Genomic DNA, 109017 nt, shown 5'->3' with positions numbered 1-109017 from the left:
TCGTTGAAACAGGTTCGGTTGCGTTGGCGATAAAGTCGTTGTCGGTTCGGCGTTGCTCGATAAAGTCGTTATCCGGTTCGAGCGATTTAACCAGTAAAGTCGTTAATCCCGGTTCGGCGTTGCCGTCGTTGATCGCAATCGGTTCAACGTTGCTGATCGTCGTTAATCGGTTCAACGTTAACGATCTCGTCGTTTAATCGGTTCAACGTTAGCCGTCGTGGTTATCGGTTCAACGTTGCTGTCGTCGTTATCGGTTCAGCGTGCTGTCGTCGTTATCGGTTCAGCCGGTTGCTGTCGTTGGTAATCGGTTCAACATTGCTGTCGTCGTTATCGGTTCAACATTGCTGTCGTCGTTATCGGTTCAACATTACTGTAATCATTATCGGTTCCGGTTCCATTACGTTATTGCTGTCGTCGTTATCGGTTCAACAGTTGCTGTTAACTGTCGTTATCGGTTCAGCATTTCAACGTGCATCGTTATCGGTTCAACATTACTGTCATCATTATCAGGTTCAGCATTGCTGTTGGTCATTATTGTTATCTGTTCCAACGTTATGTCATCGATTATCAGGTTCAACATTACTGTCATCGTTATCAGGTTCAGTTCAACGTGCTGTCATCGTTATCGGTTCAACGTTGCTGTCATCGTTATCGGTTCAACGTTAGTCATCTCGTATCGGTTCAACGTTAATGTCGTTATTATCGGTTCAACATTACTGTCATCGTTATCGGTTCAACATTGCTGTCATCGTTATCGGTTCAGCATTGCTGTCATCGTTATCGGTTCAACATTGCTGTCATCATTATCGGTTCAACATTGCTGTCATCATTATCGGTTCAACATTACTGTCATCGTTATCGGTTCAACATTACTGTCATCGTTATCGGTTCAACATTACTGTCATCATTATCGGTTCAACGTTACTGTCATCATTATCGAGTTCAACATTACTGTCATCGTTATCAGTTCAACGTTACTGTCATCATTATCGGTTCAACATTACTGTCATCGTTATCAGTTCAATTGCTTATTATCAGTTTCAACATTCATTATCGGTTCAACGTTACTGTCATCGTTATCAGTTCAACATTACTGTCATCATTATCAGGTTCAACGTTACTGTCATCATTATCAGTTCCAACATTACTGTCATCATTATCAGTTCAACATTACTGTCATTATTATCAGTTCAACATTACTGTCATCATTATCAGTTCCAACATTACTGTCATCATTATCAGTTCAACGTTACTGTCATCATTATCAGTTCAACATTACTGTCATCATTATCAGTTCCAACATTGCTGTCATCATTATCAGTTCAACATTACTGTCATCGTTATCGGTTCAACATTACTGTCATCATTATCGGTTCAACATTACTGTCATCATTATCAGTTCAACATTACTGTCATCATTATCAGTTCAACATTACTGTCATCATTATCAGTTCAACATTACTGTCATCATTATCAGTTCCAACATTACTGTCATCATTATCAGTTCAACATTACTGTCATCATTATCAGTTCCAACATTACTGTCATCATTATCAGTTCAACATTACTGTCATCATTATCAGTTCAACATTACTGTCATCATTATCAGTTCAACATTACTGTCATCATTATCAGTTCAACATTACTGTCATCATTATCAGTTCCAACATTACTGTCATCATTATCAGTTCCAACATTACTGTCATCATTATCAGTTCCAACATTACTGTCATCATTATCAGTTCAACATTACTGTCATCATTATCAGTTCCAACATTACTGTCATCATTATCAGTTCCAACATTACTGTCATCATTATCAGTTCCAACATTACTGTCATCATTATCAGTTCCAACATTACTGTCATCATTATCAGTTCCAACATTACTGTCATTATTATCAGTTCCAACATTACTGTCATCATTATCAGTTCCAACATTACTGTCATCATTATCAACATTACTGTTCCAACATTACTGTCATCATTATCAGTTCCAACATTACTGTCATCATTATCAGTTCAACATTACTGTCATCATTATCAGTTCCAACATTACTGTCATCATTATCAGTTCAACATTACTGTCATCATTATCAGTTGTCATCATTATCTTCCAACATTGCATCATTATCAGTTCCAACATTACTGTCATCATTATCAGTTCCAACATTACTGTCATCATTATCAGTTCAACATTACTCATCATTATCAGTTCCAACATTACTGTCATCATTATCAGTTCCAACATTACTGTCATCATTATCAGTTCCAACATTACTGTCATCATTATCAGTTCCAACATTACTGTCATCATTATCAGTTCCAACATTACTGTCATCATTATCAGTTCCAACATTACTGTCATCATTATCAGTTCAACATTACTGTCATCATTATCAGTTCAACATTACTGTCAATTATCAGTTCCAACATTACTGTCATCATTATCAGTTCCAACATTACTGTCATCATTATCAGTTCCAACATTACTGTCATTACATCATTATCAGTTCCATTACTGTCATCATTATCAGTTCAACATTACTGTCATCATTATCAGTTCCAACATTACTGTCATCATTATCAGTTCCAACATTACTGTCATCATTATCAGTTCCAACATTACTGTCATCATTATCAGTTCCAACATTACTGTCATCATTATCAGTTCCAACATTACTGTCATCATTATCAGTTCCAACATTACTGTCATCATTATCAGTTCCAACATTACTGTCATCATTATCAGTTCCAACATTACTGTCATCATTATCAGTTCCAACATTCTGTCAACATTACATTACTGTCATCATTATCAGTTCCAACATTACTGTCATCATTATCAGTTCCAACATTACTGTCATCATTATCAGTTCCAACATTACTGTCATCACATTACATCATTATCAGTTCCAACATTACTGTCATCATTATCAGTTCCAACATTACTGTCATTATTATCAGTTCCAACATTACTGTCATCATTATCAGTTCCAACATTACTGTCATCATTATCAGTTCCAACATTACTGTCATCATTATCAGTTCCAACATTACTGTCATCATTATCAGTTCCAACATTACTGTCATCATTATCAGTTCCAACATTACTGTCATCATTATCAGTTCCAACATTACTGTCATCATTATCAGTTCCAACATTACTGTCATCATTATCAGTTCCAACATTACTGTCATCATTATCAGTTCCAACATTACTGTCATCATTATCAGTTCCAACATTACTGTCATCATTATCAGTTCCAACATTACTGTCATCATTATCAGTTCCAACATTACTGTCATCATTATCAGTTCCAACATTACTGTCATCATTATCAGTTCCAACATTACTGTCATCATTATCATTTCAACATTACTGTCATCATTATCAGTTCCAACAGTTCCAACATTACTGTCATCATTATCAGTTCCAACATTACTGTCATCATTATCAGTTCCAACATTACTGTCATCATTATCAGTTCCAACATTACTGTCATCATTATCAGTTCCAACATTACTGTCATCATTATCAGTTCCAACATTACTGTCATCATTATCAGTTCCAACATTACTGTCATTATTATCAGTTCCAACATTACTGTCATCATTATCAGTTCCAACATTACTGTCATCATTATCAGTTCCAACATTACTGTCATCATTATCAGTTCCAACATTACTGTCATCATTATCAGTTCCAACATTACTGTCATCATTATCAGTTCTAACATTACTGTCATCATTATCAGTTTTACATCACAACTTTCAGTAGGATGATCGATATCATTTTACATCTCTGAAAAGATGGAATTGTACTTGGGCATAATGTTGTCATTTAAGGTGGAACTGTCAACACATGTCAGAAGTTCATTAACTCAATGCACTGCACACAGACGTATTATTTACCAACTGTGAATCCTTGCACTGCTGCTTGGAGCTATCAAAATGTTCTCTGGTGATAGCAGATAAGTGTGGATATTAGGTTTTGACTGCAGCTGGGTAAACAGTGACAAAAACTGCAGAGCAAAATATAATGACAAGCAAGTCATTTGTAGTGAGAAAATCATCGGAAGCATTTTGTGGGGCTGGTTGGGTAATCGGAACCACAGTTTTATTTAAGTTGGGCCTGATAACAGACTTCTTGGTTATTGAGTGACCAGGAGCTTTCAAACGTGTAAAGAAACTTCATTTTAAATGTCTTATGTTATGTATCACTGGGATTTAGCTTATGTTCTTGCTTTGTCCAAGCAATACAATCATAAACCCTGTATATAATACACTATGTTCCTTTTATGTGGCTCCAGGTGGTGGTCACATGGGATGTTACAGTTATACATTTACTTATATCTGTATTCACTATCCAGGTTATACAGACAAGGTCGTGTGTTTCGCCTGTGGATGTAGCCTGCATCGATGGAGGCCCGAGGCCGACCCCTGGGTGCAGCATGCGCGACACGCCCGTCACTGTGTGTATGTGAAGCAGCACAAGGGAGATAACTTTGTATTGGAGGCTCAGCAGGCTGAGGTATGTCACAACACAGTATGATAAGGGATTTATATCGACCTATTCAGAGGCTGATATTCGGCCCAAGTTTGCAGCAGATGACCATGTGAAAGTAAAAATTCCAAATTTGAAATATTAATTTCTTACTTCCTCAGAGTTTTCATTTGAATTTTACTCCCAATGTTTTCTGCCTGCCAAGGACACTTAGCTTGGAATCTTGGATAAACCCATGCTGATATTTCTTTCGATACACTTATTGTTTTATTGCAACTAATGTCTCTAGTGCTGGGGTGTATGTTACCCATGTAATGAATTCATTTTGGTTTTAACTATACATTGTAAACACGTTCGGTGTGTAGAAAATACTGTTGAGTCTAAGAACTAATACATTTGATAATTAGAACTGACAAAAGTATAGATCATTATAGGAATATTACCAGGCTTAAGACAGTCACAGGAATACTCAAGATGAAAAACATGATACCTGTATCAAACACATCACTGTGGAATAAATGAATTTCTCATTTGTTTGTCAGTCACCGTCAAAGATTGGTGTGTACTGACTTGTGTCCAGTAGTTGATAGACCTGCCTTGAACCACAGCAAACTTAAAGTCATATAATCCCCTTAAATAACCTTTTCATGTTTGTTTCATTTCTGGCCAATATAAAATATAGGAGTAAACTTTCATTTTCTTGTCAGTATGTATACTTCATCTGCAACAACGTACCTATGTGCTTTCAAAGTTTCGGGGTGGTGGGGTAGCCTAGTGGTTAAAGCGTTTGCTCATCATGCCAAAGATCCGAGTTCGACCCCAGTGGGTACAATGTGTGAAGCCCATTTCGAGTGTACCCCGCCGTGATATTGCTGCAATATTTCTAAAAGCATCGTAAAACCATACTCACAGTTTTAACGTTTCTTTAACCAGTCATCATATAGCTGGACTATTGCAATGTGCGGCATCAAACCACTAGCAAACAAACCCTTCCTTTAAGATAAACGCATGGGGAGTCTCACACTCCAGTAGTGTAACTCGTTCTTGGTAAGTGTAGCAGGTACGTTATTATGCATGGAATGGTGTGTCTAATATATCAAACAAAATGTTAACAAATGTACATTTTAGGTGCTACCTATATTTAAAGTTTAAACAGAAAAAGCACAACTTACTATGGTTAAGAAAGTTAGCTTCATTTAGGTTCAGCTTTAATGTAAGTTTAAGCAACGGAACAAATCACCACTTACTGATGTCAAAATGATAAGTTATTTTAGGTAAGACCTGTATTTCATCTCTCAGCCAGGAAATATATCCTTGTATCATGTATTGACGTATATCGATTGAAATGTCTGTCAAAATATATCATCCACCTGTAAAAATCCATGAAGATCTGTCTTCAACGACCCATGCTTTTTGTGTGACTAACGGGATCGGGTGGTCAGGCTCGTTGACTTGTTTGACACATGTCATCGTATCCCAGTTGTACAGATCACTGTTCATGTTGTCAATCACTGGATTGTCTGGTCCAGAATCGATTACTTACACACCGCTGTCTTATAGCTGGAATATGCTGTGTTTGGTGTTAAACACAAAATGTCAAAATATCTCCCAAATAAATAACCCAGTAAGATGTACAACAAATCAGTGTTAAAATTCTGTATCTTGTCCCGTGAGTGTATTGTGCTCATGTTCGAGTCACTAGACTGACAGAGTTTGGTTTTACACCGCTTTTAGCAATATTCCAGCAACATCCAGCCAAATGGGCTTCACACATTGTACATGTGGGGATTCAACCTCTTCGTCAGCCAGCGCTTTAACCATAGGCTACCCCACCCCCGAAGTCAATAGATCATCCTGTAGAAAGCTATAGTAAATCTAATGTATCTCAATAAACATGTATTCATTTTGTCAAATTCTCTCAATAACTGGAATGAGATTATGTCCCTTTTAACATGATCATATTTTGAAATTATCTCTCAAATTTTTCATTGTACATTGAAACTTCAACAAATTTAATATCTGTTCACTGTTTTGACAAACTAGTTTTCAAGACATTCTCATTTCTAAGCCCACACTGGATTGTCTGGTCCAAAATTGATTATTTACATACCGGCGTCCATAGCTGGAATATTGTTGTTTTGGTGTTAAACACAAAATGTCAAAATATCTCAAATAAATAACCCATCACTCAAGAATGAAATACTGTATACACTTTAGAATGCACTATTCATGAGTAACCTAGTCAGTTCATATATATTATTATATGATGACATGTGACATCTGTTTTTCCTTCCACAGGCTCTGACAGAGAAGGACACAGTTGAAGGTGGGTGATTGAAAGTGTCTCCTGTATAATGCAAGAATTTAGAAACTGTAGTGGTGTCAAATACCTCATGATATAATACATATCAAAATACTTGGGTATTGGTGCCATACATATTGTAATGCCTAGTTGCATTGTTTGAGGGTGAAACTGTCCAAGTTCAATACGTCCTGCCTGATGAGGGGTTGTTGCCATTATCACCAGTTCGTGTTGACCTCACATGGTAGCATCGGCTCATGCACACTTGGTTGATGCAGTATTCATAAATATTACATATGGGGTAGCTATAATGCCCAATTTAAGGGGTATCTAGAAACCCCTACCTCATGATGTCCATATCACAATACACAGCCTCTGCTGACAAAGGGCTGTTATTAAAATTGTGTTACATTCTCCACACTGGCTTCTATTGGCTTTCTATGATAATTTTTGCAAACAGTTTTGTGATATTTGATGTGAAACATTAAGGTTAAGGTATACTACATGGTCTCCTGTCACTCTGTGCAATATTCATTGTCAATCAATCAATCAGTTTATTGCATGAAGGCCATCGGCCCATATACAAAATAAATATGCATAATATGTACAACATATACAACATAGGACACGCACGTTCCATTGAATGTGTTAACCCTTTATCACCTGCAGTTACCAATCCTTGTATGTTAGTTTCATGTCTTAGGTATCATTGTGTGTCAAAAATCCAAGTCAATATGAGCTGAATTCAGTTATAAATGTACATGTCTATGATTTATCTAAATTTAACATGTGAAGATCCGGGTTAGAATTGATCTTCAGTACCCCATGCTTGTTATAAGAGGCAACTAACGGGATCGGGTGGTCAGGTTCGCTGACTTGGTTGACACATGTCATCGTATCCCAGTATGTCATACTGTTGATCACTGGATTGTCTGGTCAGACTCGATTATTTACAGACCGACACCAAATAGCTGGAATATTGCTGAGTGTGTCATAAAACTAAACTCACTCACTCTATTTTTGTAAAATATGTAAGCAAATCACATCTTAACAAGTAAGAGTCATATTGATACCAGTTAAACAAACTTATGAAGTACTGTGTTACCGTGTTTAATGAAATTGTATTGTATTTCATAGACCAGTGCGGCACCCCAGGGAGCCCGGGCCACACCCTCCCCACTCCGCCCCGGTCTGGACATGGCGGCCATCAAGGCAGCCCTGGCATGTCAGTATGATGTACAACAAATCCGACAGGCTGTTCTCAAATTCTTTATCTTGTCCCGTGAGTGTATTGTGCTCATGTTGGAGTCACTTGAACATCCTGGTGTAAATCTACGAGATATCGCAGAGTAACTGTATTCATTTTCGTCTAAATTCTCTCAATAACTTTAGAAAATTGAGATTATCTCCTTTTTCATATTTGGGAATTATCTCCCTTGGGTAATTTTTCATTTTGGTCTAAAACCTGTTCACTGTCTTGACAAACCAGTTTACATTCTCATTTCTATGTCTACACTGTTTTGATGGTTACCAGGTTACAGAAGTTTTCTAAACTTGGATTTGTCAGAAGATGATTAAATGTGTTTGTTTCTCAAGATTTTAAAGGTTATTTAATTGAGTTGGGGAAATATACATGTATCCGTATTTCTGGATGTTTATCTTTATACAGTGGCATAGTTACACGTACATCTGTGGACATATGTTTTCATGGCAGTGGTCGTATAGATTTCATCGGTTTTCATATGTGAAGTTGAGATTCTAATGCTATACATTTTGTAGAATCTTTGTGGATCTAATTTTTGTGTGTATTTCTAACTAATCACAGTAGCCAGGCAAATACATATCACTTTTACAGTCAATGTTTTTGAGTATGCAAATCCTGTCTTGTATAATTTTCTGTTGATCCATATTGTGTACATATCAACTGAACTTCCTAGAATCGGGTTTCAGACAAGTGGTTAAAGTCATAGAGTGCATTGAAACTATTTTTGCTTCTCTCTACATGGCTTTCGGTTTAGCTTGTCGATTCTGTAAACTGAAAATAGAAAAAAAACACATATATCCTCGCTGCATGCTAACTTCCACCCTCTGTATGACAGGTGGGTTTTACCCCAATGAGGCGCTGCTCCTCGGCACACTGCGAGCCTCTGATGCCAACTTCACCCAGCTTCAGAGACTAATGGAGTCGACCCACACCAAGGACCTGAGTCTTATCAGACAGACCGAGGAGATCCAGCAGAAGGACCAGCTGCTGGAGAGGAGCAAGGAGGAGATAGAGCGGACCCACGAGGAGTACCACACAGAGCTGAGTCGGGAGCAGGCGCAGAGACGGTGTGATATGCAGGCCCTGACTGCCAGGCTACAGGCCCAGGCCCAGGTCATCCAGAGACAGGGGCAGATGGTGCAGGACAAGTACCTCCAGCTGCAGGACAAGGACCTCCAGCTGCAGGACAAGGACCACCAGCTGGGACACCAGGGAGAGGAGCTGGACAGGAAACAGAGGGAGCTGAACAGTCTGGCTGTGGAGATGAGGAGACAGGCCCAGGAGAACAGGCGGAAGGATGAAGAGATGAGGAGACAGGAAGAGGAGACAGGCAGAGGAGCTGGAGAGAATGAGGCAGCTGCTGCAGGGTAGGTTGTCAAGGATGTTTAAAGTACAGGGAAACATTATTCACTCTTCATCCTATGTTTTTTTATGTAAGGTGTGAGTCGTTTTATTTAACATTTTTTACCTTATACCAAGCATATGTATATGTGTACATTAACAGGAGACTATCAATTAGTTAATTATGGCCCTTAAAATTGAGCAAAATGTTATAAATGTTTATACTATGTCACGGGCTATTTCTTTGTAGGTGAATGTTTTAAAAGGAACATTCTAAGTTAATCTAAAGACCAACATGGCTGTGCATATTGTACTTGTGTCTTGATCATTCATCACCAGATCAGGCCACATGAAAGTGACAAGATGTTGATGTACTGTTAGCCTATAGTGTGAATGTGGTCGGTCCTCATTAACTGGAGTTTTATTGAATAGTTTTTAAATTCATAAGTTGTATCATGATTTTGTATAATAGTATTTTTCAGAAAGATGATTTTAAAAATGACTATTGTGTCTCCAGAATGTATCTTTGTTTATGATGTTGATGCTTGTGCACCTGGCCCCAAAGAAATTGTTTACACCTGAAAAAATATCTGACCATTTTGTCTTTCTATTCCTGCCATTATTGGCTAGCTCTTTGGGTAAACATTGTCTGTCTTTGTCCTGGTAATGGGAACACTGTTTTGGGAATCATGGCCATGAAATCAGAGCATCTAGAATTAAACTCCAACTTGTTTGCTCGGCAGCTAACAACATAGAGAACAATGGACCAGTCAACAACGCCGCTGCTGTTAATGCTGCTGCTCCTGTTGCCCCGGTTGTCCCCGCCGACCCTGCCTACGCCCGATGTAAGGTGTGTCTGGAGGAGGAGGCACAGTGTCTGTTCCGTCCGTGTCGACACATGTGTTGCGGCACGCAGTGTGCGCCACACTTTATCGGGAAATCATGCCCCATCTGTCGGAACAGTGTGCGTGACTGGGAGATTATCTATGTGGCATAGATATACGCTTCAGTCTCAGAAACTTAGTGGCAGCTATTGTTAGGATATCATCGGGACTTGGAGTAATTCAAGTAAATCTTATGGTCATACTGTGATACTGTCTAATTCTTCAGATCTGAGCTTAGACCAAAATTTTCTCATGAACAAAAATCTGGGATTTTAATGTTATAAAATGTTCCAACGGTAGTAACAGTACATATTTATTGTGATCCTCGTGAAGATGAAGTTGATTTCCAAAACGGCAGTAGAATGATAATGCATGGTTTGTCGGAGATATATTATTTCTTTAGTCACTGTCAGAAATGTAAATAGTTTACCTTCAAGGACAGCCAATATTGTTTTCTTCTTTTCTGATGTATTTCTTTCCTGTCTCTCACAATACATGTATATACTTGTAGACATTTACATGTACAGTTTCTACACAATGTCACCCAGTAACATCCACACAGTACACCTGTCGCAATATTTCACGTTACACTCATTAATGTTATTAGATTTTTACTCAAAGAGTTACAAATATTTCTTCATATACAGAGACTTGGGAACCTAGAAATTATGTCAAGTAGGTTATTTGTTAGTGAGGCAGCACGGGATCAAAATCTGTCACTGGTCAGACCGTTATGAAAACCCAGTCAGTGACAATATATTTCTTAATGCCAGTTTTGGGCATTACAAGCCCCTGTTGTGACAATCAATGCCTGTTACAGTTACTGCTGACAGTATTTCATCAGAACAGACACTGACGGCCACTGATATAATTACCGCCTGACAGTCCACTCGGTGGTGCTCAACATGTGAAGGCCACTAAGTGTCCACTAACTGATATCAAAGCCTAGTTTCCACCTTTGCCCCTTAAATTGTCTTGGGTCGATTGTGGGTCACTGGCAATAATCCATGTAGAACACGAGTTGTGTTCCTTGCGATGAAAATATGGTTGTTGTTGATGACCTCACGAAGATACCATAGCAGTCGAAATGCTCAGCAGCCATGTTCTCGGAGACTATATGTTGATTTTGTAAAAACAATCTCAGATTGTCCTTCTGTCTGATGTTCAATAGTCTGTCACTTTTTATGGAATGGGCGGGGTGAGAACTAGACTTTGATATTATGCTAGTGGACATTCTTGTCTCGGGAAGATGTTTCATATAGGGCAGCATCCTGTTCCACAGTGATGGTGGTGCTTGGTGCTCCCATACTTAAACAGAGGCCTGTAGACCTACAGAACTGGCAGGGCTACGATAACTTAGTGCTCACTTACTTAAACAGAGGCCAGAAGACTTACAGTACTGGCAGGGCTAAGATCACTTTCTGGAATGATGCCAAGATTTACTTAGGATCATTCACATGGATCATTCCATCACAGCAGTAACCATGATAACATCCAATGCAATAACACAACAGAAGGGCCTACATCGACTGTAGTGACATCTCTGTATGATGCTCATGTTGTCTACTGTACGCAACTAGTGTACACTCTCTTCCATCACCATATACTGCTAACATTCTCATGTAGACACCTGGTGTCCCCCAGGTATATCTGTGTATAGTGTTCGTGTAGACACCTGGTGTCCCCAGGTATATCTGTGTATAGTGTTCGTGTAGACACCTGGTGTCCCCAGGTATATCTGTGTATAGTGTTCGTGTAGACACCTGGTGTCCCCAGGTATATCTGTGTATAGTGTTTGTGTAGACACCTGGTGTCCCCAGGTATATCTGTGTATAGTGTTCGTGTAGACACCTGGTGTCCCCAGGTATATCTGTGTATAGTGTTCGTGTAGACACCTGGTGTCCCCAGGTATATCTGTGTATAGTGTTCGTGTAGACACCTGGTGTCCCCCAGGTATATCTGTGTATAGTGTTCGTGTAGACACCTGGTGTCCCCAGGTAAATCTGCATATAGTGTTTGTGTAGACACCTGGTGTCCCCAGGTAAATCTGTATATAGTGTTTGTGTAGACACCTGGTGTCCCCCCAGTTATATCTGCATATAGTGCTCACATTATCTCATCTGACATTGTACTCATGACGGGTTAGAATTGGTCTTCAGCAACCCATGCTTGTCATAAGAGACGACTAACGGGATCAGGTGGTCAGTCCCGCTGGCTTGGTTGACACATGTCATCGCATCCCATTTGAATAGATCGATGTTCATGCTGTTGATCAACGGATTGTCTGGTCCAAACTTGAGTGCGGCGTAAAACAACAAACATCATGTGCCATTGTTTCCTGTAGACAGGTAGTGTCAATCCATTTCATGAGGGCAGTTTGTAGATTCATACAGTCATTGTACATCACCATGGTTACATATATCTGATGAACCTAAGACTGATGTGTTGAGGTATCGGTGTCAGATTATTAGATATATATATATATATATATATATATTTGTAAATATCTTTGTTCACCAAAATACATTTACACATATTTTTAGACATTTAGTTCTATTTTGAAGGATATTCAAAAGACACCAGATACAAATTGCCATCCAATCACATTACACCCCTTCCTGAGAGTCTTGTGTAAGTGATAGTTGGAATTGATATTTTTGTTTATCAGATTTTTAAGAATGCAGTCTCGTCTCTGTATCGGTCATGAGGACCTTGATCTGTCAATTTTATTATTCCTGGTCTGTCTTCATTGGCTGTACCAGTATGAGCTATAGATTGTTATGTTGTTATAGCATGTCATCTGCTGTTATATATTGCTTACAGAGTCGCATATACCAGTAGTTGTGTATATGCTGTTATACACTGCTTATTGAATGAAATACACCCATAGTGGTGTGTATAACTAATCATACCATAATGAACTACCCCTATAGAATTATACATATATTGTGTTCATATTTTTCATGATGTCTAAAATGCTCTCAAAAGATATTTGGTTCGAGTCTAGAAGAGATGTAAAACATGGCAACTGAAGATTTGACATTACTGAACAGTAATACATTGTGTCTCTGGATGCTGTTACAATGTTACAGCTGTGTGTTGGTGTATAACTTCTCTAATGCCTGACATCAGTATGCTGACATACACCAACACGTGGCTCATAACAGAAGAAAAAAGTTGTCATCCACACAAAAATCTTGCCATACTGGAACACAAACATCAGCCATCCGTGGACAACAACTTCTTTACTTCTTCGAGTGGTATTTCAGAAGTTAGGAAGTATGGATAACAACTTATTTTTTTGTTGCTCTCACAAAATAAAAGAAGTTGTTATCCATATATATTTGTCATTATTGAACTGTTAAAAACATTTTCAGGATTAAGTCTTGCATCTGGTGAGTACTGGTTGCACATGTTGTACACAAAGCAGGATTAATGTACACAGAATACAATGTAATGAGGAGGACGATGGATTAACGGAGGAGAAGCCAGATGAATACAATATAGGTATAGTGATGGTGTAATGAGCTGAATTGGGTAACAATAGCAATGCTACAATCATACTGTCCTGTGCATTTGTGATAGGTTATATCTCAGTAAGGTGCATGTTTGGGAGGTAGATGCCTTTGTTTGTTAATGGTGGGTTTCTTTCTTTGGATTCCTAGAGCTTTTTGAATTTCTGCTTTTCCCACAAACATGTTGGTATGGAGACTTGATGATTTTTATAGCTGGAATATTGCCGAGTGCAGCGTAAAACTAAACTCACTCACTCACTCACTCATAGGGCTTCAGGCTGACTTGACGGCATCTTTCGTATATACAAGTCTGTTGTTTGGGGTGAAGATCATGTCTCTACTGGCTGTGAGATATCTTGTGACTGGTAGGGCCTTGGACATGGGGGAAAGCAGCCATGGGTAGGGAACCATTTCTGTATATCCTGAATTATCTACTCAGTGTCCATCTAGTGTTGGTCCGATTAATTGAAATAATCGAAGACTGGTCACCGTGACTAATTGACCAAGCAATCGATCATGTTTTTTCTCATAATCGAACACAATTTTGGAACACTTGTTTGCATTAACAATATTTTTCACAAGGTTGGTTATGTCTGTTACATTTCATAAGCACTACAAGCTCGTTCCATGTCATGACTGAATATATCTTAAAGACTCCAGGAAATTTATGTTCCTAACATACTGGTCATGCTTTAAAGTTGTGAAATTTGTAAATGCATTTTGTGCAATTTGAAAACCCCCCGGAAGAACTACATGTTTTTACTTTATTTTTGTGCCCTAAGAAACATAACCAGGAAAATTTAATAAATGGCACTAACCAATTATTTTCGATGATTGATCTATTGTAATGAACCAGTCACCATCAACTGGGAGATTTTTTACCAATTCCCAACACTATGCCCATCCCAACCATCAACTAAGCCAGGCAAAATCATCCCAATCTGTATTTCAAAATATCAAAAGAAAGAGGCCAGCCACTAATAGAATCTGAGGCATCTACCTTCCCACTGAGTGCTCCCCTGTACTTTAACACAATTGACACCAGATTGTTATATTGTTACCCAGTTCTTGTCATCATCTCTAGACCTATCATCACTGTATTACATTTTCCTCCAGGTAATCCCATTAGCTTTCTCTTGATATCTGTGTATCTGTGTACAAGAATCCATTTTGTGTAGAACCTGTAATGTTGACAACATCCACTTGTCTTCACCTGATGTAAGACCAGGAAGTAGCCAGGGAAGGTTGTTACATACAAGAAACAAGTTGTCATCTATGAAAATTTTATGTCTTTTTGAAAATACTTGATAAACTAAGAATGAATAACATCAGTGTCATGTTGTTTGTCGACAGATGAGTCCACTGAATAATTGTCTTTGGTTGGTTTAACGCTGCTTTGAACAATAATGATTTACATCACGACTGGTCAGACCCGGGAAGATCAAGATTTGAACTGGTCTTCAGTAACCCATGCTTGTCATAGGAAGTGACTAATAGGATCGGGTGGTCAGGCTCGCTGACTCGGTTGACACATGTCATTGTATACCAATTGGGAGATCGATGCTCATGCTGTTGATCACTAGATTGTCTGTTCCAGACTTGATTATTTACAGATCGCCATCATATAGCTGGAATATTGGTGAGTGCGGCACAAAACACAAACCAACCAACAATGAATGGTCAGCTTCTTGTTGAAGGCAACTCCAAAGGGAGTGGGGATATATTGCTGAAAAAACGTAGACTTATCATCATTGAAGCCTATATCATCAGGGTGTCTTTGCAGGGATGGCAATTTCCACTGATCCGCGGATTTCCGCTGATTTTATTTCAAATTAAATCCATTGAGGAACCCTCAACTCGATGACACAATATTACGTTTTCAGCTGAAAATAGATTTTCCTGTTGCCATCCCTATTCGAACTCAAAAACTTCTTTTGTGGCATGCCCCAGCAGAAAAAGCGAATGTATTTCGAGATAAAGGAAGCCACGTCTTCTCCCCAACAGGTCGCCAGCAACCTGTGATCGTTGTAAGCAGGGGATTAATGCATGTCATTGTAGCACATGTAATACATTTCTGTCAACAATGAGGCTAATTAAGCACTTATTCAAATGGGTTGATGCCCATTCAAGAAAACACACTAACACAATTGCTCATTTCCCTTGGAAATACACGGTTAAGGAAAACGGTGTGGTTGGCTGGTTGTTTAAGAGCAGCTAAATCTCAAAACAAGGGTAGCATTGTATTGCATCACATCGATTTCAGAGTCGCATCAAGAAGTTATAAGGTGTTTATAAGCATAAATTATGTGCAACGGCTCCTTTTGCTGACATCATTGTGAAAGCATAGATACTTGTCTCATATTGTGGAATACTTTAAGGATCTGTACCGGTATGTATGCAGTACGTTTAAATAGCAATGGTAACCGTGACGACAGGTGACCACAGATCCATGGTATTATTTCCATTTCATGTGAAGAGAACCACATGAATCTATGCTTTAATAAGCCATGTTGTGATACTCAAAGCTAGAACACATAAATCAGAGCACATAGCAATGTATATTAGAGTTTTACAGCATCGTATATGTCAGGGCAACACATGGTCCTGTAGGATTGATGCTGATGCCGGTGATCACTGGATTGTCTGGTCCAGACTCCATTATTTACATACAACCACCATATAGCTGGAATATTGCTGAATGCGGCGTTGAACAACAAACAAACATCCTCTAGGGTAAGGAAGGAGTACCTCACACGATAGTTTTGGCATGTCAGAAATAGATGTAAATATCACAACATAGTGTAGCTTCCAGCTTGCATTCTTCATGAAAACTGGGTTGGTTGGGGTAGACATGTGGCAACTCAGTCCAATTATTATGCCAAACGCCCAGGTTCAGCTCCCAACATGGTACCATGTTCGAAGTCTTCTAGATTCCCAGATTATCAAAAAACGCCAACTCACTCACTTACACACTTTGTGATACCATCAAACCCGGGTTTGTCAATAAAAAACACAAGGATTACATTAAAACATTTTATTCTAGATTATGCAAAATAAACAATCTCCAGATATACTCTTCCTTTAACCACCTGTGTCTAAAATACAAATTCGACATTCTCATTATACATATATGTATACTGAAGATAAAAACTAAGGGAACAGGCACAATAAATGTTTTGTGTGCAGCCATGTACACTGTTTGGTATTATTATTTATTAATCAACATTTAACAGGAATGTTGTAACTGTGGATCTGAATGTGAGTGACTCGTTGCTTGGAAACAGTATCACACAAATGGTACCCTGTGTTGCCAGGCAACTGGAACGTGTCCAGTTGCAGGTCAGTAAAAGTAAGTATACAGTTCAAAGTATCCCTATCAAATATTGTGTAGTATACAAGCACACGTCAGATCCTTAACATTCTGGAGGGGACTTCTTTGCAGATGTGTAGGAGTTCAGTAACAAAAGCTGTAAACATTATGAAAGAATCGTGAGGTATACATTATGAAAGAATCTTGAGGTAAGCTGAAATGCCAAGATAACACAACCATTGGTAATACTGATACGTCCAGCTTGGAAATTAAACACTTACTCTGTTTCTCTCTGGTTATTGTTGGTATATTCTGTATTACACATATATTTCTGACATTAAATGGAGAAAAATGTAGGTGTGGTGATCTCAAATAGAAGCATGAGTTAACAAGGGTCAAACAGTGTATATCCATTATGGACAGATAGATTGTCATGACATGTTTTGAGGAGGTAATTTGATATATTACTCACTGACTTTCTAAGACAAATAATTACAAAAAAACAAGTCATTTTAACCAAATACACTTCACTGAAGACAGCCTGTTGTTGAGATGATGTAATGTGATCAGTTTGTGATGTCAGGAATAATGGATGACATCACAATGTGTTTTCTCAACAATGGAGCACTGTGACATATGGCTTCTATATCCACCAGTCAGTAATGACAGTCGCTAAAATGTACAAATATAGAACAGTTATCACACAGATCATTCTCCCTTGGATAATACAATACAGTAGTGCTACGTCTTCCATGCATGTCCTGACAGATCTACAACTCAGCACAGTTGAAAATATACAACACAGACAATGAAATAATAATAAAATAATGTAGAAATATTGAGTAAAAATCACAAAATACTGTAAAATATCTGGGGAATGGATCGGAGGGAATTTTCTCGTTCAGATCAACTATGAAGCTATTGAATTACTAGGTGCGACTACGTTAGATTCATCTACCTGGAGCAGTGGTGAATCTGACAGTGATGTCACTGATTCAACAACTTGTACAGAACCTCAATCATGACACAAACATGAGGTGACTGATTAATGTGTTACAGCCTGTAACTGAACAAATGACTTACTGTGGGAGGGAGTTTGGTGTCATGCTGCTTTCAGTAATATTCCAACAATACCACAGCTGGGGACATACATGTGAGGAATCAAACCCGACCTTCAGCGTGACGAGCAGACCCTTTTAAGCACCAGTCCCATCACCCCATCACTTCCACCAGTCACAGTTTAGCACAATGGATATTGCACTAGTTGATGTTTAGTGAGTGAGTGAGTTTAGTTTTACGCCGCTTTTAGCAATATTCCAGCTATATCACGGCGGGGGACACCAGAATGGGCTTCACATATTGTACCCATGTGGGGAATCGAACCCGGGTCTTCGGCGTGACGAACGAACGCTTTAACCACTACACTACCCCATCGCCCCTGATGTTTAGTGTTGGAGCAGGCATTCTCACATGTCTAGCATGGTACAGGACCAGGCAGCATTTCAAGAGTCGTGACATCTCTCTCCATGGTGTTAAACCCTGGATTTAACATTAAAACAACAAATGACTGATATCTTACAGTGAGCTAACACATATCGGTACTTCAAGAAAAAGCAACCTTGTTTCTCAGAACAGCACAACAGGCAACAGCTTCAATATCCAAGTGCCGTATTCAATGCCCATATCGCTTACAAAAACATTGAATGATCATAGATATGATAAACTACATTTAACACATTGCTATAGTGCATGTATAACAGGGTGAACCAGTCAGTCATGTGAACATGCAGTCAGTCATGTGAACATGCAGTCTCAGGTTACAGTAAGCTTGTTGTGTAACAACCCCTCAGCAACATTCAAACTGGGAACATATATACCAAGCCATTCCGGAAACGGTCAAATGCAACATTGGCGCTTACACTGTCTCAGTAGAGTACATATTCTAGTACCTTCTATAGCAGTCGTGTCTGCGATTACTGAGAAATTGCTGAATGTACGTATTAACAGCTACATGATCTTAAGCACGTACGTAAAACAGCAAAGAAAGAACAAAGAAGTAACATCTCTGACACAATACTTCATCCGATATCAATCAATGTTTAAAGTATTAACAGCTACATGATCTTAAGCACGATGAGTGAACCACGAACTGTTTACAACACAAATCATACATCAGTTAGAACAAAGAAGTAACATCTCTGACACAATACTTCATCCGATATCAATCAATGTTTAAAGTATTAACAGCTACATGATCTTAAGCACGATGAGTGAACCACGAACTGTTTACAACACAGATCATACATCAGTTAGAACAAAGAAGTAACATCTCTGACACAATACTTCATCCAATATCAATCAATGTTTAAAGTATTAACAGCTACATGATCTTAAGCACGGTGAGTGAACCACAAACTGTTTAAAACACAAATCATACATCAGTTATGGGGCTTCAGATCGTTCATCCATGACTGCACTTGTTTAATCTCTCTGATTTCTCTGACTCACTATTCAGTCAGTAATACCTGTACAAAAGTATAAATTTACAATATTTAAAATCCAAGAACACATATACTTTAAAAAATACTCCAAAAACAGTTTAAAACTGTTACTTCTAAAAGTTCCATCACTGCTACTGAATCTTAGATCAACATGGAATTTCACAGGCAAAGTGCCATCAGCAAGTGAGTGAGTGAGTGAGTGAGTGAGTGAGTGAGTGAGCAGTATGTCAGTTATATCATGGCCTGTCAGCAGCTTGATGTGGGAATCTAAAATGACGTGTCGGGTGAACTGATATTTGAACCCATGATCACAGATTAATGGTGTGCCAAAGGGATGTAATATTGAATGATGAATTGTACCTCATTAGACTGGACGAGATGTACGCTGAACAAGGGAGGAGGCAAAAGGACTATCTATTCTATGTGAAATCTAAACTTTCAAGCCTTCATCTGGGACAGGTAATCTGCAACTGTATGGCCACTCTTTATGATAGTGATGGGGAGACCCAGCAGTCTAGAGCTGCAATTAGCTCGTGCAATTAATATATCCATTGAGTGAAGGATTTTCAGAACAATTTGTTTCTTTATCACAAAAAGATACAAGAGTCATTGGTTGGTGTGATGTCATATAAAACTGTCTGGGACATAATGAAGAATGTACGATGTCTTATTCAATCATCTGCAACAATTCGGTCATATGATGTGTTTTTGGCTTCTTCACCAACAATGAAAATAATTTCACAAACTAGCCAATCAGCAGGAACCAAATTGTGTCCTCCCTGATAGAACCCAAACTGAGATAACATTCTGCACTCAAGCAACAAACTGTTACACACACCATAGGATAACAAGCTGCTACACACAAAATATGATAACAAGCTGTTATACACCAAATATGATAACAAGCTCTTACACACTAAATATGATAACAAGCTGTTATACACCAAATATGATAACAAGCTCTTACACACTAAATATGATAACAAGCTGTTATACACCAAATATGATAACAAGCTCTTACTCACTAAATATGATAACAAGCTGTTATACACCAAATATGATAACAAGCTCTTACACACTAAATATGATAACAAGGAGTTATACACCAAATATGAAAACAACCTCTTACACACAAAATACGGTAACAAATTGCTACACACAAAATATGATAACAAGCTGTAATACAATATATATGATCTCCAGCGGCAACATATGACACTTAGACATTAAAAAGAGACCACAATTTATCTATCAGGTAGAGGTTAAATCATGTATCAAATACATTGTTGTATTCATTATCACATTATAAATGTTGTCATATATGTAAAACTCATGACAACATCACAGTCATGAGATAACAATATGAGCCGTCGTTACTCCACACTGTTGTAACTGTTACCCAGACACAGGACTAGATCTAGCCACTAGCGACGGATAATGCTGTGTCAGCGGTTTGGGAGGTTTTCACATACAGTAATTCTGTGATTGTCTTGTTTGGGTTGAACATTATCCTCAATAATGCCATCAGTCTTGACTCCGAAAGTGAGTGAGTGAGTGCGGTTGTAAAATATATCTTTTGGAAAAAGAGTGTTGGCTGTACCCCATTAAATACACAGTGGTCAATCTTCCCAATGAGAAACAATACCTATCTGTATCAAACATTATCTACCGGTACATTACTTGGTTAATACAACTAAAATGTACACATTATTGAAACAAGCAATTATAAAAGTCATAATATTTGGAGCAGCTTGAAATGTTATAGGATGTGAAAGTACATTTAAATAACTTCCTCTGGTTCAACAAGTGTTCTATTTGGCCAAATGGAATTGGCAAATCTGGAATTGGCAAAAATGATGAGAGAAAGAAGGCCACAGAAGGATACCCAAACTGGTATGTGAAACGTTGACACTTATGTTAGGATGCAAACATTTCATCATCATAGAAAATTACTGCTTGGACATCCAACATTCACTACCTTGGAGTCCACTTCTTGTGGCTACTGTAACAATCAAGCAAAATATGTATTGTATATGCAGGATGTTGTAATGCCACCTTTACATGGATTGTACTTGTATTGATTTGGATCAAGACATCGTGAGTCAGGATTCGGTAATGTATTTCACCCCACTGACACACCATAGTGGTATGCATAGTTTGTGAAAGTTAAATTATCTCCCTTTGATACATCTATAGATTTCATACGTGAAATGTCTCACAGATCTACACAATATAGTGGTATGCATTGTGAGAGCTGAATTACCTCCCTTTGAGACAATCTGGGACATATATAATCATTGAAAAATGTATAAAGACACTTGCCAAAAAATCAAAAACGATACTGAGATCCAGCCCTGGTGCAGTATACACAGATAATGGCAGACAGCAAGAGGACAAGCACAATCAAGTGTAAAACCTTAAACAGTCATCAATACTTCATGGATTTGAATGTTGCTTCATCACATAATTAGGCAGTGATGTGGTGTAGTGACTGAGTATGATCTCACACATCAGGAATGGGCTTCTACAGAATTCTCCCATGTGGGAGCTGAATGTGGGACTTGAAGATGAAATATACACAACTCCTTGGTGAAGCTATAATGCTACATTGCCACAAACTTATAACACAAGTGGTATGAGAAATATTGTCATTTGTCAGTGTTTGCCATGATGCAGAAAACCTGCATATATGACGCAATGCTACTGGGCTCTTAGTTCAGATAATCAAAACTTCGGTTTCTGTGTGATGACAGGTTTTTGGACAGCTCAGTGCTGATTAAATACCTGACCTGCCTTACCTTGTTTCTTGTCGTTATTAAACAATCACAGTTGATGTCTTCATGAAAGTTCCAAACTGAAGTTGACTTCCAAAAACATGACACCAGGGAGTCATGATGACTCCTAAATTTTTATGCCTAGGGCAAACACTGATTTGTGCTACTTCTACCAGATGGAAGTCAAATATTCCATACTCAGTTCAAGAACTGAAACACAAACCAATGCCTTACACTAAAATCATGTGTGCAATGTAGACTAAAGCTTAGTCACTGGATATAATTTTGATAGCAACCAATAATCCCATTTAAATCGAAAAGGAGACCCGCTGATAAGGGACATACATTTTTTTTCAGATGATAACAGACCCTGAACCTGGGTAAATCTAGACTTGCTTCATTGCTTCAAGTTAGGGGGTCGGCTTATCTACGGTAATATAAGGTAGGCATTGCAGGGGACAGTTAGGCAGTGGGGAAAATAATGCGGTTCAGAGACCGAGACAGACTTGGGTGCAGTGGTACGATATGAGGTATATTGCCATTTGAACCAAGTAATATAGGATAACCGGTTCAAGCGGGCTGCTGGATTTGTTGGCTTAATCTAGAGCCACAAGGCCAAGTGGCTATGTAGAAATAATGTAGTGATGTTAAAGTCAGAGTCAGATCATTCTGTATCTAGAGTTAGCTCCCTTCGCAACTCAAACCACTGATAACACAGTTTTCGCCATTCAGTGTACGAGACAAACATATGCCCTAAATACTTCCTGTATATCAAATGTTATGATGCAATTGAATCAGAATTCTGTGAGCTAGTTGCGGACAAACAGTCGATGCTTCCTGACTCGGACCTTCAGTCAGATCAGCTTACAATAGTGAAAAATGTGAAACGCTGCCCAGTGTATTCACAGGGGAAAAGGACAGTACTATTAAGTGTCTCGGACAGGAGCCTGATAACAGTAAAACAACGGGATCCCTGAGTCATGTGAAAGGATGAGACAGTGGACATTATCCTGAAGTGATCTTTAAAAACATTCATAAAACGTTAACAAGCAGTAAAACTCCTGGCCTAATATAAAGTTAAAACAAAATAGTTTTACAAAAACGCTGTAGATTTGACAACACAACCTCATGGCTGTTATTGGGAGTGTGTAATTTCAAGTAAAGGAGGTAAAAAGCAGGTCTCCGTGTTGAACTACTGTATACATATATTCCACGTTCTGGGTTTGGTCTCTGAGACACTCTTGCAATAAGAAACATTTACACTGTGTCGGTATACTGCAGACCCTCGGTCTGTGACCCAGCCTTGACCTGCTGTTTCAGTAGGAAGAGTGGCGCACACTACAGATCTATCACACATGCCAATTATCTATTATAAATACATATATATATCAAACACATAAAACTTCTAAAATTTGAACACAAAATATATACATTATGTTCATACATGGACAAAACTGTCCTCATACTGCTGAAAGATGTCCATACATCAAAGTTGTCCATTAATGTCCAAATAATTCAGTACATGAAGATGACAAATGATGTCCATAGACGAATCAACATTGTTCTAAGATGGACGACATCGACACCCGATGTCCTGCAGACAGTGACATCTAGACCAGGTTTGCGTCCTTGGCCATTCCGTAGAAGATGCTGTGTTTATCTGCCAGGAGGGATGCCGGGGAGTCGAACTCCTTGATGAGACCTTGGTCCAGCACCAGGATCCTGGAAACAGCAACACAAGGGTTCCATCAGGTAACCACGTTTTGTTTTTGGTTTTCTTTTGTTAACTTTACAGCAGACATGCTCTACTCACCTGTTGTAGTCCATGATTGTGTTCAAGTTGGTGAGCTACAGTGATCACATTGAACCACATGCTCTACTCACCTGTCGTAGCTATGGTGAACACTGAACCACATGCTCATAATCCTTGACGTCCCTGAGTTGGTGAGCCACGGTGATCACAGCGGACCACACGCTCTACTCACCTCTCGTAGTCCATGATGGTGTTCAAGTTGGTGAGCCACGGTGATCACAGCGGACTACATGCTCTACTCACCTGTCGTAGTCCATGATTGTGTTCAAGTTGGTGAGCTACAGTGATCACATTGAACCACATGCTCTACTCACCTGTCGTAGCTACGGTGATAACACTGAACCAGATGCTCATCATCCTTGACGTCCCTGAGTCCGTGAGCTATGGTGATCACAGCGGACAACATGCACTACTCACCTGTCGTAGTCCATGATGGTGTTGAGTCTGTGAGCTACGGTGATCACAGCGGACAACATGCACTACTCACCTTTCGTAGTCCATGATGGTGTTGAGTCGGTGAGCTACAGTGATCACAGCGGACAACATGCACTACTCACCTGTCGTAGTCCATTATGGTGTTGAGTCGGTGAGCTACAGTGATCACAGCGGACAACATGCACTACTCACCTCTCGTAGTCCATGATGGTGTTGAGTCTGTGAGCTACAGTGATCACAGCGGAGACAACATGCACTAATCACCTTTCGTAGTCCATGATGGTGTTGAGTCGGTGAGCTACAGTGATCACAGCGGACAACATGCACTACTCACCTGTCGTAGTCCATGATGGTGTTGAGTCTGTGGGCTACAGTGATCACAGCGGACAACATGCACTACTCACCTGTCGTAGTCCATGATGGTGTTGAGTCTGTGGGCTACAGTGATCACAGCAGACAACATGCACTACTCACCTGTCGTAGTCCATGATGGTGTTGAGGCTGTGAGCTACAATGAACACAGCTGACCACATGCATAACTCACCTGTCGTAGTCCATAATGGTGTTGAGTCTGTGAGCTATGGTGATCACAGTCGAGTCCCTGAACTCCGTCTTGATGGTATTCTGGATCAGATCATCGGTTTCCATGTCAACCGCTGCTGTAGCTTCGTCCAGGACCAGGATCTTGGTTTTCCTGAGCAGCGTCCGAGCTAGACACACCAGCTGCCTCTGCCCAACGCTGAAACAGAAAGTGACATTTCCAAATGCAACAAGCCAAGGCTTAATTATACCCCCGTCCGTGACTATCAACTTCACCTGAACAACAATACTAAACACATCTTTGAGAGGCATTTTAGAAGTTGTATAGGTGAAGGAAAACCAAGTTCTATATTCTTTATTGCAATGAGTGCGACATTTCGGTGTAGGTACTAACACCGTTATTAAGCAGGTGAGGGTACTGATAACCCCACTTACTCACTCACCCACAAGAAGCTGATGCTGATGGATCAATGCCTACCAGACTCTCACACATTTTACCTACCTTAAGTTTTGTCCGCCTTCTCCACACTCGTACTCCAGCTGACTAGGGAGCTCCGTCACAAACTTCTTCAGGTGAGCGTGCTCCAACGCCTGCCACAGATCCTCATCGATGTGGGAGTCAAAGGGGTCAAGGTTCATTCTCAGGGTACCAGAGAAGATGACTGGGTCCTGGAATTAAGAAGTTATCACCCTATAACTTTCCCTCAGTGTTCATATAATCAAAGTTCCAACTTCAGTTAAGAAATATTTTCCACATCAGAAAGGTTGTCATCGCCGGATGTTATGTCTTCAAACAAGGAAGTAACGGATATTTTACCTGGGGCAGTATAGTGAGCTTTGACCTCAGATCATGCAGACCCATGTCATCAATAGCTCTGCCGTCGACAACAATCCGACCACCAGCAGCTTCAATCAATCGGAACAGCGCCACAGTGAGAGACGACTTCCCAGCACCGGTTCTGCCCACGATGCCGATCTGCAGATAGAGAGGAATGTACATGGTACTCACAGCGTAAGGCTTTAGAACTGTATCATTAGTCTTAAGTGTACCGATCTGCAGTGAGAGGGGAATTCATATTTGCTAGTGGTATGCAGAGTATATGACTTGAATTATCTGCCTTTGTTACGTTTTTACAAGTCTTAAGGGAGTGATTCCCAATTTCATTTCATTTTCTGAACAGTATGTTCATCATGGCAACATCTAATACCAGTACAGTATTCACCGAATGAAACACATGCTCTAATATGCCCTCACTGACCAACACATACACCAATCAGAAAGTAATATACTTATAAACGCCCAAAACTAATTGGACAGAAACAGCGGAGTAGAAGGGGTATTTATTTTGGCAACTATGGTGACACCTGAATCAGATTTTACTGGTGAAAAGAGTAAGTGACTGAGTGAAAATGTTTTCATCATCGGACAAAGAAAATCCTGAATAGGGATTCCAGGATAACAATGGACCCCAGCATCAAGCCGATTAAATGGACAGAGTTAACTTGTTGTTTATCTTGGGAATCAACACGTGACCATATTGTTGACCAAATAATTCTATTCTAACAGTTAAGTATGACCAATGTCCATAATGTTTGTTTATAACTTCTCCAGTACCTTCTCGCCTCCGCTGATGTTACAGGAAATGCCCTTCAACACAAGGTCAAGTTCAGATCTGTATCGGGTCATATAGTTCTCGAACTTCACCTTGCCCTCATCTGGCCATGACCTTGGGGGCTGGCGATAAGGGTCAATCCATTCAGCCTGAAATATATGATGAACATTAGCAAATCATTATCATACACAGGTTATTGATATTCGTGACACGAATGCCACTAGACATCATGTCACTCATCGTCCTCGTAATCATCATCATCATACGCTATGATAAGGGTTCGATTACATTTTCATCATAAGAGAACAAGTTACATAACGCACAGGGAGCTGAGAACGTCATTGTCAACACCATCATCATCATCGTCATCATCTGCTAAGATAAGGGTTCGATTACATTTTCATCATAAGAGAACAAGTTACATAACGCCCAGGGAGCTGAGAACGTCATTGTCAACACCATCATCATCATCATCATCGTCATCATCTGCTAAGATAAGGGTTCGATTACATTGTCATCATAAGAGAACAAGTTACATAACGCCCAGGGAGCTGAGAACGTCATTGTCAACACCATCATCATCATCGTCATCATCTGCTAAGATAAGGGTTTGATTACATTTTCATCATAAGAGAACAAGTTACATAACGCCCAGGGAGCTGAGAACGTCATTGTCAACACCATCATCATCATCGTCATCATCTGCTAAGATAAGGGTTCGATTACATTTTCATCATAAGAGAACAAGTTACATAACGCCCAGGGAGCTGAGAACGTCATTGTCAACACCATCATCATCATCGTCATCATCTGCTAAGATAAGGGTTACACTACATTTTTGGTAACCAGTGTTCATTGTAAGAGAACAAGTTACAAGAGCTGGGAACGTCATTGTCATCATCATCATCATCATCATCATCACCATCATCATCATAATCATCATCACCATCATCATCTTCTGCTAAAATAAGGGTTAGGCTACATTTTCAGTAACAAGTGTTCGTCGAAGNTAAGAGACGACTGAGTTTGTGAGAAGAGGGACAGGATTAGGTGGTCAGACTAGCTGACTTGGTTGATGCATGTCGGTTGCACGGTACAATGCTTGTGAATCACTGGGTTGTCTGGCCAGTGTTGATTATTTACAGACCATCATCATATAACTGACATATTGCTGAGTAGTGTATTAAACAACAAATAAACCTTTCAGTGCAGTTGACAAAGTTAAATTTGCTGTGTTTCAACCCAAAATAAACAATGTTTCCTCGTTGTTCAATGGATTGCTTCATTCCAATTTGTGTCTGGGATTAAACACAATGAACCAGTAAAACTACAAGATTGTGACAATGGCTTGCAGAGCTTTATACCTGCAGTACAGACATGATGGTTAACATGATCAATGTTCGTTGATTGTCGCACTATGAACATTGTAATGCTGTCCATGCACTCTGGTGCCCCAGTATACATCACCTCTGTCGGCGTCTCCGAATACTCCTTCATCCTCTCCACGGACACGATATTGGTCTCCAGGTCAGAGGTCATCCGCACCATCCAGTTGAGGGCCTGGGTGATCTGTAAGACAACGGACATCAAGAGCATGCTTTAACTCAGAATACAATTACAGATTTTGCTGGATTTCTGTATTTGTTTATACGTTTTAAGAGTTGAGGGTATGTCAGATTACTTTAATGCTTTATCAATTACATGTAAAATATGCCACAGATTAAACATTAATTCTATTTTTCCTCACAATTATGGATAACTTGAGGAACTAAACATATTCATCAAATGCGAGACCAAAAGAATTTATTATACTTCATGTTATAATCATACTGATTAATGTAACAATTTTGCATGTTTAAAACTTACGTACTGTTACTCATAAATAAGGCTGTTGATGCTGACATATTAAGTCTGGCCAGGTGATTTATAACGCAATCTTATTCAAATACAACTTGTTAGCATACATAAATTTGAACATGAACTATCACATTGTTTATCAGAACTTTAATCTCAAAATCAGACCTTACTTCTCGCTACTACAAAACAACGATCCGAGGACATCAACTATGGAGGTTATGCCAGAACAACCTTTAATCCGACCAATCACAGTGTCAATGACCAGGGCCTACATTTTTAAGCTTTCTTAGCGCTAAGATAGTCGCAAGTGCCACACATTAACATTAACTTGCGACTATCTTAGCGCTAAGAGAGCTTCGACTGACTGACTGAGTTTAGTTTTACGCTGCCTTTAGCAATATTCCAGCAACATCACGGCGGAGGACACCAGAAATAGGCTTCACACAATGTACCCATGTGGGGATTCGAACCCGGGTCTTCGGCGTGACGAGCCAATGCTTTAACCACTAGGGTACCCCACCACCCCTAAGAGAGCTTCGAAAATCTAGGCCCAGGTCAGAAAAGTAGTAAACCTCGACAGGTTACCATGGATTATTCACAATAAGGGTGCCGCCACTTTGACTGATTCGGTCAAAATCATGTCTATCTCTCTCTACTTTGGATGGGATAAACATTTGAAGCAAAAGAGACTTAACCTGAAGAGCACACAAGACAGACCCTATAATTACCCTGGGTAGGTGTGTTGTTATAACACAGTGTATGCTGCATTACCTGTAGAACACACAAGACAGACCCTATAATTACCCTGGGCAGGTGTGTTGTTATAAGACAGTGTAAGCTGCATTACCTGTAGAACACACAAGACAGACCCTATAATTACCCTGGGCAGGTGTGTTGTTATAGCGCAGTGTATGCTGCATTACCTGTAGAGCACACAAGACAGACCCTATAATTACCCTGGGCAGGTGTGTTGTTATAGCGAGTGTAAACTGCATTACCTGTAGAACACACAAGACAGACCCCATAATTACCCTGGGTAGGTGTGTTGTTATAGCGAGTGTATGCTGCATTACCTGTAGAACACACAAGACAGACCCTATAATTACCCTGGGTAGGTGTGTTGTTATAGCGAGTGTATGCTGCATTACCTGTAGAACACACAAGACAGACCCTATAATTACCCTGGGCAGGTGTGTTGTTATAGCGCAGTGTATGCTGCATTACCTGTAGAGCACACAAGACAGACCCTATAATTACCCTGGGCAGGTGTGTTGTTATAGCGAGTGTAAGCTGCATTACCTGTAGAACACACAAGACAGACCCCATAATTACCCTGGGTAGGTGTGTTGTTATAGCGAGTGTAAGCTGCATTACCTGTAGAACACACAAGACAGACCCTATAGTTACCCTGGGCAGGTGTGTTGTTATAGCGAGTGTATGCTGCATTACCTGTAGAGCACACAAGACAGACCCTATAATTACCCTGGGTAGGTGTGTTATAGCTAGTGTAAGCTGCATTACCTGTAGAACACACAAGACAGACCCTATAGTTACCCTGGGCAGGTGTGTTGTTATAGCGAGTGTATGCTGCATTACCTGTAGAACACACAAGACAGACCCTATAGCTACCCTGGGCAGGTGTGTTGTTATAGCGCAGTGTATGCTGCATTACCTGTAGAGCACACAAGACAGACCCTATAATTACCCTGGGTAGGTGTGTTGTTATAGCGCAGTGTATGCTGCATTACCTGTAGAACACACAAGACAGACCCTATAATTACCCTGGGTAGGTGTGTTGTTATATAGCGAGTGTAAGCTGCATTACCTGTAGAACACACAAGACAGGCCCTATAATTACCCTGGGTAGGTGTGTTGTTATAGCTCAATGTATGCTGCATTACCTGTAGAGCACACAAGACAGACCCTATAATTACCCTGGGCAGGTGTGTTGTTATAACACAGTGTATGCTGCATTACCTGTAGAACACACAAGACAGACCCTATAGTTACCCTGGGTAGGTGTGTTGTTATAGCGAGTGTAAGCTGCATTACCTGTAGAACACACAAGACAGACCCTATAGTTACCCTGGGCAGGTGTGTTGTTATAGCGCAATGTATGCTGCATTACCTGTAGAGCACACAAGACAGACCCTATAATTACCCTGGGCAGGTGTGTTGTTATAACACAGTGTATGCTGCATTACCTGTAGAACACACAAGACAGACCCTATAGTTACCCTGGGTAGGTGTGTTGTTATAGCGAGTGTAAGCTGCATTACCTGTAGAACACACAAGACAGACCCTATAATTACCCTGGGTAGGTGTGTTGTTATAACACAGTGTATGCTGCATTACCTGTAGAACACACAAGACAGACCCTATAATTACCCTGGGCAGGTGTTGTTATAGCGCAGTGTAAGCTGCATTACCTGTAGAACACACAAGACAGACCCTATAATTACCCTGGGCAGGTGTGTTGTTATAGCGCAATGTATGCTGCATTACCTGTAGAACACACAAGACAGACCCTATAATTACCCTGGGCAGGTGTTGTTATAGCGCAGTGTAAGCTGCATTACCTGTAGAACACACAAGACAGACCCTATAATTACCCTGGGCAGGTGTTGTTATAGCGCAGTGTATGCTGCATTACCTGTAGAACACACAAGACAGACCCTATAATTACCCTGGGCAGGTGTGTTGTTATAACACAGTGTAAGCTGCATTACCTGTAGAACACACAAGACAGACCCTATAATTACCCTGGGCAGGTGTTGTTATAGCGCAGTGTATGCTGCATTACCTGTAGAACACACAAGACAGACCCTATAGTTACCCTGGGTAGGTGTGTTGTTATAGCGAGTGTAAGCTGCATTACCTGTAGAACACACAAGACAGACCCTATAATTACCCTGGGCAGGTGTTGTTATAGCGCAGTGTATGCTGCATTACCTGTAGAACACACAAGACAGACCCTATAATTACCCTGGGCAGGTGTTGTTATAGCGCAGTGTATGCTGCATTACCTGTAGAACACACAAGACAGACCCTATAATTACCCTGGGTAGGTGTGTTGTTATAACACAGTGTATGCTGCATTACCTGTAGAACACACAAGACAGACCCTATAATTACCCTGGGCAGGTGTTGTTATATAGCGCAGTGTATGCTGCATTACCTGTAGAACACACAAGACAGACCCTATAATTACCCTGGGCAGGTGTTGTTATAGCGCAGTGTATGCTGCATTACCTGTAGAACACACAAGACAGACCCTATAATTACCCTGGGCAGGTGTGTTGTTATAACACAGTGTATGCTGCATTACCTGTAGAACACACAAGACAGACCCTATAATTACCCTGGGCAGGTGTTGTTATAGCGCAGTGTATGCTGCATTACCTGTAGAACACACAAGACAGACCCTATAATTACCCTGGGCAGGTGTTGTTATAGCGCAGTGTATGCTGCATTACCTGTAGAACACACAAGACAGACCCTATAATTACCCTGGGCAGGTGTGTTGTTATAACACAGTGTATGCTGCATTACCTGTAGAACACACAAGACAGACCCTATAATTACCCTGGGCAGGTGTGTTGTTATAACACAGTGTATGCTGCATTACCTGTAGAACACACAAGACAGACCCTATAATTACCCTGGGCAGGTGTTGTTATAGCGCAGTGTAAGCTGCATTACCTGTAGAACACACAAGACAGACCCTATAATTACCCTGGGCAGGAGTGTTGTTATAGCGAGTGTAAGCTGCATTACCTGTAGAACACACAAGACAGACCCTATAGTTACCCTGGGCAGGTGTGTTGTTATAGCGCAGTGTATGCTGCATTACCTGTAGAACACACAAGACAGACCCTATAATTACCCTGGGCAGGTGTGTTGTTATAGCGCAGTGTATGCTGCATTACCTGTAGAACACACAAGACAGACCCTATAATTACCCTGGGCAGGTGTTGTTATAGCGCAGTGTAAGCTGCATTACCTGTAGAACACACAAGACAGACCCTATAGTTACCCTGGGCAGGTGTGTTGTTATAGCGCAGTGTATGCTGCATTACCTGTAGAACACACAAGACAGACCCTATAGTTACCCTGGGCAGGTGTGTTGTTATAGCGAGTGTATGCTGCATTACCTGTAGAACACACAAGACAGACCCTATAGTTACCCTGGGCAGGTGTGTTGTTATAGCGCAGTGTATGCTGCATTACCTGTAGAGCACACAAGACAGACCCTATAATTACCCTGGGTAGGTGTGTTGTTATAGCGCAGTGTATGCTGCATTACCTGTAGAACACACAAGACAGACCCTATAATTACCCTGGGTAGGTGTGTTGTTATAGCGAGTGTAAGCTGCATTACCTGTAGAACACACAAGACAGGCCCTATAATTACCCTGGGTAGGTGTGTTGTTATAGCGCAATGTATGCTGCATTACCTGTAGAGCACACAAGACAGACCCTATAATTACCCTGGGTAGGTGTGTTGTTATAGCGAGTGTATGCTGCATTACCTGTAGAACACACAAGACAGACCCTATAGTTACCCTGGGCAGGTGTGTTGTTATAGCGCAGTGTATGCTGCATTACCTGTAGAACACACAAGACAGACCCTATAATTACCCTGGGCAGGTGTTGTTATAGCGCAGTGTAAGCTGCATTACCTGTAGAACACACAAGACAGACCCTATAATTACCCTGGGCAGGAGTGTTGTTATAGCGAGTGTATGCTGCATTACCTGTAGAACACACAAGACAGACCCTATAGTTACCCTGGGCAGGTGTGTTGTTATAGCGCAGTGTAAGCTGCATTACCTGTAGAACACACAAGACAGACCCTATAATTACCCTGGGTAGGTGTGTTGTTATAGCGAGTGTAAGCTGCATTACCTGTAGAACACACAAGACAGGCCCTATAATTACCCTGGGTAGGTGTGTTGTTATAGCGCAATGTATGCTGCATTACCTGTAGAGCACACAAGACAGGCCCTATAATTACCCTGGGTAGGTGTGTTGTTATAGCGCAGTGTAAGCTGCATTACCTGTAGAACACACAAGACAGACCCTATAATTACCCTGGGCAGGTGTGTTGTTATAACACAGTGTATGCTGCATTACCTGTAGAGCACACAAGACAGGCCCTATAATTACCCTGGGTAGGTGTGTTGTTATAGCGCAGTGTAAGCTGCATTACCTGTAGAACACACAAGACAGGCCCTATAATTACCCTGGGTAGGTGTGTTGTTATAGCGCAATGTATGCTGCATTACCTGTAGAACACACAAGACAGACCCTATAATTACCCTGGGCAGGTGTTGTTATAGCGAGTGTATGCTGCATTACCTGTAGAACACACAAGACAGACCCTATAATTACCCTGGGCAGGTGTGTTGTTATAACACAGTGTATGCTGCATTACCTGTAGAACACACAAGACAGACCCTATAATTACCCTGGGCAGGTGTGTTGTTATAACACAGTGTATGCTGCATTACCTGTAGAACACACAAGACAGACCCTATAATTACCCTGGGCAGGTGTTGTTATAGGCGCAGTGTAAGCTGCATTACCTGTAGAACACACAAGACAGACCCTATAATTACCCTGGGCAGGAGTGTTGTTATAGCGAGTGTATGCTGCATTACCTGTAGAACACACAAGACAGACCCTATAGTTACCCTGGGCAGGTGTGTTGTTATAGCCGCAGTGTATGCTGCATTACCTGTAGAACACACAAGACAGACCCTATAATTACCCTGGGCAGGTGTGTTGTTATAGCGCGGTGTAAGCTGCATTACCTGTAGAACACACAAGACAGACCCTATAATTACCCTGGGCAGGTGTTGTTATAGGCGCGTGTATGCTGCATTACCTGTAGAACACACAAGACAGACCCTATAATTACCCTGGGCAGGTGTTGTTATAGCGCAGTGTATGCTGCATTACCTGTAGAACACACAAGACAGACCCTATAATTACCCTGGGCAGGTGTGTTGTTATAGCGCAGTGTATGCTGCATAACCTGTAGAGCACACAAGACAGACCCTATAATTACCCTGGGTAGGTGTGTTGTTATAGCGAGTGTAAGCTGCATTACCTGTAGAACACACAAGACAGACCCTATAATTACCCTGGGCAGGTGTGTTGTTATAGCGCAGTGTATGCTGCATTACCTGTAGAACACACAAGACAGACCCTATAATTACCCTGGGTAGGTGTGTTGTTATAGCGAGTGTAAGCTGCATTACCTGTAGAACACACAAGACAGGCCCTATAATTACCCTGGGTAGGTGTGTTGTTATAGCGCAATGTATGCTGCATTACCTGTAGAGCACACAAGACAGACCCTATAATTACCCTGGGCAGGTGTTGTTATAGCGAGTGTATGCTGCATTACCTGTAGAACACACAAGACAGACCCTATAATTACCCTGGGCAGGTGTGTTGTTATAACACAGTGTATGCTGCATTACCTGTAGAACACACAAGACAGACCCTATAATTACCCTGGGCAGGTGTTGTTATAGCGCAGTGTAAGCTGCATTACCTGTAGAACACACAAGACAGACCCTATAATTACCCTGGGCAGGTGTTGTTATAGCGCAGTGTAAGCTGCATTACCTGTAGAACACACAAGACAGACCCTATAATTACCCTGGGCAGGTGTTGTTATAGCGCAGTGTAAGCTGCATTACCTGTAGAACACACAAGACAGACCCTATAATTACCCTGGGCAGGTGTTGTAATAGCGAGTGTAAGCTGCATTACCTGTAGAACACACAAGACAGACCCTATAATTACCCTGGGCAGGTGTTGTTATAGCGCAGTGTAAGCTGCATTACCTGTAGAACACACAAGACAGACCCTATAATTACCCTGGGCAGGTGTGTTGTTATAACACAGTGTATGCTGCATTACCTGTAGAACACACAAGACAGACCCTATAATTACCCTGGGCAGGTGTTGTTATAGCGCAGTGTAAGCTGCATTACCTGTAGAACACACAAGACAGACCCTATAATTACCCTGGGCAGGTGTGTTGTTATAACACAGTGTATGCTGCATTACCTGTAGAACACACAAGACAGACCCTATAATTACCCTGGGTAGGTGTGTTGTTATAACACAGTGTAAGCTGCATTACCTGTAGAACACACAAGACAGACCCTATAATTACCCTGGGCAGGTGTTGTTATAGCGCAGTGTATGCTGCATTACCTGTAGAACACACAAGACAGACCCTATAATTACCCTGGGCAGGTGTGTTGTTATAGCGCAGTGTGTGCTGCATTACCTGTAGAGCACACAAGACAGACCCTATAATTACCCTGGGTAGGTGTGTTGTTATAGCGAGTGTAAGCTGCATTACCTGTAGAACACACAAGACAGACCCTATAATTACCCTGGGCAGGTGTGTTGTTATAGCGCAGTGTATGCTGCATTACCTGTAGAACACACAAGACAGACCCTATAATTACCCTGGGTAGGTGTGTTGTTATAGCGAGTGTAAGCTGCATTACCTGTAGAACACACAAGACAGGCCCTATAATTACCCTGGGTAGGTGTGTTTGTTATAGCAATGTATGTATGCTGCATTACCTGTAGAGCACACAAGACAGACCCTATAATTACCCTGGGCAGGTGTTGTTATAGCGAGTGTATGCTGCATTACCTGTAGAACACACAAGACAGACCCTATAATTACCCTGGGCAGGTGTGTTGTTATAACACAGTGTATGCTGCATTACCTGTAGAACACACAAGACAGACCCTATAATTACCCTGGGCAGGTGTTGTTATAGCGCAGTGTAAGCTGCATTACCTGTAGAACACACAAGACAGACCCTATAATTACCCTGGGCAGGTGTTGTTATAGCGCAGTGTAAGCTGCATTACCTGTAGAACACACAAGACAGACCCTATAGTTACCCTGGGCAGGTGTTGTTATAGCGAGTGTATGCTGCATTACCTGTAGAACACACAAGACAGACCCTATAATTACCCTGGGCAGGTGTGTTGTTATAGCGCAATGTATGCTGCATTACCTGTAGAACACACAAGACAGACCCTATAATTACCCTGGGTAGGTGTGTTGTTATAGCGAGTGTAAGCTGCATTACCTGTAGAACACACAAGACAGACCCTATAATTACCCTGGGCAGGTGTGTTGTTATAGCGCAATGTATGCTGCATTACCTGTAGAACACACAAGACAGACCCTATAATTACCCTGGGCAGGTGTTGTTATAGCGCAGTGTAAGCTGCATTACCTGTAGAACACACAAGACAGACCCTATAATTACCCTGGGCAGGTGTTGTTATAGCGAGTGTAAGCTGCATTACCTGTAGAACACACAAGACAGACCCTATAATTACCCTGGGCAGGTGTTGTTATAGCGCAGTGTAAGCTGCATTACCTGTAGAACACACAAGACAGACCCTATAATTACCCTGGGCAGGTGTGTTGTTATAACACAGTGTATGCTGCATTACCTGTAGAACACACAAGACAGACCCTATAATTACCCTGGGCAGGTGTGTTGTTATAACACAGTGTATGCTGCATTACCTGTAGAACACACAAGACAGACCCTATAATTACCCTGGGCAGGTGTTGTTATAACACAGTGTATGCTGCATTACCTGTAGAACACACAAGACAGACCCTATAATTACCCTGGGCAGGTGTTGTTATAGCGCAGTGTAAGCTGCATTACCTGTAGAACACACAAGACAGACCCTATAATTACCCTGGGCAGGTGTGTTGTTATAACACAGTGTATGCTGCATTACCTGTAGAACACACAAGACAGACCCTATAATTACCCTGGGTAGGTGTGTTGTTATAACACAGTGTAAGCTGCATTACCTGTAGAACACACAAGACAGACCCTATAATTACCCTGGGCAGGTGTTGTTATAGCGCAGTGTAAGCTGCATTACCTGTAGAACACACAAGACAGACCCTATAGTTACCCTGGGCAGGTGTGTTGTTATAGCGAGTGTATGCTGCATTACCTGTAGAACACACAAGACAGACCCTATAATTACCCTGGGCAGGAGTGTTGTTATAGCGAGTGTATGCTGCATTACCTGTAGAACACACAAGACAGACCCTATAGTTACCCTGGGCAGGTGTGTTGTTATAGCGCAGTGTATGCTGCATTACCTGTAGAACACACAAGACAGACCCTATAATTACCCTGGGCAGGTGTGTTGTTATAGCGCAGTGTAAGCTGCATTACCTGTAGAACACACAAGACAGACCCTATAATTACCCTGGGCAGGTGTGTTGTTATAGCTGCAGTGTAAGCTGCATTACCTGTAGAACACACAAGACAGACCCTATAATTACCCTGGGCAGGTGTTGTTATAGCGCGCGGTGTAAGCTGCATTACCTGTAGAACACACAAGACAGACCCTATAATTACCCTGGGCAGGTGTTGTTATAGCGCAGTGTATGCTGCATTACCTGTAGAACACACAAGACAGACCCTATAATTACCCTGGGCAGGTGTGTTGTTATAGCGCAGTGTATGCTGCATTACCTGTAGAGCACACAAGACAGACCCTATAATTACCCTGGGCAGGTGTGTTGTTATAGCGCAGTGTATGCTGCATTACCTGTAAAGCGTACGAGACTGACAGACCCACAATTCCACTGGGTAGATCTGTTGTAATGACAGAGAACAGAGCCGCAAACAGAACTATTGTGTTGCCAAGAAACTCTAGTCGGAATCCAAGCCACCTGAAATGAAAACAGAAATTCTATTTGGAACACTTTCAGGTAAGAGAAAACGCAATCTCTCTCTTTACACCATTGACAAACCCAGTATTTTTCATTTTCATTCAGATCTGTCTGTTGAGGTACATTTGTTCTTCTTGTTTTTAACTAGAAACATATTACTGATAACACTTGTTTAACACTGCACCCAGCATATTCCAACTATATGATGATGGTCTGTAAATAATCGAGTCTGGACCAGACAATCCAGTCATCAACAGCATGAGCATCGATCTGCACAATTTGGAACCCATGACATGTGTCAATCAAATCAGCGAGCCTGACCAACCGATCCCGTTAGTCGCCTTCACCAAAATCATGGGTTGGTGAAGACCAATTCTAACCGGGATCTTCACGGATGTCTTAGTGTGAAGGACACTGATGTATTACACTATATATTTTGACCTGAATTCATCACACAGCTACTTATCTCTCCAACATCCTTGTTCATTAATGCCCCGATTTGGTCTGTCCTGTTTCCTTATGCTAACATCCTGATGTTGTTCAAAGAAGTGATGAACCAGTGTAACTGTTATATTCAAACAAAGCGTTTCTGCGTCACATAAAGCGTTTCCACGGAAATATTACGTATTTTCACGGAGGAGGACATGTTGCTGGAGATATTCCGGTCGCTGACACGAGTCAACACAGACGTTTAATGATCAGGATATGGTGCAGGAAAAAACATCTATTGTTGCCTGAAACAAGCCTATGCCATTGATTTATTCGTATAATTTATTCAGATTGTTACAGACATATCATTTATCAGATTCATAACTGATCCATGCCTGCTCTGTCTGTGTTCTCTTTCTGTAAATGTTTTTTCATTTTTGCTATCCAGTATGCTATAATGAATAAAATGTTCATGGTGTCAACTTGATTTTCTTGCAATTTAAGATCTGTCTTTTCCAACGGCAAAACTGACATATTTTTGCACAGTTGTGATGGTTCATGGGCCTCAGATCTGAGGTGAGCCACACTAGTTTAATGGATTTCTATCACACTTAATCTTGTAGACTCGCACCCACTCCTAAAAGAATTACTTCTTCCACTTTTATCATACTTTTGACATGTGGCACAAGACGTGCCATTTTCAATCTCATCATAATGCAACTAATCCCTGTTTTTTAACATTCCACTTTAAATTTGTAAGTCTTAATTTTTTTAGCATTGCTTGCGGATGGAATTATGTCTGTGTCTAATTTATGTTTCAATCCATCATCTGTAGATTTATCACCCGGCCTCAAACTGCCACACGGTTTACGCGCGACGATTACTGATACAGCGTTAATGGAATCACTTATGTTGGTATCGGCACATTTCTCAGTTTCCGAGATTTGTTTACCACTTTTGTCAGCTACTTCACTTGATTTCTTCAGAAAAAATGTTGTTATTTTCATTCACGGTTTGGATAATTAAAGTTGACAGAAGGCTTAGCATTTCACACAGCCATGTGCGATAAATCTGTCAGCTATAACTTAAATTAGTCGCATAGAGTGTTAAAAGGTCAGAGGTTTCAGTGCACATAAACATATTTCCATGACGTAGTACCCATGAAACTATAGCAACACAGCCACACAGCTGATCCCTGTTTATAAGAGCTGTCATAGCCAAAAGGTGTCTATAAATAGCAATGTTTCAGCATAATAGCTATTAAAAATATAGAAGAAATATGAACTGATATAATTATGCTGATGTTGTTAGATTTATTGTTGATATATTTCTCAAAAATTACTTGCACCTGGTGCAAGGTAGACTAATAACTAGAATGCACTTTGTAATATTGGGTTGCACCAGTACAAGTAACAAATCACTAAATCAAGCCCTGTACAGCCTGGAAAACTACAAGGAAAGTAGTCCTCAGTTGTCATGGTAACCTATAACTCGCTGCCATGCAGTCCTCCAGTGTTAATTCTACAACACATCAGATTCAGCCACAGAGACTGACTGACACATGTTCAGGAATTGTCCTGTGGACTAGCATGAAGTCCTGTGCTCTCATATATGTAGTGAGTGAGTGAGTTTGGCTTTACGCCACTTTTAGCAATATTCCAGCAATATCACGGTGGGGGGACACCAGAAATGGGCGTCACTCATTGTACCCATGTGGGGAATTGAACCCGGGTCTTCAGCGTGATGCCTTAATCATCAGCGTGACTCTTTAACCATCAGCGTGACGCTTTAACCATCAGCGTGACGCTATAACCGTGACGCTTTAACCATCAGCTTGACGCTATAACCGTGACGCTTTAACCATCAGCATGACGCTATAACCATCAGCGTGAAGCTTTAACCATCACCGTGACGCTATAACCATCAGTGTGACGCTTTAACCATCAGCGTGACGCTATAACCATCAGTGTGGCGCTTTAACCATCGGCGTGACGCTATAACCATTGGGCTACCCCACCGCCCCTCTCATATATATGTAAAAAAATAGAGTGGAATTTACGCTGGTCCCGTGGTCCCTGGCTAGTACAAATTCATCAGAACCACTAAATTATAACTTTGCATTGGTCCTGGTGGCCCGTGAATTTTGTATTGATAGTTAAGTAAATTATTCATGTTATTTTGGACCAGTGAAGTACAGACAGGACCACTGATTATTGTCCTGTGGTCTAGTGGGAAATTATGAAAGGTTTCTTTCCCTGAAATTTGAAAATGAAATTTTTAGAGTAAAATTAATATTTTTATACTTATCCTGACTTATGCTTATTTGCTTGTCTTCTTCTTCTGGCGAACCTAGTGGAACACGTATATCTCCCAATTGAAGTTCCCCTTCAATAAAAGAAATCACTCATTAGTACTCACCACGAGTTACCTCCCTTTCCCCAAGCGCGGGAACGAGGGCGCCACCCAAGCCCATGTGCTCCACTCTCTCCTTTTTTGTTTTGAGCCCAACACTTTATTTTTCTCGAGAAATCCAAAGTGCTAAGTGGGGAGGACGGGAGGGCTTACCTCATGAGTCAGGATAAGTATAAAAATATTAATTTTACTCTAAAAATTTCATATTTTTTCTTATCCTGACTCATGCTTATTTGCTGTAGAATCCTACGGATAGGTGGTGGGATTATATATACTTTGGATTTTACTAATTAGTGATTTGAACTGAGATAATTGTAATAACCCTATGGGAACTTCATGAACGCACTGAACTGAATTCCTGCTGTATATTAACAGCTGCCTCTTAAGAAGGTTATTACAATTTACTGAATATAATAAAAGTATATAGAACATTAATTAAAGCTAAAGCTATTAATGTGAAGTATAAACTGTAGATAGTTTATAAGTATACTTTTATAAGAACCAAAGTAATAAGCTTACAATATGTATATATATAAGCTATAACATAATTGTGCTTAAGGTATAAAGATAACTTAAGCTGTATAATAGTAACCAACTACTGAGAGTTTGTTAACTAATACATGTTATGAAATGAACATATGACTGAGCTTAAAGATAGAACTTAAGCTGAACATATATATAATAGTAGAACTCGTAAGAGTTGTGGGTATATGTGTATAATGATATAAAATCATAGTACTGAGCTTAAGATAAAATTTTAACTTAAGGAAATATATATAGATAGCACGTAGCTATTAGTACTGTTATCAGATAAGTATAAAATCATCAAGATAGACTTATCTTCTCTGTGGAACTGTCAACTGTTGTGCGAGGACCATGGGACCGAAATGGTGGATACCTGAGACGTCCTTGGTGGTGATATCTCTCAGATAATGGTTGGCAAACACCATATCGGATCTCCAAAAACATCCCTCCATAATGGTATTTAATGAACAATTTCCATGTAAAGCTAAAGTAGAAGCTAGTGCTCTAATTTCGTGGGGATTAGCAGCACTTGGAGGGTCCAGTCCAGCTGCCTTGTAGGCTCTTAGTATGACAGTTCGGATCCAGATAGAAATAGTAGTGCGCGACACTTCTGTCTGTGAAGCGGTAGATATAGAGATAAACAATCTTTTGAATTTCCCTCTACTTTGCTTGGATCTTTGGAGATATATTTTCAGTGCACGTACTGGGCAAAGTGATAAGTCCATCGTATCATGTGGTCCAAGAATGGATGAGAGAGCTGGGACATGGAACAACCTGTCTGGTTGACCTGGTAGTTGATTTTTTGCAATAAAATCCCATCGAAGTCCCAGATGAGCGATGTTATGAATATCATCAAACCGTGTTCTCTCGTAATCCAAAGCGTGAATTTCAGACATCCTGGCTGCAGTGGCTAACGCTAGCAGGAATAAGGTTTTGTGGGTCAATGATTCAAATGACTCACTTGTGAGGTGTTGTAGTACAACATTCAGATCCCAGGCTGGCGCTTGAAACTTCCGTTTCTGGTCTTCCAATCGAAAGGCACGTAATAAGGCGAGTAACTCTGGTGTTTTAGTCAACTTGACGCCCGTCCTCATAGTAATGACTGAACTTATGGCTGCAAGATAAGTGGATAGTGTAGATCCTTTCAGATTCTTAGTTTGGCGTAGGAAACACAAGAATTCTGCCACTTGAGGATGTGTAGCAAATCTGGCTGAAAATCCTTTCTTAGCAGCATAATTTACAAAACTGCGCCACTTGTCATCGTACAAGTTACGAGTAGAGTTACGTAGTGCAAGCGTGACCGCCTTCGCCGCTATGGTGGAATAACCTCTCTTATTCAAACATGCTTTGATACAGTCCACACGTGAAGTTGGTATGCTTCTGGTGTTTTGTGCACTTGTTTGGTGTGCGGATGTATCAGTAGATTGGAGCGCAGTGGGAGCTGAAGTACTGGTTTTCCGATTCTTAGTATGAGGTCTGGAAACCACGTTCTCGCTGGTTAGTAAGGCGAGACCAAAATCAGATCGAGGCTCTTCGTTTGACTGATTTTTAGCAAGACTTGTGGGATCAACGCAGGAGGCGGGAAAGCGTACGCGTTTAGTCCCTCCCACGATATGCTTAGTGCGTCCGTTGCCCAAGCTAGTGGATCTGGCACTGGCGATACGAAAGTTGTCAGTTGATTGTTGAATCGGGTGGCAAATAGGTCTATGAGAGGAGATCCTATTTCCATGATTATCTGATTGAATATCTCTGTGTGGAGCATCCATTCTGTCGGCGACGGCTGGTGCGGCCGAGAGAGAGCGTCTGCTAACACATTTTTTGCTCCTGGAATGTGGCAGGCTTTGATATGAATGTTTAGACTGTCGACTAATTCGAACAGTCTGAAACATCGGGTGAGTAGATTCAGTGATCTTGTTGACCCTTGTTTGTTCACATAAAACGCCACTGTTGAGTTGTCTGTGTGAATCATTAACTGGGCGTTCTGTAACAGGTTGCTCCAGTGACTTATGGCGTTTATGACTGCTTGCATCTCTAGCAGATTTATGTGACATAAGCTCTCTTGAATGCTCCATAGGCCTGACGCTGTCCTGCCGGTAAGGTGGGCTCCCCAGCCTATTAGTGACGCGTCCACGTAGAGGTGTATATCCGATTCCGGCTCTACTAAGGAGACGCCTACGCAGACATTCAATCTCTTGGTCCACCAGAGTAGATGTGGTTTGACATAATCTGGTAGACTGAATGGTAGAGGGTCCTCGAGATGAGCAATGATGAGGACTTGTAATGGACGCAATTGAAGCCTGCCTCTGAGTGTCAAGTCTTGAGTGAGTGAGTGAGTTTAGTTTTACGCCGCACTCAGCAATATTCCAGCTATATGGCGGCGGCGGTCTGTAAATAATCGAGTCTGGACCAGACAATCCAGTGATCAACAGCATGAGCATCGATCTGCGCAATTGGGAACCGATGACATGTGTCAACCAAGTCAGCGAAACTGACCACCCGATCCCGGTCAAGTCTTGAGCTGATGTGAGTAGTCCCAGTAGACTCTGCCACTGTCGTAGTGGTAACGGAGAGAGTAGGGCTTGGGGAATCAGTTGTTGTATTTTGATCCATCTGTCCTACGGGACTACCAAACGATTCTGGGCTGTAAGGAATCGTATACCTAGAAACTGCAGATCTTGCGTGGGCTCTAGGTCCGACTTGAGTAGATTTACTAACCAGCCTAACTGTGTTAGTAGCTTGATTGTAAATTTCAGCTGTAGTCTGAGACGCTGTGGATCTGGATCCACCTGTATACCGTCGTCTAGGTAAAATGCACTCCGCAGGCCTTGACGATGTAGGTATGAGACAATAGGCTTGGTTACTCTTGTGAATACCCAAGGGGCCGAAGTGATTCCGAAGGGGAAGTACTTTCCATTGGTAGTGTATGCCGTCTAGCATAAACCTCAGATATTTCCTTGACCTGGGATGAATCGGAATGTGTAGGTATGCATCCTGCAGATCTATACTTACCATGTAATCTAGTGGACGAATTAGCTGACGGAGTTGAGGTAAATGTATCATGCGAAACGTTGGTGGTTTGCATAGAAAATCTCTGTTGAAGGTGCTCATGTTGTAAATGAGGCGATACTTCTCTTTGGAATTCTTTTTCAGCACTAGGAAAACTGGGGAGTAGAAGCCTGGTGTGATGTTTTGCTGCTCGAGAACTTCTAAGGCCTGTTTGTTTAGTAGAGACTGAACTGTTTCTCTTAACATCGGTAGTAGTGCCAGCTGAACGTTGAACCCTGGTGGGTCGACTGTTAATGGTGGCTTGGCCTTGAGTTGTAGACGAAGGTTGTACTGGGACGACTGGGGGTGGAAGACTGCAGTCGTTCCGAACCTGACTTTCATCGTTTAAATCCACAGGCACCTCTGGATGATCTGCCTCTAGCTGATCCTCCTTTGAACTTGTTGTATGGGCGACGAAAAGAATTCTTGGGATTATTAACGGCCGCTAATTTCTTATCCCGGGCCCTCTGTAGCCCTGAAAACTGAGACTTACCCGAGTACCTCTGTGCTGATTTTTTAAAGGCATTGGCTAACGTATCCATAGATTTAATCATGAGAACTTCTCTAGAATCTTTAGATACTTCCTTGGAAACCTTGTTAATGTTGCCACCAAACAGTAACGGTGAAGACCATGGAGCTGTGTACAGAGGCTCTGTGAATTGTTTATTCCAAGAGCAGGAGGCTAGTAACCCTTGCCGACGTGTCATGGTAGTGATTTCAGTAAGAGCTGAAAGATGGTCTGTAAGGAATTGTTGATCTTTTTTTTGCATAAGTAGTGCTGAGTAAATCATCCTACTCTCCTCATCCATCTTGCGATCATCAATCCTATAAGTTCTGGACTTGGAATCACTGATAAGTTGAAAGTTCTCATCAATCTCCTGAGTCTTGAAAAAGGACTCCATATTATGTCCATAAAAATTCTTGGCATTGAAGAATGGTAAATGGGTAGGTAGGTTTTCAGTAGATTTGGCGTAAGTAGTATCCAGATTAGCAGGAACGGCTGCGATAGGATCCATAGGAGGCACGGTGATATGATCTACATCATCATCTTTCATGAGGTAAGTTTGGGCTGTATCCTCGTTCTTAGAGGGAGAGGCCAGTTGTAATTCGTTTACCATCCAATATCTTATCTCAGCTTCTGAGAAAACAATACCATCATCCTCCTCTGATGGATGGTTGTATGTCGGAGTCCTAGATCTGTAAGAAGATCTATGTGAGGACTGAGGAGAACGGACTGAAGAGTGGCTAGTGTATGTAGACCTTGGAGAAGACATCCTTCGCGGAGACTGTGATCTACGTGAACGGTGATGGCTTCGCAGAGCGTTGTGGACTTCTCGAACGTTGAGGGCTACGCGAACATCTTCTAGGCGATGTAGAACCACTTAGCCTTCGCGTCCTACGCGAATGTATGGATTCAGTGTCCGATCCGACATATGGCGCTTGCTTCAAGGACGCCCGCCGTGCATGACAAGGTGCGTGCTCGGCGAAGCGCTCCTTCTCCGCGAAGCGCTCCTTCTCCGCGACGCGCTCCTTCTCCGCGAAGCCTCTTGCAAAAGGTGAGGCTCTAGCTCCTTCACGGAGGCGGCCTGGGATACCTTATGCAAAGAGCTCACTCCGGGCAGGGTTGCCCTTTGCGGAGGCGCGTCTATGGGCTCAGAGGCCCTACGCGAAGCCAAGGCGGGCTCTGAGGCCCTGTATGACTTGATATGGGGTGGGCTCTGAGGCCCGTGGCTCTGAGGCCTCTGTAAGCCGTAGCGGTCTTCCATCACCCTCATTATCTGGTTGATCAAGTCGTCTGAAGCGGTCTGCGTTGAAGAGGGATGTCTCTCTGCAGAGGTGACGGGACCCTCAGATAAAATTTCTGGTGATAGAGTTGGCATCTCCTGTTGTGTGTTCATCTGCGCTGAGGTGACAGTCGCAGAAACGGGCCGTTTCTTGTGACGAACTTCTGGAATGATAATAGGCTAATTCTGTAACTGGTAAGATATCAGAGGCAAAATTATTAGATTTTGTTGACTTCCCTTTAGATGAAGGTGTAGATCTTGGTGTACGCAAAGTACGAGATGATATGGATGGTTTCCTCGACTTGGACTGAGAAGACGGCAGCTCTTGAGATGCAGGTCGCTTCTTGGACATAGCGGACTGCGTCCCACGCTTATCCGCCGAGGGAAACTCAGGCATGTCCCCAGTCGGTGGCGTGTCCTCAGTCAACAGTTGACATGAAACATTAATATGCGATCTATTAGCCATGTTCGAATTCTGTTTACGTGATTTATCTGCCTTCCGTCTGTAAACGGAACATAAATATTTGTCAAAGGCAGAGATAGGTAAATTGATACAAAAGTTACAACGAGAATCAATGGCGTGTCCTCAGTCTGGATCGGTATCAGAATAACGTAGTTTACATTCTGTGCAAATTTTCATTAATGTAGCCTACTGAACAAACACGACGAATCGTGAATAAAACAGCAGAAACACAATTAATAATCAATGCAAATTGAATAATTATACTAGTACTACCTCTATACTAACGTATAAGAGGAACTTAACTAAATATAATTAAGGATATAGTGTGTTGGGAGACACAGGTGCTCTCACGTCCAGCTCACTGGGCGAAGAAGGAGAGAGTGAAGCACATGGGCTTGGGTGGCGCCCTCGTTCCCGCGCTTGGGGAAAGGGAGGTAACTCGTGGTGAGTACTAATGAGTGATTTCTTTTATTGAAGGGAACTTCAATTGGGAGATATACGTGTTCCACTAGGTTCGCCAGAAGAAGAAGACAAGCAAATAAGCATGAGTCAGGATAAGAAAAAATAATATTTCACGCCTGCCCATGCATAAAGTCACCTGTTGGAGGCAAGGCCTGCGAAGTAGAAGGTCAAGTTCTTGTCCACTCTTTGTGTGGATTCCGCGATGAATCTGTCGCTGGCCTTGTACGCCCGGATGGACGAGGTGCCAGTGATTGTCTCTCCAAAATGAGAGTAGATAGGAGACCTTGTGGTCGACTCCAGTCGCTTCAGTTGACGTGATGTAGCAATGTAGAACCTCTGAGGATTGAGATAGAGAGGGGGGAATTATACTGGGCTGAATTTAAGGAATCTTATACAACTGGCACCAATTCTGACCTGACTAGCTGGTTGACTACAGTTGCACCGTAGTTCCATAAATTTAATCAAAGTCAAGAGATCACTGATGACTGTTGCGTTTCATACATCAAACATGTAAAGAATGGTACATGTTGGTATCCTGCCTGGCGTTCGACGTTAATGGGGACATTTGGCTTAGTTATCAAACAATGACCGCTTCTGTGGTGTAGTGGTTAGAGCGTCTGCCCGGAGAACGGAAGGTCGCGGGTTCAATCCCGGCTGCGTCATACCAAAAGACATTAAAAAATTGGTACTTGTTGGTCCCTGCCTGGTGCTCGGCATTAATGGGTACGACAAGGACTGGTTGGCCCGGAGCCAGTATAATGTGTCTGAGTGGGGTATTCATGATTAACTGCGGCATGGTATCTCAGTGAGCTTGCACTATAAAACCAGCTTCAGTCTAGGTTAGTACAAGCAGCCACACATACACACGCATGCACGTCGTCATATGAGCGAAATATTCTTAAGTACGACATTAAACCCCATTTCACCTCACCTCATTTCACCAAACAATAATCAAACAAAAATATTTGTGTACTGTACCTGAACTAGGTAGTAGAGTATTGCAAGTGGGACGATGACAGACAGGAAGATGGGGGTGCTGTAGCTGATGACGATGAGGGTGCCCATGACACTGAACACACAGTTGATCCACATTCGTAGTACGCCTGGCAAGTTGTTGTCCACAGTTTCCACGTCCCGTGAGAAGCGGTTCACGATTCGGCCGATCGGGGTGGTGTCGAAGAAGGACATCGGAGATCGCAGGATGTTGTACAGCATCTTGGCGTGGATGTTACCAGCAGCCTGCACCATCCTCACCGACGCCAGGATAGAGTAGATCAGGATGACCACAGCTGAAACCAGGGAAATGGAGGGTGTCATTGTTTCAGTACGGAGGGAGTGGGGAGTGTTACAAGCTAATTGTCGGTCACTGTAGCATCTTGAGTCAGTACAGTTTAAGGATCCTAAGTACAGCCGAAGGATCTCTGGAACAGTCCAAGGACCTTTGGTACAGTCTATGAGCTTCAGTACAGTCCGAGGATCCTTGGTACACTCCAAGGATCTCTGCTACATTCCGAGGATCCTAGGTATAGTCCAAGGATCTCTGCTACAGTCCAAAGATCTTCAGAACTGTCCAAGGATCTCTGGTACACTCCATGGATCTTCAATACAGTCCAAAGCAAAGATCCTCAGTACAGCCCCAAGATCCTCAGTACAGTCCAAGGGTCTTCAGTACTGTCTAAGGAACTTGAGTACAGACCAAGGATCTCTGCTACAGTCCAAAGATCTTCAGAACTGTCCAAGGATCTCTGGTACACTCTATGGATCTTCAATACAGTCCAAAGCAAAGATCCTCAGTACAGCCCCAAGATCCTCAGTACAGTCCAAGGGTCTTCAGTACAGTCTAAGGAACTTGAGTACAGACCAAGGATCTCTGCTACAGTCCAAGCATCCCTGGTACACTCCAAGTATCTCTGCTACAGTGTAGGGATCTTTGGTACAGGCCAATTATTCCCAGTACAGAACAAGGATCCCTGGCAAAGTCCAAGGATCCTCAGTACAGTCCAGGGATCCTAAGCCTTTCGACTGGTACATATATGGGTCATTTTCAAAATTGGTAGGATTTTCAATTTTTTATTACAGTAAAATCAAACTCCTCAAAATTGATTTAATTTTTATTCAAATAAAACCTCAAACACTTAATTATTCAAAAATACAAACATGCAGACTGAAATGTACTAATTGACCTTTTAATTGATACATATGTAATTAAAAGGGTGGGGGACTGTCCTGACCGTTACCACTTCTTAGTCAGAATATGGATTTTGAAATATAATTCCTAAAAATCTTTTAAAGATGGCAGACACAGCTTTTACACAAACTTGATCAAAGTTGAAGGTAAAAACTATCATCATGAATCTTGAAAGTGTTATTTTGTATCTTTCATCAATTACCACAAAATGATAGCATTTTTCTACAACATTATTATGTATGTAGCTTTCAACAGGTAAAATTGTCTAAAATAAACATCAGCTACTAAGCCCAGAACATCTTTTGATGACACCAGCATAAAGAGGAGTGTTTCATGTATTATCATGAATTAATTAGAGCAGTCGATTAACGCCAGTAACGGTTAGGACAATAGTGGTAATGGTTTGGACAGGAATGGTAACGGGCTGGACATAAGCCTTAAACAGTTTAATTCAACATAGAAACAGGTAACATGAAAGGAAAAATATGATATCATTTACTTGAACTGCTAACCCTATTTTGGACAGACAGTGAAATGTGTAATAGAAATTGAAACTCGTAACTAATATGACATGTTTTCTTCCATGCTGTGGTAACGGTTTGGACATTTGTTATATCAATATAAAACTTGTGAATGAATTTAGGCTTTCTAGTAAAAACAAACTGTAGCTTCTAAAGAATAGAAAAACATACCTGTCTAGACTGAAAATCACTTATAATCTAAAGAAGAGTGCAATTGGGGAACAAAAATTGAATGAATAGTAACGGTTGTGACATTATTGGTAACGGTCAGGACATCAGTGTAACAAACAAATGTTATCCCTCTAAAATGTTGCAAAAGATTAAATTCTGAAAGGTACTGCAACAACTATGATACTGTACACATGGTCATGCTACACAGGACACTGCATAGATATCATTTTGCTGTTGATATTATGGTGCAATATTAGTCTCCACGAAATATACTTCTTTCATTCACTTGGATACCTTTAGCTTTTGTTGATAGTGAGATGGTAACACATATTTATCAAATACAAAGGCCAACACATTAGCACCTATTAATATTCTAAGTAAATGGTAGTCTTACATATCTCACAAAGTCAAAACAGACTACATCAAAACAATCTTTAAAGGTTGGAATACAATTAAGTTGTTTACCGTTACTACATTTTGTCCTAACCGTTACCTTTAATTCATAAAGACTATACATCTTATAGAAAATAGAAATTTAACGTGATAAATTCGTTTTGGTTTTTATTATCAAAAACAGATAGATAAGTAAATAGAAATTTATTATCACACCATAGAACATATTCTTCAAAATTGAAATTTATTACTATTATTTGTCCAAACCGTTACTAGAGACTGTTTTTTATGCTACTACATCAAATTTCCTTTGAACAGTACAAGTCCATGCTTAAACTATCTTTACTCTTAAAAAATTATAAATTTGTTATACTTCAAATATTAATGAATAACTTTTTGAAATGCAAATCATTTTGTCCTGACCGTTACAAGGACTGTCCAAACCGTTACTTTGCAGAATGGTAACGGTTTGGACAGTAACGGTCAAGACAATTTGTAAGTAAATCTTAAATAAAAAAATGAATGATCCCTAAAAGATTTCAAAGGACATGCCTTTCACCTCTTCCATTTCTGGGCACCATATCCATTGAAATTTTTTAAAAAAGAGATACATATTTGACACAAAATACACTGGTAATGGTCTGGACAGTTAAGGTTGACACTTAACATTTATACTTATTTGACAGTGTCAGTTTTCTTCAAAATGTATTGAATCTCTTTATTTCATCTGCTGTCACATCCACAGGGGCTAGCTCAAACAGACACAGGAAGTAGTATTACAATCCAGCTCCAGGGAGATATTATTGCAGGAATTTCATACACTGGTAACGGTCAGGACACAAAATCACAGGACAAGCATGTTACAATTTGTAGAAAAAAACTTTTTTAAGTTAAAAATAATTGAAATGCAGTCTGAGTATGCTTGATCAATCCTAATTGGCATAATATGAATTAATTTGTTTATTTGCATTTATATTTACATTATTTGTGAACATTGATATTAGGACCGTCACATCCGGACGGAGCAAATCTGCCAATTTTGACCCCAAAATGTGGTTAAGTATTAATTTCAAAATGACAAGACTAATGATATACCACATTTACTGACTAGTAAACATCTAAATATGTTTTCTTGAACAAAATAATCCTTTTAAACTAACAGTTGTTTTTTTTATTCGGAACGGACAGAAAATCCTACCAATTTTGAAAATGACCCATATATAGTCTATACAAAAACACATCAAGATGTTCTTGTAACAGCCAGATACATGATGCTCCGGTAACCCCATGATACATGATGTTCCTGTAACACAAGCAGACAGTGTTCTTCTTAAGGCAGCCAAATACAAAAAATATACCCTGACCAAGACCAGCAGACACCGAGGTGTGATAGTCGGGTGTGTGAACCTACCCTGCACACATCCAAAAGCCCCGTAGACACCAAGATACACGGTGTTCTTATTGTGATAGTCGGGTGTGTGAACCTACCCTGCACACATCCAAAGCCCCGTAGACACCAAGATACACGGTGTTCTTATTGTGATAGTCGGGTGTGTGAACCTACCCTGCACACATCCAAAGCCCCGTAGACACCAAGATACATGGTGTTCTTATTGTGATAGTCGGGTGTGTGAACCTACCCTGCACACATCCAAAGCCCCGTAGACACCAAGATACATGGTGTTCTTATTGTGATAGTCGGGTGTGTGAACCTACCCTGCACACATCCAAAGCCCCGTAGACACCAAGAGACACGGTGTTCTTATTGTGATAGTCGGGTGTGTGAACCTACCCTGCACACATCCAAAAGCCCCGTAGACACCAAGATACATGGTGTTCTTATTCTGATATTCCGAAGTGTTGACCAGACTCATGTTCTTCAGGAGGGTGTCATCTGTCCACATACTGATCCAGATGTTGGAGGCCATGGTGGCCGCCTGGTACATGGCAAAGATGAGGAAGATGAAGAATGTGGTGATGCCGCCGATGGCTTTGGCGTAGTCCAGGAAGACAGAGAACTTCACCTGAAGGAAACAGCAAGATATATCAGCAATATAACTGAAGTTGTCAATTGAGGAAGTGAGCTAAGCAATCTGGGAAGTGGGATAATTAACCAATCAGCATCCTAATTGTCCCATAACATTTTGTCCTCTGAAGTACCGAAAATGTGTTCCACCAGAAGGCCCTGACAGTGTGTTCCACCAGAAGGCCCTGACAATGTGTTCCACAAGAAAGCCCTGACAATGTGTTCCACAAGAAAGCCCTGACAATCTGTTCCACCAGAAGGCCCTGACAATCTGTTCCACCAGAAGGCCCTGGCAATGTCTTCTACGCCCTGACAAAGTGTTCAAGTGTCTCACCCTGCCAGTCTCAGCCTTCTCCTCCTGGATAAGCTTCTCTCCTGTACCAGCATCTGCAGCCTTGTCCGGTGCCGCCAACTTCTTGCTTGCATCAGCCACTACTGACGTCTCCCGCTTCAACTTGCTCTTTCTGATAGACAGAACAGAGGGAAGTGTTAAACTGCAACAATGTTATCAACTACAAATTGAAGCCATAATAAAAATGTCTCCAAATTTGATTCAAATGATAGTTGTGGTTTTATGAGCTAAGAATTTCAAGAAGTCAACTATCTTACATTTCCGCAACATTTAGAGCCATAATGTGGTGACGGGTGATGTTGATCTTACAAACCAACAAACATTGAAACAGGCTTTGGGCCAATTCTGATCATAGGATGCTGGTGCACACAGGGGATGTAACTCTGTATGTTAATTATGGTGCCTGAATAACGTTTGATGACTGGACCAACTGTGTTCATTCTGAAATCTGTAAGGAAGCTGCTAATCAACCTACCTTGTAACTTCATCCCCTGAGGTGACTCCATCTGACGTAACAGACTCGACTCTCTGAAGGATCTTAGACTTCATCTCTTGAACTACAACAAAATGCTGATTACTAAAGAAAAAGAAGCTTCAAAAATACCTTCAATGTTTTCAAAGAGCTAACTCATGGTGGTGGACACCAGAAATGGGCTTCACGCATTGTACCCATCTGGGGAATAGAACCCAGGTCTTCAGCGTGAAGAGTGAACGCTTTAACCACTAGGCTACCCCACCACTCCAACACCGTCAGTGTATACTTTAAGGTCACAGAAATATGTTCAAGGACTATATGTTGAAGGACAGCATATATGCTGATGGAACATATTTCTGTTACCTCAAAGTATGTATGCACTGACATGTTCCTCAAGCAATGTTTGAGGTAATACGTGTTGTTTGAGGACAGACAATATTTGAGGTAAAGGGTCTGTGAACTAGTGTTGGGAATTGGCTAAAATCTCAGAATCGATGATTGGTTCATTACAACCGATCAATCATCGAAAATAGTTGGTTAGTGTCATTAATCAAATTTTCTACGTTTTGTTTGTTAATGCACAAAATATATATAGAAAAATATAAACCTCACAGTAGTGGTGGTGTCATTAATTGTAGTAATCGAAGATCGGTCGCAGTGCTTAAACGACCAAGCAATCATCATGTTTTCTCATAATCCATTTCATGACTGAATTTATCTTGAAGACTACAGGAAATTTGTGTTCCTAACATACTAGTCATGCTTTTAACATGTGAAATTTGCAAATACATTTTGTGCAGTTTCCAAAACAAACCCTAAAGAACTACATGGAAATAGTCTGTGAACAACATGTAAGGTAAAATCAGTGTCTGTGAACAACATGTAAGGTAAAAACAGTGTCTGTGAACAACATGTAAGGTAAAAACAGTGTCTGTGAACAACATGTAAGGTAAAAACTGTCTGTGAACAACATGTAAGGTAAAACAGTGTCTGTGAACAACATGTAAGGTAAAAACAGTGTCTGTGAACAACATGCAAGGTAAAAACAGTGTCTGTGAACAACATGCAAGGTAAAAACAGTGTCTGTGAACAACATGCAAGGTAAACACAGTGTCTGTGAACAACATGCAAGGTAAAAACAGTGTCTGTGAACAACATGCAAGGTAAAAACAGTGTCTGTGAACAACATGCAAGGTAAAAACAGTGTCTGTGAACAATATGTAAGGTAAAAACAGTGTCTGTGTACAACATGTAAGGTAAAAACAGTGTCTGTGAACAATATGTAAGGTAAAAACAGTGTCTGTGAACAACATGTAAGGTAAAAACAGTGTCTGTGAACAACATGTAAGGTAAAAACAGTGTCTGTGAACAACATGTAAGGTAAAAACAGTGTCTGTGAACAATATGTAAGGTAAAAACAGTGTCTGTGAACAACATGTAAGGTAAAAACAGTGTCTGTGAACAACATGTAAGGTAAAAACTGTCTGTGAACAACATGTAAGGTAAAAACAGTGTCTGTGAACAACATGTAAGGTAAAAACAGTGTCTGTGAACAACATGTAAGGTAAAACAGTGTCTGTGAACAACATGTAAGGTAAAAACAGTGTCTGTGAACAACATGCAAGGTAAAAACAGTGTCTGTGAACAACATGCAAGGTAAAACAGTGTCTGTGAACAACATGTAAGGTAAAAACAGTGTCTGTGAACAACATGCAAGGTAAAAACAGTGTCTGTGAACAACATGTAAGGTAAAAACAGTGTCTGTGAACAAAATGTAAGGTAAAAACAGTGTTTGTGAACAACATGTAAGGTAAAAACAGTGTCTGTGAACAACATGTAAGGTAAAAACAGTGTCTGTGAACAACATGTAAGGTAAAAACAGTATCTGTGAACAATATGTAAGGTAAAAACAGTGTCTGTGAACAACATGTAAGGTAAACAGTCTCTGTGAACAACATGTAAGGTAAACAGTCTCTGTGAACATGTAAAGTAAAAACAGTGTCTGTGAACAATATGTAAGGTAAAAACAGTGTCTGTGAACAACATGTAAGGTAAAAACAATGTCTGTGAAGAATGTTTGATATAAAAACAGTGTCTGTGAACAATATGTAAGGTAAAAACAGTGTCTGTGAACAATATGTAAGGTAAAAACAGTGTCTGTGAACAATATGTAAGGTAAAAACAGTATCTGTGAACAATATGTAAGGTAAAAACAGTGTCTGTGAACAATATGTAAGGTAAAATCAGGGTTTGAGGTGAAAATAGTGGTCTGTCAATGTTCGGTAATGAAGATCTAAACTGAATAAAGAGTAGAAAATCACAATCCCTTATTATCAATTTGGTAAAATTAAGTTACAAAACTACAAAGAGCAAAACCAGATTAAACTTGGTCTTCGGCATCCTATACTTGTCAAAAGAGGCGGGCAGTGGGGTAGCCTAGTGGTTAAAGCGTCCGCACGTCACGCCGAAGGTCCGGGTTCGAATCCCCACATGGGCACAATGTGTGACGCCCATTTCTGGTGTGCCCCGCCGTGATATTGCTGGAATATTGCTACAAGCAGCGTAAAACCATACTCACTCACTCACTCAAAAGAGGCAACTAACAGCATCTGAGGGTCAGACTCCCAGATTCAAGTGATGCACTTCATCAGATCCCAGTTGTGAGGATCAATGGTCATGATGTCAATCACTGGCTAGTCTGGTCCAGACTAGACTATTTACAGAACCACCGTGGCTGGAATATTGCTGAGTGAGGAGTAAACCAACCAACATAGCAAGGTCCTATTTGTAATAATGTAATTTTTAGAGTAAAATTGATATTTTATACTTATCCTGACTCATGCTCTTTTGCTTGTCTTCTTCTTCTTGCGAACATAGTGGAAACACTTGTATCTCCCTAATTGAAGCTCCCTTCAATGTATAATCACTAATTAATACTCACCATGACTTGCCTCCCTTGGCCCAAGCGCGGGAAAGGTGGCGCCACCCTCTGGCCACATGCTTCACTCTCTCCTTATTTTTCGAGCCCAACACTTGAATTTACGGGGAAATCCAAAGTGTTATGTGGGGAGGATGGGAGGGCTTACCTCATGAGTCAGGATAAGTATAAAATATCAATTTTACTCTAAAAATTACATATTTTTCCTTATCCTGACTCATGCTCTTTTGCTTGTAGTATCCGACGGAATCGGATATGGGAAAGAGTAGAGACTTTGGATTTACCAGATTAATTAGTGATTTATATATATATATCTGTAATAACCCCCTGACGGGAACTTATAATGGCACTGAATTGTAATCCTTTCAGCTATTATAAACTATAAGTTTATACACTGCCATAGACAAAACGGGGTATTACTATACAAAAACATACTATGAACATAGCAATAAGTATATAAACTACTCCAACATGGAGAAGTTATCCAAAAATGTACATCAATATCAGTACTGGGCTTAAGGTTAGACTTAAGCTAGGTATATCAATAGCCCTAACAACTCCGTAGAGTTTTAAGCTAGATAATACATGTATAAAAATACATATTAATCTCGTAAGACTATGTCTTATCGTCTACGAGGGACTGTCAACTGCTGTGCGAGGACCATAGGACAGAAATGGTGAATACCTGAGATGTCCTCGGTGGTGATATCTCTCAGATAGTGATTAGCAAACACCATGTCGGATTTCCAAAAACATCCTTCCATGATGGTATTTAGTGAGCAGTTACCGTGTAGCGCGAGCGTGGAAGCTAAGGCTCTGATTTCGTGAGGATTTGCTGCTCTTGGAGGGTCCAGTCCAGCCGCCTTGTAGGCGCGCAGTATGACAGTTCTAATCCATATAGATATGGTGGTACGAGAGACCTCGGTCTGACTTGTCGCCGCTAAAGGGATGAATAATCGCTTGAGATGTCGGCGTCTTGGTTTGGAACGTCGTAGATAGATTTTGAGAGCTCTGACTGGGCATAGAGATAAGTCCAACGTATCTTGAGATCCGAGAATCGAGGATAGTGCAGGGATATGGAATAATCTGTCTGGTTGACCTGGCAATTGATTCTTAGCGATAAAGTCCCATCGCAAACCCATGTGCACTGTGTTGTGATTGTCATCAAACTGTATCCTCTCGTAATCTAGTGCGTGAATTTCAGACATCCTGGCTGCAGTAGCTAGCGATAACAGGAAAACCGTTTTCTGTGTGAGAAGTTCAAAGTTCGTTGAATCTAACGGTTCATAATTTTCACTTGTGAGGTGTTGAAGCACTATATTTAGATCCCACGCTGGCGCGCGGAATTTCACTTTCTGATCTTCCAAACGAAAAGAGCGTAGCAAGGCGAGTAACTCTGGCGTCTTCGTTAACTTGACACCCGTTCTCATGGTACCGACCGAACTAAGCGCGGCAAGATATGTTGACAATGTCGAGCCCTTCAAATGTTTCTTTTGACGTAGGTAACAGAGATAATCAGGCACTTGTGTATGTGTAGCATCTCTCGCTTTAAATCCATTTTTTGCTGCGTAGTTTTCGAAACTTTGCCACTTGTCGTCGTACAAGTTACGAGTAGAATAGCGTAAAGCAAGCGTGACTGCTTTTGCCGCTCTTGTAGAATATCCTCTCTTGTTCAAACACACTTTAATACAGTCCATACGTGAAGTTGGTACACTTCTGGGTTTCCGTGCGCTTGTTTGGTGTGAGGATGTACTAGCAGATTCGAGCGCTTTGGTAGCTTTAGTGTTGGTTGTCCGATTTCTTGAATTAGAATGGGAAACCACGTTCTGGCTGGCCAGTAGGGCGCGACCAAAGTTAGTTGTAGCCTCTGTGTTTGTCTGATTTTCTGTAACACTTGAGGGATTAGCACTGGCGGCAGAAACGCGTACGCGTTGAGGCCTTCCCAGGATATGCTTAGAGCGTCCGTTGCCCATGCTTGTGGATCCGGGACAGGTGATATGAATGTCGTTAGCTGATTGTTGAATCGAGTGGCGAATAGGTCTACTAGCGGCGCTCCTAATTGTTTGATAATCTGTGCGAAGATTTCTGTATGGAGCATCCATTCTGTCGGTGCCGGTAGGTGTGGCCGAGAGAGTGCGTCTGCTAATACATTCTTGGCTCCGGGAATGTGACATGCTCTGACATGTAGGTTGAGATCGTTGATTAGATCGAACAGTTGAAAGCATACAGTCAATAGGCTTGATGATCTCGTTAAGCCTTGTTTGTTCACATAATACGCCACTGTTGAGTTGTCGGTATAAATCATCAGATGTGCCTGTCGTAGAATGGTACTCCAATGACGTATGGCGTTGATTACCGCTTTCATCTCTAACATGTTTATATGGAGCTTGCTTTCTTGCTGATTCCATATGCCTGATGTCGTCCGGTTGGCGAGATGAGCTCCCCAACCTTGGAGCGACGCGTTTACATAAAGATGGGTTTGGAATTCCGGCTCTGTTAAATAGATGCCTTCGCAGACATTCGACCTCCTGGTCCACCATAGTAGATGAGGTCTGAGGTGTACCGGTAGACTGAATGGTTGTAGATCGTCGAGATGAGCGTTGATGAAGACCTGTAATGGGCGTAACTGTAGCCTGCCTCTTAGTGTCAAATCTTGGGCTGACGTGAGGAGACCCAATAGACTCTGCCATTGTCGTAGTGGTAACGGAGAGAGTAGCGCTGGTGGAATGGTCTGTTGGATCTTGAGCCAGCAGTCTTCTGGAACGACGATACGGTTGAGCGTCGTGATAAATCTAATGCCTAGAAACTGCAGATCTTGCGAAGGTACTAGGTCCGACTTGAGTAGATTTACTAACCATCCCAGCTGTGTTAGTAGCTTGATGATGTAGTTTAACTGTAGTTTGAGACGCTGTGGATCTTGATCTACTTGTATCCCGTCGTCGAGGTAGAACGCACTGCGTAGCCCTTGACGATGTAGGTAAGTGACGATGGGTTTCGTTACTCTTGTAAATAACCATGGGGCTGATGATATTCCGAATGGGAGTACTTTCCATTGGTAATGCAGCCCGTCCAGTGTAAATCGTAGGTATTTATTGGATTCGGGATGTATCGGGATGTGTAGATACGCATCTTGTAGGTCTATACTGGCCATGTAATCCATGGGACGGATTAAGTGCCATAACTGGGGTAGATGTATCATGCGAAACTTTGGTGGTTTGCGTAGATAATCTCTGTTGAACGTGCTCATGTTGTAGATGAGTCTGTATTTCTCCTTGGAGTTTTTCTTGGGTACTAGGAAAACTGGGGAGTAGAAACCTGGTTCAATGTTTACTTGATCTAGTACTTCTATGGCCTGCTTGTTCAGGAGGGAAGTAAAAGCCTCTCTTAACTTTGGTAGTTGTTGTGTCTGGAAGTCGAACTTGTAAGGGTTGACTGTCAGCGGAGGCGTGGCCTTTAGTTGGATACGATATCCGTGATGAAGAATGTTGGAGACATATGGGTCTTGTAACATTCCCCAGCTCTCCCAGTATAGTTGAAGGCGTCCACCCACTTGTGACGGTTGTACTGGAACGGCTGGGGGTTGAAGACTCCAGTCGTTCCGAACCTGACTTTCAGCGTTTATAGTTGCGGGAACCTCTGGGTGCCCTGCCTCTTCTTGATCCTCCTCTATAGTTGCCAAATGGGCGACGAAAAGAATCTCTTCCCCTGGAACTGGCTATCTTTTTATCCCGTGCTCTCTGTAATCCAGTGAATTTAGATTTCCCTGAATATCTTTGTGAAGTCTGTCTGATGACGCTGGCTAGCGTATCCATTGACTTAATCATAAGGACTTCTCTACAATCCTTAGTGACTTCCTTGGAGACTTTCTCTATTCCTCCATCGAAGATTGATGGAGCAGACCACGGGGCTGTATAGAGTGGAGCTGTAAACTGTTCACCCCAGTTGCAGGAAGCGAGGAGGCCTTGACGACGGGCTAAGGTTAAGGCTGCTGAGACTGATGTGAGATGATCCGTAAGGAACTGCTGGTCCTTCTTCTGCATAAGTAGGGCCGAGTAAATCATTCTATCATCTTCAGATGTCGTGTCACGAAATCTGGTGATAAGAGTCTCATTGATCGTTCTAGATCTATTAAGGCCAAAGAACATTCGCCTAGTCATGGTTTCTAACTGAACCAACTTGCGATCGTCAATCTTGTAGTTCTTGTTCTTGACATCATTGATCAACTTGTAGTTGTCGTCTATGTCTTGTGCCCTCCGGAACGGTTCCATGTTGTGGGTTGAAAACTTGTTAGCAATGGAACTGTGGTAAATGTGCTGTTTGGACTTTAGTGGCTTTGTGGAAGGCTGAGTCCAAATTCTTCGGTACCGCAGCAATCGGGTCGATCGGTGGTAAGGTGATGGCATCAGCATCGTCCTCCTTCATCAAATAAGTCTGCGCCGAGTTGTTACTCTTGGAAGGTGAAGAAAGGTCTAGGTTGTTTACCATCCAGTATCGTATCTCAGCGTCTGAGAAGATGATGCCTCCATCGTCTTCTGTAATGGGATCGTCGATAAGAGGTTGATGCTCTTGTGATGGTGGTATATATGGTTCTATCGCTGTACATGGTGACGATAAAGGAGACCTGCCTTGGGACTTCTGTGAAGACCTGTGTGGAGATCTGTGTGGAGATCGATGTGGTGATCTATGAGGTGATCGGCGAGGTGATCGGCGAGGTGAACGGCGAGGCGAACGATATGATCTTGGTGATCGGCCTGATGAGCTGCGTCTTGACTTTCGCGGAGACCTGTGAGGTGAATGCTGATAGCTTCGCGAAGCCCTTTGAGGAATCTGCAGATGATCGTCTGGACGAAGATGATTTAGAACCTGCTACTGGTGTCCTTCGTGAAGCCCTTCGTGAAGCCTTAACTGTGTCCGGTTCTGGGGAGTGACGGCTTGACCTTCGCGGGGCTTTCGTGAAGTCGGGGTGTCCGAGTCTGAGTCCAAGGACGACGTAGTCTTCCTTCTGGAATCTTTATAAGAGTGATGATCCTCCGAGTCCGGGGAAGGTGATGATCTTCTAACCCTTCGTGCAGGCTGTTCATCTGGGTCCTTCCTGGAGGTAGACAGTGACTTCCTTCGTGAAGGTGGCTTGGTCGTGGCCGCTACGTTGACGGAGTGTCCCTCTGGGCAGACGTCTGCGTTGGTGCCTTCGTGAAGGTCCTTCTGGGCTGGTTGCAGTCTATAACGGTCCTCCATCATCTGCATGATCTTCTGTATCATGTCGCCTCTGGGATGGTCTGGCGGCGATGTCGCCGATGCCCTCTCTGCGATGTTAGCGGCGGGCCCCTCAGAATGATCGCCGGACATCAGTGTAGAGACATCAGGCTGCCTGGCGATCTCTGCTGACGCTACTGTAGCTGACACCGGTCGCTTCTTGTATGAGATCGGGTATGATGATCGGCTGGTCGCCATACAGGCCCAGTTCAGCGGCGGGAAGAATCTCGTCTGAGAACGTTCTAGCTGGCTTCTTAGCTTTTCCCTTGGAGGTCGACGCTGCCCTGGGGTGCGGAGTTTACGCTAGACGAAGTCGATGCCCTCTTAGACTTCTGCTGCGAAGACGGGATGTCTAGGGAAGCAGGACGCTTCTTGGAGACGGCGGACTGCATCCCACGCCCCTCCTCCGAAGGAATCTCTAGCGGAACACCAGACGGGAGGGGGTCGTCTGACAGCAGTTGACTGGCTAGAGGGTCCGATGTATCGGCCATGCCTAAGGCTTGTTTACGTGATCTATCTGCTGCACGTCTCAAGACGCAAAAACGATATTTGTTAAATGCAGAAATGGATAAATTAATACAATAACTGCAACGTGAAGTAAACGCACAAGGCGTAGTACAGCTAGGACATATTAAATGCAGATCAGCAGCAGAAAAACGTAATCTACAAACAGTACAGATTTTCATCCACGTAAACTTACCTGAACAATCTCGGAAAACCGTGAATAAACAGTAGAATTACGAGTAATAATCAATACATATTGTTAAAGGATACTAGCTACACCTCTTTAGTAAGGAATAAGAGGTAATAAACTAAGAATAATCAAAGGATATAGTGTGCAGGGAGACACAGGCGCTCTCACATCCTGCTCACTGGGCGAAGGAGAGAGTGAAGCATGTGGCCAGAGGGTGGCGCCACCTTTCCCGCGCGTGGGCCAAGGGAGGCAAGTCATGGTGAGTATTAATTAGTGATTATACATTGAAGGGAGCTTCAATTAGGGAGATACAAGTGTTTCCACTATGTTCGCAAGAAGAAGAAGACAAGCAAAAGAGCATGAGTCAGGATAAGGAAAAATATGTAATTTTTAGAGTAAAATTGATATTTTATACTTATCCTGACTCATGCTCTTTTTGCTTGTCTTCATCTTCTTGCGAACATAGTGGAACACTTGTATCTCCCTAATTGAAGCTCCCTTCAATGTAAAATCACTAATTAGTACTCACCACGAGTTACCTCCCTCCCACAAGCTCGGGAACGAGGGCGCCACCTCCACCCATGTGCCTCACTCTCTCCTCATATACTGAGCCCAACATTTGAATTTACAGGGAAATCCAAAGTGTTATGTGGGGAGGATGGGAGGGCTTACCTCATGAGTCAGGATAAGTATAAAATATCAATTTTACTCTAAAAATTACATATTTTTCCTTATCCTGACTCATGCTCTTTTGCTTGTAGAATCTGACGGCAAAGGAGGTGGGAATATATAATACTTTGGATTTTAATAATTAGTGATTTGAACTGTGATGATTGTAATAACCCTATGGGAACTTCATAAAGGCACTGAACTGATGAATTCCTGCTGCTAACTTATCAACTGCCATATAAAGGTTATTACAATGTACTTATTATGATAAAGTATATATAACATTAATACAATGCTTAAGACTAATAGACTTAAGCTTGTTAATATGCTAGTATAAACTCCTTAGAGTTTGTTAGCTAAAATACTTTAAGATATAAACATAGTACTAAGCTTAAGATATGATTAAACTTAAGCTAATTATATAATAGCAAAACTCTGTAGAGTTTGTTAGTTAATATACTTATATGATATAGATATAATGCTGAGCTTAAGATATGAATAAGCTTTAGCTACATATATAATAGCAAAACTCTGTAGAGTTTGTTAGCTAATATATTTTTACAATATGAGTATAGTACTGTGCTTAAGATATAATTAACTTAAGCTACATATACAATAGCCAAAAACTCTGTAGAGTTTATTAGCTAATAGATTTATAATGTAACCATAGTACTAAGCTTAAGATAAGATTAGACTTAAGCTAAATGTATATAGCAAAAAACTCCTTAGAGTTTATTAACTAATATACTTTTATGTTATAAACATAGTACTGAACTTAAGATATGATTAAACTTAAGCTATATATATAATAGCAAAACTCCGTAGAGTTTTGTTAGCTAATACATTTTATAATGTAACCATACTGCTTAAGATATGATGAAAACTTAAGCTAATTGTATAATAGCAAAAAAACCTTTAGAGTTTGTTAGCTAAAATACTTATATGATATAAACCTAGTATTGAGCTTATGAAGGAAACCTTAAGCTACATATATAATAGCAAAAACTCCGTAGAGTTTGTTAGCTAATACATGTTATAATGTAACCATAAAGCTTAAAATATGATGAAACTTAAGCCAAATATATAATAGCAAAAACCTCTTTTAGATTTTTGATAGTTAATATACCTATATGATATAAACATAGTACTGCTCTTAAGATATGAATAAGCTTAAGTTACATATATAATAGCAAAAACTCCGTAGAGTTTGTTAGCTAATACATGTTATAATGTAACCATATTGCTTAAGATATGATGACACTTAAGCCAAATAGCAAAAAACTCTTTAGAGTTTGTTAGCTAATATACTTATATGATATAAACATAGAACTGAGCTTAAGATATGAATAAGCTTAAGCTACCTATATAATAGCAAAGCTCTGTAGAGTTTGTTAGCTAATATATTTTTACAATATGAGTATAGTACTATGCTTTAGATATAATTAACTTAAGCTACGTATATAATAGCCAAAAACTCTGTAGAGTTTGTTTAGCTAATGCATTTATCATGTAACCATAGTACTACTCTTAAGATATGATTAACTTAAGGTAAATATATAATAACAAACTCTGTAGAGTTGTTAACTTATATATAGTATGATGTAATAATCATGGTACTGTGATGATAAAAGGAACTTAAAGGTCACATAAGCAAATTATATATAGCATGTAGCTATTAAGTACTGTTATAAGATAAGTAGAAATCTGTAAGATTGACTTATCTTCTCTGAGGAACTGTCAACTGTTGTGCGAGGACCATGGGATCGAATTGGTGGATACCTGAGACGTCCTCGGTGGTGATATCTCTCAGATAATGGTTGGCAACCACCATATCGGATCTCCAGAAATAAACCCTCCATTATTTCAAATAACATTTGTGTAGATCAATTGTAGATGTTAGCGCTCTAATATCATGAGTATTAAAGCTCATGGAGGGTCGGATTGGGTCCATCCGTCTTGTATGCACGTAGTATGACAGCTCTGATCCAAACGGAGATATAGTACGTGAGACTTCATTCTGCGTAAGTTGATGATAGAGGAAATAATCTGTTGCATTTTTCCTTCCTGTTTGGTTCGGTGGAGATAAATTTACAGTGCTCTTGCTGGCCATCGTGATAGAATCATCGTATCATGGAGTCCAAGTATGTCATCCAGGCGTGTTCATAAACCTCACTTGTGAGGTGTTGGAGCACTATATTCAGATCCCCAAGTTGGAGCGTGAAACTTCCGTTTTAATTCTCCAATCAGAAAGCTTAAGTAGGTTTACTAACCATCTAGTTGTGTTAGTAGCTTGATGATGAAATTCAGCTGTAGTCTGAGACGCTGTGGATTTAGATCCACTTGTATCCCGTCGTCTAGGTAATTCCGCTGCGAAGTCCTTGACGATGTAGGTGCACAACCAGGTGTGTCTGTCCTCGTTGAACTTTATGTAAAATCGCCTGACTGCTGTGCCCTCGTCCTAACTTGACAGGGGAGGTCTCTAACCTGAAGAAAGCAGCCCAATCATGAAGGTTCAGATTAACTGGACTGTAAAGAGGCTTGCTCGTTCACTGATATATAGTTGTCACTTGTAACGTAAGTCTTGAACTGTGAACTAAGATCGACCTCTCTAGCGAGGTCGTTGTCCATCGCGTCCAATCAGAACAAGGCATTTTGATTCTGTAGAATACCAGCTGTGATGTCACCGGTGTAGCAGGAAAAACCTTGTATAAAATCTTGCTGTCGTTGATATTAGCATAATCGCCGGTCTTCACCGTAGCTTCCCGAAGTTACCCGAGTGACCACGCGTTTCGAGGGTTAAAGGTAAACGCTACGAAACCTCCGGGCGCCAAATACCTCGCTCTGTAATATTAAAGCTGGGTAGGTTATTTTCCTGGCTGTCGTGAAAGTAACTTCAGTTTTGAATATAATTCCGACTTCCTTATATAAAGGTACAATAAATTTGCAAGTTGTCAGCTTGTAGACTGTATACATGAATGTATCGTCATAATTGTAGAATTAAAGCTGAACTTGTTGTACATATTTCTTCTCAGAAACTTTGACGATTATGAGTTATACTCGCTGTAACAAGGCTGCTGTTCAATTTCGATATTGAATTGTCTGCAGATGTGCGTAATGGTCACGCATGTAGATAATCGTATCGTAGTCCGGGATTGCATATTCTAGCAATCTATACGGAAAGGTTGATTCCTGTGAAGATCTATGAAACGTCGTTGACTAATTAATACAGCGACGTTCTGTGTTGTAAATAGCCTGTGCAATTGTCTTCGCGTAGGCTTATAGACGGCATATGGCATACAGTTGATAGACAACTTATGCGATGTCTTGAACGGACTGACGAGTAGCTATATATGACGAGTGGCTAATATATGGAGACCTTGGAGGAGATTTCCTCGGTGGACGCCGGAGACTTCGCGAAGCTCTCGAAGTATCCATTCTAGATTTTCTGTGTGAAGTAGACTTGTAGCCACTTAGCCTTCGCGCGACCTTCGCGAAGGTATCGAAATCAGAGCCCCATCAGTATATATATATATGAGCTTGCTTCATGAATCCACCTCTGTTCAACAGGAGGAGTGAGTGAGTGAGTTTAGTTTTCACGACTCAGCAATATGTGGGGTCGGTGAAGCTACTCCTCCGCGACGTCCCTTGTAACTGGTGAGGCTCTAGCTCCTTCGCGGAGGTGGCCTGGGACTTCCTTAGCGAAGTGTCTAGAGTCCGATCAATATATGAGCATTAGCTTCATACAGGGTGTGGTTCTTCATAAGTAGAGCCGAGTAGATCATCCTATCATCTTCAGAAGTCGTGTCACGAAATCTGGTGATAAGAATCTCATTGATCGTTCTAGATCTATTAAGGCCAAGAACATACGCCTCTGGCGTTTGAATTTTAATGGCTTTATGGTAGGCTGTGTCCACATTCTGTGGCACCGCAGCAATCGAGTCGATCGGAGGTAAGGTGATGGCGTCTGCATCGTCTTCCTTTATCAGGTATGTCTGCGCCGAGTTGCCACTCTTGGAAGGTGAAGAGAGATCTAGGTTGTTTACCATCCAATATCGTATCTCAGCGTCTGAGAAAATGATGCCTCCATCATCTTCTATCCCAGCATCGCTGATGAGAGGTTGATGCTCTTCTGATGGTGGACTGTGTATTTCTATCTCTATGTCGGGTGACGCTCGGGGAGACCTGACTGTAGACTTGTGTGCAGACTTGTGTGGTGACCTGTGAGGCGATCGACGTGGTGATGTACGAGGAGATCGGCGCGGTGAACGGCGAGGAGATCGTCTTGGTGATCTGCGTCTATGGGTTGACCTTCTCGGAGACCTGTGAGGAGAATGTTGATAGCTTCGCGAAGCTCTTGTGTAGTCAGGTGTCCTTCGCGAAGGCCTTCGCGAAGCTTCCTCTGCGTCCGGTCCTGGGGAACGGCGACTTGACCTTCGCGAAGGCTTCCGTGAGGTCTGGTGGTCTGAGTCCGCATCTAAGGATGAAGCCGAGGAAGGTGATGATCTATCCCGCCTTCGCTAAGGTTGTACATCTGGGTCCTTCGTCGAGGTGGTCTGCGACTTCCTTCGCGAAGGTGGCTTCGTCGTGGCTGCTACGCTGACGGGGGTGCCTCTGGGGTGTCGTCTGCGTTGGAACCTTCGCGAAGGCTCAGGCCTTGGGCTGGCTGCTTCTCCAGTCTGTAGTGGCCCTCCATCATGATCATGATTTGCCGCAACAGTTCATCTGGGATGGTCTGCGACGAAGTAGTCGGTGCCCTCTCTGCGATGTTAGCGGCGGGGCCCTCAGGGAAGTCGTCTGACGTCAGTGTAGAGACATCAGGCTGCATGGCGATCTCTGCTGATGTCACTGTAGCTGTCTCCGGGTCGCTTCTTGTGGCGTACGTCGGGGATGATGATCGGCTGATCATCGTAGAGGCCCAGTTCAGCTGCTGGAAAAATCTCGGTTGAGAAAGTCCTAGTAGACTTCGTTGATTTCCCCTTAGAGGTCGACGCTGCCCTGGGGGTGCGAAGTCTGCGTTGAGTGTTGGTAGCGACGGGACCCTCAGGAAGATCATAGAATATCAGCGTTGGTACATCAGGCTGCATGTTGATCTGCGCTGACATCACTGTTGCCGACATCGGTCATTCTTTTAATGTACATCAGGTATGATGATCGGCTGATCATCATACAGGCCCAAATCTGCGACGGGAACAATCTCGGCTGAGAAAGTTCAAGTAGACTTCGTTGATTTCCCCTCAGAGGTCGCGTTGAGATGCAGTCGAAACCCTCTAGTCTTCGGCTGCGACGATGGGATGTCTGGGGAAGCAGGACGCTTCTTGGAGGCGGCGGACTATGTCCCACACCTCTCCACCACTCTAGCGGAACACCAGACGGGAGGGGGGTCGACCAACAGCAGTAGACTGGCGAGGGGTTCAGGTGTATCAGTCATGGTTAGACTCTGCATACGCGACCTATCTGCTGCGCGTCTCAAACGCAAAGTAATTATTCATTAAAGGCAGAATTGGATAAATTAGTACCGCAACTGCAACGTGAATAAAATGAAACATGGCGCAGTACAGCTAGGGCATATTAAATACGGATCAGCAGCAGAATAAAAAACGTAATGTGCAACAGTACAGAATTTTTATCAACGTAATCCACTGAAACAACACGGTGTCCCGTGAATAAACAGTAGAAACACGACTAAATATCAATATATAATTGTTGAAGGATACTAGCTAAACCTCTATAGATGTCTATACGAGGTAACTAACTAAATATAATCAAAGGATATAGTGTGTCGGGAGACACAGGCGCTCTCACGTCCAGCTCACTGGGCGAAGAAGGAGAGAGTGAGGCACATGGGTGGAGGTGGCGCCCTCGTTCCCGCTCTTGTGGAAGGGAGGTAACTCGTGGTGAGTACTAATTAGTGATTTTACATTGAAGGGAGCTTCAATTAGGGAGATACAAGTGTTCCACTATGTTCGCAAGAAGAAGAAGACAAGCAAAAAGAGCATGAGTCAGGATAAGGAAAAATATGTATTTTCTGCTAGACACTTCGTATGACTGACTCTCTGGGTCGTCTTCCTCTTCGGTGTCGGCCTCCTGTGTGAGGTAGGTCTTCAGGAACTGGGCGAAGGCTCCGTCGTGACTCAGGAGCTCGTCGTATGTCCCCATCTCCGTGATCTCACCGTCCACCAGCACCACGATCACGTCTGTCATCGGCAGCCAGTGGACGCCATGGGTCACCAACAGGCGAGTCTGCAACACAGCACACTAATATTTAAAAACCATCATGAATTGTAGAAACAGAAAACAAACATGCTTTCAAACACGAAAAGTTTAAACATGTAAAGGTCAGGTCTCACCTTGTGTCTGAGAATGCCTTTCTGGCCGACCACCTCCTGGAAGATGTGCTTCCCGACGTGTGAGTCCACGGCGCTGAGTGGGTCGTCGAAGAGGTAGATGTCAGCATCACTGTAGACGGCCCGAGCCAGAGACACACGCTGCTTCTGTCCCCCACTGAGGTTGATGCCCTGGGAAGAAGACATGATATACGGTTCAAACAAAACTGAAACCACCAAATGTGATACCTGTTTTAGGTAAAGACTGAACCTTTTTTGACTAAGAGAAAGTGATAAACAGTGGAAGCTGTCAAAACCGGCAGCTGTCCAATCCTGCAAGTTGTCAACATCGGCATAAAAACTCAGTCCCGTCTGTGGCTAGTACATTTATCATCATTTAAAAGCTCTTGCAATCCGGCAGCTGTCAGTTCCGGATCTCGGCATGAAATGAGCCGCCCGAATATGTTATACAGTAATAAGCTCTGTCTAATCTTGCGCAAGGTGAGGAGTCAGCCGGATGTGTATTAACACTGCGTTGAAATAACACGGGATTATGAGCGTGCGGCATCACACGTTAAGTAACTACAAATGTACATAGTTGTCGACAAAAATAATTTAATCTTAGTTTAGTAAGGGTATACTTGTACATGCAATTAGTGAGTTGACATGTTTCACTCATGAGGAATGTTAAATAGAGCTTGGAAAGTGTCGCCGAGAAAATCGCTCTTGAATCATCAATTGAGAAGAAACAAACCAAAAAGTTTGATTTTTATCAAATGTGTTGATTTATCATGTTTATGTTATTAAGTGAAATAAAAGTGAATATAGCTGCGAGCAGCGATGTAGGGCTCCTTGGCTTTACTTCTTTGGAGCCTTTTGCATCTCTCACATATCTCATGAATGTAGTAATGGTATTAGTTAATATGAATCATATCACTGCTAGTCGAATGCTCTTCGACTGGAAGTACTGGGAGATCATTAAGTTTCGATAAACTCATCAAAAAAACTATTTTCGTAGATTAAATAATATCACTTAGGTACAATGAATATCAAAACAGAAGAACCCTTTGTTCAAACAGTCAGAGAAACAGAACATTTTGTGGCCTGAACTAAATAATTTGAAAGGTTCACTGTGACTGACATTATGTGAATTTAAATGTACGTCACATGTAGCTGACAAGTCGCGATTCACATTTAACGGTCAGTAAACACAACTCATGTGCCATTTTACGGAAAGAATGACATTTTCATGCTCTTCATTATGGTGCATTGCCTACTGATAGAGGTACCTGGCGAGTTAAGCGCGGATTTTTCTGCACTGTTGGTAGACACCATTTCCATCTAAATATCAACAGCAACCAAAAGACATGTCGACCACGAAGCACTCGTGCTCTGTATTTCGGTAGCGTTTATCAATATCCATAACACTGTTCCTCCCACGCTGACACAAGTGAACATGTGGTTTTACAGCAACTAACGCACTCCAGTAGGGGTATTCTCGGGACGTGGACATCCTAAGTCGTGTAAAAGCAAAGTCTAGAAAAATGTGTCCACTTTGGGTTACTAAGCTAATTAACGCCAGACAATAGACTGAGTTTGTGATTGCAAGACTTCAGGCAATACTAGACTGCGTAATTATAAGGAAACGAAACAAGGGTTTATTTACAGTTTTAATAAAATTATAATACACTGTGTCGGCAATGACGCTAATGTTCCCAAGGTTATTAAACATTGACAAATCTCAGTTTCATTTGGATCAGCGGGGTGGTTGTGTGAGGATGTCGTTACCTGTAGATACAGTTGATTTACAACACTTGATGCCACGAACACCAGTCATTTCTTCTTCTCTTCAGGATTCCGTGATGTGTGTCAATTCACGCAGAAATATCTTCCTACCGAAATGTCAGAAGTATTTGTAATCTAACTGTAGCAACAATTTCCTGACAGTGATTATTACTCACCTAGCGTGTACACTTATCGGAGGAACACATTTTATGAAATCAGTCAACACTGCAAGCGATTTCTGAGTGAACTCACTCACCTATCATAGTCACATGCTAACCACGCTTACCAGAGTGAACTACCAGAGTGAACAGACTCACGAAACCTTCACAATTCGGTAACAGTTAGGATTTTAACACTTCCCAACCAGTTAATCCCTTACTTAAAAACAGACGACATCAAAGGAAAACCGCCTGTCCACGCCCTGAGAAGACAGACAAATATTTTACTTAAGTCTCACCTCATGTAAAAGTACAGATATATACAGACATATACATAAAATGAGCCACACTTAAGGGGTTATGAGAGACTATTACATAGAAGTGGCATATATGATAAAGGTACACTAAGTTTTCTTCTTTGAAGAACGCAGGTTTTGGCTGCAAAATAAACATGTTCTTTAAATAGTAAAATCATTTCTTCATTATAACATAAATCTAGGAAGTTGGGATAGCTGAACCACATATGGCCATATAAACTTTCACGCTGATCATCGTGCAGCGGACATGCCAACAGTACATGACGCTCGACTTAAATCTTATCACTACATTGAAAACACACTCTTTCATTTACATGCATATTTGAATATCTGCCTGTTTCCAACTTTAGAGGTGCAGAACCGATCTAAACTTGGAAAGGGCAGATCGATAGGAGCGCGGCATTTGCACACTTACATAGCTTTCGCGAACCATACACACTTTCTCTCGCCTCCCATATCTGCATCGTGAACCACGCTTTGCAGTGGTAGTCTCTTTATAGGACATATCATGAGGGGGAAATTAAGCCGACAAACAGTCGCCAAGGTATCCCATGCACATGTTGATATGTAGATATAGATGTAGATGTTATGACTGCATACTTACCTATTACTTTTCAAGTGCTATCCATGCTGACACGGTGAATAAACGTGCACAACTTGTCTCGCGCTTGTGTGGAATCGATTACAAACAGCGTTTGAAGGAGCGGCTATAATCGCCCTCGCGCTTTCTTCAGACTGTCGCATGTTTTGCACGGGTAATGTGCCGTGTGTCGTAAATGTGTGAGAAACTTTTGAAACATTCGGCAATGTATCCCTGGGCCGTCGGTGATGTAAAGTACTGCCATATAGCTTGAATATTGCTGACTCCGGCGTAAAACTACACTCACTCACTCACTCTCACGCTGATGCAAGTGAACTTGTAATTTCACAGCAATGAAGGTACTTCAGTAGTTTGTATTAGTATCCATTACACTATTACACTCGGGCTGTTGCAAATGAATAGTGAATCGAGAGCAGGTATATATACTGGAAATACACCTAACAGCTCGATAAAGGTCACATATGAAGTTTTACATCCATGCAAGCTCCACAAGACAGAACTGATTGGCAAAGCGCATTACTCTTCGAATTGCAAAGCCGGGCGAAAGTGAGCAGTGTTGAACGATTTTACTAGCCCTTCCTTCAGCTAGACCAGAGTTACCCCCTTAGACCACAGCTACAACTTTACCATGACCCGAACGCCATTCATTGGCAATCTTTAAAAGCTGCCTAAAGACATACCCCTTGCAAAAGACTGAATTTCAATGAAGATATAACACCTCTACTGCACTGTATTTTAACTTTGTGTAACGCTCTGGGTTTTTGGCACATAACACCTGTGCCATTCGACGGAAAGAATCACATGTTTATGCTCTCATCATGAACAGAAAATGATCAGCAAACGTTTGAGATACATACTGCAAATTTTCATTGTGCTCTCTAGAGAACCAATAAAGATAGAAACTATACAGTGAGGAAAATAGAATTTCACTTGTCCCTCTGTTGTCTTTGAAAATACACTTAGACATACTATTTGTTACTTCAGTATCGTTTAGCTTGTGTTTAACCCGCTCACGCTGGACAGCTCTCGCCATTGTCAATTGAAATTGACATCGCCTCCCATATATGCACGTGGACCACGCTTTGCAGTGGTAATCTCTTTATAGGAGACATCGCCTTTGGCGCTTTCCTTCAGACTGTCGCATGCTTTGCACGGGTAATCTGCCGTGCTGTAAATGTCGATGAAACTTATGACACATTCGGCAATGTATCCCTGGGCCGTCGGTGATAAAAAGAAGTCCTTATTTTGTTAAATCTGTCCAAACTTTGGGTTTTTGAATGTAAGCATTATTAATGATCACTGGTACGTTGTTGGAAGACTTTTTGCGTGATATTTCGCGTGTTCTGCCTGGAGTTGTGAGTCAGTTTGTTTGGCACTCTTTTCTTTCATTTGGGGCACGCCTCAAACAGTTTTTTCCCTTTTAGCTCCCATATGTTTTATCCACATGGATAATGTTGAACAGATGTTTTTGATCAGTAAATTTTATGGCTCTTCAAAGTTTGAAAGCCGTGGCGGCTTGCAGGGTCTTTGACATAGGACCAAGAACAGAAAATGTTCAACAACCAAAGGCAACTTTAGAACAAGCCGCTTTAAAGTGTTGTATGTGGTAAGTTTCATTTGGCACAAAATAGCAAAGTAGCCCGTGAAAGTTTTTGAAGACAACTTTGCCCAAAAGTAGCGTCCCAATATGGCGCCATCATATAAACATAGGCACATTTGACGATGCTACTGTGTAGAAACATGGATAGACACAAAGTATGTAACGCTTTGAAAACCGTAGCCCTTGTAGTTTTAGTGCAGCACATTTTGGGAGGTATGCAGTCAGGATTTTGCTGAAAAACATCAACAAAACTTCAATCCCAAATAGCCCAAACGGTGCATTTTAGCGACTTGAGCCGTCCAGGCGAAATTGTAGGCATTTTGATTGCGCATCTGCTCAAGAACTTTGGCACACATTGGAGCATTAGTTTTGGAGATATTTGAATTTGAAATTGAAATTTTTGAATTAATTTTGAATTATCTGCCCTTTGCTATTGGGCCTACAGCCTAGAGATTTTAAAGCTCGATATCTACACCTCGGTGGGCATCTGGGTGATTTTTGTCAAGGCATTCTGTCCAGCGGTGCTCTCTGTAGCTCTGTTACAAAATACGGCGGAAGAATAAATAATAATAATAATAAAAACACGAACGATTACAATAGGTCTCCTGCCTAAAGGCAAAGGAGCCCTAAATATGAGCTCAGTTCTAGTGTCAACTCTACAATCCGGCACGCTGTCTAAGCCGGAATATTTCTTCAGTCCCGACGAGTGCCGGTTTAGACAGTTTCCACTGTACATCTTAACAGACGAACTAAAACATTCATACTTTGTTTCATTGTCAGAGTGCAAGAGAGTGCGACAGTGTTAACGCCACCCTCACCATTATTCCAGCTGTAGGATGGCACATAAAAATACTCAACTTACAATCACACAATCAGACTGCTGATATGACAATCCACGTTGTTCATTTACACTGGCCAAGTCACACAGTCTGACCCTCCATCCATTCAGACATCTTATACAGTTGCTCAGGACCATTTCTAACACAAAGTCCCCACAGGTTATAAAATTAGTCACCTCTTGGGACTGGATGCTTGCAAATACCAGAAGAGGAAGGAGAAGAAGAAGAAGTCAGAGAACAGGAGAAAATGGAGCAGGAAGAAGAACAAGTAGGAGAACAAGAGGAGATAGAGCAGGAGGAAGAGGTAACAAGAACACAGAGAGTGAGTGAGTGAGTATGGTTCTACACCGTTTTTAGAAATATTCCAGCAATATCACGGCAGGGGACACATAGAACAGAAGTAGTAAGAAAAAGAAAAAGGAAAAAAAAAGGAGGATGAAAAACAACAAGAACAAGCGTTTGCCACTGATATGGCAATGTCCCCCTCCGCTAAAGAATGGAATATCTATATTTACAACTTTTTATTTTTTGGTCACATACAAGATGCCTGAAATGACTGGTGTCTGCATAATCACCCAATGTAGGCTGTCAACATACTTGAAAACATTGGGTGCAATAGTTTATGAGATATCGCCTTTAAAAAGCGGTCAAAGTATCGTGGTGACCTTGAAGATAAGGTCAAGGTCACCCGAAAAAAACTGGTGTCTGTGTAATACCCCAATGTAGGCTGTCACCAAATTTGAAGACTTGGGTACAACAGTCCATGAAATATCGCGTTAACAAGAGTTAAAAGAGTGCAAAGTGTCATGGTGACCTTGAAGATAAGGTCAAGGTCACCAAAATAAACTGGTGTCTGCCTAATCCCCCAATGTATGCTGTAACCAAATTTGAAGACCAGGGTCCAACAGTGCATGAGATATCACGTTAACAACAGTTTGAACAGTGGTCAGTGTTGTGGGGACCTTGAAAATAAGGTCAAGGTCACCCAAATCGACTGGTGTCTGCGTAGTCTCTCAATGTAGGCTGTCACCAAATTTGAAGACATTGGGTACAACAGTTCATCAGATATCGCGTTAACAAGAATCGGGACGTACAGACGAACGCCGCTGAATACATAGTCCCCCGTTCCGCGTTGCGGCAGGGGACAACAAAGAGAAGCAGGAAGAACAAGTAGGAGAACCAACAAGTAGGACAACAAACAACAAGTAGGAGAACCAACAACAAGTAGGACAACAAACAACAAGTAGGAGAACAAACAACAAGTAGGACAACAAACAACAAGTAGGAGAACCAACAAGTAGGACAACAAACAACAAGTAGGAGAACCAACAACAAGTAGGACAACAAACAACAAGTAGGAGAACAAACAACAAGTAGGACAACAAACAACAAGTAGGAGAACAAACAACAAGTAGGACAACAAACAACAAGTAGGACAACAAACAACAAGTAGGAGAACAGGTGGAAGAGAAAGAAGAACAAGAGGAGGAAGACCAAGAAAATGACGAACAAAGATCAAGTAGGCGAACAAAAAAAAGTAGAACAAGAGGAAGAGCAGGAAGAAGAACAATGAGAACACGTTGGAGAACAAGAGAAGGTCAAGCAAAAAGGAGGAGAAGAAGAACTGTAAATAAAACACATTCAACCTACTTTCTCTCCTATTTCTGTCATATCTTTTCCAGGTAATATCTCCAGGTCAGAGGTCAAGGCACAGGCTTCAATAATCTGCTTGTACTTCTTCTCACTGTGATCCTGCCCAAATGTGATGTTGTCTCTCAGAGTGGCATTCTGGATCCACGCCTCCTGGGGCACGTATGCAAGGGAGCTCTGAAAGTTTTCAAAACAGTCTATTAGGAATCAAACAGTTTCAAGGTAATTCTGAGACGGACTGAAGTCAGTTGTCAAAGCCTGATTTTTCCAGTGCAAGATTTGTCACATTCACAATCAATTTTCTACTGGTGACCTACTCAAACCTGGGTATTAATCATGATGTTTTGCAGAAGAGGGTCTAGCTGTGTGTTGAGAGGGTCTTGCTTTCATGTGGCCAGAGTATTGATGGGGATGTTGCTTTGTGTGGTGAGGGTGTTGCTGGGGATGTTGCTGTGTGTAGAGAGGGTTTTGCTGGGGATGATGCTGTATGTAGAGAGGGTGTTGCTGGGGATTGTTGTTTTGTGTGGAAGGGGTTTTGCTGGGGATGTTGGTGTGTGTAGATGGGTGTAGCTGGGGATGTTGCTGTGTGTAAGGAGGGTGTTGCTGGGGATGCTGCTGTGTGTAAGGAGGGTGTTGCTGGGGATGCTGCTGTGTATAAGGAAGGTGTTGATGGGGATGTTGCTGTGTGTAAGGAGGTTGTTGCTGTGTGTAAGGAGGGAGTTGCTGGGGATGTTGCTGTGTGTAAGGAGGGTGTTGCTGGGGATATTGCTGTGTGTAAGGAGGGTGTTGATGGGATGTTGCTGTGTGTAAGGAGGGTGTTGCTTGAGATGTTGCTGTGTGTAAGGAGGGTGTTGATGGGGATGTTGCTGTGTGTAAGGAGGGTGTTGATGGGGATGTTGCTGTGTGTAAGGAGGGTGTTGCTTGAGATGTTGCTGTGTGTAAGGAGGGTGTTGCTGGGAATGTTGCTGTGTGTAAGGAGGGTGTTGCTGGGGATGTTGCTGTGTGTAAGGAGGGTGTTGCTGGGGATGTTGCTGTGTGTAGAGGGTGTTGCTAGGGATGTTGCTGTGTGTAAGGAGGGTGTTAATGGGGATGTTGCTGTGTGTAGAGGGTGTTGCTAGAGATGTGTATCTTGGAGAGGCTTGGTGTTTACCTTGACCGTGACGCTGCCGGTGAGTTTCTCCATCTCCCCCAGCATGGCGGAGATGAGGGAGGACTTCCCCGCCCCCACCTGGCCCACCACCGCCACCAGCTTACCCTCAGGGATCTTCAGGTCAATTCTGGGGAAGTCAGAAACACACATCAGTAGGTCACCTAGCACAAGCCTTCAGCTAAATGTATGAGTATGAGATACACAGACCATAGGCCCATGGACATTGTTCACAACCAAGATACCCATCCATTACGCTCCTTGCCAGGAAGTGCCCTACACCAGTTCAAGGCTTCACCAAACTGGTAAACATTTAAAAATTACATCACAATGCTCATAACGTAGCGTGACGGTTTAACAGGGTCTCTTGCTCATAATTACAACACAGCAAGGGAGCTTCTTGTGTGAGTGATATCTGAAGTTACAACACAGCAAGGGAGCTTCTTGTGTGAGTGATATCTGAAGTTACAACACAGCAAGGGAGCTTCTTGTGTGAGTGATATCTGAAGTTACAACACAGCTAGGGAGCTTCTTGTGTGAGTGATATCTGAAGTTACAACACAGCAAGGGAGCTTCTTGTGTGAGTGATATCAGAAGTTACAACACAGCTAGGGAGCTTCCTGTGTGAGTGATATCTGAAGTTACAACACAGCAAGGGAGCTTCTTGTGTGAGTGATATCTGAAGTTACAACACAGCAAGGGAGCTTCTTGTGTGAGTGATATCTGAAGTTACAACACAGCAAGGGAGCTTCTTATGTGAGTGATATCTGAAGTTAAACTCTGATCTTCAGTTATATATTCTAATGTTTCTACTGTCCACAAGCCAAAGGGCCAGAAGAAAAGTAACACATTGGTCTAACCCTAGGCAAATGAGTTTGTTCAAAATTTCCCCTTCCCCCAGCAGTGAATGGGTACCAGGTGGGATAAGTCATACGACTGTTAACCTTCTTGAGCCTTACACAGACAGCTAAGGTTAACAGAGTAATAATGATTTGGAGCTTTGAGCAAGCACTAGTGTGTGGACACAGGGGCTGTATAAATGTCCACAATTATTATTATTGTTATTATTAAAGTCCCCCTTTCAGGAAGACACTGCCTGACTCACTTCCTCAGTGTAGGTTTGGGCAGCTCCTTGTCCCAAGTGAAATTCCCACGCTCAATCTTTATAGCCGCGTCTGAAACACAGACGAAATCCCGAATCAACCATGGCAATCTATATGTGAGTTTTATACAGGGTTCCTTTGTAACAAAACTCCATCAGTATACTTCAAAACCACCACTTGAAAATGATACACAAAAACATAGACTAGAGCTTCTTTGAGAGGCATTTTAGAAGTTGGATAGATGAAGGAAAACCAAGTTCTATGGATAGACAACTATGGATAAAGCCATAAAATCCAACGCTTCAACCCCACCACAAACCCGGATCAAGGTTATTTTATCTCTTCAGCCTATCACAACCTAATTAAATATCACCAGTAATCCACCCATACCTCGTCCAACTGGCTTCTATGCCCCTCTTTTGTGTATTGTAATCACAACCAATCAATGTGTACATCAATCTACGCTCTCCAACTCACATTACCATCTCAGTGTACATCAACTCATCTATTGTCTAAACTCATTCTGCATATTGTTTTAATCACTATCACTCTGTACATCAACCTACTCTGCTCAAATCACTAATTAGCAATACAATGTATATCAACCTTGTCAATTGTATATACACACTATGCAGCTATGTATATATTCTCCATGTTACAACTCTATGTATCACTTGCTTGATAACGGTGTTTGTACCTACACCGAAACGTCGCACCCATTGCAATAAAGAAGTTGACTATCCATAGAACTTGGATTTCCTTCATAGACTAGAGCTGTTTTAGAGGTACACCATTCTTGGAAACATAAAAATACAATTGGAAAAAGAATGTTGTTTTTGTCTCTAAGTTTTGGTCCATACACTAATAAAATACATTTGGAAATATATATCTTTTTCAGTATTGGTCCATCTTTATTCAGGTTTGTAACAAGTACAACTATTATCATGAACACAAAGTATTTACACAAAAAAGACTACGTTATGGCTGCATTGCTTTCAAGTGTCGAGATCTGTCATTTAACAATCTACAATGATGTCTCCCAGTATCAGTACTCCCTTACTGACAGGCACCTTGTAACAAAAGACTTCACAAGCAGACGTTCATGGACATGTGAATGAGTTCCTTTGTTAACATGACCCTGTCACTTGTGTGGAAGGACCCGTGAAGATCCGGGCTAGAATGAACTTTCAATAACCCATGCTTGTCATAAGACAAGGTCATCGGTTCCGAATTGCGCAGATTGATGCTCATGGTGTTGATCTGGTCCAGACTCGATTATTTACAGACCGCCGCCATATAGCTGGAATATTGCTGAGTGTGGCATAAAACTAAACTCACTCACTCGCTTGTGTGGAAGCGTATTATCTCTTGAAACTAAAGTATTGTTAATCTGAACTGACCACTGTGTGGATCCCCCCTGGACGTTGGAGTCATCCAGGTCCTTGGCTCGCAGAAACTTGGACACACGAGTGACGGACACCCAGCCCTGTGGAGGAAATGTGCTGGATGTTTAGAATGGGTGTGAAGGAGGAGGACGAGGACAATGACGATGAGTTGTAATTCTGAGGATGCTTCTAGCTAGCTATTCATGTTAACAACAGTGAATGACTGAGTGTGGTTTTACGCAATTTTAGCAATATTCCAGCAATATCGAGGCTGTGTCATTGGAAATGGGCTTCACACATTGTATCCATTTAGAAAATCAAACCCAGGTCTTTGGCGTGATGAGCTAACGGTTTAACCACTAGGCTACCCCACCACCCCCATGTTAACAAAGCATTTCTGAGTTAATGACGACCTTCAAACTAAGCTTTCAGCCTTGAGATCATATGCAGAAAGTTTCCTCACAACAGGATCATAACTTCTCAAGATATTGTGTATGAAACAGATTTTAGGAATTTTTTGTGAAAGATGTTGAATGAAAATATCTGGTTTGCCAAGTGATTGACAGTGGGCTATCCATGGTAACTCAGACTGTGAACAGAATTATGTGACAAACTGATGACATCACATGAAGCAAGACTGGATTGACTGAATGGGAATACAGCACATATATAGTGTTGAGTAAGTGTGTGAATATGCACAGCAAACCCACCATGATTGGCTAGAACATTATAGATGTAACAATACAGTAAGGCTGTGATATAATAAGGGTGTGGTACGGTTCATATCCCGATACAGTATTTATATTTCATAAGTTCATATCTCCTTCTGCAGGTGAGACATGGAAGGTTCACTAAGCAGATTCAATCAGAAGATAATACACAATCTGCATAAGCTGGTTCTTGAACAGTTTCTGATATTATTCACATGTTTTACCTCAGTATAAACTGTAATGTAATGAATTGTATGTGCTGTGATATGGGATAATCAATGTATAGTGAGTGCCGTCCAGCGATGGTGTACCGCCATATCGCTACACCTCTGTACATGGAACCAACCTGAATATAGTACGGGATGATCATTGGCAGGGCGTTGATAGGCATACGGAGAATGTTGAACAGAGACAGCGACACAAAGGCTTTCTGTGCGTCCAGCACGTTGTCAGTGGAGGACAAGATGTAGGCAGCAAATGTCGCCAGTGTCACCTGCAACAACAACGCTTTGTGACACAGCAATCTGTCGGAGTGGAGGGGAATGGTCTCCTACACCTGGGAGATACCTGGGCCTGTTATTAGGAGACTCTCAGCAATAATGCAGGAGGTGAAAGGGGGCACATGTCTCAAGATAGATAACTTACATGAGAGGGGGCACATGTTTCAAGGTTAATAACACATCTTAAAACCAGCAACTTATAAAACAGGGGGCACATGACTCAAGTTCAGCAACTTACAAGATAAGGGGCACATGACTCAAGTTCAGCAACTTACAAGATAAGGGGCACATGACTCAAGTCAAGCAACTTACAGGATAAGGGGCACATGACTCAAGTCAAGCAACATACAAGATAAGGGGCAAATGTCACCAGTCAAGCAAATTACAAGATAAGGGGCACATGTCTCAAGTCAAACAACTTACAAGATAAGGGGCACATGACTCAAGTTCAGCAACTTACAAGATAAGGGGCACATGACTCAAGTCAAGCAACTTACAAGATAAGGGGCACATGTCTCAAGTCCAACAACTTACAAGATAAGGGGCACATGTCTCAAGTTCAGCATCTCACAAGATAAGGGGCACATTTCTAAAGTTCAGCATCTTACAAGATAAGGGGCACATTTCTAAAGTTCAGCAACTTACAAGATAAGGGGCACATGTCTCAAGTTCAGCAACTTACAACATAACGGGCATATATCTCAAGGTAAGTAACTTACAAGATAAGGGCCACAGGTCTTAAGTCGAACAAATAACTAGATAAGGGGCACATGTCTCAAGTTCAGCAACTTACAAGATAAGGGGCACATGACTCAAGTCGAGCAAATTACAAGATAAGGGGCACATGTCTTAAGTCAAGCAACTTACAAGATAAGGGGCACATGTCACAAGTCAAGCAAATTACAAGATAAGGAGCACATGTTTCAAGTTCAGCAACTTACAAGATAAGGGGCACATGACTCAAGTCAAGCAAATTACAACATAAGGGGCACATGTCTAAGTCAAGCAACTTTCAAGACAAGGGGCACATGTCTCAAGTTCCGCAACTTACAACATAACGGGCAAATGTCACAAGTCAAGCAATTACAAGATAAGGGGCACATGTCTCAAGTTCAGCAACTTACAAGATAAGGGGCACATGTCTCAAGTTCAGCAACTTACAAGATAAGGGGCAAATGTCTCAAGTCAAGTAAATTACAACATAAGGGGCACATGTCTAAAGTCAAGCAAATTACAAGATAAGGGGCACATGTCTCAAGTCAAACAACTTACAAGATAACGGGCACACGTCTCAAGTTCAGCAACTTACAAGATAAGGGGCAAATGTCACAAGTTCAGCAACTTACAAGATAAGGGGCACATGTCTCAAGTTCAGCAACTTACAAGATAAGGGGCACATGTCTCAAGTCAAGCAAATTACAAGATAAGGGGCATAAGGGGGCACATGACTCAAGTCAAGCAACTTACAAGATAAGGGGCACATGTCTCAAGTCGAGCAAATTTCAATATCAGGGGCACATGACTCAAGTCAAGCAACTTACAAGATAAGGGGCACATGTCTCAAGTTCAGCAACTTACAAGATAAGGGGCACATGACTCAAGTTCAGCAACTTACAAGATAAGGGGCATATATCTCAAGTTCAGCAACTTACAAGATAAGGGGCACATGTCTCAAGTCAAGCAACTTAGAAGATAAGGGGCACATGTCTCAAGTTCAGCAACTTACAAGATAAGGGGCACATGTCTCAAGTCAAGCAACTTACAAGATAAGGGGCACATGTCACAAGTCAAGCAAATTACAAGATAAGGGGCACATGTCTCAAGTTCAGCAACTTACAAGATAAGGGGCACATGTCTCAAGTTCAGCAACTTACAAGATAGCGGGCACATGTCTCAAGTTCAGCAACTTACAAGATAAGGGGCACACGTCTAAAGTTCAGCAACTTACAAGATAAGGGGCACATATCTCAAGTTCAGCAACTTACAAGATAAGGGGCGCATGTCTCAAGTCAAGCAAATTACAATATCAGGGGCACATGACTCAAGTCAAGCAACTTACAAGATAAGGGGCGCATGTCTCAAGTTCAGCAACTTACAAGATAAAGGGCACATGTCTCAAGTTCAGCAACTTACAAGATAAGGGGCACATGACTCAAGTTCAGCAACTTACAAGATAAGGGGCATATATCTCAAGTTCAGCAACTTACAAGATAAGGGGTACAGGTCTTAAGTTCAGCAACTTACAAGATGAGGGGCACATGTATCTAGTTCAACAACTTACAAGATCAGGGGCACATGACTTTAGTTAAGCAACTTACAAGATAAGGGGCACACGTCCAGAAGAAAGACATGACAGCGTTGAAGTAGGCAACTTTCTTCAGCAAGGCCAGCTCCTGGCGTCGGATGACGAGCACCTTCTCCTGGAAGGACAGCTCCCAGGCGTACAGCTTCAGAACCTGAGAAATATATTTTAAGAAAGATACAATACAGGACCTTACGACAAGAAGAAATGTCAACTAAAGGCTTGTAACAAGGGAAATAAACAATACAACATGACCCACCTTGATACCATTGAGGACTTCACTCATCAGTTTGATCCTGGCATCCTTCAACTTCATCTGCTGGAGCTGGTACTTCCGCAGCTTCCCGGCCATGATGCCGTTGATCGGGAACAGAAGTATCATCACTCCAAGTCCTGCCATCACGGATGGTCCCAGAAGGCCCCACAACATGTATAGTGCAATAGCGATCAGCAGCGGTGAGGACCAGACCACATACAAGTACCCTGTGACATCCTGGAGACGCTGGCAGTCCACGGACATCAGGTTGACGATCTCCCCCACTGTGGATTCCTTCCGGGCATCGCTGCTGATAGTCAGAGCCTGTTGACGACGTGAAACATCAGTTGCAACTAGTCACATGATTAGATAAGATTTTATACGCCTTTAAGCACTGTTGCAGACAGAACTTGGAGTGGACGTCCATGACTTTTTGTTTCAAATTCATTCTGAGCCCCTCCCACACCTTTGAACAATCCCGACCCCACACACTACCATCACTGATTAGATCATGTTCTACTTTAAGTTGATGTGCTACTTTCAGATCATGCACAACTTTGAAATTCTATCCTACTTAAAACAATTTTACAGATTTAACACAGATTTAACATCAATGTTTGTCACAAAGAAAAATCTTTCGCCACCTCTAACCAGTGATTCAACAACCCAAATCCCCACTAGTACCCACATTGAGGAAGACATTGCATGCAATATCACGATGTGCAACACCAAGAACAGATTCAGACAATCAAACTTGGACCTTCGGAATGACAAGCAAAAGATGACCACCCAGCTACACCACCTCAACTGTTATTTTGTGAGTTGATTAAATTGAGTTATATTTATATTAATTCATGGAATTACAGATTCCGTGCATTATACTGACTCTGAGCCGACCAGTCCTGGTTGTACCCATGAATGCCGAGGGCCAGGCAGGGACCAACAAGTACCATAATTTAATATCTTTTGGTATGACGTGGCCGGCCGGTCTCTCTGGGCGGACGCTCTAACCACTACACCTCGGAGACGGTGTAAGGTGTGTAAGACAGAGAGTAAGACACGTTTACTAAATGAGCCTGACCTTCTTGTAGACGGCTGATATGACGGCGGACTTGATCCTCATCCCCAGCGTCATGCTGATGTGGAAGTGCTGGTGGTAGAAACACGACTGAGTGACAGCCACCAGGAAGAAGGAGCAGGCGTACACGTAGCCCTTCCACTCCTGCTCGTTGGCTCGGTTGTCAATGAAGGCAATCAAGGCACTGAAACACAGAAGTGACAACCAAACAAGTCCAGGCATAGGACAAACCCTCCAGTGCAATTTGTTTCCCCAAGACAACCTGTGTCCTCATCCCCTAGACAGAGGTGACTGTAGGGCAAAGTTCACGGTGTTGCTGCATTGTGACGCTACCCTATACTATTCCAGTAGTAGTGTGATTAGAGTGAGGCCGCAATACGATGCATATCTGCAGGTGAATCACAACCCTGAATCATTTGGTTTGAAATTTCTGACTGTAATTCATCAGTTGTTTGATAAACCGTTACATACCCAACACACAAAACCTATCAGAAAATGACAACACAATGTCATCAGTTGTTTGATAAACCGTTATATACCCACCACACAAAACCTATCAGATAATGACAACACAATGTCATCAGTTGTTTGATAAACCGTTACATACCCAACACACAAACCCTATCAGATAATGACAACACAATGTCATCAGTTGTTTGATAAACCGTTACATACCCAACACACAAACCCTATCAGATAATGACAACACAATGTCATCAGTTGTTTGATAAACCGTTACATACCCAACACACAAACCCTATCAGATAATGACAACACGATGTCATCAATGGAATGCCTCAGCACATTAGGAAGACGGTAAATACATTCTAATAGACTTAAATTAAAAATTCAGCAGGTAAACATGTCCAGGTGAGTGCTTTCCCATCATTTCCACCAAAGTAAAATGTCCACGGTTCCGTAACAGTTCAGCTCCACACAATGTGCAGAGATTTACATATCTTAACATACTTCTATTGACTGAGATCAAGGAGGGGATGACGTTCTACTTACTTTGTGAGCAATGGGTTGACAAAGGACAGCAAGTCATAGACAGCCTTCCACACATGGGAAATGAGAAGTGTGAACCCATACGTCTTCACCAATACTTTGAACAAGGACGGCTGCGCCAGTTGAGGTTTGTCCTTGTCCTTGACCTTGAAGGACACGTCACTGTTGCTGCTGTGAGCTGCTTGCAGCAAGGGGGTTTTCTCCGAGGCATGTGCCCCCCCGCCCTGCATCAGGTTGTGGTGGAGGGTGGATGCAGCATACCTGCCTCTGAAATATCATGATCACCATGGATACGTGTTGATTCTGTACCAGACCCATGATGGGACCTAATCATTTGCTTTCCTGTTTGTTAAACACTGGACAGTAATATTTCAGCTATGTGATGGCCTGTAAATAATACTTTAATCTGGACAAGTGATCCACACTGTGAGTGTACTAGGTCATGGAGTCAGATGACCCGGGTGTTCGGCGTGGTGGTCGGCGTGACGAGCCAACACTTTAACCACTAGGCTACCCCACCGCCCCCAAACTCAAGACACATGGAGAGGAGCTGTTAAGAACATGCTTACTTTTTCTGGTTTTTCCTCTGTGCTTTCCTCACTTCTGTCATCCACGCCTTCCAGAACTCGGGTAGAACCCTCTCACTTTTGTCCCTCGGGTGTAGCTCAAACAGATCCTCCTCCTCCAAGGATTTACGATACCCTTTGAACAACAATCTGAAAAAGAAAAGATATCAGTCACAGACAGTCAGACAACAGTCTTTGGGCCAATGGTCTTTAACAGGGAAGAGAGCAGTCAGTAACAGATGACAGCAGTCTGTAACAGATGAAAACAGTCTGTAACAGATGACAGCAGTCTGTAACAGATGACAGCATGCTGTAACAGATGACAGCAGTCTGTAACAGATGACAGCATGCTGTAACAGATGACACCGGTCTGTAACAGATGACAGCAGTCTGTAACAGGAGACAGAGGTCTGTAACGGTTGCCAAGTCTGACCATCAAATCTAATCCAGCCACTTCCTATGACAAATCCAGATACTCACGAGTTGATCCAGTTGAAGGTCACTCTACTGGGGAAGGAAGCCCTGGTCTCAGGAGACAGAACCTAGGAAGAAAACAGGACTGGCTGGAAGGTCATGCTCAGTGTGAAGATATAACATTTGAGTGAGTGAGTGAGTGTGTTTGGTTTTACGCCGCTTTTAGCAATATTCCAGCAATATCACGGCGGGGGACACCAGAAATTGGTTTAACACATTGTACCCATGTGGGGAACCGAACCCGGGTCTTCAGCGTGACGAGCTAACGCTTTAACCATTTGGCTACCCCACCGCCCCAAGAAGTATCAGACAAGCATACACTTGATCAAGTCAGTAAGTATGGCCAGAATAAATGAATAGGAAACACTTTCTGTTCTATATTAACAATGTAAGCATGAGCAATTCTGAGACCTATCCTGACATTTCTATGTATGTTTGAACTGTCTTTTATCTACATATATAAAATCAGCTTCTACAATTTTCATCCACTACAACATACAAGTTTATTGTTGAAGCAGTATCTGACTTACGCTGCCCATGTGGTAGTAGCCTTGTCGTGTTGGGTTGTCGGCGAAACAGTGGAGTAGCAGAGTAATCAGCACAAACCCATAGTACACGTAGAACAGCGCGAACCGGAATAGATTATCGTTGTACTCCTGAAATGTTACAAAAACAGAAATGTAGATTAGTGCAAACCCCAATAACATCAACTTGACTTTGAACAGGACAATGTAATTTCAAGTACAAATCAGAATGTACAAAAATATAAAAGCTGCTTGATAATGATGTAAGAATCTACATCGAAACGTCCCTCTATGCAATAAACAAGAAGTTGTCATCCATAAAGTTGCATGTTTCATTCTCACTCTATAACTTCAAGACTGTCGATGATGTCATTGAATAATGTCAGGTCAACAAGAGATAGAACTTTAAAATTCTAGAAACAAGCAGTATTAGTTAGCAAGCATGTGTCTGGTTTTGCTCAGGTAATACCGAGTCTGTCCTAAAGGAGCACAGTTCTAAGATGTTATCACTGAAGTTTATTGTGTACTCAAATATCCATGCTCAACTCATCGCCGAATACTCACTGACACACAGCCACACCTGCTGTATTATCCTGTAGACTGACATATATACCTACCTGTTGTATTATCCTACTGTAGACTGACATATACACCCACCTGTTGTATTATCCTACTGTAGACTGAGATATATATCTACCTGTTGTATTATCCTACAGTAGACTGACATATACACCCACCTGTTGTATTATCCTACTGTAGACTGACATATATACCTACCTGTTGTATTATCCTGTAGACTGACATATATACCTACCTGTTGTATTATCCTGTAGACTGACATATATACCTACCTGTTGTATTATCCTACTGTAGACTGACATATATCCCTAACTGCTGTATTACCCTGTAGACTGACATATATAGCTACCTGTTGTATTATCCTACTGTAGACTGACATATATAGCTACCTGTTGTATTATCCTACTGTAGACTGATATAGATACCCACCTGTTGTATTACCCTACTGTAGACTGACATATATACCTACCTGTTGTATTATCCTACAGTAGACTGACATATATACCCACCTGTTGTATTATCCAACTGTAGACTGACATATATACCTACCTGTTGTATTATCCTACAGTGGACTGATATATATACCTATCTGCTGTATTATCCTACAGTAGACTGACATATATACCTACCTGTTGTATTATCCTACAGTGGACTGACATATATACCCACCTGTTGTATTATCCTGTAGACTGACATATATACCTACCTGTTGTATTATCCTGTAGACTGACATATATACCTACCTGTTGTATTATCCTACTGTAGACTGACATATATAACTACCTGTTGTATAATCCTACTGTAAACTGACATATATACCTACCTGTTGTATTATCCTACAGTGGACTGACATATATACCTACCTGTTGTTTAATTCTGTAGACTGACATATATACCTACCTGTTGTATTATCCTACTGTAGAATGGCACCACTCCTGCAAGTGAAGTCATCAACCAAAACATGAACTGAACTCCGGACGTGATGAACCCAAGCTTGCGTTCCAGCTGAACCAAAATGGCCGCCAGCAACTGAAGACAAGATGGGCATTGTGGAACATGTAGAAATCATAATTTGTTCAACAGAAATGTCAGTTGTAGCTCACTGGTGAGTGAGTGAGTGAGTGAGTGAGTGAGTGAGTGAGTGAGTGAGTGAGTGAGTGAGTGAGTGAGTGAGTGTGAGTGAGTGAGTGAGTGAGTGAGTGAGTGAGTGAGTGAGTTGAAATTGGATTTAACGTCGTGCTTGAGAATATTTCGCTCATATGACGACGTGCATGCGCGTTTGTGTGTATGTGTGGCTGCTTGTACTAGCCCAGACTTAAGCTGGTTTTATAGTGCTAGCCCACTGAGATACCATGCCGCAGTGAAGCAGTATACTTACTCTGAGCCGACCAGTCTTTGTTGTACCCATTAATGTTGAGCGCCAGGCAGGGACCAACAAGTACCATGTTTTAACGTCTTTTGGTATGACGCCGTTGTACACGGCTTTTAGCAATATTCCAGCAATATCACGCCGGGGGACACCAGAAATTGTCCTCACTGGGCCTCACACATTGTACTCACGTGGGGAATCTAACCCGGGTCTTCAGTGTGACGAGCTTATGCTTTAACCACTAAGCTATCCCACCGCCCTATTTCAAATATGAAGCAGCACACATTATCCTGGACATTTGGTATGATTCTGATTAAATTTTTCGTGCTCATGTCTATACACATTTCAAAATATTTTCAAGGAATTATTTTGGGAAGCTTTAACATGGATAAACCATCCAAGCTGACTTACAAATGTACCGGCTTGCAAGCCTTTGGAGACGTAAACAGCAGTGACGACATCCTCCTTCTCTCCATCACTCACAGCCTTCAAGACATCGACGATGGAGATGAAACTGAGAAATATGCTGAAAAAACTGAAAATGGCACACTGAATTAGAATTGGAATGTGACGAATGATTGTACAATATTCCAGTCATATCAGGCCCCAGATGGTCTCAAAACTGCTTAAATAACGTGTTCGTACACTGAAAGTAACGATGGCCGTTGTTCTGGTGACGTATATTTTCCCATAGTATCGATGAAAAGGCTATGAAAAAATTCCAACCACCCGTTCTCGGATTTTCCTATAGTAAATGTATGGCGCATCTCCCTGCAGTGAAGGCCGCCATTCGGCAGTGGTTGGCTGGGTCAGTGTCTGAGCGTTAGCGCAAGCGCAACAGACCCAGAGATCCAGGCTGACACATCAGCACTTTGGGGTACGTCGCTGGATACATTTTACCAATGAGACAGTTTTACAAGTCACGGTTGATTTTCTGTGGTACTTGCCACCTTAATTATAAATAATGTTAGCAGTTAATCGTGAAATAGGACTTCAATGAATCAATAACGCGGGTCAAGGGGTCCATGGATGATGAGGCAGTAATCAGTTCGTGATTGCTGAGAATAATGTGAAATCTGTGATATCGCAATAGGTGAGAAAAGCAGACCCTCACGAACATGGTAAGTGGAAGTGGTACGCGTATAGAATGAGGTGATGCAATTCCACACACATTTTCTCCAATGCTACTGTGAACAGCTTTAATGAATGAAAATGGGATTAAAGTTAATCAAATAAAATGAAATCGAGGAAGATCGTTTTATTATGCGTTTCCAACATACTACATGGCGGTGTTTACACACTGTAACGTGGTGTGTTGCACACAGCAAACATTGAGGTACACGTCTACTCAATTTCTAAACATTTTAGAAAAGATTTTAAAAGGTTTGTAAAATGACGGTATGAAAACCGTAAATAACAAATTTTGGGATTGCAATAGGGTACACCAAACTGAAGGCGGGATACCATATCGCCCTTATTTACGGTATATTAACACAATATTGTCAGTATAGAAGAATGTCCAATCAATATTCTAAAAAGCAGGCATAGATCGATGTTTATGACACCAATCACATAGCAGGTGCTCTATTCTATTCTTTATTAACAAAATATCTGGAGCATATACAGAAGAATGTCCAATCAATATTCTAAAAAACCAAGCGTAGATCGAAGTTCATGATGCCAATAACTTAGCAGGTGCCCTATTCTCAAAGCTGTCTAATGCTACCATATTTTCGTAGAGAGTCTCTTTGATGTGAAGGAGTGGTTGGTCCAGGCAGGGCTCCAATTAAAAAACTATTCATTTTCACTATTAACTGAAAACTTTTTTTTATTTTCAACAAAACAAATCTCTGCCATTGATGCTCACTAAGTTTATGACAATATTGAACACAGGGTCAAACCTTGAAACTGAAGCCAAAAGCAGAGCTTTGTATTAGCAAATACAGTGTATTGTAATTACTGTGATTCAGGTACCTGTATTGCAATACGCATTGACAGCTAAACAGTCTGACAGTGAGTGGCACAGATTGTACATGAAGATGCTACTAAGGCCCTGAAAATATATATAATCGTTCTGAAAACAGCAATTTCAAAATTGGTTGGGCAGTTAGGGTTTTCCTTTTTCTTTCTATATAATTTATAGCATGTACAGAATTCAGGTTTATCAATGAATAATGATGGGACACATCAGTTGTGAATGAAAGTCTGTGTAGATTTTAAATCAAACCATAGAGGTATGAATGAAACTTTGTGGGTATAGGGGCTGGTTTCCAGAATAAAACATGACTGCCCAATGGCGCTTGTTGAAGTGAGCAGAAAAGAGAAGTCTTCAGATGAGTTAGAAAAGAGTCTTTCGTTGGACAATTTCTGATTACCAGTGGTAGAGCATTCCAAAGTTTTGGAGCTGCAAAGCATAGGGCCACTTCACCCATCTTTGTGTTAGCTTTTGGAACTTGAAGTAGTTTAACTGATCTTAAAGCTCTTGTAGGTTGGTACATATTTATGTAACATGTTGGGGAGTTTTCATCATTTAGTACTGAATACATGATAGAAAGAGCCTTGAAAGTGATGAGGTAATCATATAACATCACATATCTTTTACCCAATATACCTGTTCAAAGTAAAGTATTGTAATATGTAGCATTTGAAAATAAGCATATTGTCATATACTGGTTATACCATCCAGTCCTAGCCAATAGAATGAGTGAGTGAGTTAGTTTTATGCCGCTTTTAATTTAGCAATATCCCAGTAATATAATGGCGGAGGACACCAAAAATTGACTTCGCAGATTCAACCAGTGTATGAAATAAGCCAAAATTCCAGCCAACATTAGGGCTGGTAATTTAAAAATGTTACCAGCCAAAAATGGATTTAACCAAACCCAATATGGCGAATTTACTCAGATGTATGGAACATCTAAACTTTTTACCAGCCCATCAGGCTGACAAGCTGTAAATTAAGACCGTCCATCAGAAATCTAGACCGTCTCAGGGCGGTCGGACAGGCCTTAATTCATACACTGATTGAACCCATGTGGGACTAGCCAAAAGACAGTGTGTTGACTCGCATGTATTGTCCTGAGCACATAACAGCATGGTATCCACAGACACTATTGCAACACAAACAACAGAAACACCACTAAATCATTGTAGCTACTGAAATCACATATCAATCGTTCCATACAAAAAGTTTGGTTAAACATAACACTTCTAGATTATTACTGAAACACTAGCAGTGTTTCTGCATGTTACAGCAATGAGTTGGGCTGAAATGAATCCTCTATCAGGTAAATACAATACATGATATGAATACTTGATAATGAATAAGAATATTTTTGAAAATGAAAGTGGTTTACCTATGGTAATGACAACATATGAAACATATGGCATCTATTGAAAATGAATATTTAAATCTTGAATGATAAAGAATTTTGTTCAATATTTTCCAAAGTGTGTAAAATTTCTAATGATATAAAAGGTCAGTTTACAATCTAGTTGTTTTATTCCCACAACATTCATGCAGGGCTATGTTATCCATTTTCCTCTCAGGAGTATTCTGGCAAAGAGCCAGCTTCACTGGTTTCTTGCAATAATTTACTGACTGGCACAAACTCGGCACATTATTGTATATACTTTTGAGAGTCAAAGACAAAAAAAACATACACACAGTCTAGTTCTCTGCTCTTCTTAACAATCAACAGTTGACAGAATTGGGGTGCAGACTATCTGGTTTCGAACATAACTTTGTACCCATGTAGTCATCTCAATCTTATAGTCAACAAGTCTGCTCATGTGAGATGGGCTGTTGTTTGATGTTTAACGTCGCACGCAGCAATATTCGCGGCAGTCTGTAAATAACTGAGTCTGGACTAGACAGAAAATCCAGTGATCAACAGCATAAGCATCAATCTACGTAATTGGGATACGATGACATGCGTCAACCAAGTCAGCGAGTCTGACCACCCAATTCTGTTAGTCGCCTCTACACGACAAGCATGGGTTACTTTTGTTTAGTTGTTTAACGCCGAACTCAGCAATATTTCAGCTATATGGCAACATGGGTTACTGAAGACCAATTCTAACCTGGATCTTCACTGGTAAGTTATATAGGCCAGTGGCCAGCTGATACCAGCTTGGAGACATCAATGTTGCCTGTAACTGACTGTGATTGGCTTACCGTCTTTAGCGTGTTGAGCGTGTTGACACGGATAGGTGTGGAGTCCTTGACCTTGCACATGTAGCCGAGATAGAAGGGCAAGGTCAGCCACAGCCACCCACATGGTACCCAGACAAGGAGAGTGTTCTGGAAACATGGCGTGAATTCTGGCCACCAGTTGTTTATAAGTAAACTCTCATTCTGAAATAACAAGAAAACAGTTGTACAAGATGGAAATGCTGGATACTTAAAGGAGGTGAGCTACAACATGAGGAACATCATGAGGAACATCTTAAAGGGAGACTCCTCATGTCAGTTGGCATTCGTAACGATTTCATTTTAGTCACTGATGAACCTCATTGTTGCCTAAAAGTTACGATTATATATGAATCTCGCAGTATGGAGTACAAGATACCAGGGCTGGCAAAATGATCAATAATTGGAAATATTGTCAATACAAAAAGGTATTAATAAGTATCGATATGAAAATTGTGTTATCGATTATAACTTTTGTGAAAGAAAAAGGGTCTAATTTTCTCTCATAATATGCAATTTTATTACTGTATTAATGCAGTGTATGAAATAAGGCCTGTCCGACCGCCCGAGACGGTCTAGATTACTGACGGACGGTCTAGATTTACAGCTAGCCAGCCTGATGGTCTGGTAAAAATATCAGATGTTCCATAAGTCTGAGTAAATTCACCATATTTAGTCTGGTTAAATCCATTTAGGGCTGGTAACATTTTGAAGTTACCAGCCCTGATGTCTGGTTGCATTTTTGGCTTATTTCGTACACTGATTAATGGCCTGCTTTTAAATATTTTTGGCATTTTTGCTTAAAGTTACCTCTCAGATATATACTGATAATCAATGGATATTTAGTTGACGATTATCGATCTTGGTGATCTATATCAAGAGCCAGCGAACTAAATGTGTGACACATCGCCAATATCCTGGTGTGGCACAAGCCCATAACAACATGTAGACACGGACTCAGACTCGGCCTGAAAGTCTAGAGAGTGGTGCAGTGTTTAATATCTCCAGTTGTCATGGCGATGACATGCATCATAACTGATGTTTGTTGTTTAACACTTCGGCATGCATATTAGTATTAGAACTAGACAATTGCAATCTTAAACAGACAAAAGAGATGGCTGATATTGTTTTGTGCAGAGGTCGAAAGTCTTTTCAATGTGGTCTGTGAACAACAGAATCTGGCACAGTTGATAACATGCCGTTTGTGTAACCTACTGTTCACCAACAACACTACATGGATAGGTGACCTCCACGATACACAGGTGGACAGCAGTGTATAAGTGCCGCCTTGGAGACGGACACTTCCTGGAGGACCAATCCTGACGCCAACATCAGAAAAGTAACCGCCCTGTGCCATGATACACAGGTGGACAGTGTAGAAATGTCGCCTTGGAGACTGACACTTCCTGGAGGACCAATAACGATGACAACATCAGGACAGATGACCTCCCCTGTGCCACGATACACATGTGGACTGCAATGTATAAATATCGCCTTGGAGACGGACCCATTGTGGAGGACCAGTCATGACGCCAACACCAGGAAAGATGACCTCCCTGTGCCACGATACACAGGTGGACAGCAGATTACTTCTTTGAGTGGCATTGTTTAGAAGTTGGAGAGTAATATACAAACAAACTTAAAGGGAAAACAACTTCTTTTTTCGGTAGATGCGACGTTTCGATACAGATTCAAGTATCATACTAGCTTGACAACGATACAAGAATCTGTATCGAAACGTCGCATCTACCGAATAAAGAAGTTGTTTATCCATAAAGTTTGTCTGTATAAGTGTACAGCAGTGTACAAATATCGCCTTGGAGACAGACACTTCCTGGAGGGCCAATAACGGTGACAACACCAGGGGAAGATGACCTCCCTGTGCCACGATACACAGGTGGACAGCAGTGTACAAATGTATCCTTGGAGACGGACACTTCCTGGAGGACCAATCAAGATTCCAACACCAGGAATGACCCAGAGAATCCATGACATGGTAAAGACTGACTGCAATTGTTTGGTTGTTGATAAACACTACACTCAGCAATATTCCAACTATATGACTGCAGTCTAAAAACTAAGCGAGTCTGGGCTGGTGATTTACCTTATGAGCATCAATCTAAGCCATTGGGATACAAAGCTGTTTGAAACTAAGAATCAGTGCCAAATATGTGCCACTTAAAAGTTCTCAGTAGTAAACGATATTTCTTCTTAAAGCAGGTGAAACAGGGTAAGGTGGGAGCTTGCCACATCACACACTGAGCCAGGAACCAGACTACGTACATGTAGAACAGCATGATATATGGTTAGTTTTACATGAATTATATAGTGTAGTTGACATATATACTGATGATGTGAAGTTAGATGGCAGCTGCCATTCAACAGTGAAGGGACTAGTTATTGTTTACAAATGTTAGCAGTTAAAGTTATATTTCTTACACTTGGAGAAAATGGAGTTTCATTTTCACATGCTTTGAAGGCAAACTACAGAAACGGTTAGGACTGACAATTAAAAAAACAGTGTGAGTAAGTCTTAATTTAACAACAAAAGGAGCAGTGAACAAAATGTGCAAATGATTTAACATGTACGTCTGTTGGCTTGGCAAGGAGGTTTACTACCTCATTTCATTAGAGACAGGTAATCCCAGTGACGTTACAGATTGGGAACTTTCTCCGTCTCGAGAAACGCTAGTCATTGACAGGGTCAACAGTTTATTCTCATCATGGCTGAGGAGGGATTTACCTGGAGTCCTGTATTTGAGGGTCCCTGGGACTCGTACTCTTAATTTTCAGGGGTCCTGGACAACAAATTGGGGGTCCCAGACACTTAAACATTAATATTAATACTGTTATTGTATTGTGTATCATGATCATCACATTGTTACAGTAATCATATTGCCAATGGTACCATAACTCAGCTAGAAGCAAACTCAGTGATAACTTATTGTTACTTGATTGGAATTTTTACAAAAAGTATTTGGACATTTTCTGCATCCCTGCGGATGCGCTTATAAATTTTGTTGCGTCCATTGACAATTTTTTTTGCGTATAGGACACAGGAATTTGCGTCCTGTAAATCCCTGGCTGAGTATGATCTGTGCTTACATCATCATCTACTTCAGGGCTCTAGCTAGTTGGTACTATGTAGTGGCCTCTACTTAGTACAGCACTAATTACAATGGCAATACACTGTTAGGTGCCTGCTATGCTTATCGGTTGTCCTGTAATCATTTGGGCAGAGTTACTTCCCTTTGTATGCGAGTCTCCCTGAATAAACTCATGCGCCTAACATCGCTGTCTCTGTCCTAGTACTAGTGCCCTCTCTCACAAACACTTAACATACACGACACCTAAGTTGGGAGCTCTTTACTTAGATTCGTGTCCCACATCAAGCCAGCTATAGGTTTAGTGTTTCGGGTTACAACAATGCAATTTGTTATATAATGTGTTAGATAACAACTGCCATGCTAGCCCATGTTGACTGATGATGTTATACAACCACCTGGGACTTATCAATGATTCAAAGTTGAGCGCTCTTAACAGGTTAATACAAAATGGTGTTTTGTCAAAAGATGAAACTGTACACATTCCATTTGAGATTTGTTTGGAAACAATTGCTGCAAACATGAAAGTGAATAACGGCCTCTAGACCTTGAGGTTGCTGATAACCTACTTCCAAGTTAAAATATGAACAGTGAATGAATGAAAGTTTCGTCAAAAAGAAAGAAAAACTTATCTTTGCACAAAAACTGCGAATGATAAATCAAAATCAACATAAGTATGACGACCCGCAGCTCTTACTATACGTCAACACTGATCAGCTGTGAGGCGAAGTACGGGCTACGGTTGTAAACAGAAGAACATTTCAGGGACTCTCCGGACTCCGCGTCCATTTGCTGAAATTAACATAGCGTTCTTGTGATACGTTTGTGTTGTGTTAGGTAGGTCAATTGCCTTATTATCCACACATTTTGAAGAAATGACAGTCTGGCTATAAGTTATACTTACAAAAATAACAGAATCTCCACAAAACTCCTGGAAGCTCTCTGCCATTTTGTTAGTTCATCCTGTTTGTAACTTCAAAACTGAAGAGTCATTTCTAGGACGCTGAGGCCCTATTGAGGTTCAATATAGTATTTGAATCTAATACTTATTCCTAATTCACTTCATGACAACATCAATGCATTTAGCATGACCTTTACCTTCTTCTAAAGACACGACATGTTTTGACCTAAACAAGAAATGAAACGTGGATGTACAAAAAGTTTTGAAAACCCCAGATAGCATTCGGACGTTGGGCCAACGTCTGAATGGTATCTGGGACGTTCTGCCCCGTCCAAATTATTGTACCCCACATACAAAATGTTGAAAATGGAATATGAGATCATTCTCTACGATGATGTTTTATGAACAAGGTGTATATTATTCAAATAAAAATGTCAATAGTTCAGCAAGTATTTTGGCTTGTAGTATAAAAAGTATGGAGACAGTAACACTCGTATCAGAGACCATATAATAGATCTATTATATGGTCTCTGCTCGTATATATGTTTTTTGACTGATAAAAAAAGAAATCTAAAAAAAAAAGCAAAACGTTTGCGGTACATTTTCATAACAACAGTCCGATGTTAACTCCAACCAAATTACCATATTTAAATATACTATATATGTTTGACCTATTCGAACGAAATTACATTCACCTTCATCGGGCCTCTAAGCTCGTTTCCATGCGTCATAATGAACTGCACGTTTTGTATTTGCGTAAAAATGGCTGCATGCGCTGTATGAAATCAAAACAAACACATTTTTTTTCAAATATGGCTCGACTGACAGATGGCTGTATGTGTTGTTGTATATATATATATATACACACACGCAGAGACCATATTATATGGTCTCTGATACACGGCATTCAAAAACAAGTTTTAATAAATACAGACAGTACAACTCAAGTGGAAAGCACATGGTTTATGATAAACCCGGTAAACTGAACACTATCACCAGCTGTCAGCGTCAAGGTCTGCTGTATGTAAAGAATATTGGAAGATTTTTGTGAATGTGGTCTGGTGGTTTATGAACAGGTATTGTGACGGGATCGAGTGCTATAGAAGATTAATAATACCGACCAACGACAGTTAACCTGTGTTACAGGAAAATGCATTGAGTGAGTAGAAGTGACCTTCAGATCGCTGATAAGCAGGCTGGTATATCCCACGGCTTAGATCTTTAGGCCGCCGTGACATTGCTCTTACGTAATGGAGCTACACTTGAAGACAGCAACAGATGAACTCTTGACCCTGAGAGCGAAGCTTTCGTTTAAAACGCGGGTTTATAAAGTCATTGGCGGATCCAGAGAGGGGTTGGGGGGTGTCAGGGTTCGACACCCCACCCACCCACCCTTTGAAAATGACTTAAGACCACATTGAAGATATTATTTGCGTTGGCGGAGCCAGGGGTGGGGTGGGGGTGATTCAGGGAATCCAAACCCCCTGAATCCCTCCCTTTCAAAATTCCTGGATCCGCCCATGAAACTACCCATCAAAAGTTTAGACTCACTTATAAACACTCATAGACAAACAACTAGTCTGAAATGAACATATTTTACAGAAAAAAGCTCATAGTGAAAAATAAGATGTAATAAAACGGAGCTCTGAGACTTTCTTCATTTTCCTGAAGCTGTGGAAATCTAGACTTGCCCCATTCTCTAGACTTGCGTGGGCTTTCTTTGATGTATTTGTTTCAGGGTCTGTATGACAGACTAAAGCACGCACTACTATATGATCACTCATTCATGTGTAAATAGTACCTTTAACCACAATAGCCTATAGAATATTTTGCAAAATCTAATTTAAAAAAGTTGACTGAAGTAAGTGGCTACATTTACACTCGTGAGTCTAAACGTTTGATGGGTAGTATATATGAACCCTAGGACAGAAACCCTTAACAGGGGTTCAAAAATCCCATCGGCCGACGTCCGGGACAAGTCAGTTTTCATTTCGGGCAATCAAATAATGGTATCTTACTTGTCCTTGGGCTACTAGATAATTCTCACTTATGGTTTCAAACCGCAAATAAACTTGGATTTAATTTCATATCTGCTAAAAATGTAGCTATTACATTTCGCAATGATAATAAAGTAGAGTTATCTTTCTTTGCTATTTATCACTTTTCAATCAATAGTCCAGTAAACATTAACATCAAATACCATGTTGATTTCTTCTTTCATAATTACATCATCATAATTATGTCATAAAATCAGGGCAAGTGGAAAATTAGTCAGGACAAGTTACTTTCTTTCTGTGGCAAGTGCATGGCTTTTTAATTATTTTTTTAACCCCTGCTTAATTACCTCAGTTGAGGCGTAGGTAGTCTCTCGTACAGACCCTGAAGCAAATATGTCCAAGAAAGCCCACACCAGTCTAGAAAATGTTGCAAGTCTAGATTTCCTCATGAAGAAAGTCTCAGGGCTCCTTTTCATTATATATATTTGTTTTTACTATGAACTGTTTTCAGTAAAATATGTTCATTTCAGAGACTAGTTGTTAGTCTAAGGCGTAGGGTAGCCTCGTGGTTAAAGCGTTCGCTCGTCACGCCGTAGCCCCGGGTTCGATTCCTCATAAGGGTATCTGGTGTATTGCTACAAGCAGCGTAAACTAAACTCACTCACTCACTGCACAGATTTGCAACCCTTAGGCATCCCACAGTCATGGATGATTGAGGGTTCGAATCCCGTTCCCTCTAGTTTCTAGGTTAGTTATCACTGTTCCTGTGCTTGGTTTCATTGGCAAACGTCAGATGAAAAAAAGGAATAAAGGCAATGAAACATGTATGTGGTTCGATAGGCTTCATTCTTCTCTTGGGTACGGTTCAAAGTCAGGCATCAAAACTCCCATACTCTTTTCTACACAGCCAACCGCGAAAAAATATCGGCAAATTTACTTCTCAACATCAGGGACTTGCATCTGAGAATTTTTTTCCCCGTTGAACTTGAACACATTAATTCAAATTTTGTTGTAGATGTAGAGTGGTTGTGCATGCCGCGAACAACAACGTTGAGTAAAACGCGTTGTAAAGTCTTCTATAAGGCGACTGCTGGGGACCTGGAGCAGCGTCTGTATCTATGGTGACGGACCATCTCTAAATGAATACTTAAATATGGTTTACAGTGCTTTCAGTGTATCACAATGTAGATAAGAGTTATTTTTCTCTAAAGTATCTCACAAACAACTACATACAGCACTCAGCAATAGTTGATCGGTTTATCCCATTGCCTTACCTCCCCTCAGCCCTGTATGGCAGAGTCTCACACACACATCGAGCACTTGGGTTCGGACTACCGTATTTCCTGAATTAAACGCGTATATTTCTTTCAAACATCTCTCACCCGATGCGTGTAATGACCAAACGATTAATGGGGAGAATGGGCAAAAAATACGAGGCTCTTAAATGAGACCCCGGGTTGATTTGAAAATTGTGACGTTTAATGGAGGACATACGGTATCTGATATTTCCTGGGTCCTGGCTTATCCCTAGAGATAGTATTGTTGTCGGTCACTGCCTCCTGGAGAAACTTAACAACTGGAATTTTACAACGCAAATACGTTTTAAGGATATACAACACATCCAGCTTATAATCATTTGTTGTAAACCGTCGAGCAATATTTGTATATTTCCTGAAACCATTGTTTCACTTTTGTTACATTCAAGGATATTTAAAGTTTCTTGTTTCACCGCGATCTTTGAAATTCATATATACTAAGCAGCAAAAGAAACGTCAGTTTGGAATTTTCCTTCGAAGAAACCGATAACTGTGAACTCATTTCATGTTTTGAGTGTATATTTTTGACAACATCTTACTTTACCAGAGCAAAGATATTCCTTCCTAAACTCAGAATGGAACCCAGGATATGGTCTCAGAAACGCAACCTGATCTCGGAGATGGTACGGTGTTCTCCATGTTTTTCATGCAACTCGTGCTGCACGTGCTGTTCACAAGGACCAGCCCTATAAAATGCAACCCCAAACCTGGTTGAAACATTCACATTACAACGTCAGCAGGATGCCCCTTCTAAGGACAGCTCAGAGGAACCAGGCGCTAGGAAGACTTGAAGCTGGCCACACTGCACAAGCCGTTGCCAATCACTTCCAGGTCAACGTTCGGACCATCTACAGGCTGCAGCAACGTTTCTGGGCTACCAACACCACAAATGATCACCCCCGTACTGGAAGACCAAGGGTGACCACAAGACGGCAAGACCGCCATGTAATGCGACAGCATGTACAGAATCCCTTCATGCAGGCATCCGAAACAGCATGCACGCCAGACAGTGGGAAAACACGGAAGACAATTCCGTACTGATACAGTACGCCGACGTCTTAACAGCGGGAACCTCCATTGTCGTAGACCTTACCGTGGACCTATCCTCACCCCACGTTATCGGCGTGAACGTCTACAGTTTGCGAGGCGAGCAACTACAAGCAGGCGCGTAGCAAACCAATGGTTTTTTTTCGTGTAAGCCCGATAGGATGCAAAGCTATATAATTAGATATTATTTAGGGCTTGCCCAACCTTTTCAGCAATAATCATGTGTAAGCCCGGGCTTTTCTTTATAATGGTAGCTACTCCCTTGACAAAACTACCCCTTTGCCCCTGCCTGCTCTGTGTCGTGTTTTGTCGTCTCACGCTGCCCAGAGCGGAAGGTCGCGGGTTCGATCCCCGACCGCGTCATACCAAAAGACGTTAAAATTGTACTTGTTGGTCCCTGCCTGGCGCTCGGCATTAATGGGTACAACAAGGATTGGTCGGCTCGGAGTCCGTATAATGTGTCTGAGTGGGGTATTCACGCTAAACTGCGGCATGGTATCTCAGTGATCTAGCTCTATAAACCCAACTTAAGTCTAGGCTAGTACAAGCAGCCGCACATACACATACACGCGCATGCACGTCGTCATATGAGCGAAATATTCTCAAGCACGACGTTAAACCCAATTTCACCTCACTTCACCTCGTCTCATGCATAACACGAGTAAATACACATTCTACATAGATTATTAAGACATGTACTTGTGGAATGTTGTCTGAAGCTTTTATCAAAAATATACTTTTTACCCTAGTCGTCACATTTACAGACATTTGAAAAGCTACGTGTACAGTCTAATCTGTTGATATGAATAAAATTAATCTTCTACGAGAATGTTTAGATATTTACACTGGTTTTACAATGCGCCCTTCGTGTCACCGGAAGGGGAAATAAACCTAAAAGACTGTCATGAGCAGGGGCGGTATGCTAGCCTAGTGGTTAAAGCGTTCGCTCGTAACACCGAAGACCTGGGTTCGATACCCCATATGGCTACGATGTGTGAAGCCCATTTCTGGTGTCCCCCGCTGGGATATTGCTAAAAGCGGCGTTAAGCTAAGCGCACTCATTCACTCCACTGAAGGACATTTTAACAATTAACTTGAGTCCTCTCCGACGAGTATAGAAGATACTGCAGTCTAAGTAAACTTAGCCTCAGTATTATTCGTTACCCTACTATACTGAGTAGAGGAGTGTAACGAATAGTACTGAGACTAAGTTTACTTAGACTGGAAGATACTGGATAGTTAAAGCAGCGGTCCACGAAAATAGGATTGTTATCAACTGTCATTTGCATGTCGGTACCAGAAACCCGAAGTGAATTAAATGTCAATCAAAAAAACAACTTCTTCATGTTTCGTAAGACACGGTATTTCGGGACGGCGCGGAGTCCTCGCAAAATTGCGAATTCCCAGAGTTCCCTTCTCCGAAACATCACTGAAACCGGATGTGACAGGATGACAACGCAAAAATACATAGGGCTCGTGTTGACACTTGTAACTCGAACAGAATAACATAACCCTGGCCAACACTCAACCGTTCAGTCCATGTCACCCATGTCAGTCCATCTCACCCATGTCACCCATGTCAGTCCATGTCAACCCATGTCACCCATGTCAGTCCATGTCACCCATGTCAGTCCATGTCACCCATCGAACATGTCTGGGACATCCTTGGGACATCCTTGGATGGCGTTGCGTCACCGTCAACAATCCCCGACCACTCGCAAAGAACTTCTCTCCAGGAAGAAGGGGAGGGAACGAACCAAATGGACGCTGAACGTTGATTACCATAGGCGCCGTAGATTCCGTGATTGTCCTGAGAACAGAGGAGGATACACGCGATATCAATTAGTTTACACTGCGACTGTTTATCTTCATTATCGATATAACATGAAATATGAATAGTTGAATTGTTTTATTCTTTTATTGATTATCTCCTTCCTGTTTTGAGTTCGATATATTGTGGGAATATATATACCCTTAACAAAGTAGCGGAACATGAACTTTCAATTTGGATAAGAAGAATAAGCGTTAACAAACGTTTCACCACCACATGGGATGGACGTGCACAACGCAAAAGCCCCATACACGTGCATAGGGTGTCATTCCTGATTTCGACGGTTTTCAGAAGGTCGATAAATCACTGCAGACCAGTAGTTTTGACAATCATCTTGCGTCATACAGTTGTTAGTGTTTGTTTCTAGCCGTTTTTTTTGGTTTGAAAATGAAAATCGTACACATGCCAATTTCACGTCTTACACCAATCATCTTTCAAGAGCGATTACTGTAGAATCAACTTTGGCTAATGGGAACCCATTCTTGTCGTCAGAGGCGACTAACTGGATCGGATGGTCGGGTTCGCTGACTTGGTTGACTGATGCTCGTGATATTGGATTGTCTGGTTCACTGACTTGGTTGACTATTTACATGTAGCTGGAGTATTGTTAAGTGCGGCGTAAAACTAAATTCAGTCAATCATGTTCATCACTAAATGCCCTTCAAAGAAAACTAGAAGACTTTCCGGGCTCCAATGTACTTGGATCACAGAGGCTATGATATAACAATGCGATGATATAATCAGCGGCACTATTCATATATGGCAGAGCGACCGTATCAGTTCCTGACAGTTCGACAGTTACCAGGAAGTGGCATGGCGAAATCTAGATCGTCATGATCAGATGTCTGTCGCATCACTCTCTATAAGTTGGCCCATTTCTGTGTCCCCAGCCGTGATATTGCTGGAATATTGCTAAGGGACTGTTCATAATTTATGGATAGGAGGGGTGATGATGGTTTAAGGTGAGTGTGTGTGGGTGGGGTGGGGGAGTGTGTGGATGGGAGTGTGTGTGTGTGTGTGTGTGTGTGGTGGTGGTGTCACCCATTTTGTTCGGGGGCTGGAGGGGGGTAATTTGGTACTGGGACGGGTTGTCAGCAGCAATTTTGTACATAAAATATGTTTAAAATTGTGCTAAGAAATTATACGAAGGGGACGGGGGGTCATTGATTTTGTACATGACATGCAGGGGGGTCACTTATTTTGTACATACATTTTAGGGGGTCATTCAAATTGTACATGCTTCTCTATAAATATCAGCATCATCAACCCCACCCCCACCCCCACCCCTCTAGCCATAAATTATGAACGGTCCCTATAAATGTGGCGCAAAACCAGACTCATTGACTAGTATTAGTTGGCTTTAAGTCCAATAGTCACAGATCACAGTTTGTCAAATGCTTTTCACCCAAAAATATTACTATGCGACAACAAACTTAGCAAAATAAGCGTCCCAATGAGGGACAGTTTTGCCTATGAATCCCGAGGCGGGATAGGTCTGCCGAAATGCCAATCGGGGAAGGCGACCTTCAAAAACACCAAACATCAAGTCAAGTAAAGGGACAGTTTGCAACCCGTTGGAAAGTGCATGTGCGTGTCAGGGTGGCTGGCTTCCCGGTATATTCAACTAGTTGCCCGGGGTAGGTGATACACCCCGTTAGACTGTCCCACCGATCGATAGGGATCGACCTAGTCTGTCGTACAGACCCTGAAGCAAATATATCCAAGAAAGCCCACGCAAGTCTAGAAAATGTGGCAAGTCTAGATTTCCTCAGCTTCAGGGTCTCTGAAAATGAAGAAAGTCTCAGGGCTCCTTTTCATTATATTATATTTTTTTTTTACTACGAACTTTTTTTCAGTAAAATATGTTCATATCAGAGACTAGTTGTTAGTGTAGGATCGACCCTGACATGCCGCCAACTGAGGCAAGTACACAGTGTAAAGTGTTTATAGATCTTCATGCATGAGAAGTACTCCTAAACTATCATAAAAACATCTGGACTGACTGTAAACTTTACATGTGGTGATAGTAACATCTTTAGTGTTTGTGTCCACTATACTATTAATTTGTGCTTTCTTTGCATTCGTTTTGATTATTCCATCTTATATAGTAATTGCATGAACCTTTGTGTGTTTCTTTGCTAAAGGATGCCGGGTTAGTGTTTACTCTAGTATGTGAGAGTGATACGATGACATAGAATATCAAACATCATCCTGGTATAAAATTACAACCAGCGACCAGGCAACAACCAGGAAGTTGGATGCATATGTATAATGGTAGTCTGTCATACAGACCCTGAAACAATAACACACAATACAGCCCCTGCAAGTCTAGAAGTCTAGAATATGTGGCACGTCTAGAATATATGGCAAGTCTAGAATATATGGCAAGTCTAGAATATGTGGCACGTCTAGAATATATGGCAAGTCTAGAATATATGGCAAGTCTAGAATATATGGCACGTCTAGAATATATGGCAATCTAGAATATATGGCAAGTCTAGAATATATGGCACGTCTAGAATATATGGCAAGTCTAGAATATATGGCAAGTCTAGAATATATGGCAAGTCTAGAATATATGGCACGTCTAGAATATATGGCAAGTCTAGAATATATGGCAAGTCTAGAATATATGGCAAGTCTAGAATATATGGCAAGTCTAGAATATATGGCAAGTCTAGAATATATGGCAAGTCTAGAATATATGGCACGTCTAGAATATATGGCAAGTCTAGAATATATGGCAAGTCTAGAATATATGGCAAGTCTAGAATATATGGCAAGTCTAGAATATATGGCAAGTCTAGAATATATGGCAAGTCTAGAATATATGGCAAGTCTAGAATATATGGCACGTCTAGAATATATGGCAAGTCTAGAATATATGGCAAGTCTAGAATATATGGCAAGTCTAGAATATATGGCAAGTCTAGAATATATGGCAATCTAGAATATATGGCAAGTCTAGAATATATGGCACGTCTAGAATATATGGCAAGTCTAGAATATATGGCAAGTCTAGAATATATGGCAAGTCTAGAATATATGGCAAATCTAGAATATATGGAAAAGTCTAGAATATATGGCAAGTCTAGAATATATGGCAAATCTAGAATATATGGCAAGTCTAGAATATATGGCACGTCTAGAATATATGGCAAATCTAGAATATATGGCACGTCTAGAATATATGGCAAATCTAGAATATATGGCAAGTCTAGAATATATGGCAAATCTAGAATATATGGCAAGTCTAGAATATATGGCAAGTCTAGAATATATGGCAAGTCTAGAATATATGGCAAATCTAGAATATATGGCACGTCTAGAATATATGGCAAATCTAGAATATATGGCAAGTCTAGAATATATGGCAAGTCTAGAATATAGAATATATATATGGCACGTCTAGAATCTCTAGAATATATGGCACGTCTAGAATATATGGCACGTCTAGAATATATGGCACGTCTAGAATATATGGCACGTCTAGAATATATGGCAAATCTAGAATATATGGCAAATCTAGAATATATGCAAAAGTCTAGAATATATGGCAAATCTAGAATATATGGCACGTCTAGAATATATGGCAAATCTAGAATATATGGCACGTCTAGAATATATGGCAAATCTAGAATATATGGCAAATCTAGAATATATGGCAAGTCTAGAATATATGGCACGTCTAGAATATATGGCACGTCTAGAATATATGGCAAGTCTAGAATATATGGCACGTCTAGAATATATGGCAAGTCTAGAATATATGACAAATCTAGAATATATAGCAAATCTAGAATATATGACAAATCTAGAATATATGGCAAGTCTAGAACATATGGCAAGTCTCGAATATATGACAAATCTAGAATATATGACAAGTCTAGAATATTTGGCAAGTCTAGAATATATGACAAATCGACAATATATGACCAATCTAGAATATATAGCAAATCTAGAATATATGACAAATCTAGAATATATGGCACGTCTAGAATATATGGCAAGTCTAGAATATGTGACATATCTAGAATATATGGCAAGTCTAGATTATAAGGCAAGTCTGGAATATGTCACAAGCCTAGAATATATGTCAAGTTTAGAATATGTGACAAATCTAGAATATATGGCAAGTCTAGAATATATGGCAAGTCTTAAATATATGGCACGTCTAGAATATATGGCAAGTCTAGAATCTATGACAAATCTAGAATATATGACAAGTCTAGATTACCACAATTTCTCTTTGAAAAGGAAGAGTCTCTGGGCTCCTTTTTATCAAACTTTACGAATACTATCCAGGAATCGTGGTTTCTGTAAATTATGTTCTTTTCAGAGACTAAATGTCATTGGAGTGAACTATGAGTGCACAGTGCCTTACAGGTCGAGGTCAGAAGTAACGTATGTATATATGTGATAAAACTTTCTTAGACATGTGCAAATTCAAGTACTTTTTAGATTAAGGGACCGTTCAAAATTGATGGCTAGGGGATGATGATTTTTATGGAGAAGCATGTACAATGTGACAGGCACCCAAAAAATTAAGTGCCAATCCCCTGCATGTCATGTACAATGTGACTGACACCACCCACCCACCATAAACTTAAGTGCCAACCCCCCTGCATGTCATGTACAATGTGACTGACACCACCCACCTCTCCCTCTTCGTATATTTCTGAAGCATATATTTGTAATATTTTCTGTACAAAATCGCTGACCTTCCTAGTACAGGTGTACAAAATTGATTACCCCTACCTCCCCAGAAGAACATGGGTGACCCCCAACCCAGCCCATCCCTCCCCCCATCCCTCCTAGCCATAAATTATGATGGGTCCCTACCGCCAAACCGTTTTTCGAACAAACATTACATCTACCACTTTTCTGGTGTATTTTCACCGCTTCGGCCGTGGGGTCGTGATACTTACACATGTCACAGAAGTACACGAAGTACATGACCTTGACCTCCATGGCTGGGTGGCTGAGTGGGTAGTGCAGGGTAGCTGACCTTGTATGCAAGCAATCAGATGGGCCACGCCTAGAGTACGGATTTGGATGAGTCTTGAATTAACTGTATGTAAGATCTTTTTTTCAACTGTGTGATGGACAAAGATTGAATCTCATGCAGAAGAACT

The 109017-nt window shown here is 41.4% G+C and overlaps 2 protein-coding genes and 1 long non-coding RNA gene across 4 annotated transcripts; 2 read left to right on the top strand and 1 right to left on the bottom strand.

The window, feature by feature from the left end:
• The first annotated feature begins 4362 nt into the window (after positions 1 to 4362).
• On the top strand, positions 4363 to 10252 carry LOC124271020 (golgin subfamily A member 6-like protein 7). 2 transcript variants are annotated; one of them, XM_046706083.1, is made up of 5 exons: positions 4363 to 4532; positions 6804 to 6831; positions 7945 to 8032; positions 8907 to 9438; positions 10156 to 10252. In XM_046706083.1, the coding sequence occupies exons 3-5, from the start codon at positions 8005 to 8007 to the stop codon at positions 10157 to 10159; spliced, it is 564 nt and encodes a 187-aa protein (XP_046562039.1). In that variant the 5' UTR covers positions 4363 to 4532; positions 6804 to 6831; positions 7945 to 8004; the 3' UTR covers positions 10160 to 10252. The 2 variants fall into 2 exon arrangements, with proteins under 2 accessions (XP_046562039.1, XP_046562038.1); XM_046706082.1 differs by having other exon boundaries at positions 7945 to 8089.
• An 8901-nt stretch (positions 10253 to 19153) lies between these two features.
• Positions 19154 to 97761, bottom strand: LOC124271019 (multidrug resistance-associated protein 1-like). The gene is given in 31 exon segments (XM_046706081.1): positions 19154 to 24118; positions 25189 to 25383; positions 25687 to 25853; positions 26002 to 26160; positions 26800 to 26946; positions 28265 to 28366; positions 38297 to 38420; positions 47677 to 47876; positions 48519 to 48829; positions 52606 to 52837; positions 53174 to 53303; positions 53667 to 53748; positions 69271 to 69460; positions 69568 to 69735; positions 76494 to 76670; positions 77644 to 77770; positions 78746 to 78815; positions 80144 to 80159; positions 80161 to 80229; positions 81185 to 81331; positions 83657 to 83794; positions 83900 to 84220; positions 84978 to 85158; positions 85986 to 86249; positions 86552 to 86698; positions 87029 to 87090; positions 87553 to 87678; positions 89026 to 89154; positions 89906 to 90028; positions 93672 to 93851; positions 97695 to 97761. Coding segments are annotated over 31 exon segments (4641 nt in total). The 5' UTR covers positions 97740 to 97761; the 3' UTR covers positions 19154 to 24006.
• Positions 49217 to 69972, top strand: LOC124271022. Its single transcript, XR_006896924.1, has 3 exons — positions 49217 to 49228; positions 60802 to 60806; positions 69835 to 69972. It is a non-coding gene; the product is annotated as an uncharacterized LOC124271022 (long non-coding RNA).
• Positions 97762 to 109017: the final 11256 nt, after the last annotated feature.

This window comes from Haliotis rubra, unplaced genomic scaffold (genome assembly GCF_003918875.1).
Source record: "Haliotis rubra isolate DU_JTF1 unplaced genomic scaffold, ASM391887v1 Scf1569, whole genome shotgun sequence".
NCBI classification, from domain to species: Eukaryota; Metazoa; Mollusca; class Gastropoda; order Lepetellida; family Haliotidae; genus Haliotis; species Haliotis rubra.
Note: the sequence above shows the minus strand (reverse complement) of the source record. Positions and strands in the feature narration are given on the sequence as shown.

Bases quoted from the DNA above. Each gene is read 5' to 3' on its own strand.
- LOC124271020 (XM_046706082.1), top strand. From the start codon at position 8,005: ATGGCGGCCATCAAGGCAGCCCTGGCATGTCAGTATGATGTACAACAA. The intron at 8,090-8,906 runs GTGAGTGTATTG...TCTGTATGACAG, and splicing joins CAAATTCTTTATCTTGTCCC to GTGGGTTTTACCCCAATGAG.